This window comes from Nelumbo nucifera, chromosome 4 (genome assembly GCF_055504915.1).
Source record: "Nelumbo nucifera cultivar China Antique chromosome 4, China Antique-T2T, whole genome shotgun sequence".
Lineage (NCBI taxonomy): Eukaryota > Viridiplantae > Streptophyta > Magnoliopsida > Proteales > Nelumbonaceae > Nelumbo > Nelumbo nucifera.
Window position 1 is genome coordinate 8,177,447 of NC_142652.1, and position 144,179 is coordinate 8,321,625.

Consider the following 144,179-nt stretch of genomic DNA (forward strand, 5'->3'; position numbering starts at 1 on the left):
TGTGCCTGCTTGAATTATATGGCCAAGGAAGGCCACCTCTTCTGTGGCGAAAGAACATTTCTCCTTCTTAACAAACAGGTTGTTGTCCCGCAAGACCTGGAAAACAGTACGGAGGTGGTCAACATGTTCCTCCAAGGTTCTACTATAAATTACAATATCATCAATATACACAACAACAAATTTGGTCTAGGTAGGGATGAAATATTCTGTTCATCAATGTACAAAAGGTGGCTGGAGCATTGGTGAGCCCAAAGGGCATGACACAAAATTCAAATGACCCATATCGGGCAACACAAGATGTTTTGTGTTCATCTCCTTCGGCTATACGCACTTGATAGTACCCCGACCTCAAGTCTAGCTTGGTGAAGTACTTGGCCCTGCTGAGCTGGTCAAAGAGGTCGGCCACCAAAGGTATAGGATATTTGTTCTTGATGGTGAGCTTGTTGAGAGCTCGGTAGTCAATACAGAGCCGAAGAGATCCATCATGCTTCTTTTGAAACAGGACTGGTGCTCCAAAAGGGGCCTTAGAAGGCTAAATCAATCCAACATCCAATAACTCATTCAACTGCTTTCGTAGCTCGGCCAGCTCAGGAGGAGACATTCTGTATGGCGGGCGTGCCGGTGGTTTGGTTCCAGGCTCCAACTCAATCTTGTGATCAACTTCTTTCCTTGGGGGAAGCTTCTTCGGCAATGTGGGAGGCATGACATCTTGGAATTCTTCTAGTGCCATTGTAATCGCTGGCGGGATATGTCCGGTTGGTGGGTCAGGTACGGAGTCCACCAATGTGGCTAGGTAAGTGGTCTCTCATTTCCGCACTCCATCATTGAGTTGCAATGCTGAGAGCATCTTGGGGGTGGACGTGGTCTCTGGCACAATTGGAACCATGCAAGGATCCTGATCTTCGAATATGCACACTGAGTTGAGGAAGGGCATGGGCACCGCCTTACTTGAGTTAAGAAGTCCATGCCGAGAACAACCTGAAAATCATCCATGGGCACGACTGAGAGGTCTATCATCCCTTCCCAGTCACCAAGTTGCAAGACCACCCCATGAGCTACACCTTGTATGGGTTTGGCATTAGAGTTCACAGCCTTCAACCATCCGACTTCATTGGTAGGTGCAAGTTATACTCGGGATGCCTCCTCCATAGAGATAAAGTTGTGGGTAGCACCTGTATCCACCATGGCTCTTGTGGGCTTACCATTCAAGCGAATGTCTACATACATCAGTCCCTTCAGCTTGAACTTCGGTGCTCCTTGCGGGCTCGTCTTTTTCTTCATTGCATTGAGTCTTCGTAGAGCCCCCATTCTTGTCTCCTCTGGTTCCTTCTCCTCTTCGCTATGCTCATCATCACTAAGCTTTGCAAGCAAGGCATTGAGCTTTCCCCGACTAGGACAATCCTTAGTCCAATGTTTTTCCTCACAGATGAAGCATGGTGTCGGAGGTGTTCTCTTCACAAACTGGCCACCCCTGTATCCAGAGTCTCCTTCGGGTCTCCTGTAAAACTTAAAAGTGTTGGGTTTATTTGGCCTGGAGTCTCCCTTGGGCGCGTAGTAAGGTTTCCTATCACCTCCTATCTTCCCTACGCCCTGATATGAGTTGGGTTTGGGGCCGCCTTTGCTTGGTCGCCTATTGTCTACCAGTTGTTTAGCAACGGCCATGGTTGTGGCGAGGTCCTTCACACCTCGTCTCTGGAGTTCAAGCTCGACCCATTGTTGTAGGCCGTCCATAAAGTTGAAGAGCAGGTCCTTATCTGACATGTTTGTGATCTCGAGCGATAGTGCGGAGAACTCCTTCACGTACTCATGCAATGAGCCCGTGTGTTTTAGGTTCTTGAGCTTCCGATGGGCTTGGTACTCCACGTTCTCTGGATAGAATTGACGCTTTATCTCGCTCTTGAACACAGACTAGGTATTAATGGAGCATAATCCTCGCTCCACATTGGCACATCTCCTGCGCCACCATAACATAGCAACATCAGTAAGATACATAACAACCGTACGCACCTTGGCCGCCTCCTCAACGAGCTTGGCAGCGGTGAAATATTGTTCCATTTGCCACAGGAAGTTGTCAAGCTCCTGGGCATCGCGGGTCCCTGCATATGAGGTAGGCTCGCGGACTTTGATCTTTGGAGGGGCTGGAGCAGCAGGTGTGCTGGCTGTACTGGCCATCAGCCTCTTCAAAAGGGTCACTTCGCCCTTCAAGTCTTCGAGCTGGATCTGTAGGCACTTCACCAGGTCTTCTAGTGGGTTGTCTGGCCTGTTGGAGCTGTCACCGGACTGGAATGATCCTCCAATCTTTCCATGACCGATGCTACGGTCTCAAGGTTGAGTTGAAGCTCGTCCACACGGTCACGAGTTTCACCAACCACTGCTTCACAGTACATGATGCACTTGTCCATGGTCGCAAGCTTGTCAACTGACTTGTCACGCTTGCTATGCTTTGAGCTGGTGCTTTTGTCTTTAGGAGAGCTACCTCTAGGCTTGTCCTCATTATAAACCCGTGAGATCCCTTCCTGGATCTCCTCTCGCATGTTAGTGGTAAGCACAAACAGTACGTTAATCTTTTTGGGGAGTGACAAAATCATATACTGAACATGTTACATACTAATTAGATGCGTGCTTATGGCGCTGATGGTGGCTGAACCGTCACACAGCGGTGGTGTGTAACCCTTCCCCAGTCATTTTCTCCTCTTCTTCTTTCCTCCTCTCTATTCTATTCTCCCATATTTCTCTTTCTCCCTCTCTCCTCCACTATTTACCATCTCTTTCGACGAACAAGAGAGGAGTTGCAGTGGCGAAACTCTTCTGTTATTCTCGTTCAATTCATCCTATCTCCTGGAAAAAATCCAACTGATCCTCGACCTCACTATATCCCTCATCATTCCCTCTTAACCTTTCATCATTTTCCAACTCTCCCACTCCATCGACCCTTTCCTCTTTAGTTTCCCCGTTCGGATAGAAGAATTCGACGCAGCGGCCACAGAGATCTCGCCGGTCAAAGAAACTCAACCCGGCATTGCGTATTGCTCCCATGAGTCTATAGGTTGTTCTCCTCCGGAGCCATATCTGTTCGAGTGCTAACTATCCAAAGCCGAAGTAGACTTGAAGCTCATCTGTACTGCTGTATTCATCGTCCGTGGAGTAGATCCGGACGCAACAATGGTCGCCTGAGCTCCCATCCTCGACCAGTTGGCGAAGTTCATTACTGAACCTCCCTCTTAGCTCCATTAACATCCTGATCAATCTCCGTGAAATTCGAAGACGAGTGACGCTCACCGGAAGCTCAGCCGAAGCTCCCTCCCTTTGTTCTGTTGATCGATTTTGGGTTCAGACACAGTCAGGTAACTCCCCTCCCCTCTGTAGTTAGTTTTTTTTTTGGTTTATCTTTATTTTATTTCCCTGTATCCGGCTTTAATCGGAGGTTGAGGGAGGGGGGAAGAGAGTCGACGGACCTGTAAGCTCTCGTCCCCTTCCCAACTCTGTCATAATTTTTCTCTGTTGTTAAGTTTTCTTCTCTGTGATTAATTTTTCTTTGCTACTGATGATTTCTTAGATTACACTTTCTTCTGGTGTTAGATCCAATTGTCTCAGTCAATGGTTGATTTGTGTAGGCTAGATTCTTATTTCTTTTTCATGAAAAGCCTCTGGTTTATTCAATTATTTTTTTCACTGTAATTAGCTTGACCTTTTGAGTTGATGGAATGGTAACTTGACCTTTAGTTTCATCCGGTCTTGATAATACCTGCTAGAACAACTGGTTTATTAAATCCTGTTTTATTTATCTTTCCTTCTAATATCAAAGCTGCAAGAATAGGATCAGTCCATCCAATCCTCTGTCAACCTTTGTTTCCCGAACCAATTAGCATGATTTTCTTTTCTTTTTTCTTTTAATCTTAACACAAATAGCATGTTTATCTTTCCTTTTAACAGAAATCCGATCAGCTAGATGTTTAGGATCTTTTTTTTTTCTTTTTTCTTTTTAATTTTCAGATGCCTTTTTATCTTATTTTATTTCCTTTTCATTATTAATCAATTGTGTTATAGCCGAGTAATGGAACTGCTTCTTAGGTGTTCTGCATGTTAAATAATAATCAAAATGTTAGATCCTCTACCGCAGTAGTTGGTCATTAATTATCTTTTATTTTATTTTATTTTCTCATTGTCGAGTAAAATAATTTAGGATCTTGTTTGATGCTGATTAATTGCTTATATTTACTCTTAGAGTCCCTTGTGGACCCCCCGCCTTTTGGACCCAGGAGAGGGGTGCCTAACCCCTTCCTCTCTCTCATATGAGTCTTACCCGGACTGGTTAGCTGGTGCCTCGAGCCTTGGAGTCACTATGAAACCAAAAATGATTTTTTGGCATAATTCTTGGAGGTCCCATCACCTCTATTTCACTTGATTGATGGGTGGCGAGTCCAAATCAGCCCAAGTGAGCCGTTTTCTGATGCTCACACCCACCACCAATATTGTGTTAAAGATCAACTTATCTGTTATAGGCCTTTTGTTTCTCTTCTTTGTTTTCTTCCTTTTTTTTGTTTTTGTTTTCATCGCTAAATAGGAATAAGTGGAGTTCAGGTTAGCGTTTCACTTTGTTCCTGTTGAACTACTCCACTACAATCTAGGAGATTTGATTAAATGCGCATAGTGAGATTGGTTTTATTTGCATGTGCTGCCATTTTTGATGTTTATCTGGTTTCACATTACTATGTGCTGCTGTCTCCTTGTTTATTTTCTTGTACTTTCATATACTTTTAACTCCTGATATTATCAAATCAATAAGATGTGATTGCATTTCTGCTTTTCTTGTTCTGTAATTGTCCACTTGGTTCTATCGCATTTCAGCATACCGGCATTGGGATCTATTTTCATATCATTTCAAGATGTGCTGTTTAAACTGATAAGAAAGTTGTGTTTTAATTAGTTAGACGTCTTAGTATATCGACAATCGTTTATCCTATTGTTATGCTTATCCAATCATAAATTCAGTGGTTAGGATTAGTTAAGCTTCGATTCTTACTTTGTTGTGCGATCTAGGGTCCTTGATCTTCAACTCATTAGTTCCCTTGTCATTATCATTTTGCCTGCTTTTTCATTGGAATTGTGTGAGAGATAAATGTTGATCAGTTTTTTTCCTCCTTTTTTTATCTTCATTTAATCTCATGTATTTGATGGCCATTGATTTCAGCTTGGGCTATAGCTATTAAACAAGCTTTTGCTCGTCTTTTAATGGTTACAGGTAGGCTTCTTTTTTATCCTTCACAAATAATGGAAGTGTAAACTGCTGTATTCAGAATGGTATTTGACCTCAATTTCATGCCAAACTTAGCCTTGGAATACCCGTGTAGGCCCCATCTATCGGACACAGGAGAGGGGTGCCTAAACCCTTCCTTCTCCCATCCAAATCATACCCGAGCTGGTAAGATTGGCACCTTATATGTGGAGTCACTAAAAAGCCAAAATGATTTTAAGTGGAAAAACCCGGGAGGCCCATCCCTCCAAATTCGTTCCCAATGATGGGTGGTGACTCCAACTCAGCCCCAAGTGAGCCATTTTCCGACACTCACAGTTGCCTTCTGGTAACTTATCAGTCTTTTTTTTCCCCTTTTCCTTTCAAGTTGAAGAAGAAGAAGAAGAGTCTCAGGCTTTCTATGCCAGTAAACGAGTTAAGTCTGTTAAATTGTCATCTATTTTTTTTAGTCTTTCGGTTTTTGTTAAATTGTCCATTTGTTGAACTTAACCTTTTCTATTTTTCTCACTATTACCAAAAGAAAAAAGGTTTCTGACTTCCCACCCCACCAAAGCTAGCTCAAGTGCAACTAAGTTCATCATTCATTTAGGTAATGGCATAATGCATCAATCTCAATGGACAACACCCCATCTTAGGATTGCACTTAACTACTACAAGTTCACCTATTTTTGGTAAGCTTTCCTCAAAGATTTAGGGATTCCCTTCTGGAACTATAGGAGCTTGCCATGTATCTTTGGTAAAGGAATTATGTGCTTATAGTAAGATTAATAAGAAATATTTCCTAAACAAAACTTCTGATTAATCTCTATGTTTTCACCGAATATTCTTGTTTTGGTGCAGGTCATGATAGAAGCCCCATGTATATTTCTTGCAAGTTGTGATATATGGGGTTGCAGTAAATGCCAGGATTGGGCTTGATTTGACAGTAGCCTTAATTTTCGGTAAGTCTTATTTCATGTATTCTTAACTCATTGTTGAACTACTTTTTCTCTCTCTCTCTCTCTGATCTGTATATATTGTTTTCTCTTGCCCTCAGGTATCGAGTTTTCTGGCGTCCCGGCAACAGAACCAGGGTTTTTAATGTTTTCCTTCCACAAATTTACTTGTTCAAAGAAGTCAAAGTAGGGACAATTGGCTGAATCTTCAAGGAACGCCTCATACCTGAGACTTGGGTTTCTAAATACACCTTTTAAAATTGAATCCTGTAGCCGTATTATCGAAAATGTGTGTAATTGCTCTTTTTTATTGCCTTTCTTTTTAACTTAATTCTGTTCATTCGTTCTTGACATCTTAATATTGTTAAGTTGAATTTTGTAGCCCCTTTGTTTTATGTTTCTTTGTCTGCTTCAACACTTTTTTTTTTTTTGATGCAGGGGAGCTGTTAAATTGGAATTGCATTATCCCAAAAGTATTAATGGGGTAACTGTGGATCCCCAACCGGATTGGAGTCCAGAGGGGCTTATATCAGAGTTGAAATCATTAGAGTTGAAGCTCAATCCCTCTTCTGTTGTTCCCGAACATTTTATCAAAACAAGAATTCGGTACTTATTCCATGTCTGGTCCTTATCACTCACATGTTATTGCAAGTGGGATTTATTGATACCCCCACCCTCTTGGCCAAAAAAGCAATTTTTTGCTTGTTCTTTTGGTAGAAAAACAAGTGCTAATATATTTGTGATACTTTTTCCTGTATATTTTTTTACTTGGTAGATTACTTTCTGTATTCACTGCTATTCTACCATCTTCTCAGGGAAGATCCCAATGCCAAGGAAACTAACAAGGGACCCTCGGCTTTTGTCATGCGTATTTCTGATAATGAAACAGAGGACACAGAAAGTGAGGACGAAGAGGTCCTTGCTCAAAATTTAGTTGTTAGCAAGCGATTCTCTTGCAATGAACTTTACACAAGGTAGAGAAATTTTACTTCCTTATTATGTTATTTTTGTCTATGAAGTTCTTTTATGCAAAAGTTCTTGCCATTTCCAGTTTTTTTCCTTTTTGTCTTTGGACTTCACAAATTGGAGATAAATTTTCTTTTGATCAATAACTAGAATTCATTAGATTAAAAGAATTTAGTTACAACACTCCAAAGAGAGATAAACAAGCTTAACTCTCTCTAGGAAGATAACAAAAAAGAAAATGTTACAGAACAGCCCAAAACATTTGATCCCTTCCCACCCCCTGCTTTGCCAAAGCATAAGCAATTGCATTTGCTGTTCTCTTGACCCACTGAAACTTGATTTCCAGTCCTCTAGTTAGCTACTTAATCTCCTTCCTCTCATTAGCATATTTCCAAAGTCCACTACCTTCTTGTAACCAACTTAATACCAGCTTTGAGTCCCCTTCAATGATTAACTTTTGTATATTCAGCAACATATTCGTAGAAATATCAACAAATAGGTCCAAGGATTTCAGTCAATGTACCACCCTCACTGTTACTACTTCATTAAGGCATTCTTTACTTTTTTCAACTTCAGAGAAAATTCTGGTGTTCCTTTCCTCCCAAAGAGTCCAACAAACAACAACCCTAACACATCTCTACATTTATCCTTCCCCTTTTGTTTGGCCAACCAAAGAATGAGGGGCTAAACAAACTTTGAATGTTTGGCAGTGGTGTCCACCTACAACCAAAAGAGGAAAGAAACCCTTTCCAAAGATCAGTAGCAAAGGGGCAAGAAACTAATAAGTGGTGGGAGCTTTCACCATTAGCCTTGCAAAGAATGCACCAATTTGGAGACAAGCACCAAAAAGGCCTTTTTCTTTGGAGTATGTGTACGTCACAAGTATTACATCTTCTGAGGAAGGCTCCTCAACAAAAGGCTCCAATCCTTGGAGGAATCAGCTCACCCCAAACATCCTTAACTGGAAAGTTTTGTGCAAATGGACTAGATAGGGACTTGAAGAAAGAGGCACAAGAGAAGGTTCCAGTGGGAGTTAGGGTCCACAATCTCTTATCCCTCTCAATGGGATCCAACACCACCCAATTTAAGATCTGAACTAGACTCATGACATTTTCAACCTGTACATCCCTTAAGCCTCTTCTAAGCCTCAGATCCCAATCAAACCCAAAATTAGACTGAGAAGGAATTATAAAACTGGACACAACCTTGCCCTTAAACCAAGAGAGTGAAAACAAGGAAGGGAATTGATCTTTCAAAGGTATCTCACCCACCCAAATGTGCTCCCAAAACTTTATCTGATTCCCAGAGCAAAGGTCATACATGATGTGCTGCAGAAAGGAAGGAAGAATGGCATGTATAGATTTCCAAGGAGAGGCACCAACAGACCTTGCCAAAGTCCCAATGTCCTAGCCATCATCTGCTTGACCATGAATACTTAAAATTACCCTCGTCCACAGTTTATTCCCCTCACCTCCCAACCTCCATAACCATTTCCCCAACAAGGCTTAATTTTTCCTTTGAATGTTACCAAAACCTAACCTTCTGTCAGCCCTACTCCTAGAGACTAGTTCCCAATTCACCCTGTGATCCTTCCTCTCCTCCCCTGGTTCCCACAAGAAGTCTCTCATCAACTTCTCCAAATTCCTACTTATCTTCACTAGGATCCTAAAAACCGATAAGTAATACACAGACAAACTAGCTAGTGTAAACTTAATCAAAGCAATTCTACCACCCAGAGATAAAATAATTCTTCTTCCAAGAGGCCAACTTCTTAGCAAATCTATCAATTACGGGGCTGCAAAAGCTCTCTTTCCTCGGGTTATCCCCCAAGGGCATCCCCAAATAGTTCAACGGCCATTGAGACACCGTACAACCCAAAGCTTCAACCTTCTCCAATATAGCTCTCTCTTCCATATTGATCCCCACCAAACAACTCTTATCGATATTTGACATTTCTTCAAACACTTGAATCACCAACTTCAAGTTTTCGGCCCATCTCACATCCTTCCCCTCACAGAACATAATTGTATCATCAATGAACTGTAAGTGGGTGATAGGAATGTTTTCTTTTCCAACTCTCCATCCCCTCACAAGACTTCTTGAATCTGATTTCTCAATTAGCCTCCCCAACACTTCAGCGATCAAGGTGAAAAGAAATGGAGAGAGGGGGCCCCCTTGTCTAATTCCCCTAATAGCTGGGAGGTGATCCACCACTACCTTTCCATTTACCAGGATGGAGTAATGACAAGTCTCTATACAACCCATGATCCATTTACACCATTTCTCCCCAAAACCAAAGCAATCCAACACTTGCATAAAAAAGACCAATCAACCATATAGTAAGCCTTCTCTAAATCCAACTTGCACATAATTCCTTTCCTCCTTGTTCTGTGCATATCCTCCACACACTCATTGGCAATTAGAGATAAACTTTACATGATTTGTTAAATATGGTTTGCTTCTTATTTTTTCCTTTATCATGTGTTGATTGGTTAAATTTTTCCATCTCTTCCTTGAGTTCTTCCTTGCTTATTTAGTTGAGGTCAAGTCTTCAAGAGCTTAGGGGTCACCTTTTACCTTGGAAGGTGACAGTTGTTTCTTATGGTTTTATCTAATGAAAGTTACCGTTTCCTATCAAAAAAAAAAAAGAGCTCAAGGCAATGACCCCTGACTTATTTGTTGATCTAATCCTAACAAATAAGAACTAAAATATATAAAAATATTATAAACTCAAAAACTAAAAAGTATAAAAATACTATAAAGTACCTTGTACAAAAACAACTAGGTGCTTGGGCTGGGTGATCCCCATGGTTTCTCAGTTGCCGAGCTGTCACTAGGTGCCCACCTAGGCTTTTCCATGACAACTATCTTGTGCTGCATTTATACGTTTTTACATTCAAACTCAAGGGAGGTTGCACCTTGTGCCTCTCCTTGGGGTTCTTGTTACTTTTTCTGACATATCGTTAATAAATCGTTTATTCATTAAAAAAAATTGTATGTTTTTTCACACATGTACATCCTCTCATGTGCTCTTCATCTTTTTGATTGGTATGACATTTTAGTTACTCACAAAATTAGAAAAAGTGATAGTCCTGATATTAATGTATAAGTTCTTGCAGACATGAGTAATGGGACTTTTGCGAAATTTCATCCAAATCCAATTAATGAAGTACAGATTGAGGTTGTAGATCTTGAGAAGCTTTGAGATACATGAGGAAAGTTCTTTTTTTGTTTTTTCTTTTTATTCCTGACATCGAAGAGCGTGATCCATGAATTTAAGTCCAGCAGAAAATATCTATAGGGTTTGGTGCTAGTTAGTCTGATTCTACAAGATTGATTTTCACCTAAAAGGACTATGTTCCCAAATGCCAAATGCTATTTTGTGTCTCTTGTCCACCCTCTTCCATTCAGCAAAGGAGACTCCATTCAAGCTGAACTGCACACGATTTTGCAAGGCCTGCAGTTCGGGAAGTTTTTGGGGTACAAGAAGATGAAAGTGGAAAGTGGCTAAAATGTTGTAATACGGTGGATAAAAGACAACATCCATGGATTGTGACAATACTGACAGATCACATAGGAGATAGATTAGTTAGAAATAGATCTGGTTTCTACTTTCAGTTGGTGCCTAGATCCAGCTAGTAACTTGGTTGATGCTTTAGCTTAACAAGAATCAGTTATTTTGGGCAAAGCTGTAAAGCTGTAGTGTAAAAGGTTAAAAAGGGAAGGGGTTTGATAAACACTCATAAAGGGATGCTTGACATGCTGTACATATTCCATTCTTTTTTTTGATAAGTAATAAGCAAAAAAAGTTCATTAAAAATAAAAAAGATATAGTACATCCTGGACAGGTGTTAAGGAAAACCTATCATCAAAAACGGAACAGAAACAAATACAAATTTAGCTCTCCATCTCACAATTTTGTAACCCCACCATCTCCCATAATCTTTCTCCTAAATCTTCTCTCTTAAGCTGAGAGAACTCAGGCAAAACCTGAACCCAATCTGCAACAGATTTGTCAACAACCGCCATTAGTTTTTCCAGTTTCCCTTCCTTGTCTTCAAAGATTATTCTGTTCCTTTCTTTCCATGTGTTCCAACAGATGGCAAATCGAAGACAACTCCATATTATTCTAGCCTTCTTCCCTCCCTAATTCCTGGCCATGTTTTTGAGATTTCCTTAGGTGTCCATGGTTGGAAGTTTCCAACTCCAAAGAGTGCCATGAAGAGACTTGACAGAAACCCAGAGATTTTACATGAAAAGAAGAGATAGAAAACAGATTCCTCAGCTTCCTTACACATAAAGCACATATTGGCCATGCTGAAACCTCTTGTCTTCAAGTGATCCAATGTCAACACACAATCCATAGCCACCAGCCAAGCAAAAGCTTCCACCCTGGGGGGCACTGGGTTACCCTAGATCTGTCAATTGAGTCAAATTCCAATTGGTTCCTCAACAAGGCTGAATAGCAGGATTTAACAGTAAATTTCCCATTTGAGCAATCCTTCCACCATATCTTCACTCTTTCCAGCTTCTCCAGAAGATTTAAACACTCCTCTATCTCCCTGTCCAAGAGTGGTCTTCTAAACCTTGGACACCATATTATCTGTTCCCCAATTCTTTCATAGTAGCTTTGAATACTCACTTCCAGTTCAGACAGCCTGAACAGTCTTGGGCAAACTTCACACGATCTTCGTAGAATCTTATTCTAGCTCTATCCCTGACTGCGAAGCTTGTTAGACTTCTGAAGTCCTGATTGAAGTTCTTAATTCCTGTTGAAGATTAATCAATTTTATGATGTTTTTCTGAGTAGATGTTTTATGTTAGTTGTTAGATAGGAGGTGGGGACTATAGTACTTATGTGAGTCCAAATTTTATTATGTTTTTGAGTGTTATATATGCTGTTTTATGTTTTTCCGCTCTATAAGGGCATAGTTGTCTTTGTATTGTTCTATTATTTTTAGTATAAATAATAAGTGAAGGGGGCGGCCGGATTATTGCTCTCTCTTCTTTTCAACTTCTCTTCTCCTTCTCTCTTCCTTCTCTCTTCAAGAAACTACTTTTCTTTCATATTTTTTAATTCAGCAGATCTCTACTTGGTATCAAAGCATCAACTAGGGTTTCATGAAGCATTCTCATGCAGCCCTAGATCAGCCGACTGCATGAAGTAGTAAAGGGATGATTGATCTGCTATAGATTGCCCAGTTCTTGGATTTTTTGGTGGGATCTAGTCATTAGGAAGGTGATCTACTGTTCGACATCAAAATTAGGAAGAACTAGAGTATGAGGAAGAGTCCCAAAAAAGTTGGACTCTTTGTTTTTGATCTGATCTTGGGTGCCTAGGTATTGTTAGTTTTCTTTTTATTTTTCTGAAGAGGGCGGTTTGGTTTCTAGAATTTTCTGAGCCTCTCGGAGTGATCAATTCACTCTTTTTTGTTGGGAGGCGTGGGGAGGAGAGAGATTTCTCTCCAGCTAGGGTTTTCTTCTTCTGGAAGGGTTGGTTTCTATGTGTGATATTACATTATTTGTTGAAGGTCTCCAATCTATTTTTTCTTACTGTTGAACTGTTTGAAGTAAGATGGAGAGTTGGAATACCAAGATGAAATCTATCGGTACTGTGGGACTGGGTGTTGGAGGTAGTAGTGATATTTTGGGTCTGGGATCATTACTACAGTAAAACTTGATGGTACAAATTATTTGGAGTGGGCACAATCAGCTAAGATGGTTATTGGTGCCTGTGGAAAATTAGGGTATCTCATTGGGGAGGAGAAGAAACCTGATACAGACTCTTTCCGATGGGTGCAGGAGAATTACATGGTAATGTCTTGGTTGTGTAATTCTATGTTACCTCAAATTGCAAAAAATTTCCTATGGGCTAATACTGCTAAGGGGATTTGGAATGGAGTGACTGAAACCTACTCTTAGAAGCAAAATGAAGCCAGAGCCTATCAGTTAAGAAATCAGGTGATAAGTATGAAACAAGGAGAAAACCCTCTTGCTATGTATTTCTCCATGCTAAAAACCCTATGGCAGGAAATAGATCACTTAGAAATTGTGGTATGGGAAAGTGTAAATAATGCAACAACTTATCACAGACTGGTAGAGAGGAATAGGGTTTTGAGTTCTTGGCAGGGCTGAACCCTGAATTTGACATTGCTAGGCAACATATTCTTTCTAGGGAGGGTGTGACACTCTCTCAGGCCTATGCCTTTGTCTCTGGTGTGGAGAGTAGGAGGAATGTAATGCTGAGACAGCCTGGGATTGACCAGTCGGCTATGGTTGGTACAACAAAACCTAAGCCGAATGGAGACAAGGGGAGTAGTGAGACTAGAAGGGAAGATAAGAAGGACTTGGTGTATGATTATTGCAAGAAGCCTAAGCATATCAGGGACATTTGTTGGAAGCTTCATCCAAATCTTATGCCTGCTCGGATAAGAAATAAGAAGGGAAATGCAAATGTAGCCACTACAGGAGACTCTTCGGCCTCTCTTTCCCAAACTGATTGGGAATCCATTGAAGTAGCAACAGTGAAAATAGAATTGGAGAGGTTTGGACAGCTTATGAGTAAGAAAGATTCACCTAGCTCTAGCCTTCCAGATGGACAGCAGAATGCAGGAGCCAACTACACCACTTCCTTTGCACATGTAGGTAGTTCATATGGAACCGCAAATTTTGCATCCACTTCAGGTAAGGTGGGACCTCCCTAGATTATAGACTCAGGAGCATCTGAGCACATGACTAATGCCCCTACCCTTTTCAGTTCCTATCAGTTGTGTCTCTACAGTAGATGGTTCACATATGCCCATTGCTGGGAAGGAGACAGTTAGAGTGACCAATGACATAAATCTGTCTTTTGTTTTACATGTCCCTAGACTTCATACCAACCTACTGTCTGTTAGTTCTTTGACAAAAAATTTGAATTGTTCCGTGACATTTCTTCCTGGTAATTGTGTTTTGTAGGATCTGGAGTCAAAGAAGATGATTGGGAGTGGTCGTGAGGTGAATGGAGTCTACCTTTTGGATGAGATTCTGAGACACCCAGGCCATCATGTTAGCAGCAACAGTAGTAGTGGGTCAGAGTCGGTGAACCAGATTATGCTTTGGCACAATCGCTTGGGACATATTTCTTTTAGTTCATTGAAATGTCTTTTCCCAAAGTTGTTTGAGTCTGTTCAGTTATCTACTTTGGAGTGTGAGAGTTGTCATTTAGGAAAGCATTGTAGACAGTCTTTTAAACCAAGTAATAAAAGAAGTAATGCTTTTAATATTGTTCACACTGATGTATGGGGGTCATATTATATCCCTTCCATGGGAGGATTCCGTTACTTTCTCTTGTTTGTGGATGATTATACACAATATTCTTGGATATATTTGATGAGATCACGCGATGAGGTTCCTAACTTGGTACGATAGTTCCACCAGATGATTCTCACACAATTTAGAGTGAGAACTAAGGCTTTTAGATCAGATAATGCCAGAGAGTACTTTGAGAAGGACCTGACCACGCATCTCTTAGAACATGGTGTAGTTCATTAGAGCAGTTGTGCATATACACAATAACAGAATGGAGTTGCTGAGAGAAAAAACAGACACATTGTGGAGGTGGCAAGGAGTCTTATGGTGTGTGATTCAGTTCCTGTGTAGTTTTGGGGAGATGCAGTTCCTACAGCTGTGAATTTGATTAACCGTGTTCCTTCATGGACTTTGGGGTTTAAGGTGCCATTTAGTCTTCTTTTTCTAGATGGGGAGATATTTCATATACCTCTGAGGGTTTTTGGCTGTGTTTCTTTTGTTCACATTCTTGGCTCTCATCGCATGAAATTGGATCCTAAGGCCAAGAAATGTGTTTTTCTTGGGTATGCTCAGAACCAAAAGGGGTATTGCTGTTATGACTTAGTGTCGAGGAGCAGATTTGTCACTATGGATGTTACCTTCTTTGAATCCACCTTCTCGAGTGGTTCTCTTTAGGGGGAGAGTTTTGAGGAGGAGAACTCACAATCTGTTCCTCTTCTTGTTTCTTTGGTGCCTCCATCAGTTTAGCCAGCACCAGCACCTCCATCAGTTCAGCCAGCACCAGCACCTCTAGTTTCATTACCTAAGCCACTACGGGTAGCCTCACAGAAATATCAATGCCGATAGATGATGGTTGACTCCACACATCCTCAACCCACACCACTCTCTGTCAGTCATTCTGAAACTCCAGATTCGGCAGATACAGTTCCAGGTATTCCTCTTGAGCCTAAAGCTTGTTATGTTTTTTGATGATAATGTTCCTGTCCCTAACACCATTGTTGCAGTTGATCCCACTGACCTTGATCTTCCCATTGCACTTCGTAAGGGGAAGAGAAAGTGTACAACCCACTGCATTTCACACCATCTTTCCTACAATGCCTTATCACCCTCTTACCGTGCTTTTCTTTTTTCCTTGGATTCTGTGTCTATACCCAGGAATGTTACTAAGGATCTCTCCAAACCTGAGTGGAAAACAACCATGCAAGATGAGATGGATGCTTTGGTCAAAAACCAAACTTGGGAAATAGTTGATCTCCCCCAGACAAGGAGACAGTCGGATGTAGATGGGTATTCACAGTGAAGTACAAGGCCGATGGCGAGATAGAGAGGTACAAGGCAAGGTTGGTAGCAAAAGTGTATACTCAGGCCTATGGTGTTGACTATTTTGAAACCTTTGCAGCAGTAGCTAAGATGAGTTAGTTCGTATCCTTTTATCTCTAACAACCACCTATTCATGGCCCTTGTTCCAACTTGATGCAAAAAATGCCTTCCTCAATGGTGATTTACAGGTGGAGATATATATGGACATTCCAACGGGCTTCTATGAAAATGTTGGTAAAGGAAAGGTGTTCAGACTCAGAAAATATCTGTATGGACTGAAACAGCCACCTAGGGCTTGGTTTGACAGGTCTAGAGGGGCACTCATCCGTTTTGGATACACACAGACACAGTCTGATCACACCCTCTTTGTGAAGAGGAGAGATGCTCTGGTGTCAATTCTGATTGTGTATATGGATGATATAGTGGTGACAGGAAATGATCTGGAGGAGATTGATGATCTCAAAAAATCATTGCAGCAAGAATTTGAGATCAGAGATCTTGGTGAGCTCAAATACTTCTTGGGGATTGAAGTTGCAAGATCCAAGCATGAGATCTTCATTTCACAGAGAAAGTATGTACTTGACCTATTGCGGGAGACTGGGAAGCTAGGGACCAAACCAGCAAACACTCCTATTGATCCAAATCATATAATTAATGGTGTGGATGGTGAATTGGTAAAGGATGTGGGGAGATATCAAAGAATGGTGGGACGACTGCTGTATTTGTGTATGGCACGATTAGATATTTCTTATGCTGTCAGTGTTGTGAGTCAGTACATGCACGCACCTCAGGTTCAACACTGGGAAGCTATTGAGAGAATACTTGCATATTTGAAAAAGCACCCTGGCTGAGGCATTCTTTTCTCAAATCATGAGAATTTGAAGCTAGAATCCTATACAGATGCAGATTGGGCAGGATGCTTAGATGACAAGAGGTCTACATCAGGAGTGTGTACCTTTGTAGGTGGAAACTTGATCTCCTGGAAGAGTAAGGAGCAAGCGGTTGTGGCAAGGTCAAGTGCAGAGGCTGAGTATAGATCCATGGCTCATGGTGTCTCAGAACTTCTTTGGGTTAGATCTCTTTTGAGTGAGATTGGGGTGAAAGCAGAGGAACCTATGATGTTATATTGTGACAATCAGGCTGCAATCAATATTGCCCACAATCCAATTCAGCATGATAGGACAAAACACATTGAAGTTGGTAGACACTTTATAAGAGAAATGGTAACAACCAGAGAAGTTTGTTTGCCTTACGTTTCTTCAGAGTTGCAGTTGGCTGATGTTCTTACTAAAGGGGTGGCAAAGAACAAGCTTGAACATGATCTACGCAAGTTGGGAATGTGTGACATTTTACTCCCAACTTGAGGAGTGTTGAAGATTAATCAGTTTTATGATGTTTTTCTGAGTAGATGTTTTATGTTAGTTGTTAGATAGGAGGTGGGGACCACAGTAGTTATGTGAGTCCAAATTTTATTATGTTTTTGAGTGTTATATATGCTATTTTATGTTTTGCCTCTATTATTTTTAGTATAAATAATAAGTGAAGGGGGCGGCCAGATTATTGCTCTCTTCTTTTCAACTTCTCTTCTTCTCCTTCTTTCTTCAAGAAACTACTTTTCTTTCATATTTTTTAATTCAGCAGATTTCTACTATTCCTTTCAATTCTTTTTAATATATTATAGTTCGAAGTTACCCATAAAAAAAACAAGGATGAGTATTCTTGAATCAGAGACCACGATGTATGCATGGAAGATATAACAACTTTACCGATAGGGTGTTGGTTGCCTTTGTTTTTTTTTTTTTTTGTTTTAATTCTTGTTTATTTTTGGAGTTGTTTTTGATTTGTCTATTTTTAGCAGGATTTGCAGTAGGTACTTTGAGTTATTTTAGGAGTAAATGAATTCATAGTTTAGTATCCACATTGGTTATATATGGGTTTGCCTTAGGCCTAGTGCAAATGGGGTTTCTTCTTAGCAGCTTCCAATTTTGAATTGGAGGTTTTAAGGGGAGGTCTGGCCCCTTATATTGAGCCTGTAAATGGATTCATTGTAATTGGAGTTTTTGGAGTTGATTTGATAAACAAATTTACTTTGTAGCTTTGAGTATCTCTCTTTTTAGTTAATCTCTATCTTATATTTTCATCTCCAGAAGTTTGTTTCTTCTATCTTGTATAACAACTACTCCACTTTTTTCTTTATGTTTTTCTTCCAATTTCTTACTGTTGAAATTCTTTTTTTCTTTTTTCTTGATCACTTGTTGAAATTTCCTTTTTCCCCAGCATTACTATTATATAGTTTAACCAACCATATTTGGTCTTTCACTTTTAAATATTCACCTATTTTTTTCTGTTTAATTTAAATTGCCATATTCTGTTACATTTTTTTTGAAAAGTATATTATTTTATTAGATAAAGGGAGAGGGCCCTCAAAATCAATGGGCTATTTTCTCAGCCCAAGGTGTAGATCAATTATGTATATCTAGCTATTTGAAAATTCAAAATCACTATCATCAGTGGTTCTTTGCCATTGGTTACAAAAATGAGAATATCTAAAGTTGTGGAACTTCTTGGACCTTTGACCATAATATTACTAGTCTCTCCATGCTTCCAGTCATCACCTTTTTAGCAGTAATTTTCCCATAAATATCCTGTTGTTTCTTTCTAGCCATATTCCCCAGCATATGGCAAAGGGAACCATCTTCCATAGCATTAGCTCACTGGTTTGCCATGAAAAACCATATTCTGCTACATTTAAATTGATGTGCTCCATCATATTCATATATACAATTTGATTGAGTGATGACTTTATAAAAAAGGCTTCCATTTTCAAAATACTTAAAATTTGGTTCTCAAGCACAACATTGTCTATATATAACTTAATTCTTTCCTATTATTGTGGAGCTTGATAATGCATATTTTCTTTTTATCTTGTCACTCTGTAACTTTTTGTTGATATGCTATTTCTCATAGTATGATTATATTTATTGGAAACTTTTGGTTTTGATATCTTTTTCTATCTCTTCTTTCAGTGGCACTGATGATTCTGAAGATGAATTGGTTATTGAAGCAACTCAGACCCAGTTGATGGAGAAAGTAGGGGTACCTGAAGTTGTTTTGTTTGAACTAGATGAAGAACACCGACGAGGAATTAAGGTATGAATTTGTGTTCCCTTAAATTATATAGTTTTTTAAGTATCACAATATTTTATTTCACTGTTAAAAAGATATTTCATTAATCTTTCTATATAAAATTTCAATTTTCATGTTCTTTAGTATACTTAATATATCATAGTTTGGAAATTAGTAGGTAATGAGAACATTGTTATTTGCTTCTTTGAACCTTGTGTATCACTTGATGTGAATCGTGCTAGCTCCAGTTTGGTGTTTAGATGAACCTCAGATTTCTGATAATAGGAATCAGATGTAGTGAATATTTAGACATTAGTAGTAAGCATAAATTCTCATAGCTTATGACCTAATGTACAAATTTCCAAAATTTAACCTACCATAAAATCTGTTCTAAAAATCGAGAAATGCTCCTCATCATGCTTTTAGCTTTTCACCTTTTTTAATAAATGATTAGCTATCAAAGGAATCTTTTTAGTTATTGTGGCACAGCTAAATACTTTCTTGCTTTTTTCTTTTGTTTCTCTTGTAAATAGTTAAATACAAAGAATGGTAATTCTCTCCATTGCTCCTATTCTATTTACTACAGTGGCTAAGAATCAAACTATCACTATATTTCTTCTACTTATTCTGAGTGCTGAATGACCCAAAGGGATTGTGAAGGTCTTTCTACCAATTGGTTCTTTCCCTTCACCAATTACATACAACTGTTCACTAAACTTTGCTTGGGAATTTGTGACCTTACTACCGAGACACAAGGAACAAGAAACCATGACTGAACCATCCTTGTCCAATTTTTTCTTCATTTTGTTGTAAATGGTGTTTTTCAGTTGTCCAACTTATCTTCATATATGCTTTTGGATGCTAGCCTTTCTTTTCCTACCATCATTCCTCACCTTTGTCATTTGATATGATCACGAAAACTTTATAAATTCAAGACGAAAAGAGACCCAACCTTAAACTACACTCTGGCTGAACCAACATATGAGAGCATGTTACTGAACTTCTATCTATTCTAGAGAGTGTTTGCTTGGACCCTCTTCTCCTGATAAAAGAGTGTGGGTTCCTATCCCAAAAGGTTCTTTCACTTGTTTATCCTTCTTCAAATCCCTTTGATTGAGTACTTATTTTGAGCCTTTCCCAGTGAAAGAAGTTTGGACAAAGCCTGTGGTCCCCCAAAATTGTTGTTTTCTGTTGGAAAGTGTACATTGGTAAGATTAATACTTTGGAGAGTTTACAAAAGAAAAAGCCTTTCATTTGTTTATCCCCAAACTGGTGTGTACTGTGCAATTCTCATAGTGAGGACTGTTACCACTTACTGGTTTCTTGTTCCTTTGCTGCCACTCTTTGGGATTGGATGTTTGTTTTGTTTGGATGTAGGTGGAATCAATCAGCATAGGTAAAATCATTATTCTCACCAACTACCTTTGCTTGCCTAACAAAAAAAGGGAGGAGTATGTGGAGATGCTTCAAAGCAGCCACCCTATGGACAATTTGGGAAGAAAGAATTGCTAGAACTTTCGAAGATAAAGAGAGGTCCTTTACAGAAGTGAAGGAATGTATCTTAACCAGGGCTATATATTGGCTGAAATCCTTGGTTTCTTTCAGCTCTTTTTCATTTGATGACATCTGGAGGAATTGGGCCATAGTTGCACACACTTCGGTTAGAAAAACCAGAGCCACTACAGTTTGGGTAACTCCCCTAGAAGGATTTTTTAAATTGAATTTTGACGGAAGCAGCTAGGGTAACCCAGGACTGTCTGGCATTGGAATAGTATTGAGGAATGAGAATGCAACATCATATCCTTATTCTCAGGCCCAATAGGGATAGGGGACTCTACAAGAGCTGAGATATTGGCTACAGTACAGGGAATTCAGATTGCTAATCAACTAGGAGTGGAGAACCTATTGATTGAAGGGGATTCTAAGGTGATTGTGGGCTGGCTGTCAAATCCAGACTCAGTTGTTTGGAGTTATAGGGATCTCATTGTTGAAGTTTGACCTGCCATAGAATTCTGTCTTGTTCGTTGACTGTAGAGTAAAGTAGACAGCAAGAAGTAGGAGAGGAAAGAAGAAAAGAGAGAAGAGAGAAAAGAGAGAAAGGCTGGTTCGAATTAGGGAAAAAAGTTAATCCCTTGATTCGGCCAGACCTATTATTATATTATTGACTTATTGAAAAAGACTTGAGTGCCCTTCTTTAAGTAAGAGGCACTCGAACTAACATAACAGTACACATCAGCATTCTCAACAAGTACAGTAAAAAGTGATGGAGCACTTAAGTGACTTGGTCAGCTTACTAACAGACATAAGATTAAATGGAAGCTTAGGTACATATAAAACAGAGGATAGGGATACAGGGTCTAGGTCAACATTACCAACACCACAGATAGATGACGTGGAGCCATTAGCAAGGGTAACAGATTGTGATGTTGAGCAATGTGTGAGAGATGAAAACACACCTGGAGTTCCCGTCATGTGATCGGAGGCTCCAGAGTCAATAATCCAGGGGTTGGGTGTGGATGCCAAACAAGCCATACCTGAGTGTGCAAAGGAAGCTGTGTTCTGCTGCGACTTGGATTGAACAAACCTCTCATACTCATCACGAGGAACACTCACCATCTCCTTGCCTGGACCATCTGAGGGAGTAGAAGGCATCGGGTCAGCTGACCGTTTCTCCTGTGTAGGGCTGAAACTGGTGTCACTAGTCATGGCATGGTTGGCCCACGTCGAGGGAGGACCATGTAAGTCATAGCAGTAGTTAATGGTATGTCCATCCAAACCACAGTGAGTACACTTCCGTGGACCCGAGCCACGTCCTCTACCACGAGCTCCCCCTGAATCTCTGCCTCCAGTACGACCACCACCACGGATGTGTGTAGATCCACCACTACCACTCCTGCCAGGCTGGGTTCCTCGAGTCCCACTTCTGCCACCTCGGCCTCTTGACACTGCAAATGCTGATTTATCGGAGACATTAGAGTCCATAGATCCAATGGAAGCCCTCCGAAGACGAGCAAACACCTCCTCTAAAGATGGAAGAGCAGATCCCCCTAGTATCTGGGCTCGTACTGGTTCATACTCAGACTTCAGCCCCACCAGAAACCGTGTTACATCAAGCTGCTCTCGCTGTTGCTGTTGAACTTTGACATCTGAAGTGAGAGGATGATAGACATTTAACTCATTACGGATATTCCTCACATTGGCATAGTACTCCTCAAGGCTCTGATTTCCCTGTTGCAGATTGAAGTATTCCTGATACAGTTGATATACCCTAGTGGTATTATCCTGACCTGAATACAGTTTCTTGGCATGATCCCACACCTCTTTGGCTGTGTCAAGAAACATGAAGTTCACACTGATTTTGGGTTCCATACTGTTCCACAACCATGTAATGATCTGTGCATCTTCCTGTTCCCAGTCTTCATACTCCTGAGAATTAGCGGGGGGTTTCTCCTCTCTTATATGCTTCACTTTCTTCTTCGTCTTCAGAAAAACCTCTACAGACTTGGCCCAAGGGACATAATTCTCTCCATTCAGTTTAATGGAGGTCATTTGGACATTCAGGTAGTCAGTAGATATCATGACACTAGGTTTACTATCATTGTTATCTGCCATTGCCGAACTCCCTTAATTCTGAGCACTGAATTAGGAGCACTACACACTGCACACTACACACAGACACTTCATCGAAATCTGCACACTGATTTCAACAGCTGAGAACTGCAACACCACAAACCCTACTCACCGAAGTCTGTACACTGATTTCAGCAGTATTAAATGTTGAAAACTACAACACCACAACCCCTACTCACCGAGGTCTACACACTGATTTCAGCGATATCAAAAGCTGAAAACCACACTTGTAACACCACCAACATTAATCCACAACTATAGGAAGCTTCACCATTAAGTAGACACTATTGCCATTCGAGTCACACACAAACCAGAATAAACCCTAGCATAAACCCTAGCATACTGCAATCTGAGAACCCATCATGCGAACTGTACTACACCTCTCATGTATTCCATAACAAAAAAAATATAAAAAAAACTTTACCTCATCGCCTGAAGGCCAACCATACGAAGGGCTGAGACACCACTGCACCACACGTACCAGCCCTAACTAGGGCTTAGAAACCACAGCAACCAATCACCAACGACACAATCGGAGGCATAGAGACCTCCTAGGGAAGAGGGCGATCACTCCTTTTCAGCCCTTTTCCCAGTCTCCAACTCACAACTGAGAACCCCAAGTGAAACCCTAATTCGAATGCGCAGAAGGCAGAATTCTAGCAAGTCTGATTTGGTGAACCTAGCTCTGATACCATGTTGAAGTTTGACCTGCCATAGAATTCTGTCTTGTTCGTTGACTGTAGAGTAAAGTAGACAGCAAGAAGTAGGAGAGGAAAGAAGAAAAGAGAGAAGAGAGAAAAGAGAGAAAGGCTGGTTCGAATTAGGGAAAAAAGTTAATCCCTTGATTCGGCCAGACCTATTATTATATTATTGACTTATTGAAAAAGACTTGAGTGCCCTTCTTTAAGTAAGAGGCACTCGAACTAACATAACAGTACACATCAGCATTCTCAACAAGTACAAAGACTGAAATACCCCTTCACTAACACCACTAACACTCATCAAAAAAGTTAAATGCTTAACAAGGCACATAACATGTAGATATCAATGGGTGGGTAGGGAGGCAAATGCCTTGGCTGATCATCTTGCTAAACAGGGGTCTACTAGGGACCATTTATTTTGGGCAGCTTTGTATTTTTATTTCTGATCTCTTGTAATGTTTAGGGGAGGTTGCATCTTGTGCCTCTCCAAGGGATTCTTTTAAAATCTTATTTCTCTTGTTTAATGAAATCTTTTCAATTATCGGAAAAAAAATGAATGCTGCAATTCATGTAAATTACTTTCTATGGGTAACTTTTGGGCAATGCTGTAAGATATAAACATAAATGAGCACAAAAGGTGTGTTGGACTAATGGTAGCTTGTTAACATGCATCATGCATGACTAAGAGGTTTCAAGTTCAAATCTTCCTTTTGGCATTTTGGATATTGTAACAATTTAGTCAATGGCACTGTTTTAAAACATGGAAGCATGATGCATAGTGTTCCACCACTTGGAGGTATGATGCAAGGTGTTCTACTACCTAGAGGTGTGAGGTCTAGTTTTGAACGTAAGAGGTGTAAGCCTCTTGAGCACAAGGAGGTGTAAGCCTCTTTAAGAGGAGGGGATGAAGAAGAAGAAGACGAAGGGGGAAGGGAAAGAGGAAGAAGGAGGATCTCATCTTTTTTGTTTATTATTAAGAAGAACAAAAATGCATAACACTAGTTGAAAGGGGGGGGGGGGATCTTGTCGCAAGGACCCCTAGCACAAAAAAGGGCTGCATTAAAAAGGAGTTTGGGAGGGGGTCTAGGGTCTCCACCCCTGGCCCAAACCTTTTCTCTCCTCTTTCCTTCCCTTCCTTTTCTTTCTTCTCTTTCTTCTTTATTTCTTTTTCTTTATGTTCCTTTTTTTTTCCTTTCCTTCATTTTTTTCAAACTTTTTGTATCAGGCATTGAGGCGTATGCCTCTTGCAGCTGAGGCATGCGCCCTTGAGGCTTCAATTCCTGTAGCATATGCCTCAGGACATTTTGAGAGTGCATCCAGACATTTGCCTCCCATGCCTCTTAAAACACTGGTCAATGGTTCTGCTGGGATTTGACCAATTTGACTGGTTTTCTAATGGAAAACCAGGGTATTAGAAAACCAGAATGGCCTCCAGTTCATGGGTCTGGCGGTTCGATCAACTGGTGCACGCCGAGTCTTACAATGCTGCTTTTGGGTGTTATTTGTCAAAGCTTATTGAATGGGCTTTCCAGCTTTGGATTGGCTTTAAGTGAAATGCCCCTGCTAAAGTTGTTTGCTTGTGCCATGTTAGCTTAGGCGTTTGGATAGGTTTCAGCAATTTTCTTGGGTAAATAGATCTTGGCTTTCTTTTTTTTTGTTAATGGAAAAGCATATGCACTTAGTAGGGTATTTTATAATCCCTTAAAAATACCCTTACAAGTTACAATACCTCAAATAGTCCTTTTGTCTTTTGCCGTTTTTAGTTAGTAACTAGAAGCACTTATTGATTGATAAAAAGAGGAACTGTACAAGGTATAAAAGGGCTCAAATGAAACCTAAAACCCAGTCTTCATTGAAGACCATTCCTCTGTTTCAGACCTTTGTGTCCTTTTATCTTTTATTGGTATTTTAGAATTACATCAATGCCCTTTTGACCTTTAAAAATCTGATTGACAACCAATGCATATCCTTTTATCTTTTTTTTTTTTTTTGAGAAGAAGTATCAATTTTTTTTGATAAATGAGAGTAGTTTTATTAATTCAAAAAATAGTAGTACATTCAGCCTAGGAAGAGGCATGAGGTGTTACCTCCCCCTAGGACTGAGTCATAAACACTAAACAAACACAAGCCTGAAACAGTTACAAAGTGGCCCAGAACAGATCTCCCCTTGACACCCCTCTCTTGGCCAATGAATCAGCCATTGCATTTGCTGATCTGCTGACCCACTGAAACCTGACTGACATATTCCTTGTCAGCCATTTAACTTTCTTTAACAGATCCCTGTAGCCCCAACAAGCTGTCTCTGGACTGAGTCATAAACACTAAACAAACAAAAGCCTGAAACAGTTACAAAGTGGCCCAGAACAGATCTCCCCTTGACACCCCTCTCTTGGCCAATGAATCAGCCATTGCATTTGCTGATCTGCTGACCCACTGAAACCTGACTGACATATTCCTTGTCAGCCATTTAACTTTCTTTAACAGATCCCTGTAGCCCCAACAAGCTGTCTCTGGACTTGTCAACCAGCCCACTACTACCTTGGAATCCCCTTCTACTATCAAATTATTCACTCCAAGTTGACTGACCATCTGTATACCTTGTACCGTTGCTAGTATCTCTGCCCTTACAGAATCACCAACACCCACTGGTCCTGAAAATAAAGGCAACATGTTGCTATCTTTGTCTCTCAGAATCCCTTCTATTCCAGATGGCCCTCGGTTACCTTGGCAGCTACCATCAAAATTCAGTTTTACCTCTCCATCCGGTGGGGATTCCCATTCAGCTTGTGATTTGTTCTTTGTGGAGACTGTAGAAGCCACTGCTGCCCAGTTTCTCCTTAAGTCATCAAAGGAGTAATCTGCCAACAAGTGTGAAGATTTTAGCCATGAGACTGTCCTTGCATTATGCATTCCTTAATTTCAGCAAGACTTTTTTCCTTTTCTTGAAATATTCTAGCATTTCTCTCCTCCCATAAAGTCCACAAGGTAGTGGCTCTGATACATTTCCACATTAGCTTCCCTCTTTTTGTCAATCTCCCAAAGGCAGCTGGAATGAACAACAGCTTAACTTCGGAGGGCAAGTTCCACCTGCACCCAAATAGTGCAACAATGCAGTTCCAAATATTGGCAGCAAAAGAGTACGATATCAGTAAATGGTTACAGTCCTCACCCTTCACTTTACACAAGAAGCATCAATTTGGGGACAAACACAAGTAAGGTATCTTCTTTTGCAAGTTTTCCACCGTATTGATCTTACCCAAGTAGGCTACCCAACATAACACTGCTATTTTAGGAGGAATTGGCCTTGACCAGACCTCTTTAACAAGGAACACCTAAGGGGAGGGATTGGAGCAGAGGGCTTTAAAGAAAGAAGCACAAGTGAAGGAGCCAACCGAGGTTAGAGACCAAATCCTTTTATCTAGGTTAGGGGGGTCTAGGCACACTGAGTCTAGAAGCAACAAGAGCTTTGAAACACAAAGAAGTTCTTCATCCCTTAACCCTCTTCGAAACCCAAAATTCCAGTTTAAATCCAAAGGGCGAACCAGGGGGGAAAGAAACCATGAAATTGGTTTCTTTTTAAAGAGGGAGATGAAATAGAGAGAAGGAAAGTGGTGTTTTAGGGGTTGAGTGCTCACCTAAATATCTTCCCAAAAAAGAATGGAGTTTCCAGAACAAGCATCATACCTTACAAATATGAGGAACTTTGGGAGAATGCCATAAATAGCCTTCCAAGGTGTTGTGAGCAAAGCCCTTCGGGATACCTCCGTGTTCCAACCTGATTCAGAACAACCATGGATACTCTTCACTACTTCATGCCACAACCTCTCCCTCTCCAAGGGCCTCCTCCAAAGCCACTTTACCTAAAAGAGCTTCATTCTTACTCACCACATTCCCCAAGTCTAGGCCTCCTTTTTGCTTCTACTCACCACCTCCCACCTAATCAAGTGATCTTTTTTCTCTTCCCCATGTTCCCATAAGAAGTCCCTCATCAGTTTTTCCAACCTCTTTGCCTCTCTTTTAGGAATTCTAAAGACTGATAGGAAGTATAAAGGCAAGTTGGCTAAAGTTGCTTTAATCAAAGTAACTCTACCCCCTAGGGAAATATATTTTTTCTTCCAAGTTGTCAATCTTTTTTCGAACTTTTCCACCACCAGGTTCCAGAACCTACTTTTCTTTGGATTTGCCCCTAAGGGAAGTCCTAGGTAGGATAGAGGCCACTGAGACCATGTGCAATCTAACGAGGCTGCTATAAACTCCATCTCCTCTCTACTCAAATTTATTCCCACAACACAACTTTTCTCAAAATTTATCTTCAAATTTGAGGCCCTCTCAAAGTGAATTATCAAATCCTTCAGATTTCTTACCTTCGCAACCTTCACAAAAGATTATTATGTCGTCTGCAAACTAAAGATGGGTTACTGAAACTCTATCTCTACCTATTCTCCACCCTCTTAAGGATCCAGCCCTATCCGCTTCTGAGAGAAGTCTACTAAAAGCATCAACAACTAAAGTGAATAGGAAAGGTGACATGGGGTCACCTTGTCTCAGACCCCTGCTAGCTGGGAAGAAACCGTTAATTACCCCATTGACTAGGATGGAGTAATAGCAAGAGGAAAGGCAACCGTTTATCCATTTGCACCATCTATCCCCAAACCCACACTTTCTTAGCATGAGTAATAAGAATCCCCAATCCACTAGGTCATAAGCCTTTTCAAGATCTAGTTTACAAACATAACCTTTACGACCCGATCTCCTCATCTCCTCCACACATTTATTTGCTATTAGGATCTGATCTACTATTTGTCTCCCCTGAACAAAAGCTCCTTGGGCTTGGCTGATAAGACAAGGAAGCACCTTTTTAATCCTCAAAGATAAGACCTTAGCCACAATCCTGTATACACTAGTCACCAAACTAATAGGTCGAAAGTCATTTGGATGCTTGGCCTCTTTCTTCTTGGGAATTAAGGCTAAAAAAGTAGCGTTAACTCCATGACTAATAGGAAAAGTACAACCAGAGGCTGTACAATTAAGGAACAAAGATAGCACTCAAACTACAAAACCATTGGGAGATACAAACAGGCTTTTAAAGTCAAAAAGAGAACTGTAAAAAGAACTGTCAACTTTTAGCTGAATCGAAGACCAGGGAAACAGCTTCCCCACAATCTTCTGCCACATTTCCTCTTCTTGACAGCTTTTGTTTTGAAATATCCTTGAGTTTCTTTCTTGCCATATCGGCCATAACACAGCACCTGGAATCAGATACCATAGAACTTTCCCTTTCTTGCTTAGACCTTGTACCCTCCAGTTGTTGACAAAATCAGCCATTGATTCTGGGCAGCAACTTCTGATTGCAAAAATTCTGAGAGTCCTCACCCATATTTTGTGAGTGAAGCTGCAATGCATATCCTTTTATCTTCATCCACTTTTAACTTTCTCTGATCCATAACATCAATATACTTACCAAGCAGCTATAAGCGCTGTTTTTCAATAGGCTATAAACTACACCTAACACCATGCTAAATTATTAAGTTGAAACTTTGGACAGCTACTAGGGAAAAAGCTCCCCAGCATGGACACTTCCTTGATACCTGTACAAGGATATTTCTATTTTTAGTGTAAATTATGTGTCTGATACCATGTCCAGCTGTTTCCTTGCTACGTCCAGGTAACACATGCGTGTGCATGTTGGGTTTTATGGTCATCAGTTTCAAATCCTATTGGAATTCATAATGTTGTTTTCATGTCTGACTCTGTTCTTATTGGAATGTGTTATATGCATATGTAGAGGTACATTTCTGTGAAGACAGATGCTAGCCTCACAATTCTGGTCATCAGGGGCCTTTAGATAACCAACATGATCCCTTCTATTTGTGAAAAAATTTCTGGTTGTGTTTTGTACTTTTGAATTGTGATTTTACATCTCTGTTACACAAGGCACCTGATGCTAGTGTCATTCTTCTGTAAAACATAACACATATTCTGTAATAACATTTGATGGTTCTAGTTGTCTGGATTTTTTAGCTTGCAGACCTGCATATATGCACTTTTCTGCTGAATCCTTTTACAAGTTGGTGCATGCATCCCTTCTTATAGTCATTGACCTTATTAACAGGAAGAAATTAGGAATGTTATATCTGCATTGGAGACAGATCTGGTTAATGAAAGTGAGAGGTCTACCAATGCACTCATTCAAGTTGAGAAATATACAGAAGCAAGGAGGGAAATGGACAGGAAACTAGACACACAGTATCAACGCAAAATGTAAGATCTCTTTATTCTGCTTCTCTTTCAATGTCTTTATCCTTTAAAGTTGGTATACTTCTTTGAAAATCAGGTTATGGAAAACCTATCTACATTAGTATAAATGACCAAGTTCAAGTCTCTTAACTCACATTTCTTTAAAATGTGTGTAATAAAGCAATATATACATTAAAGAGGCACAAATAAATGCAAATAAAGAGATGGGTTAATGGCAACAAGGCAATACACATAAATAAGAGGTCTTGGGTTCAAGTCTTTTCATTACCATCTTGAAGTTTCTATTCATCTCGTGATCCGGGTGGTTTCATAAAATTGGGACCAGTTCACCGGTTTCTTTGTTAAATTGGCCGGTCATCTGGTTTTGGCCAGTTTTTCATGAATAATTGTTTTTAGGATTTGACCAAGGCTCAAAGTATCCATATGATATGCCCCATATCAGGTGTGTTGTATTGTATTGGCAGGTGGCCGATACGGCTTTTCTAAGGTATTTTGAGAAAAACCCTTTTTTAATAGTTAAATAGCATGAAAGGGGCATCCTCTATAATTTTGACAAAGAAACTAAAAAAATGATGTGTGAGGTTCAAAGTACCCAAACACCCTTTCCAATGTTATCGGGGTGTATTGATACTTTGAACCATGGGCATGACTGAACCGGCCAGTGGCCTGGGTAACTGTGCAACTAGTCCAATCGGCTTGTCCAGTTTGCTTCTCTAAACAATGGCCTTAACTACTGCATACCTAATTACCTATAACACAAATAATTTTATTTTTAGGAAAATAGATGCTATTATTATATTACACAAAGCTATGAGTATATAACATAGAATATATTGGTAAACTCTAACTTTGTAATCTGTCACATAAATGGGATTGTGAACATTCAACTCCTTATTGAAAAAAAAGAAAGATCGGGAAGGAAAGAGAGTGACATTTTGATGTAGGATCTTATGGCAATTTGGGTCCCTCAGGCATAGATGGAATAATAAGAGATAGGGAAGGAAAGATAGTGGCATTATTTTCTAGGCCTGTAGGGGTGGGTGACTCTCTAGAGCTGAAATTTTAACACTTGTTCAGTGGCTGAGATTGGCAAAACAGTTAGGCTTTCGGAATATGGAAGTGGGGGGTGACTCGAAGGTGTTAGAGTGCTTACAAGCAAGCAGTTTGGGGATATGGATTCACAGGCAGACTTTGAGAGAAATTAGAAGACTTACAAGAGTGGTTGGTGTCTCTATTAAGTGGGTGAGGAGGACTGCAAATAGTTTGGCTGACACTCTAGCCAAACAAGGGATCAACAGGGGAAGATTTATTCTGGGCTGAGTTGTAGTTCTTATCATAGTTCAGGTTCTCTAATTCCATGGCTGGAACCAGTGTACCTTTTATTAAGTTCTAATCAAAGTTACTGCTTCCTATAAAAAGAAGTAAAATTAACTTCTCATAAAAATAAAGTTGAACTGATGAGTAAACTATCCTCTTTTATCTTTAATGGTAAAGTCAATTAGTTGGGGATATCGAACTAGAACCAAATGTAGAACTAGACATGAAACTTTCCATAGCAAGATGAAAATAATGATTAACTGCTTACAAGGAAATGCTGAAATGGTTAGGACATACATGAAAGTAAGTTTGACCATTGTAGGAATTGGTGGTAAATTATGCCCTTATCAAGGGAATTGATGATAGACTAAGTGAATGCAACATCAATTGTTTGCTAAATGATGCAGATGATTAGAAATCCTTGTCATAATATGGTAAGAAGAAACTAAAGAAAATGATGAAAAAGTCCTAGAGGTTGGCCGGACAGCCAACTTCAGCTGGCCAATTTGAACAAGCTAGAGTGCTCCAAATTTGAAGTTTTAGAATGATGAAATACTCTTTAGGTACTAAATTTCATGCCAAACAGATTCCTAGATGGTCTGTTTAAAGAGGCATCTTCAAAGCTGATTTTCTACACCTGTCAGAGCTGGTCAAGGCCAAAGCCAATTGTTTCATGAGTGGGCACCACATCTTGAATCACCCTAAGATAGTCTTTATAGTTCAATATTAATGTCAGTTGTGCATGTGGTTAGTGAGTTATAGTAGCTCTTTTAGTTATGGAAAAAATAATGTCATTTTGTGCTTTTCTTTGTTTATTCAACATAAGAGTATTCTTGAGTAAATTTGATAAAACTTGATGGGTTCATAACTTGATTGACCTTGTTAAGGTGAATGTAGTACATTGGGCATTGTCATGTGATGAATTTAGAGGCATAACCAAGGATGATGTATCAAGAGGGTGACAAATTGTAACAAGATTCTCTATTAGAAGACGGGAAAGGGGTGCTGAATGGCTAACACTGGAGCCTGGGAAAGAAATTATATTTTGATGGGTGCTGTTTGGGTGAGCCAAAGTGGACACTTTGTGTTAAAAAAATGCCGAAAGTTGCTTCCATATCCAGTCTACCCCTCTCAAGACCCCAGATATCTGGGACCGACATTTTGTAATGACCTTTGGCTGTTTGGGTAATCCAAGGATATCTGGTATTGGAGTAAATGGCTGAGTAGGGATATTGAGGTGAACTACAGTTGGGTGAAGAGAAGCGCTAACTCAATGGCTGATGGGTTAGCAAAGAAAGGGGTGCTTAAGGGATCTATGTTTTGGGCTAATTTTTAGCTTTCTTCTTTGTTCCTTGTTGTGGGGGAGTTAAGATAGTTCACCTCTCCTTTCTTGTACTTAAAGTTTCACAAATATTATTATTTAATAGAGCATTTTGTTACTGATAAAAAAAAGGGACAATGGGGGAACTTGCTGATGTTGGCAATTCTATCGGAAGCTAGTGGTCCTGTTGGAAGGTTTAAAAGTTGCTGTTTCTCATGGCTGGACAGATCTACAGGTTGAAGGTGATTGTGAAATGATCACTGACTGGATGAGGCTTAGGCTTGGAGCTGAAGCCAATTGGACCTTTGGATTCTTATGGAGACAGACTATAGCTTTGTGCTATCCTAAACTGCTCATTAAGGTAGAGACCCAGAGCTGCTAACAGTCTGGCAGACTCACTTGCAAGTTGAAATCAATGGGGTTTCGAGTGATCAACTCTTTTGGGGATCACCTGTGCAGGGATCAACTTGTAAAGCGTTTTTAGTGAATTTGGGGTTGGGTCAGCATAGTTGGTTTCTGTATGTTGTAGTTATTTTTGATACTTTAGAAGCACATTTACATCATGGAAATTGCAGCTTAATTATTTTTTTTGATTTTGTTAGGGCCTAACTCTCCATTCGTAGAGTTTTTCGTAGGGAATTCGGTCTCTCCTTTTTGTATATAGACATTTTTGGGAACTTATAGAAGCTCTGTGGCTTTGATGTACAGAATCTCTTTGTAGTTTGTACAAAGCTAGTCATACTAACTGTTGGACAACAATGGATAGAATCTTTCTACAAAGGATGGATTTTATATGTTTTTTGATATCTAATACACCATAAGCTACACTTTTCAACAACAACAGCAACAATAAAATTGCAGCTTATCTTCCCACCAAATGACTGTATTCTAGTGGTGGTTCTTGAATTGCTTAATCACTTGTTGCAAAAAAGTTGAGCTGAGACTTTTGTAGCATTACTGTAGTGCAGAAGCACTGGATAACCACTTAATTGCTGTCCAAAGGGATCATGAACACAGATCCCAAATAGAAGAAAGGAGAATAAGAAATGATGCGGCTTTTGAAGAGGCCAAGAGAAAGGAAAAGGCTCTCCAAGAGGAAAAGCTGCGCCAAGAAAAAGCCAAAGCAGAAGCAGAGGTTAGTAATGGTGCCATTACTTTTAATTGATGCTTGCTTAGATTTTTTCCAATTCTCTCTACTATAGCCTCAACTGAATTTATTACTGCACCTATAAATTTAATCTTTCTTCATTTTCAACATGGGGATAATCATGTTGTAGAGAGACTGGGCCGAATGGGCCCTAGTGTCTATTTTATGTTTCAGTAGTAGGCTATTTATTTTGTATGCTAATGGGCTTGTCTTATGGGCCTGTTAACTTCTTTTTAAGTTATTTTAAGTTTATGCTTAGCTGGATGCCCCACTTAAGGGCTGATTTGTAATTAACCACATTAGTGAAGATTAATAAAAGGATTAGTGAGGGGAGAGATGTGATTGAACCCTCTTCTTCTTCTTCTTCTCCATCCCCTTCTTCTGTTCTGCTGTTTTCTTCGTCCTTTCTCACTTTTTTACTCCTTTAATCAAGTTTTTAATCAGATTTAGAAGTCAGATTTACTTCTTGGTATCAGAGCAAGTTTTCCCTCTTTTTTCTTTTCTCTTTTCCCATACACCCTTCGATTGGGAGTGTGTATGGAGAGATAATTTCCTGATAAATCAGAGAATATTTTTGCTTAGTTGGTAGAGTGTTTGGAGAGTTAGAATCTGGCTGAAAATTGGTAAGAAGTGGAGTTATAATTTTTTGCCTAAAACCCTAGTCGACTAGAGAGCTTTCAAGTTACAAGTCAAGGAGAAGATTTGAGTGTGGCGCCCAGGACTTGGGAGGTGTAGTTTGATCTCTAGAAGTGTGCGGCTGAGACTTGTAGGTGGTTTGGAAGCTTTGGTAGGATGGCTACCTCTTCTCTCTTCCTTCCTGACAGCTGGATGCAGTGACACCCTAGTTTTTAAGTCTCCAAGTACTGTATTGACCTCAGTTAAGTTTATATAAACTGAAAAACTGTTTTTTTTTTTTTTTTGATTTTTGTTTGATAAATGGAGCATTTCGGAAGTGAATTGAAGCATATGCTAGTATCTGTGGTTGGCCCGGTAGATTCCTTTTTGACTGGAGTGACCACAACCAAGCTAGATGACACCAATTATCTAGCATAGGCACAGTCTATACGGATTCGTGTCTGTAGTAGAGGTTGATAAAGTTCAGATCTGTAAACTTGTAGCCTTTAGATTAATCAAGGAAGAAAAAGAAAAAGAAGGAAGAAGAGAAAAGAGAGGAAAGAAAGAGGAAGAATGAGGGGAGAAAACCTGGTTTGAATTGAAGAGAAAAAAACTGTTCTCCTCATTCGGCCAGGGTGTATTAGCCTTTCTAATTTACATGGAAATGACCATTCTACCCTTATTTAGTCAACACTAACACCCCCCTCAAGCTGGAGAGTATATATCATTATAGTCCTAGCTTGTTACATATGTAATCCACTCTTGCCCGACTCAACCCTTTGGTGAATAGATCTGCCCATTGGCTTCCTGTGTTAACATAAGCAGTACTTATTACTCCACTAAGAACCTTCTCTCTCACAAAGTGACAATCAACTTCTATATGTTTTGTTCTCTCATGAAAGACTGGATTGGAGGAAATGTGGACAACAGCTTGGTTGTCACATTAAAGCTTCATCGGTGTACCAATTGAGTACCCCATCTCCTGTAGAAGGTTCTTCAACCACACCAGTTCATAGGTTGTATGTGCCATGGCTTTGTATTCAGCTTCTGCACTGCTTCTTGCCACCATTGTTTGTTTCCTTCTCTTCCATGTCACCAAGTTACCCCCAAGAAAGGTACAATAACCTGTAGTCGACCTCCTGTCAGATACAGAACCGGCCCAATCAACATCAGTGTACCCTTCTATCTCAATTTTTCCTCCACTCTTGTATAGCAAACCACGACTAGGAGCACCTTTCAAGTACCTTACAATTCTTAGAACTGCATTCCAATGAGGGATCCGAGGATTCTGCATAAACTGACTCACCACACCAACTACAAATGAAATATCTGGTTGAGTGATAGTTAGGTAGTTTAGCTTACCCACTAACCTTCTGTGCCTTCCTGGATCTTCAAACTCCTCACCCGTATCACTACTCAACTTAACATTCAATTCCATAGGTGTTTTAGCTGGTTTGGCACCCAACAAACCTGTCTCCTTCAGTAGATCAAGGACATACTTCCTCTGGCACAAATTAATACCTTGTTTGGACCTTGCAACCTCTTTCCCTAAGAAATATTTTAGTTTGCCAAGATCTTTTGTCTGAAAGTGATCAAGCAAAAAGATCTTCAACCTATCAATCCCAAACATGTCACTGCCAGTAATAACAATATCATCCACATATACCACCAACAAAATCTTCCCAGGATCAGAATCATAACTAAATGCAGAATGGTCGACTTGACACTGCTTCATGCCAAACTTTTTCACTACTTCACTGAACCTTCCAAACCATGCACGAGGAGACTGTTTAAGTCCATAAATGGCTTTCTTGATCTTGCACACTTTACCATCCTCCCCCTGAGCAACAAACCCGGGTGGTTGCTCCATATATACCTCCTCAAGAAGATCACCATGCAAGAAAGCATTTTTGATATCAAGATGAAACAACAACCAATCATACATAGCAGCAAGGGAGATCAAAACACGAACAAAACCAATCTTGGCAATAGGAGAGAAGGTCTCTGTGTAGTCAATACCATATAACTGTGAATAACCCTTGGCAACCAACCGAACTTTCAATCTCTCAACACTACCATCACGCAAATACTTGGTTGTGTAAACCCACTTACATCCTACAACATGCTTACCAGGGGGAAGAGTGGTGAGATCCCACGTATGATTATGAGCCGGAGTGGAGAGTTCGTCTTCCATTGCCTGATGCCGCCTCAGAGAGATAAGGGCTTCCTGGACATCCTTAGGAACAGAGCTAGAAGATAACAACAAAATGAACTGTCGATGGAAAGGAGAGAGGTGAGAAACAGAAACATAATTGGAGATAGGATGAAGGGTACAACTGTGTTTACCTTTTCGTAGGGCAATGGGAAGGTCAAGATTAGGCACTGGGTGTAAGGGTGCTGCGGAAACTACTGTTGGATCTATCGGTGAAGAAGCTGGAGGGGCCAGTGCATGTCGATGCGTATACATTTGATGGATAGGTGGTCGTGCAGGAGGAAGTGGCATCGGAGGCGAAGACTTAGTTGCAGCTAGAACAAGAGGAATGGGGTTCGGAACAGGATCTGGAAGCGAAAGGAGAGTGGAAGGAGAAGAGACATTTGACCTAGAAAAGAAAGGAACCCCTTCAAAGAAGGTTACATCGAGACACACAAAACAACGCCGAGAATTGGGACTGTAACATTTGTACCCTTTCTGGGTCCTAGAATAGCCAAGAAAGACACTTTGTAGATCGTGCATCCAACTTGTCTAGTCCAAGGCCAAAGTTATGAACAAAGCAAACACATCCAAAAACCCGAGGGGTAAGAGGAAAAGGGGACAATGTAGGAAACAAAACTGAGAAGGGAGACTGACCATCAAGGATGGACATAGGCATTCGGTTAATAAGAAAACAGGATGTAAGCACAACATCACTCCATAACCGTTTGGGAACATTCATTTGGTGCAACAGGGACCGAGTGGGTTCTAAGAGATGGTGGTTTTTCCTTTCAGCTACCTCGTTTTGTTGAGGGGTGTAAGAGCAAGAGGTTTGATGAATAATACCATGTTCTAAATATTGTTGAAATGGTGTATAAAAATATTCTCGGCCATTATCTGAATGTAGAATTTTAAGATGGACACCAAATTGAGTGCAACAGATTTCAGCTTGAAACTTTTGGAAAATAGAAAATAATTCACTTCTTTCTTTCATAAGATAAAGCCATGTCATCCTTGAATAATCATCAACAAAAATAACAAAGTATTTCTATCCATTGTGCGACACTATTTTATTTGGACCCCAAATGTCTGAATGGACCAAAGAAAAATGACTCAACAAACGACTCTCCACTTTAGGACTAAAGGAAACCCGATGATGTTTTCCATACTGACATGACTCACAATCTAAAGTAGAAAGACGACTGAATGATGGAACAAGTTGCTTAAGAGATTTAAGAGACAGATGGCCAAGTCTGCAATGCCACTAGAGAGGGGAGAGAGATGAACCACCACCTCTGGAGATGGATGACTGAAGAGTTGTTTGATGAACCACCACCACCACCACCATCAAGGTAATACAGTCCACCGGTTTCATGCCCTCCACCAATCTTCATCCCCGTCTTGAGATCCTGAAATACACAAGATGAAGAATAAAAAATGATAGAGCAATTAAGAGATTTGGTTAATTTACTAACGGACATAAGGTTAAAAGGAAATTTGGGAACATATAGAACTAAAGACAAAGATAGTGAACCAGTGTTAACATCACCAATACCACTTATGGGGGAAGTGGAACCATTAGCAAGGGTGACAGTATGGGTAGTAGAAGACGAAGAAAGTGAAGAGAGCACATCTGGAGTCCCAATCATATGATCGAAAGCTCCAGAATCAATGATCCAATGGGAGGGTTTGGATGCCAGACAAGCCATACTTGAGTGGGCAAGTGTAGCTGTACTCGACTGAGAAGTTGCCTGGATTAACCGCTCATATTTAGTACTTGAAATACTCATCATCTCTTGTCCAGAGGCATCTGTAGATGTAGGTGTCTGACTGGTCTGTTGATTCCCTTATTCCATACCACCACTAGCCACTGCATGATTTGCCCAAGATGAAGGTGGACGATGCAGATCATAGCAAAAATTAACAGTGTGTCCCTCCATACCACAATGCGTACACCTCCTCGGACCATTATTACGTCCTCTACCACGAGCTCCCCCTGAATCTCGGCCTCCAACATGCCCACCACGACCTTTTGACTCTGATGTGTCCACCTCTACTACCACGGCCTTTTGACTCTGATGAGCAACACCTCTACCACCACGACCTCCCCCCTTGTCACCGCAAAAGCAGACCTGTCCGGTGTGGTAGGGTTTTTCGGATGTCCAATGGAAGTCCTTCGGAGACGGGCAAACACCTCTTCAAGAGAGGGGAGGGAAGACCCACCCAGAATTTGGGCTCTCACCGGTTCATATTCCTATTTCAATCCCACCAAAAATCTGGTAACATCAAGCTGTTCTCTCTGCTGTTGCTGAACTTTGACATCTGATGTAAGAGGGTTATACACATTCAGCTTATTCCTAAGATTCCTCAGACTAGCATAGTACTCCTCAAGACTCTGATTACCTTGCTGCAGATTAAAGTACTCTTGATAGAGTTGGTATACCCTAGTGGTATTGTCTTGCCCTGAGTAAAGTTTCTTTGCATGATCCCAAATCTCCTTTGTTGTGTCTAAGAACATAAAGTTCACACTAATCTTGGGTTCCATGCTGTTCCATAACCAAGTCATAATCTGTGCATCTTCTTGTTCCCAATCACTGTATTCTTCGGATTCAACTAGAGGTTTTTCTTCTTTCACATGTTTCACTTTTTTTCTTAGCTCTGAGAAACACTTCAACAGATTTGGCCCAAGGGACGTAATTTTCTCCATTCAGTTTGATGGAGGTCATTTGCACATTCAAGTAGTCAGGAGGGACCATAACAGATTTGTATTCACTGCTGTCTCCCATGGCTGCCGAAAAAAAATATTAATTTTTTCTTTTATTCACACTAATATGTTACCTCAACTCACCAACACCCACCACACTACACTCCTATAGTTGAGCAATCACCATTATCCCACAACACTTGCGGCTGACCATTGCTGAAACATCCACTGTCACAGATTTCAGCAATGGTAGTTAAACAGTCTCCTCCTCTTTCGGCACCTCACAAGAGACCACCACACACAAGAACATCATACAACACTCCACATACATTCGATCACTTGTCTGAACCACATGCCTGAACACAAATCACGATTTTACTGTAGCAACCCTCATCGGTCCATTAGAGGTTGCCCTACCAGCCACCTGAAAGAATAAACCACACTCAGCTAGAGGCATTAAAACCTCTAGAAGGAGAAAACGACCGCTCCTTTTCAGCCTTTTTGACAAACTCCAAAATCCCTAAGAGAAATCTGCAAAAACCTCAACTAGGGCATGCAGAGACTGTACAGATCCGAACCAATCTAATATAGCTTTGATACCATGATAAAGTTCAGATCTGTAAACTTGTAGCCTTCAGATTAATCAAGGAAGAAAAAGAAAAAGAAGGAAGAAGAGAAAAGAGAGGAAAGAAAGAGGAAGAATGAGGGGAGAAAACCTGGTTCGAACTAAAGAGAAAAAAACTGTTCTCCTCATTTGGCCAGGGTGTATTAGCCTTTCTAATTGACATACAATTGGCCATTCTACCATTATTTAGTCGACACTAATAGAGGTAAACTGGGATATCTCACAGGTAGTAAGGTGAAACTCGTAGAGACAGACCCTGCATATGAGAAATGGATGCAGGAGAACTACACTATTATTGGATGGTTGGTTAACTCTATGCAGTCCCACATAAGTCAGCATTATCTCTAGATGTCTTCGACAAGGAAATTTGGGATAGTGTTATGGAAACATATTCATAGAAGTTGAATGTGGCAGGAGTCTATAAGCTGTAAAGTGATGTGAAAAATTTGAGACAGGGGGAGAAAAGTGTAGCAATTTACTATTCCATGCTGAAATCACTATGGCAGGAAATTGATGTTATGGAGACAGTTGTTTGGGTGAGTACTAATGATGTAGAGACTTTTAGGAAACTGGTGGAATGAAATAGGGTGTTTGAGTTTCTTACAAGACTTAACCCTGAGTTTGACATTACTAGATAGAATATTCTGGCGAAGGATGAGGTCTCTCTTGCTCAGGCATATGCTATGGTAAGTAGTGAAGAGAGTAGGCGATAGGTGCAGTTACAGAGTCCACCTACAAAACATTTTGCACATGCTGGAATAAAGCCGAAAGGTCCGATCGAGAAGAAAGAAGTGATATGTGAATACTGCAAGAAACCAATGCATACTAATGGCAGTTGTTGGAAACCCCATCTTGATCTTCTCCCGGACAGGTTTCGGAATAACAATAATAACAACAATAGCAGCAATTTTAAGAAGAATGGTTAGACAAGGAAGCCTAAGAATGCTAATGTTGCCATAGTACCTAAAGGAGGGAACAAGGAGAGTGAAGAAAAGTCAGTTATGGAGCAATTGGCAACAGTAAAGGCAGAGTTTGAAAAGTACGAGAGGTTACTGAATCACTTGGAAACCACTGTAATAGCATCCTACCCTTCTGGCAGCACTTCATCATCTGCATTTGCTCACTCAAGTACTCGTGCTTCTATTTTAGGTAATCATAAAATCCCTTTGATTATTGATTCTGGTGCATCAGACCATATGAACAGTTTGTCTAATCTCTTTTGTTCCTATCATCTCCTCTCGGGTAGAGAGAAGATATCTCTTGCTGATGGGTCTCTTGCTCCCATCTCTAGCAAAGGAGATATCAAGGCCTCTGACACACTTGTCTTATCCTTTGTTCTTCATGTCCCCAAGCTTAATACCAATCTTTTATTTGTTAGTAGCATAACCTTTTTTCCTACCCATTTGTGTTTTTCAGGACCTAAAATCTCAGAGGACAATTGGGAGTGGCCATGAGGTGAATGGAATATACTTGTTGGACACACTTGGTAGGAGTCTTGGACACCTAATGAAGTAGCTTTGGAGTCTCTTGTGTCAAAGTCTATTGATAGAGTCATGTTATGTCATGTTCGGTTTGGTCATTTGCCTTTTTCAGCCTTGAGTCATTTGTTTTTCGATATGTTTAAGGGAGTGTCTTTATCGAGTCTTCATTGTGAGTCTTGTGAATTTGCAAAGCATTGTAGACAATCTTATTTAATAAGCAATAAAAGATCCATTTCTCATTTTTATATTGTGCACTCTGATGTGTGGGGGCCATATCATTTGCCTATTATGGGGGGTTATAGATATTTTATCATCTGTTTTTTTGATGAATGGATATTTTATCCTCTTTATTGATGATTATTCTCGTTATACTTGGATTTATCTCATGAGATCCTAGGATGAAGTGCCAACTATTGTGAAAAATTTTCATGAGCTTATCCTTACCCAGTTTAATACACGGATCAAAATATTCCAATCTGATAATGCTAAGGAATATTTTGAGGAAAACCTTTCATCTTACTTTGAGACCTTTGGGGTTATTCATCAGAGTTCTTGTTCCTACACTCTACATCAAAATGGAGTGGCGGAAAGGAAGAACCGACTTGTGGTTGATGTTGCTTGATGCCTCCTTTTTGCATCTCATGTTCTTATTAAATTTTGGGGGGATGCTATCCTTACTGCCACCTTCTTGATTAATTGTATGCCTTCTCGGGTTTTGGGTTTCAAAACCTCGTTTAGCCTTATCTTTACGGATGGGGATCTCTTTTCTCTTCCTTTCCAAGTCTTTGGGTGCACTTGCTATGTTCATGTTCGTAATCATCAGAGACACAAATTTGAGCCTAAGGCACATAAGTGTGTCTTTCTAGGATATGCCTCCACACAAAAGAGATATTGTTGTTTTGATCAATGTTTCAAAACGCGGAGGCATGGTGTGAGGTATTCCACTACCTAGAGGCATGAGGCGTAGTTCAGAACGCAAGAGGCTTAAGCCTCCCGAACAAAAGGAGGCGTAAGCCTCCTTAAGAAGAGGGGGGTTAGGAGGAAGGAGGAAGGGGAGGAGGATGAAGACGAAGGGGGGATCTCAATTTTTTCATTATTTTTAATAAAAATCTTTTATACTAAGAAGAATAAAGATGCATAACATTAGTTGAAAGGGGGGTCTTGTCGAAGCGGAGCCGGAGTGAAGCAAAACCCCCCTAACTTAAAAAAAAAAACAAATTGGGCTGCACTGAAAAGGGGGGGCGGGGGGGTCTAGGGGGTGAAGTCCCCCACCCGAAGGGGTAGGGGGCAAACCACTTTCTTTCCCCTAATATTTCATCCCTTTTCTTTCCTTTCCTTTCCTTTTCTCTTTTCTTTTCTCTTGTTTCTTTTTCTTTCCCTTCCCTTTCTTTTCTTTTCCTTTCCTTTTTTTTTTCTTTTTTCTTTTTTTTTTCTGTCTTTTTATATAAGATGTGCATGAGGCACATGAGGCATACATCTCTAGCATGCCTCATGAAAAAAAGCGCATGAGGCGTATGCCTCAGAGGTGTTAGCGTCTCTAGCATACACCTTAGGGCATTTTGGGAGCGCCTCACTTGGAGGCGCCTCCAAGCGTATGCCTTCCACGCCTTTTAGAACTCTGGTTTTGATCCGGCATGTGGCACCCACTTTGTCTCCAGGGATGCCACATTTGCTGAGTCCATTCCTTTCTAGGTATTTCTCCTAAGGGGGAGCATCCCAATGAGCCATTTGCTATGTATCCAACTGTTCCTCTTCTAGTTCCTTTTGAGTCCCCTATTGAGTCATCTTCTTTTGATGCCTCCCCTTCCACTGTGTCTCCACCACATGTTCCTGCTCCCCCTCCTCCTCCAACTCATCCTCTTACATATCCTTAAGATCCTGTGCTCCAAAGGTGGTACTAACGGCAAAGATTGAGGCATGGGCAAGTTGTTTCCACTCCTTCTAAAGAGCCTCTTGCACCTCCCATCACTACTGAGGTAACAGGTCAGCCCTCCCCTGACCCGCCTACCTTCCTAGACCTTGACCTTCCTATTGCCCTTCGAAAAGGCAAGTGGAAGTGTATAGCACATTGTATCTCCAAACACTTGTCCTATAGCCTTCTATCCCCTACCTATTACTCTTTTTTTTTATGAATAATAATAAGTTTATTGATTCAGAAGCAAATTAGAGTGAGTTCATACATCATCCCAACGAGAGGCGCGAGCTGCAGCCCCTCCTTGAAACTTATAAGTAAACTAGGAAAGAAAAACAAGAATCACAACTGAACCCAAAATAATTCTTCCCTATTTACCCCTTGCTTAGCTAACACATCTGACAAGGTATTTGCTGATCTCCCCACCCACTGTACAGTGACCAACATATTCCTTGTCAACCAACTAAATTTCTTCATTTCATTCTTGTATCGCCACATAGCCTCTTCAGAATTTTTCAACCAACTCACCACCACTTTGGAATCCCCCTCGATTATTAGGTGTTGTACCCCCAGCTGGTTTGCAAATTGGACCCCTTGTACAGCAGCTAAAAATTCTGCCCTGATGGAATTCCCAATTCCCAAAGGACTTGAGTAGAGCAACAAAATCTCTCCCTTCTCATTTCTTAAAGCACCCTTCACTCCGGATAATCCTGGATTACCCATGCTGCTTCCATCAAAGTTCAACTTAATTGAGCCTTCGGGTGGAGGAGACCAGCTTGTAATTGATTTGGCCTTTAAAGATGAACACCTTGCTACTGCTGACCAATTTCTCCAAATGTCATTAAAGGAGAATTGATGAAAGAGTTCCAAGGTCTTCAGCCAATGTATTGCCCTGTTTAACACAGTCTTTCAAATCTTAGCTGTTCCTTTCCTTATCTTGAAAAATTCTGAGATTCCTTTCTTCCCAAAGTGTCCAAGTCAAGGCAGCACGAGCACATCTCCACATAATTCTCCCTATTTTTGTAGGCCAATAAAAGGTAGAATGGTTGAAGAGCATGTGAGCTTCTGTTGGTAGACTCCAACTACCCCCAAACAACGAAAGTAGCCAAGCCCAAAGGTCTGCAGAAAAGGGACAAGATACTAATAGATGGTAACAATCCTCACCGTGAGCTCTACAGAGGATACACCAATTAGGAGAAATACAGAGAAAAGGTCTTCTCTTTTGTAGGTTGTCTAAAGTGTTTACTTTCCCATGGAAAACTTCCCAACAAAAAGCCATAATTTTTGGGGGAACTAGCCTACACCAAATTTCTTTTGACGGAAAGGGTTGGTGAGTAGAAAGTTGAGAGATGGACTTGAAAAAAGAAGCACAAGTGAAGGTTCCATTGGGTCTAGGAGTCCAAACCCTCTTATCTGGCTTGGAGGGATCCAAACAAACCTGATTAAGACACCCAAGAAAAAAAGAAAGAGACTCAATTTCAGCATCCCTAAGTCCTCTACGAAACCCAAATATCCTCCCAAAAAAGGATAGAGTTGCCAGAACAAACTTCATACCTGATAAAATTGAGGAATTGAGGAAGGGTGTTGTGAATAGCCTTCCAAGGTGCTGCTAGGTTAGCTTGCCTCGATACACCAGCATCCCATGCATTCTCTGACCTCCCATGAATGCTTCCCACCACCTCATGCCACAATCTCTCTTTCCAAAGGCCATCTCCACAACCATTTCCCTAACAGAGCTTGATTCTTTCTAGTTACCCTCCCAATTCCCAAACCCCCCTCTTCTTTACTTCTGCACACAATTTCCCAATTAACCAAGTGATCCTTTTTCTCTTGTCCTGGCTCCCATAAGAAGTCTCTCATCAACTTCTCCAGCTTCCTAGCTTCCCTAATTGGTATCCTAAAGACAGGCAAATAATATGTAGGTAAGTTAGCCAAGGTAGCTCTTATTAGGGTAATTCTTCCTCCTAAAGAGATATAGTTCTTCTTCCATGAGACTAATCTCTTCTCAAACTTTTCTAACACTGGGGTCCAAAATCTACTCTCCCTAGGATTTGCCCCTAAAGGAAGCCCTAAATATGACATAGGCCAAGTAGAGGTGGAACACTCAAGACACTTTGCAAGCAGAGGTGGAACACTCAAGACACTTTGCAATAGCCTCGACCTCCCCTACCTCCAAATTTATACCTGCTACTCAACTCTTTTCCAGATTTATTCTCAAATTAGAGACACTTTCAAATCCTTTTATTAGCTCCTTTAGGTTTGCTACCTTTTCACTAAGACCTTCACAAAAAATCATTAGGTCGTCTGCAAACTGAAGGTGGGTGATGGGGACTTGGTGTCTCCCTATTCTCCAACCCCTAATGGCATCTTCGCTGTCAGCCTTAGTAATGATCCTACTAATCACATCAGCTACTAAGGTAAAAAGGAAGGGTGAAAGTGGATCCCCTTGCCTGACACCCTTGCAAGCTGGAAAAAAGTCCCTCACCGTACCATTTACCAGAATAGAGTAGTGACAAGTACTGATACACCTAAAGATCCAACTACACGTGTCCCCAAATCCACCATTTCGCATAACCTCTAATAGAAACTCGCAGTCCACCAAATCATAGGCCTTTTCAAGATCCAATTTACAAATGAATCCTTTCCTACTAGACCTTTTCATTTCCTCCACACACTCATTCGCAATTAAGATCTGATCTGTTATTTGTCGTCCTTGAATGAAAGCCCCCTGAGTTTCACTAATGATGGTAGGGAGGACTGTTTTGATCCTCAATGAGAGCACTTTAGCCAGAATTTTATAGATGCTTGTCACCAGACTAATAGGCCTATAATCTTTTGGGTGGTTGGCATCATTCTTCTTAGGTATCAAGGCCAAAATGGTGGCATTAATTCCAGGGCTTATAGTGTGATTGTCTTCAAATTCCTTAAAGACTTCAGCTAGATCCTCTTTCAACACCTCCCAACAGTCTTGATAAAAACCCATTGTAAAGCCATCTGGACCCGGAGCCTTGGATCTATCCATTAGAAAGACAACTTTCTTAATCTCTTCTTTCCTCGGAATCCCTTTCCAGCCACCTTGCCACTCCTTCATCAATTCTTGGCCAATCCACCCTTTCCATGACTGTTCTCTCACTCAAAGGCCTTCTATAAATCGATTTGAAGTGGTCTACAAATTTTCTGGCTATGTCATCCTGGTTGGTAATCACCTCCTCTTCTATCTCTACCTATTACTCTTTTATTGCCTCTGTTTCTACCCATGTGATTCCCAGGTCTGTACCAAAAGCCTTGTCCAAACCTGAATGGAGGGATACTATGATGACCGAATTTGATGCTTTGCATAAGAGCCCTACTTGGGATATTGTGGATTTGCCTAAAGGGAAGGAACCAATATGTTGTAAATGGGTGTTCACCATTTAGTATCATTTTGATGACACTTTTGGGAGGTTTAAGGCTTGATTGGTTGCTAAATGCTACACTCAGATGTATGGTATTGACTACCTTGAGACCCTTGCTCCTGTGGCCAAAATGACTTCAGTTTGAGTTTTGTTGTCTCTACCTACTACTTTTGATTGACCCCTTCACCAGTTTGATGTTAAAAATGCCTTTTTGAATGAATACCTCCATGAAGAGGTCTATATGTCTTTGCCTCCAGGGGTGTATGCAAAGGAAATGCAAGGGAAGGTGTGTAAATTACAGAAATCTATTTATGGTCTCGATTAGTCTCCTCAAGCCTGGTTTGAGAGATTCAGAGCTGCTCTTGTATCCTTTGGTTACACACAAACCCAATCTGACCATACTTTGTTTCTGAAAAGAAGTAACTATTTGGTGACTTTTTTGATTGTTTATGTTGATGACATTGTGGTCACGGGTAATGACACCCATGAAATGATTAAGCTCAAAAGATTTCTTAACTCTGAATTTGAAATCAAGGATTTGGGGGATCTTTGATTTTTCTTGGGAATTGAAGTTGCTAGATCCAAGGATGGTATCTTCATTTCTCAATGCAAGTATGTTCTTGACCTCCTTGCAGAGACTAGTAAACTTGGTCCTAAACCAGCTTCCACCCCTATAGATCCCAATCATAAGTTCTCTGCCACTAATGGTGAATTGTTGCCTGATAGTGGAGTGTTTCAGAGATTGCTCCGGAAGTTGTTATATCTCTGCATGACTTGACCAAATATTTCCTATGCAGTGAGTGCTATTAATCAGTTTATGCATTCTCTCAGAGACACACATTTAGTTGCTGTAGAAAGAGTTTTGTGTTATTTGAAAGGCAATCCAGGGAAAGGTATATTGTTTGCCAAACATGGTCACATGAAGTTGGAAGCATACACTAATGCTGATTGGGCTGGATGTATTGATGATAGGAGATCCACCTTAGGATATTTTGCTTTACAGGGAACATTGTCCAATGGAGGAGTAAGAAACAGTCTATAGTAGCCAGATCCTTAGTTGAAGTAGAATACGGGGTAATGACACATGGACTATCGGAATTACTGTGGCTAAGATCACTTCTGGAAGAGTTGGGTCTTGAATATGAAAAGCCAATGATGCTCTAATGTGACAACCAGGCTGCTATCAACATTGCACGTGATCCTGTTCAACATGGCTGAACTAAGCACATAGAGGTTGATAGACATTTTATACGGGAAAGAGTTGGTTTAGGAGAGGTTTGCTTTCCATTTATTTCTTCAGAAGAGCAGTTGGTTGATGTAATGATCAAAGGTGTTCCAAAAGGGAAGCTAACACACTATATAAGCAAGTTGGGCATGATTGACATCTATGCTCAACTTGAGGGGGAGTGTAGAGAGATTGGGCCGAATCGGCCCTAGTGTCTATTTTATGTTTTAGTAGTAAGTTATTTATTTTGTATGCTAATGGGCCTGTCTTATGGGCCTGTTAACTTCTTTTGAAGTTATTTTAAGTTTATGCTTAGTTGGACGCCCCACTTAAGGGCTGATTTATAATTAACCACATTAGTGAAGATTAATAAAAGGATTAGTGAGGGGAGAGAGGTGATTATTGTTGTGTAATTTATGCACAGTTAATTGAGGCAAGTGTACCTTAGTCAAATGTGCGTATAATGATGAGAAAAGTGTCGATCCCATAGAGACTAGATCACAGTACCAAATCAATTTTAAACCAACCTAAGTTGAGCTCGTGAATCAATTGAATGAGTAAAAACTAAAATAATTAATGCAAATCCAAGAACTTAATAAAAACTGAATTGATGGATGAATGCAGCTAGGGTTTAGATTTCATTAAATGAAGGTTACATAATTACCTATTTAATCCAACTCAAGACCAAAATTACCCTAAGGTATATTAAAGTTATTTGCATGTGATGGTGGATTTCCCTAAATTAATTAATAAGCTTTCTCGAGTCATATTTATCCTTTATTAATCCAATTCTACCATCAAATTTCTAAGTGGTTGTCAAAAGGAAAAATAAGCATTAATTTCTTTGGAAACCTCTAATCATAGAAGGGGATTTGACTCACTAAGCTTCCTTGATTCCCACACATGAGCTAATCATCTTTCGATATCATAGTCTATCATGCGATCTTTATTGCCTAGGGATCTAATTCATAACAATCCTTTGGTCAATCATGCATGAATCGTCAAATCATTAAAAGATTGGCCAATTCTTTTAAAGCATTAAGCATAGCAATAAAAATTCCTCATTTAAGTAATAAAGGTCTTGAATTGAATTAAACAAATAATTATATAATCTTAAGATCAAAATCCATCTAAACCCTACCTAAGAGAATTTAGCTAGACATCGTTAAATTCAACATACTCAAGAAAATTAAAGGGGAAACACAGCAAGAACACATCAAAGAATGAATAGAATAATAAGAAAACTTTAGCCTTCGAAGGTAGAAGACAAGTGCAGCAACTAAGCCTTTCTCCCTCTTGAATTCGGATTCTTCCTCTCCTTCTCTAGCGTACTGAAATTGCTTCCTCTTCTCTTCTGATGTGCTGAGACTGTTTCCTCTTCTCTTCTCTGCTGAATTCTCTCTAAGGATGTGCCCCCTTGCCTTGAGTTTATGGTCATTTTTATAGTGCAGCCTCCCCTCAATTGTTTCTCAATGCAGACTCCTAATTTAACACAAAATAGGTTTCTTATTATTTATCTCAGTTGAATTCCTATCTCTTCTGCACTGCCAACTGCCAGACCCGAAACTTGTAGCTCAAATTGCACTTGGTTGGTGGCGGAATTAGGTTGAGTGATAAACACAAGAGTTGTAGCCCTATCTCTTAGCTTTAATTATCCATTTGAATCACCTCAATCCGAGTTGTAGGCAGAAAGTTATGCCCAAAATACGGAAACTATATCAAAACAGGAAATTTCCCAATTTTTGTGCATACATATCAAATCCGATTTCAATGGATTCTCTCCTTCATGGCTACATCATGGAGCATCATTGCTGCATGGTTCTTCCTCTATGATTATCTTGATCAATTAAATCAAACTCCTCCTTAAAATTGCACAATTAAGCTCCAAATCATCTTGCAAGACAATTTCGTCATAATTAGTGCAATACCATGCTAATTCCAAAAACATTATTACCAAAATCATCAAGTTAGAGGTATGAAAATATGTACAACTATAGGCTTATCAATTATCGAACCCTCTTCTTCTTCTTCTCCATCCCTTTCTTCTATTCTGCTGTTTTCTTCTTCCTTTCTCACTTTTTTACTCCTTTAATCAAGTTTCTTATCAGATTTAGAAGCCAGTTTTACTTCTTATGTTGTAGACTTGTGGCATCTATCTGATTTTCTCATGTCATCGGATTACATCAGGACCATGGCAAAATTCATGAGACTGCATTTTAATTAAATACTGGACCTGTTGAATTTTGTTAAAATTCAGGGAAAAACTTAAAAGACAAAAGGTACATGTTATGATAGAGAAAGGAGGATTTGATAAACGAGGGTAGAGAATTTATGCTCAAGGGTAAAACTAATATTCTGAGGTTGAGCTTCCTTATTTTAAAGGATTTTAGAAATCTGCTCCTTTTGTCCAGCTAGGAGCAAGCAAAGGGCATCAACGTGAACAGAATAGTGCCTTTTTTTCTATTTTTTTTCTTTATTGATAAGATAGTGTACCTTTTGTACTGAATGCTTGAGTTGGTTGACAGGAAACCATTTATTATTTCCAAGAGTGATCATTGAAAGATCCATTCTAACTAAATAGGCAAAAGAAACATTTAACATTGCATGTCCATTTTGCATATTACTTGTTTTCTTTACAGATGTGTGTGGGTTAATGACCTCTTTTTAGATATTGTCTCATCATCATCGTTGTTGTCGTTATCATTATCTTCATCATCATCATCATCATCTAAGTCTTGTCCCCAACCATATGGGATTGGCTACATGAATCCTGTTTCACCATTCTGTTCTGTTCAGTGCTTCTAGATATTGTCTGATCCACCTTCAAAAACTTATCTAGAAAGGCTGTCCATATAAACAAAGTGAAACTTACAAGGATTTGAGTATTCCAAGCAAACTTGACTGAAAAGGAACATTGCTGTCAAGGCATCTAGATTTGTAGCATTCAGCATATTGATTTTTTGAAGATAAAAAGTATCACAAACATTGAATTGTTAGTTCAAGGGTTTCCAGAATATGGATTTTGCTTACAATAAGCATAATCTATGATGAATGGGGGAAATACTACTGGGAAACACTAGAAATGAGTGCTTTTGTGGTCATTGGAACTTGAGGGTAGACCAAAGATTTCATTAGTAACAGATGTAGGAAAGTAACAGATTATTTGATTATGCATTGGAGACAAATGATTTCATTAGTAGGAATGGTTTTTTTTTTGTCCCAAATTGAATTACTATAGAGCAAGAAGAAGGCCCATATGGAATGTGAATGGAAGTGGTTAGAAGAGAGTTGAGGGCCTATACCAGAAGATATGGCCCTAGACAGGGCAGAATATGGAGCTAAAATTTTCTATTCAATCCAAGCAATCAGAATAAGACTTGGTTAACTTTATTGATTTCTTGGAAATTTAACATGTTTGATGACAATGTTATGGAATTTGCAAATACTAATTCCTTTTTTCCTGGGATGCAGGCTAGACTTGAAGCTGCAAGAAAGAGAACTGAAGAAATGCAGAAAGCAGCTTTAGAAGCTGAGAGAAGGGCAGTCAAAGAAGCTGCAGAAAGGAGGGCTACTGAAACTGCAAAACCTGATTCTGCTGCAGTAACAGAAAAGGAAGGTATTCACCACAAGATGGATGCAAATGCAGAAGCAGTAAAAGAAGAAACAGAAAAAGGGTCCAGTAAAGCGCATTCAGCAGCAGGTATTGCAGTTTTTGAAAGGCTATAATAAGAAATATTCTATTGGTTCATCCTGAAGTTTGGTGTCTCTTTATGAATCTGATTTTTCTTTACTCATTCATGGTTGTGAGCAAAGGATTGAATCATACAATCCTTAGAAGCAGGATTCAAATCGTGAATTGTAAGACATTGTTTGTTCATTCAATTAATTCTGAAAATATTGAAGATCAGAACATTTTGAAAAAAAAAAAAACAGAACAGCCATTCCCCTTAGAATCTAACCATTATCATGGAAAATACAAATTTGGTTCCTGGCATCTCCGAGCATGACTTCTTGGAGTTTCATACTTGTCAAGTTGCATCGGCACATTTCCTTGTGTTTAGTCAATTTTTTGTATGAATTCTATTGTCATTTGAAGTTGCATGTCCCCAATGTGATGACAGGTAGCTTACTTAAGGTTGCAGAAAGTGCACTTAGACAAGAGGAAGAAAGGTTACGGAGGTACAATGAATTAGTTGAACAAAACCAGAGATTGAAATCAGCTTCCAATAAGGTAACCTCAATACTGTTATTGTTATTTTTGCCTAATTTTCAGATAGTTTACAATGTCCTGTTATCAAATTCCAATAGTTTAATCCAAGTAAAATGTTGCTATGCAACAGACACATGTCTTGCTCTTTGTAACAGCAATATAATACTGTAATAGTCATGGAATAATCAAGAGAAGAAGAAAAGAGAAGAACGTAATAGGAGAAAACTGAATGGGTCAGTGGTGGCACCTCCATCACCTTAATATATTAACAAAAATAATAATTGCACAGTGGTCCCATGAAAGAAGGAAAAGTTATAGAAAACCTCCTAGCGCTAGAAACATATAAAAAATCATCCCAGACAACACTCCACTTCAAGTTGGGCTGTAGATATCATGCATAGCCAACTTGATACATAACTCTTCATGGTGCAGGGAATTCAATCGTTTTGTAAATACATCAGCTACTTGTTCTCTTGATTCAACAAAAGGTATACAATTTGCACCCCTATCCACTCTTTCACGAATAAAATGTTTGTTAATTTCAATGTGCACGTCCACTCATGGAGAACCGGGTTATGAGCAATATTGGTAGCAGCCTTGTTATCACAGTACAATGACATAGGATCTGACTTCCACATACCCATCTTAGTAAGAAGATTTTTTAACCATGACAATTCAGCAACACCTTGAGACATAGCTAATATACTCAACTTCTGCACTTGACTTTGCCACTACAAACTGTTCCTTACTCCAAGTGACTAGATTTCCTCTTACAAATGTATAGTAACCATTAGTGGACCTCCTATCATCAATAGAGCATAGTTTTCAAGGCGCCAAAGCGAGGCTAGGCGATAGGGGGGCGCCTTGTCGCCTAGTCGCCCAGGCTTCACCTAGGCGATGGATTGTTTTATGTAAAAATCACATATCCTAGGGTAGTTCCGTAGGTTCCATAACCAACTTTCTTTAATAACTATCCATAATTTTCTTAAGCTTCATGTTTTAAGTCTAGAAAATCAACGTATTTATGAGAAGAAAAAGAAGAAAGGAAAGAAAATTCAAAAAATATAGGGGCTGAACCCCTATTTTTGTTATAGGAAAAGAAGAAAAGAAAAAGGTGGAAGAAGAAATATGTTGATTAAACAAAATTTTAAGTTCTTCCCTTACTTGTTGGTTCAGATTTTGAAGTCATTGAGGGTTCAATACAACAGTTAGCAATGTTTGTGTTGATTAAACCCTAACAAATAAGAAAATAATAAAAAGAAATTAGTTTATAAACACAAAAAATGAATATTTTTCTTTAATAATGTCTATTTTATAATTATGATCTAAAAAAAATAACAATATTAAAGTATTTTATTACACAGTATGAAAAACTGCTTGGCGACTGGGCGAGGCGAGCCTCCAAGGGCACCTTGTCGCCTAGGCGTCACCTTGACAACTATGCAGTAGAGTGTCAGCCTAGTCAGCATCAGTGTTGCCTTCCACCTTCATATGACCATGCTTGGTAGAGAGGAGATCTCAACCTAGCTATCTTTTTAAATAGGCCAGAACTTTCTCGAGTCTCGGCAGCCTTGAAGTGAGTGCATGTACTGACTCAATACACTCATAGCAAAAGCAATATTTGGTCTAGTCATGGAAAGACATAACGGCCTTCCAACGAGTCTCTAATATTGATGAACATTTGAAACAATCTTCCCCTCACAACTTCCAAGTTTATGACTTGGATCCATGAGAGAATCAACTAGTCTACACCCTAATTTTCTAGTGTCCTTCAATAGATTTTTTTTTTATCAATAACAGAATTTCATTAGAAATATTAAAAATTACAAGATAGGAAGAGGTAAACTATCTTAACTCTCCACAGACAAAAAACTATTACAATTGAGCCCAAAACAACCGGTTCCTCCCCACTCCTTGTTTTGCTAATACATCAGCAAGACCATTTGCTGCCCTTTTAACTCAACTGAACTATACTTCCATATCTTGAATAATCCATTTGAATCTCTCTTTTTTTTTTCATTATTGAAAATCCAAAATCCTTTATCTTCCTTATGCAACCACTCTAATATCAACTTTGAATCACCTTCTACAATCAGCTTCTCACATTCAGATCTTTTGCCTTTTGAAATCCTTCCATAACTGCCATAACCTCAGCCCTTAGGGAGCCACCTATTCCATTCGAGCCTGGGTATAGACCAATGATCTTGCCTTCACTGTCCCTAAACACCCCTCCAATACTAGATGGGCCTGGATTCCCAACACTACTCCCATCAAAGTTCAACTTAATGTAGTCAACCATTGGAGGAGACCAAGCATGGCTTATATTAGAATTGTGGCAATCAGAGCTAGCCACTTCCTTCCATTTGTTCATGATATGTCCTATTGAGAAATCAACAAATATCTTCATAGATTTTACCCAATGAACCACTCTTGCCATTATGATTTCAATGACGGCTTCTCTACTTATTTCCTTGTCTAGGAATAATCTTGCATTTCTTTCTTCACACAAAGTCCAGCTCACAACTGCCCTTACACATCTCCATAATACTTGTCCTGTTTTCTTTGGCCATCTCAAGAAAGTAGAAGCAAATAAAATTTGCACATTAGCCAGGGGAGATCACCTGCACCCAAACAATGAGAAAAACCATTCCCAAACAAAGGTTGCAAAAGGGCAGCAAATTAAGAAATGAAATCAAGTTTCTCCATTAGCCTTACACAAAAGACACCAGTGTGGGGATAAACACCAATTAGTCCTTTTTCTTTGGAGCAAGTCGCAAGTATTAATTGTTTCAACGATATACTTCCGTTGGGAGATAAAGATACCTTTGTCAGATCGAGCAACTTCAATCCCAAGAAAATATTTCAAAGGACTGAGATCTTTAACATCAAACTGTGAAGCTAGGAATTTCTTCCCCCAGTTTTCTGTAATTACAATATCGTCCACATACACAATTAGAACAACAAACAGCTCACCTTTTTCTTTTCACAAACAATGTATGATCAGCCTGGCACTACACAAAGATAACTTGTTGGACAACACTATTTACCTCTCAAAACATGCCCGAGGGGATTGTTTCAGGTCATATAAGGACTTTTCCAACTGACAAACCTTATCCTCATTGTCCTGCATCTAAAACTTGGGAGTTTGAACCATATATACCTCCTCATTGAGGTCACCATTCAAAAATACCTATTTTGCATCCAATTGATGAAGATGCCTGGAAAAATTAAGAGCAAGAAATATGAGTACCTGGATATAGTTCATCTTCGCGATAGGAGCAAAAGTTTCATTATAATCCACACCATGTGTTTGAGAGAACCCCTTTGCAACTAGTCTTGCCTTATACCTCTCAATAGACCCATTAGCATGACGTTTTACTATAAACACCCACTTATAACCTATAGACTTCTTTCATTTTGAAGATCAACTAGGTCCCACATGTGATTTTTATGAAGGGCAAAATTTCCTTGCACACAACATTTTTCCATTTAAATAATTCCAAAGCCTTTGCCACACATTTTGGGATAGACACGCTACAAATAGTAGAAGTAAAGACATGATAATTAGGAGACAAATGAATAATGGAAGAAAAAACGGGCAATAGAGTGCTTGGTACACATCCACACACCCTTAAAAAGAGTAATGGGAAGTTGAATCACAGGAAGACAGTTTAGAGGTACCTGAAAGATGACTATCGCGGGGATTTGCCTCATGAGATTCTAACAACAATTGCTGCAGTTTAGCTGGAGCCACGCCTATATTCAATGGTTGTTTTGACAACAGACCTTTATTGTTGACAAGTATAACGGGAAAAAGTACGACAAAGAGGCAAATGTGGCTAAGGTGGAGGCAGAGAGTACTGCTGTCAAGACAGTTGAGATCGGGGCTGAGAAGTAATGACAGGAGAAGGAAAGGAAAGAATATGTTTCACCTCACCACTACTCTCCACCTTAGGTGAGGCACTAAAGAAAGGATGTGACTCAAAAAATGGAACATCCATGGAGATGTAATCTTTGTGAGACATGGGGTCAAAACACTTATATCCATGGTTTTCAAAACCGGACTAGGCTGAACGGTTAGACCGAAAAATGGGGATCCGGTCAGGTAACCGGTTTCATTTCACCCTAAAACCGCTTTTGTCCAAAAACCGTTGATTTGGTCAGCGACCCACTGACTCGAGTGGTTGAACCATCGAACGTTGGCTCAGATAATTGTTTTTGGTCAGACCATTTGACCTGGGAACCGGTTCCTTGTTCAGTCCGGTTTTGAAAACCTTGCTTATATCCCTTGTTGGTGGAAGGATAACCAAGAAACACACAAGGAATGGCACAAGGAGTCCAACTTACCGGACACGGGAGAAAGGTTTTGGACAAAACGTTAATAACCAAACACCTGGAGAAGAATAGAAAACAAAGGGGATGAAGGGAAAAGCAATTGATGCGGGGCCCGAGAGTGCAACAACCTTGAGGGCATGCAATTAATCAAGTTGGTTGCCGTGAGAACTGCATCACCCCAAAATCGTTTTAGAACATTCATCTGGAGAAGCAAACTACGAGCCACTTCCATTAAATGTCGACTGTTTCTCTCAACAACAACATTTTGTTGTGGAGTTTTAGGGCAAGAGCCCTAGTGTAATATACCATTATCTTGAAGATAGGCATTGAGATCTTTAGTAAAGTACCCTTTGGCATTATTTGAGTGAATAATTTGAGTATCGACCTAGAACTGGGTATACACTATACAATGAAAATTCTTTACAATTTCAGGAACTTCGTCACGAGATTGTAACAGATATATCCTTGTGCAACGTGAGTAATCATCAGTAAAACTAATACAATATCGATATCCACCTTCAGCCATAATTGAGCAAGGGCCCCATACATTAGAATGCACAATATTGAAAGGAAAATCAACTCTTTTATTAATAGGAGGGTATGGGCTTGTACAATGTTTGCTTAATTGACAAGTAGAGCATTCCAATGATGCAAAGGACACGGACTTGAACAAGTTTTGAAATAATGACTTCAAAGATGCAAAGGATAAATGACCCAAACGACAATGCAAGAGGTAAATCTGGTCTTTATTACATTGATTCTCATGCAAACTAGTCTGACTCAATAAACTATTGCACTGAGAAGAATTAGAAGCCATTGGATCCGAAATGTAGAGTCCTTCTATCATGCGACCCCTACCAATCATTCTCCCCGATGTCAAATTCTGGAACGCATAAGTGTCAGGAAAATATGGTCACAAAATAGTTTAAAGACTTAGTAATTCAACTAATAGATAGGAGATAAATAGGCATCTTCCAAACAAAATACGATAAGAAGAGACAAGGGAAGACTTACTAGTCAAATGGTTATGGCACTTGAATTAATTATCCACGAAAATTGAGAAGGAACTAAAGAAACTTGGAAGGCATTGGCTTGGTTACCTAAATTTGCTTGTTGCATATGAGGTAGGGGTGTTCACATTAAATGTCAAACCGTCCAAACTAACCAAACCGGCCCGACTCAACCCAAGTTGGGCGGTTTTTCAAAACCACTGGTCGGTTTTGGTTTGTGTGACAAAATAATCTGATAACTCGATTTGGTTTCGTTTTTCATACATGAAAACCGAAACCGAACCTGATCCTGTATGTTTAGTAATTACTAATTAATCCCTATTCAGTACTCCTTAGTCCTTCGTACTCCCTATCATAGTTAACTTCAAATTTAAGTAAAGTTATTTATTACCTTTTTGGGTTTAGTAAGCATTGTTGTCAAGGAGTCTTGGAATGGATAGACACGTTGGACTGTTGTGGTCTTCACTCTTCAGTTTTGGAAAGAGAAGAAAAGAGAGGTTAAATAAATACTATTTAAGTGACTGTTGGATACTTGGAGTTGGAGTCTTCGACTGTTGCATGTTGCCTATTGGAGTCTTGGAGCTGAACCGACTAGGGGTGTTGACATTGGACTATTTAATACTAACTATTTTAATTATTATATAAACCGACTAAACCGATAAACCGATCCAAACCAACCCTTCATCTTTGGGTCAGTTTTGCTTCAGGGTCGGTTGGTTTTGTTTTAGTCAATAAGTAAACCGAATTGGTAAACTGTTTTTGTTTAACACAGGAGGGAAAAAGGAATAGACAAGGGGCCAAATTGGAGTTTGAAAAAAACAGCCTATCAAGAGGAGATCAAATGGAGGCAGCAGTCTAAATGCTTCTGGCTAAAACATGGTGATAATAACACCGAGTTTTTTTTACAAAATTAGATTGTGCTAGGAGGAAGGAAAATCTTTCAAAAAGACTGGTTGTGAATGGTGACATGGGGGAGGAGGAGAATAGAATCAAAAGCCACATTGTGGGTTTTTATGAAAGGCTTTACAAGGAAGAGTGGGCTGACAGACCAAAACTTGATGGCCTTGAGTTTGATGATTTAGCAGAGGATCAAGTCATTGATTTGGAGGAGTTCAATGAAGGGGAAGTTTGGGAGGCAATAACAGAGGTTCACCATGGCATTTTTTAAACACTATTGGGGGTTCCTAAAGAGTGATGTTATGAGGGTGCTGAAGGAGTTTCATGATTCTGCAGCCCTGGAAAGGAGCTTAAATTCAACCTTTATTACACTAGTTCCAAATAAAAAAGGTGCAGAGGAACTGAGAGACTTTAGGCCGATTAACTTGGTTGGTAGTATCTATAAAATAATTGCCAAGGTTCTTTCCAAGAGGGTTAAACTAGTGATGAGGACCCAAATCTCAGAAACTCAAGGGGCTTTTGTGGAGGGAAGGCTTATGGTGGATGGGGTGCTGGTAGATAATGAGATGATCGATGCCAGATAGAGAAGTCGGAGGGCTGGTTTGCTTTGTAAAGTCGATTTTGAGAAGGCCTATGTTCATGTCAACTGACAGTTCTTAGACTTCATCCTAAGAAGAATGAATTTTAGGAGCTCTAGGGGCTTAAGGCAAGGGGACCCACTCTATCCCTTTCTATTTATTTGTGTAACTGAAGCTCTTAGTAGAATGGAGAAAAGGGCTACTTCAGGGGGTTTTGTAGAGGGTTTTGCCGTGGGAGATGAAAGGGTGGAGGTGGCTTTGTTGCAGTTTGCGGATAATACACTTATTTTTTGTGATGCTTCACTTGATTGACTTGGTTATATTATGGCAGTGCTGTGGTGGTTTGAGGTTGAGTCATGCTTACTTGTAAACTTGCACATAAGTGTGTTGGTTGCTATGGGGAAAGTGCAAGAGCTAGAGAGGTGGGCGGAGGAATGGGGGTGTAGAACGGGTAAACTGCCTTTGAAGAATCTGGGGATGCCTTTAGGTGCTATGTGCAACTCCAAATCGATATGTGAGCCTATTATGGAGAGGTTAGACAAGAGATTGGCCTCTTGGAAAGCAAAATACTTATCTTATGGAGGTAAAATAATTTTGCTAAAAAGCATGCTGTCTTCGCTCTTCCTATGTATTTACTCTCTTTTTACCCAATCCCGGCTGGAATGACTAAGTCTATAGAGAGGAAGATGCAGGATTTTCAATGGAGAGGTTGGAGAGATGAGAAGAAAAAATACATGCTGGTCAGTTGGTCTAAAATTTGCAAGCCAAAGCTTCAAGGCGGTTTGCGTGTGAGGAGAGTGAAGGACATCAATACTGCTTTACTGGGAACGTGGATCTGGAGATTTGGAGAGAATCAAGGTGGTCTGTGGAGGTGGGTAATAGCAGCTAAGCATGGATGTAGAAATTCTGGTTGGGTCCTAGGGGATCCGAACCAATCCTATGGATGCTCTATATGGAAAGGTATTGGGGAAGCTCATGGTCTCTACTCAACTGGAATACACTTTAGGGTAGGGAATGGGCTGCGAGTATCTTTCTGGAAGGCCATATGGTGTGATAATAGACCCTTGATGGCTCTAGTCTCAGATTATTTGCAGGTGCAGAATGGAAGCATCTTTTAGGCACCTCTCTTTAGGCGAAATTTGAATGATTGGGAAGTGGATTCTCTGGTGGAGTTTCTGCATATGGGTGCAGGGAGAGAGGACAGAAGAATTTGAGGGTTTTCTCCGTTAGATCTTTTCACAACTACATTTCTAGGTCAGAGGATGATCCAATCTTAGTTAACATTGTGTGGTGTAAGAGTGTGCGCACAAAGGTAGCTTTTTTTGTTTGTACTGCCTGCTTGAACAGGATTTTAACTAAGGTAGTGTGGAGATGGAAGGTATGCTACTGGACTCAACTACTTGAGACTTGGAATAAGGTAAGGAACTTGTTTGAAGTGCAAAGTTGTTGCCTTGAATTGTTAGTGGATTTTGTGAAGAGTTGGAGAGTCAAAGGCCTCTCAAAGGAGGGAAAGTTGGCATGGAACTTTGCTCCTGTTGCAGTTTTTTGGTGTAGCATGGGAGGAATGCAAGGATTTTCAAGAATCAGCACAGCTCCACAAATACAGTTTTTCAGAAAATTTTGGGGAAAATGTTCTCTTGGCTAGCAGTAAACAATGTGTTTACGGACAAAAATATTAGTTCCTTTTTTGGTTTTGAGAATCTTATTGTAAATCAGGGTTTGGGGTTATGGATCTGCATGGGTAGTTTCTTTTAGTAAATCGCTATGTAAAACTCCTTGTTGTACATGCTTTTTTGTTTTATTGATATTATATTTTACCTATTTCAAAAAAAAAAAAAATGAGAATACCAAAACTTGTCTTTGTCACATCCTCCCTTCTTTTGTGTAGGTTTTCAAGACTGCTATTCAGTCTTGACCACTAAGAGATTTCAGGTTCGATGAGAGGAGAAAGTGAAGAAGTAGAAGAAAGAGTGGTGAAAGAGCAGTAGAACACAGATTTTGAGGAGAAGAACAGAATGTCAATATTCTGCCGCCGCCACTTTAAGTTAATATATATAGGTTATGCTAGTTACATGAAAGGACATATCTGCCCTTGGTGTTTACATCATAACTGCTAACAAATAACAAACAATATAAAACTGAAACTAGAAATAATAGAATAGCAAAATAACCACAGTTGTGACTAAATACATTCTACCCTACGGACAGAGTGGGACCACAGCTGTGGGGCCCACATCAATGTTCTCTACACTCCCCCTCAAGTTGGGAGTATATGTTCATCATTCCCAACTTGGATAGATCTGCCTCTAGCTTCTTTCTTGATACGGCTTTAGTGAGGATGTCTGCTAGTTGCATACTGGATGTGATGTAAGGGAGGCATACTTCTTGAGATGAGACCCTCTCTCGCACAAATGGCGGTCAACTTCAATGTGTTTGGTTTTGTCATGTTGTACTGGATTATGTGCTATATTAGTGGCGGTTTGATTATCACAATACAGCATCAGGGGCTTCTCATACTTAATACCCAACTCCTCAAGTAGAGATCTTAGCCATAGGATTTCAGCCACTCCATTGGCCATGGACCTGTATTTTGCTTCAGCACTTGACCGGGAGACAACACTTTGTTTCTTACTTCTCCAGGAGACAAGGTTTCCTCCCACAAGGGCACAATATCCTGAGGTAGACCTTCTGTCATCAACACTCCCAGCCCAATCTGCATCAGTATAGACCTCCACCTTCATGTGATTGTTGTTCTTGAAAAGTATACCCTTACCTGGGCATCTCTTCAAGTAGGCTAAGATTCTTTCTGCCGCAAGAAGATGTGTGGTTTTAGGAGAATGCATGTACTGGCTGACAACACTAACAGCATAAGTAATATCTGGCCGAGTGAGGCAGAGATATAGGAGCTTTCCTACCAGTTGCTGGAACATAACTTTGTCTTCAAGAAGCTCCCCACTCTCGACACTAATCCTGTGCTTTTGTTTAATTGGTGTATCTGCAGGCTTGACACCTAACTTTCCAGTTTCTGCCAATAGGTCTAGGACATATTTCCTCTGAGATATAAAGATCCCCTGTTTGGATCTAGCAACCTCAATACCAAAAAAATACCGGAGTACACCAAGGTCCTTCACTTCAAATTCTTGGTGAAGAAGCTGTTTAAGAGACTCAATCTCATGGCTATCATTCCCTATGACCACAATATCATCAACATATACGGCCAGTAGTGTCAAAGAGGACTCCACCCTCTTGATGAATAGGGTATGATCTGAATGGGCCTGTACATATCCAAACTTCACAAGTGCTAGTCTGAATCTATCGAACCAAGCCCTAGGTGACTGTTTCAAACCATACAAAGCCTTGTTGAGCCGGCAGACCTTCTTACCTATTTCTGCATCATAGAATCCAGGAGGCAAACACATGTAAACTTCTTCCTGCAGATCTCCATTCAGAAAGGCATTTTTCACGTCCATTTGGTATAAAGGCCAAGTGTGACTTGCTGCAAGGGACAATAGAACTCGAATAGTAGTCATCTTGGCTACCGGTGCAAATGTCTCCAAGTAATTTATGCCATAAGTCTGTGTAAACCCTCTTGCAACTAACCGAGCTTTATACCTCTCAATAGATCCATCTGCATTATGCTTCACCATAAATACCCATCTGCATCCAACTGGTTTATTTCCTTTTGGCAAATCAACTACCTCCCAGGTGTTGTTTTTCAACAGGGCATCCATCTCAACTTGCATTGCATCTTTCCATTCAGGGACGGATAGGGCTTCTTGCACTGCTCTTGGAATAGGGACATTGGAAATGGAGCTAAGGTAGGACCTGTAGGTAGGAGATAGGCGATCATAGGATAAGAAATGGGAAATACAGTGGGCTGTGGATGTGGTACAATGTCGTTTCCCTTTACAGACTGCATTTGGAAGGTCAAGATCATCTGTAGGGGAAGTCTCTGTGGGCTCTGGGACTGAAGTATCTGGACCTGGAGCTGCAGATGAGATTGGAGCTGGTCTGGACTGCTGATGATCAGGATCAACCTGCCTGCACCGCCTGTGATAAACCCTCAACTCCTGATCCCTCTGACCACCCTCACCATTGCAGCTTTCCCTCAACTCCTGATCTCTCTGACCACCCTCACCATTGTAGCTCTCATCACCCAATGGAATAGGTAAAGGAACTGCCCCACTCTCAGTGCTTTCCCTCTGAAGACAAGAACTCAAACCCCCACTCTCACTATTCTCCCCCTGAGGGGCAACCCGAGGATAATAGGGTGTCCCCTCAAAGAAAGTGACATCCATGGAGACAAACTTCCTCCCGGAGACAGGATCATAACAGCAATAACCCTTTTGAGTTTGTGCATAACCAAGGAAGATGCATTTGGAGGCTTTGGGTTCGAACTTGGAGGGATGGGGTCCGAGAAGCTGAACAAAACAAGTACAACCGAATGTCTTAAGGGGAATAGGAAACAAGTCCTCACGTGGGTGTAGAAGCGAAAAAGGAGATCGCATATCAAGGACCCTGGAAGGGACTCGATTAATAAGGTATACTGCCATGAGGATAGCATCCCCCCAGAAGCGAATAGGGACATTGGAAGTAAACATGAGGCTTCTAGCCACTTCCAAAATGTGCCTATTCTTCCTCTCGACAACTCCATTCTGCTGAGGTGTATGAGGGCAAGAGCTCTGGTGGATAACCCCATGATGAAGATAAGATGTCAATGATTTAGCAAAGTATTCCTTTGCGTTATCAGATCTGAGAACTTTGATCTTGGCATCAAATTGGGTTAGGATCATTTGGTGAAAATTTTGGGTCAGGGAAGGTACCTCATCTCGTGAACGCATGAGATAAACCCAAGAAAAACGGGTATGGTAATCAACAAATAACAAAAAGTATCTGTACCCACCCATGGAAGGGATATGATAAGGCCCCCAAACGTCAGTATGCACAATATCAAAAGAATTATCACTCCTTTTATTACTCAATAAATAAGGCTTTCTACAATGCTTAGCAAACTCACAACTTTCACACTATAGCTGAGACAACTCAATAGACTCAAATAAAGTAGGAAACAGACTCTGTAAAGATCGAAAAGACAAATGACCTAATCGGTTATGCCAAAGCATAACCGGACTCACACTCTGAGAAACAAAAGACAACTTCTCTACTGACTCTCCCTGACGGAACCGCTCCCCGAGCAGATAGATCCCTTTCGTCTCACGGCCAGTCCCAATCACCTTCTGCGTCTCCAAGTCTTGAAAAACAAATCGGTCAGGGAAGAAGGTTACTGAGCAGTTCATATGCTTGGTAATACTACTGACTAAAAGAAGGTTAGTATCAAGCTTAGGAACATGCAAAACAGATGATAGGAACCAGGGAGCCATCAACAATAGATACCTTATCCCTACCAGAAGACAAATGGTAAGTAGTAAACAATGAAGGCAAGATAGTCATGTGATCAGATGCACCTGAGTCTATTACCCAACAAGGTTCAGTAGTTCCTGGAGCTGAGGCATGATAAGCTGAAGGTCGAGTACCTGAATGGGCGAAGGCAGATGTGACAGGGGCTAATGGAGGCTGCGGTGGCTGAGCTGAATTTCCAACCTCCTTTTCTAGCTGTATTAGGGCAGCCCAAACTGCAGCTAAGGTCTCCAAAGATGTTCCTTTTGTGCCAGATGAGGATGCTGAATCAGTGTTCATGGCTACATGAGCAGTGCCCTTCTTGTTTCTTAACTTCGTAGGAAGCAAGTGGGGATGCAGTTTCCAACACGTCTCTTTTGTATGTTTGGGTTTCTTACAATGTTCACATACTACATCCTTCTTGTCTTCCTTCCTCCTGTCCTTCTCTGAATCACCCCCTGATTTTGGTGTAGCCGCTACAAAGGTTGATGTGGGTTGCATCATAACCTTCCTTCTGGTCTCTTCACTGTGTACAAATGAGTAAGCCTGAGAGAGAGTCACACTGTCTCTAGTCAAAATCTGCTGCCTCACAATATCATATTCTGAGTTCAGTCCCGCCAGGAACTCAAACACTCTGTTTGTCTCGATGTGCTTTCTATGGGTCTGAGCATCTTTGGCACTCTCCCACTCAAGAGTCTCTAAGTGATCAATCTCGTGCCACAGGGACTTCAAGGTAGAGAAGTAGACCGACACCAGTTTCTCTCCTTGTTTAAGGGTGTTCACTTCACTTTTCAATTCATATGCTCTGGCAACATTAAGGGGTTGGGAGTAAGTTTCTTTCATAACATCCCATATCTCCTTAGCTGTCTTTGCCCACAAATAATTCCGGCTAATATGAGGCTGCATAGAATTACACAGCCATGTCATAACCAAGTAGTTTTCTTGCTTCCACTTGGTATATGTCGGGTCTCCCTTGGAAGGTTCTTTCATATCTCCCAGGAGGTACCCTAATTTACCTCTTCCACCAATAGCCATCATGGCTGATTGGGCCCATTCCAAATAGTTTGATCCATCAAACTTTACGGTCGTAATCTGACCACCCATCTCAGAAATACCACCATAACTGATGTTCCCAAGACTGCCTCCTGCCTGAATTTTAGACTCCATTTCTGTCAAGTCTCAAAATAGCACTTGAATCACCAATCACAATCAAAACAGTATTGGCCTGATCTGTATTCTCAGTGTATGTGCACAAAACCAAAATAATTCTGATCTGAAACCAACTAGCCAACACAGCAGTAGTTGTCCGTAGATCTCTAACTCCCTTAGAACTCTGAGAACAGCTTTAAAAAAAACTGATACGCTAGGGAAAGTTAGGGTTTTAATCAGTCCTGAAAGGAAGCAATTCAGTCGCACAATCCAAACTATATAGATGAGCTTGTAGTAGGGTTTTAATCAGTCCTGAAAGGAAGCAATTCAGTCGCACAGTCCAAACTGTATAGATGAGCTTGCAGTAGGGTTAATAAGAAACCCTAGAATCTGATCGGACCTACCAATAAACTTATGAGTAGCTCTAGGTAGATCACAGGGTTTAGTCAAACACTAGGGCTTGCCGCAGATCACTTTCAAACCCTAGAGTAGAGAGAAACACAGTTCGGCCAGGGTTTGCTGTAAAACCCTAGTGAATCGAAGAGAGAAAGAACTAGAATGGTTCGGCCTTCCCCTCCAGATAGGTCCAACCTATCTTTTCTGATAGAACTTCTCTTAAAAAGTAAACAACTTACAAGGAAAAATTAGTTCGCTGCTTTCTAGGGTTACCTGAACCCTAGTCTTCTCTGATCCTTCCTGACCACCAACACTCTGCAACCCTAGCAAGTTTCCAACAGCTGCTAGCACCTCTGGCGATCTCCAAGAATCAGTCTGCGAACTCCTCCTTTTCAGCTTTCAGTCCTAGGGAATTCTCATGTGGTCGGCTGGTATTAGACTCACATGAAAAACCCTAACTTGACTCTGATACCATTTAGGTTTTCAAGACTGCTATTCAGTCTTGACCACTAAGAGATTTCAGGTTCGATGAGAGGAGAAAGTGAAGAAGAAGTAGAAGAAAGAGTGGTGAAAGAGCAGTAGAACACAGATTTTGAGGAGAAGAACAAAATGTCAATATTCTGCCGCCGCCACTTTAAGCTAATATATATAGGTTATGCTAGTTACATGAAAGGACATATCTGCCCTTGGTGTTTACATCATAACTGCTAACAAATAACAAACAATATAAAACTGAAACTAGAAATAACAGAATAGCAAAATAACCACAGCTGTGACTAAATACATTCTACCCTACGGACAGAGTGGGACCACAGCTGTGGGGCCCACATCAATGTTCTCTACATTTTGAATCTCATCTTTCTAGCTGTCACTCTTAGATAGTAAAGCCACCTGCTCCTGCTTAGGAGAAATCATAGCGGTCCTCCTAGTTTCCTCTTAAGCGAACACTTCCTCCAGGCTTGGAAGTTCCTTACAACCCAAAATCTGAACCTTATTGACTCATAAACAAAATTCTGACCAGATAAGAAGGGAAACACCCATTTTTGAGAGAGCAATTTTGTGTATGCAAAACCATCTTCTTCATTCTTCCAATCTATAGATTTATAGTGATCCAGCTGCTTCCACATTGAAGGGCAGAATAATAGGCAGCAAGGAATTTCTCTCATTGTTTCAATGTGGCTGACAACACTTGGAGTTGGTAGATCCGAGCAAAGTGACGTTGTTCTGAAGTGCTGGCTGGATAGAAGAAGCAAGCCAAAACATGATAAGATAGTTTTCTTGCTCCCACTTCTCATACGCATCCCCTTCACTTGTAGGCTTCTTAGTCTTTCCAGTGTGGTACCCTAGCTTCCCCTACGCGTCCCCTTCATACTCCTGGACCATTCCAAATAATTCAAGTCATCAAGAAGAATAATAGATACAGGAAAGCCAACACCATCCATCCCACTGCCAGAGCTTACCAGTCCTCCAGGAGAGTTTGAAGTAATGGAACTCTCTTTGGACATGGCTGAAACACAACAGATGGCGAGTCCAAACCCAATAGAAAAAAAACAGAAAGCCTTTTTCTGGTTTTCTCGAGACACAGTCTCATGACTACAATAGTCCAAGATAACAGCAGGAAAAAGAACAAAAAGAAGAATGTGAAAACCAAAAACAGCACTTACTTGAGAGACTGCTACACTCATACCAGATACACACTGTCCCCGAGAACCATTACTGCACATACAGCCTGGGTGGTAGCCAAACAGCACTTCGGTTTTCACTTGGCCAACAAGAAACATGAAGTTGGTCACTTGAAAAGCTTCCTTCTAACAAAAATCACCTTCCGGTCAACACCCAGTGCCTTTCTTGGGCATACCAGCCACCAACCAATCTTCAAACACAGTCCAGACCAAAAAACAGAGCAAGAAAAGCTCCTTACATACCTTCTGTAATCCTCTTACATGCTTCAGCTACAAGAGGATCATCAACCCAGAAACAGAGAAATGACTTTGTCCTAGGACCAAGAAAGAAGAAGGAAATACTTGGATGTGCTGACAGATCAAAGGGGCTGTCTGTGTCCACTTCATTGATTCGAACTGATGAGTGAAGATGATGCGCAGAGATAAGAGGAACTTGATTATTCTATGACAGATTATTGTTCTGACACCATGTAGTCATGGAATAATCAAGAAAAGAAAAATAATTACAGAGTGGTCCCTTGAAAGAAGGAAAAGTACAGAAAACCCCAGCGCCAGAAACATATAAAAACCACACCTGACAACAAATACTATTCAGACCAGTTATCAAAAAATAAAATAAAATAAAGTGTCCGCAGTTTTTAGGGAATTGGTTTTCTAGGTGGTTTTATAGATCAGTATTTCCACACACCCCTTACCTATGTGAATTAATTTGGACATGTTGTCAATCAGAAAGCTTAGCTCCCTGGACCTCTTAGACTAGCTGCATGTTCAGTGCCCCTCCCAATTTCATCCCTATACTGCATTATGTGTTGGGCTATTTCCTGGTAATGTGAGGAACTGAAACAGGAATATTCTTGATTAAATGAATGTCTATAAAAGAGAGTTTTCTTTTTCTTTTCTGAACGACAAAAGCCATTACCCAATGTTCATCCCTGTTATCCAGGGACTTGGGATTGGTGAACTAGATATCGACCTACTAACCTTGAAGTCCTTGCCAGCCAAAGCCTAGCCTATTATAGATGAATGAATGTCCTTACATTTCTTATGTTAAGAAGAAGATTACTCCTTAAAGATTTTACTGTTCCTTTCCTTCTAGATGCCTCCTAATTGGAAAAGGTGATGTTCTCCATAAAATTGCACACTTTGATTGTAAAGGCATCATTATTCAAGATCGTAGAAATTGGATCCTCAAACCCGCTCTAATGATAAAATTGAAAAATCCCCAAAACTTTAGATACTCTGCATGAAAGGAATTGATGATTGTAATCTTGTGATCTACAATACATTTTGACTCAACATTCTCTATGTTTTATGATATTGTTACAATTTTCATAACATTGAGTCTGATATTTATTTTGTGCATTTGCCAAAGCTTCTGTTTACGACTTATGCATTTTTGTCTTTCCTGTGAATTCAAATTAGTTGCTTGGGTTCTTTGAACATAACTTACTATTTTTGGGCAGGATTTTCGTAGCTATGAGCGGCAGATTGTTAGGCACATAAAGCAAATAACTGGGGAAAAAGATGTTGTTAGGTGAAGTGACTATCCAGTGGATTCTGACTTGCTAACTTTGTCATCTAGTTTGTATTACTTATTCTTTTTTGATTAGTTGCCACCCTAGATGGAATCCATGTGATCAATATATATTCAACTTTCAGACGTTAAGAAAAAAGGAATTTGATAGAAATGTAGACAGCTTGCATGTCTATCCACAAGGATAGGACATTCCTCATGCAAGTTTCTGTTTTTAAGGTAACTAATGCTCTATGTAGGGCCCATGGTTATAAATCTTACCCATTTTCACTGCTAGATATGATGATTATGTTTCTTTCTTTCTTTATTTTTTTAATTGAAAACTACTGCCATGGCCAATTTGTTCAAATCATCCTTCTGCAATGACTCACATTTTGCAACTGTGATGTGTTGAGGAATGAATAATGCAGTTACTGCATACATTGTTTTTCGTTCTATCAATAACAAGATCAAAATTAAAATACAAAAGTAGATAACGATGAATGAATATTGAATAGTAATTAAAGAGGTAAGTTGACCTCCAAAATGGGAGCACAGAGCTACAGATTCCAAAAGAAAAATATCAAGTAGAGCAAGTAAACCCTCCAAATATCTTCATAGACTACTGATCACCTAGGAGGTATGCCCCCAATGTAACTCTAATTTGAAACTTTTGCATGCACTGCCATTTGGACTGAAAGCTAAATTACTGTAGCCGAAGTAGCAGAAAAGAGAAGAAGAAGAAGAGATGTTGGAAAGTCGAACTGTACAGCTCAATCGACAGTACTATTATTTATATTATGATGTAGGACAATGATACAGGAAGTTACTAGAATGCCCCTGATTAGTGATGGGACACCCAGACAACTTAAAACATTAAACAGGATTAGCCCCATTAACAAAGGCCCAGTACAGGACAACTTAAACTTAAGTATAGGCTAATAAGAACTCTTATCAGCCGAATACTCATACATACAAAGACTTCAGTCCAACACTCCCCCTCAAGCTAAGCATGGATATCAATCATGTTTAGCTTGCCAAGCATGTCCCTAAACTTTGCTGCTACCAGCCCTTTAGTTAGTACATCTGCAATTTGCATCTCAGATGGAGTATAAGGCACACAGAGTTCACCCGAGACAATTCTTTCTCTAACAAAGTGCCGGTCAATCTCAATATGTTTTGTCCTGTCATGCTGCACGGGATTGTTGGCAATGTTGATGGCAGCTTTATTGTCTCAATACAGCCTGAGAGGACCTTCAGCCTTAATGCCAAGTTCATTAAGAAGAGTTATGAGCCATAAGAGTTCAGCAGCCCCGTGGGCCATAGCTCGATACTCTGCTTCTGCACTTGATCTAGCCACTACATTCTGCTTCTTACTGCGCCATGTGACCAGGTTTCCTCCCACAAATGTACAGTAACCCGAGGTTGACTTTCTGTCTCCAACAGACCCAGCCCAATCTGCATCAGTGTAGGCTTCAATTTCAATTCTATTGTTTTTCTTGAAGAGAATTCCCTTCCCTGGGCAAGTCTTCAAGTACCTGAGAATCCTTTCAACTGCTTTCATATGAGGGATCTTTGGAGAGTGCATAAATTGACTGACAACATGCACAACATAAGCAATATCTGGCCGAGTGAGGGATAAGTATATCAGCTTCCCTACCAATTTTTGGTATCTCTCTCTATCACAGTAGTCCTCCCCTACTGATTCCTGTAGGCCATGATTCTGTTCCATTGGAGTATCTGCTGGCCTGCACCCCATCATGCCTGTTTCCTCTAGGAGGTCAAGAACATACTTCCGCTGACATATGTAGATTCCCTCTCTTGACCTGGCAACTTCAATCCCAAGAAAATATCTCAAGTGACCCAAGTCTTTGATCTCAAATTCAGAAGCTAGAAACTCCTTCAGTCTTTTTATCTCTTCCAAGTCATTCCCGGTAATTACCATATCATCCACATAAACAATGAGTGCAGTAAGTTTGCTATCCTGTCTCCTTATGAACAAGGTATGGTCTGCACCACTCTGAGTGTACCCCTCTTTCTTCATGGCCCCACAAAGCCTCTCAAACCATGCACGGGGAGATTGTTTCAACCCATATAATGCTTTCCTCAGTTTGCACACCTTTCTACTAAAGTCATAGCCTGGTGGAGGTTCCATAAATACCTCTTCATGAAGGTCACCATTTAAGAAGACATTCTTCACATCCAACTAATGAAGTTCCCATGAAAAATTTGCTGCTAGTGACAATAGAACCCGAATTGTGTTGAGCTTTGCTACTGGGGCAAAGGTTTCTTTGTAGTCAATCCCTTATTTCTGAGTAAACCCCTTTGCCACAAGTCTGGCCTTGTACCTTTCAATGGACCCGTCCTCCCTGTGCTTTACAGTAAACACCCACTTGCACCCAACAGTGGTATTCCCCGCTGGCAGATCCACTAATTCCCAAGTTCTTGCTTTCATTAGGGCTTTCATCTCTTCATTCATAGCTTCTTTCCACCTTGGATCAGACACAACCTCTGAGTACCTAGAAGGAACACGCATAGAGGAAAGAGCAGACACAAAGGAGTGATAGGCAGGAGATAAATGTGAGTAAGAAACAAAATCAGCAATGGGGTGTCGGGTGGTGCAAGAGCGGATAGGCTTACGGAGAGCAATAGGAAGATCCAAATCAGAAGTATGAGAGTTGGAATTACCTTGGATTGTAGAGACAGAGTGATCCGAGTCCAACCGGTTGCTGTCATGAGGTTGAGGGCCCATTTTTCTTCTGTTGTATGTAAGTATCTCTTTTTGTTGTCTACTGGAGCCTTTAGGAGCATCTGCAGCATCAGGAGAGGTAACCGGCACAGTGGGAGCCTCACTGGGTTGACCCGAAATGTCACAACAAGGAGTAGGAGGAGAGGATGGAAGACCCGAGGCAGATAGGGGAACAAAAAAGGAGGGAGAATGAGAATCCTCTTCCATTCCACTAGTCTCCCCCTGAAGAGGATTCTGAGAAGACTGAAAATAGGGTTGAGACTCAAAGAATACCACATCTCTGGTGACATACTTTCTCTTGGAGACAGGGTCATAACACTTGTAACCCTTTTGTGTAGAAGAGTACCCCAAGAATATTCCCTTTGTAGCCTTAGGATCCAGCTTGGTCTTCTTTGGATCCTTCACATGTATGAAACATATGTAGCCAAAGACCCGAGGAGGAAGGGGAAAGTCTGGAAGAGTGGGACACAAAACAGAGAAAGGGGTTTTCATACCCAACACCTTAGATGACATCCGGTTTATCAGATATGATGCAGAAAGTACAGCTTGAGACCAGTATTGCTTGGGGACTTTGTGCTGGAATAGTAAGGCTCGAGCTGTCTCCAATAGATGTCTATTCTTGCGCTCAGCAACCCCATTCTGCTGAGGAGTATAAGCACAGGATGACTGATGTAGTATGCCAGCATCTTCCATGAATATGTTCAAGGATTTTTCAAAGTATTCAGCAGCATTGTCTGACCTGAATTGCTTAATCTTCTTATTAAACTGTGTTTCAATCATCTTGCAAAATGCCATGGTTATCCGTGGTACTTCATCCCATCCTTTTAACAAGTAGATCCATGTACAACGAGAGTAGTGGTCAATAAAACTGATAAAGTACCGGAAGCCATCAAAGGAAACAATGGGTGAAGGGCCCCAAACATCAGAATGAACCAAATCAAAAGGAGCACAAATTTCATTGCTGGAAATTGGATACACAATTCTACATTGTTTTGACATTTGACATACTTCACAGGTTAGAGTCTAACTTGGAATGCCCTTAAACAATTCAGGAAACAACATTTCTAATGAGGAGAAAGACACATGACCTAGCCTAGCATGCCAAAGATGCAGCTTAGCTATTGACTCCACACTTTCCGGATTACTAGCAACAGATGCTTGTTGGGCTGAGCCGATGTCTGCATCAAGGTAGTAGAGGCCTCCATACTCATGACCGCACCCAATCGTTCTCCTTGTCACTCTGTCCTGGAAGACACTATGAGTAGGAAAAAAGGTTATACTATAGTTCAAATTTTTGGTAAGTTTTGAAACAGACAAAAGATTTGAGGTAAGACTGGGAACATGTAAAACTGATTTAAGAGAGAGGTCCTTGCTTAGGTCAACAATTCCCTTTCCAGAGATAGTGGAGAAAGACCCGTCAGCAACTCTCATCTTATCCTGACCAGACAACAAATGATATGAAGAGAATAGGGAAGACATATGTGTCATATGGTCAGTAGCACCGGAATCAATAACACAGGAAGTAGAGTCAATAGAGCCAGTGGCACTGAAGGCAGAGGCTGTACCTGATCTAGCAAGAGATGTAGAAGCAAAAGAATTATTTCTTAGACGGGCTAATGCCCTTCTAAGGACCTCAACCTCACTAGCAGTGAAGCCCAATGTACCAGTTCCAGAGGAATCAGCAACCTGTCCCATAGGAGAAGAAGACACTGTTGGTGTATTTTGTGAGTTGTCATCATTGTTGCTGGTGACAAAATTCCCACTTGCCGCAGGCCTGTTATCTCTAGAAGAAACATCTCTGGGTATTGAAGACATCTTGACTGCAGCCACTGTGTAGGTGACACTGATTAAGACTAGCCGAAGCAGTTCTGAAGGTTCTGAACCAGTTCTGGAGCAGATCTGATTAGCTGAAATGATCACAGCAGGTTCTGGCAGCACTCGACACAGTTTCAGACTTGCCAAGACTGTCACAGTTCTAAAACAGTTCAGTTACAACAGCAAGCAAGGAGTTCTGGGCTGGTAACCGACCTGAAGCTAAGGGTTCTCAACTATTGTGCTATGCAGACTCCACTTGAACTTTGAGTACTGCAACTGTAAAGAGAGTGCCCTTCCTTGCGGCCAATACTAGGACTGCTGACATCAGTCCTCAACTAGGGTTCACAGTGCTGAACAATCTGGAGCTGGCAGCTCCCTAGGTAATCTCACAGCAGTGGTGAGGGGTTTCGGACTGATAACCACCCTGAACTTGGAGCTGTTTGCCACATTGCTATGCTGGTAGAAGTGTTCACAGTGCTGGTAGAACACTAGATAGACTTCATTTGGGCTGAACCAAAAGCTGCAACAGTTCGGGTACAGTAGCGAGTGAACAGTTCGAGGCTGCAACAGTAGCAAGTGAACAGTGGCTCTGTAGAAGAAGCTAAGTCTCTGCGAGTCTTGCTGGAGCACCAAAGCTGCAACTGTAGAAGTAGCTAAGCCCCTTTCGGCTAGTGCTAGGACTGCTGAAATCAGTCCTCAACTAGGTCTGTCCTACACAGACCTCTCTTAGTAGCCAAATAGCTACTATTTGCTGGAAATAACCTAGTAGGACATCTACTTCTGGGTCTTACTTCCCTTGAGTCCTACAACCAAGAGAAACCCTAGGTTCGGACTTGCTTTACTCTCTTACACCCCTAGGTCTTCACTGCAGCAACCCAGACAAGGAAGAGAGAAGATGAAAAGACAGCAAGAGAAGAGAGTGTGTGCCGGCTGAAACCAGGAAGAAGCTAATGCTCTGATACCATGAAAGCTAAATTACTGTAGCCGAAGTAGCAGAAAAGAGAAGAAGAAGAAGAGATGCTGGAATGTCGAACTGTACAGCTCAGTCGACAGTACTATTATTTATATTATGTAGTACAATGATACAGGAAGTTACTAGAATGCCCCTGATTAGTGATGGGACACCCAGACAACTTAAAACATTAAACAGGATTAGGCCCATTAACAAAGGCCCAGTACAGGACAACTTAAACTTAAGTATAGGCTACTAAGAACTCTTATCAGCCGAATACTCATACATACAAAGACTTCAATCCAACATGGACCACTTGCAGAAAAGAGTTGGTGTATGCATCTGACTTTTTTGGTTCTAGATGTGCAAAATTTTGTACCTTTGATCCATCCCACTTGTAATAAAAAATATATTTAGAATGCTTTGGTATGGTATTACATAATGCATATGGCCTTTCCAAGTTATCCTTGACTCTATCAATTTCAGAATGCTTTTGTGAGCTATTGAATCAATTTAGTTTCTTGCCTCTTTCTGATGTGGGTTTTGGATGTTATTGCAAATGGTGATTATTGCAGCTCGTCTCTTGTATAAGTATTAGTTGGTTGTGAATAACACATATCATGGAGGTCAGATATTTCATAAATTGAAATTTTAGACGACTTTCTTTTGGTCAGTTGGATGGTTCATTGAATGTCTGGATGCTTTTATCTATTTTCAGCTGCCTTTTAGTTTCTAGTGGTTATCCGTGATCACTGGATACAGACCTAAGCTTTGACATTATTTGCATAAAGTGGTTTGTCTCGGACTTGAACCCACATTTTCATATTTTTCAGCCCAAGGTTTTACAACTGCACCACGTAATGGCCCCTTTGTACTGTGAAGTTGTGATAAAAAATAAATAAATAAAAGGTTGTCCTCCAATTAAAAAGTTAAGTAGATCATTATTAACAATATCACAAGTTGTCTATGTTTTAATACATGAAAGTCTAAGAAATATTTCCTGTTCGCATTTTCTTTAAACTAATGTTTCTAATAAATCACATTATGAAGTAAGTTGTCCATTTTGTATGTGCTGATAACTAGGTCATATATTGTTTAGGTCTTTCATTTGTTTTCAGTCTTTAATGTTTACATATTGGCATAGGTTGGAATATCTGTACCTTTGATATATTCCAGTCCAGTGCGGGCTACATACTGACATATACATTTAAATATCTTGTCCTTTGAAGAGCAAAAGCAAAGGAGCTGATGAAAATTTTCAATGATCCAAATTGTCCTCAGTCAATCAGTGTTGCCATGTTTGCCAAGAAGGTATTATTTTTTTGTCTTGTCAGGAAACATGATTTTCCCTTTTATGTATGTGGAAGATGTAGTACATGGTGATATACTGTAGTAGGGTCACTGTGGTAATTGTACTGATTCTTATATTGAATGAAAGGAGTAGGCAGTTGACTAACCTCTTCCCATCTTACTTTTAATTAAGCTCTCTTCTTTCTTCTCTTCCTTTCTATATTTCCACTCATATTAAACATCTTTCATATCTAAACTTAAGTCTTGCTTGGCATTGGGGCACTTTCATCATTGCTACAACTTCTTACTGTTGCCATCATAGTGCCTTGATGACATAGCATTGTATGAGTGTGAACCCGTGAACAGAAATGACTCCAGGTCCTGATAAAAGAAGTTTTTTCGGTGGGCAGACATTTTTTGATGTTTTTTTAAATGATAGAACAAAAGACATAGAGGGTGGACATGTTGGGTATGTGTGCCTGATATCACACAGTCGAGATGATAGTATTAAAGCTCTTGGGCCTCCCTTTCAATCTCTAGGTGGTAAGAGTGTTCGAGAGTATCGTGAATGCAATCGGAGGGTCTCTGGTTGATGTTGATATTCAGGATCTTCGTGCTGCAAGAATTAGAATCTTGGATGGACTTTGGCACAGGGTTTGGATTGCGAAAGAAACTGAATCATCGCTTTGGTGGAGCAACAAGGAGCCTGAGGAAGTGGGGTGAGCTCGAGAATAGGGGAGTGGAACCGACACGGAACGTTGGAAGTCTGCGAATGAGTCTCGTCTGCTCCAAAACAGTTATGGGGAAGATGGAGAGGTGGTGCTGCGAGTAGATGGGTGGGGCGGGTTTTATTCATCGGGTTGTCGATTCGGGTTAGTTGGCCCAAAAAGAGAAAATCTAAGATCAATTAATGTAATCAAAGAGCCTCCTTTGCATGCGACCCCTAAGAAGTCGAGTTTAATGGACGATAATTTTGGTCCATTTTCTTCCCCTTCGAAGATTGACAATGTCTCTCGTCTAAGCCGCAGCAGATCAGAAAAGAGATTCTCTCAGGGCTAGCAGGTCAAGGGAGGAAGAATTACAAGGAAGGATAAACCCATGGTTTTGAGGGCAAAAAAGGTAAGAACTTCTAAACATAATGATTTAAGACTTTTTGGTGGCCATGGCAAGAGGAAGGAGTCTTGGGAGTGGGTGGTTGTGAAGTTCATGAGTTTGGAAGATATGAATCTGTCTAATGGTCAGAAGGTTGAAGCATGTTTGGAGAAGATATTTCCCCAAGCTTTACCATGGGATACTGAAGGAGGTGGTTCACAAGAAAGAGCTGCGGTCGAGGACTTAACTATTCACGACAAGAAAGATGTTGGCATGATATGAGATGGGGTTGAACCCGGTGACGGAAGAAAATTTTGGTAAGGAAGAAAATTTTAGAGGGGATATGTGTTTAATCGCCTCAGAGAATAAGACCATCTCCTTTGATTTCAGTAGGAGGGTTCTGAACCAGGACGTGGTTAGTGAGTCAAGGGACGCCATTACTATGGAGTCTAAAGAGACAGGTTCGACAACTTCAGTCTTTGTAGGAAAGTTGGGGGTGGACTTAGGAAGGAGAAGAAGTGAAGGCGTGGCGAAGCTGTCTAATTCCGAGAATCCCATTGTAGGGGAGCCGAGAAGATTAAGAGGATCCAATAATGGGCAGCTTGTTCATGTTACTAAGGTATTTCATTGCCTCAAGGAAGGATTGGTCAGGGACGGTCCTTGTTGTAGATTCAAGAGAATCTATAAGAGGAAAGGAACTAAATCAAAATCAAAATCTAGAGTTTCAAATTGTTTGAAAGAGAGAGGAAATGCAAACTGTTTAGAGGCTGAATCAGACAGGATGGCTCAAAGCAGAATTTCAAATTTCCAAACTGACAAAGCATCGGCAGGGGAGAAGGAAGATATGAATATAATAAAGTCATCTAGAAGGAATTTGGAGGAGGAGAAAGATGATGGGAATTGCTGATTTAGGGGGGAAGATTGCGAGAAATGGAACACCAAAAAATTCTTTGGAATCGAAGTCCAGGATAAGTTTAGAGAGGAAAGAAGTGAAGGGGGGGGGGGGGGGAGGGGGATAGAAGGGAATAAAGATGAAGAAGCCCTCAAGGCAATTAGTTCTGAGAAAGGAAAAGTGGGCATTGATTAACTAATTGACAGACAGATATCAGTGGGAAATCTCTTGGTCTTTTCTTCCTAGGGGGAGAAGCATTGGTGAGAAAGGCAATTGAACAGCGTAATAAGACTAGCATAAGAACTCCTAGTTCGGCTCTGATACCAAGTAGTCGATCTAGACTACAATCAGTCTTGAATTTAAAAGAAAAAAGGATGAAAAATTGAAGAGAAGAAGAAGAGAAGAAATACACGAAGAGAGTTTCAGAAAAAGAGAGGGAAGGTAATGATTTCTGCCGACTCACTCTTAGTATTTATATAACTGTAAAAGGGCTGAATTGCCCTTATTGCTTACATGGCAAATACACGAAGAGAATTTTGGAAAAAGAGAGGGAAGGTAATGATTTCTGCCGACCCACTCTTAGTATTTATATAACTGTAAAAGGGCTGAATTGCCCTTATTGCTTACATGGCAAATATAATAAGAAATAACTAATAATAAAGCTGAAATAACTACCAACTAACACTGTCATATCTTACAGAAATATTGCTGCCATATGAACACTGGGGGATCAGTGGGGTCCACATCAGTGTCGATCTAGACTACAATCAGTCTTGAATTTAAAAGAAAAAAGGATGAAAATTTGAAGAGAAGAAGAAGAGAAGAGGGAAGAGAAGAAGTACACGAAGAGAGTTTCACAAAAAGAGAGGGAAGGTAATGATTTCTGCCAACCCACTCTTAGTATTTATATAACTGTAAAAGGGCTGAATTGCCCTTATTGCTTACATGGCAAATAGAATAAGAAATAACTAATAATAAAGCTGAAATAACTAAATGAAATAACTACCAACTAACACGGTCATATCTAACAGAAATATTGCTGCCATACGAACACTATGGGGACCACATCAGTGTTCTCTACAACTTTGAACAAAATAGAAGGCAGGAAAATAACAAGCGGAAAGCAGTTGGGGAGGGGGTGAGAATTGGGAGGAAGAGGGAGGGGAGGCTCTAGACATTGTTGATGAAGAGTGAGGGGAATGTTGGAAATGTCACAGGTGAAGGGAGAAGACTGGTGTTCCTTTGGCAGCCTTGAAATGGTGCTCAGGTTCAGTTCAGTTCTCTCAAGAGAATGTTTCCAGATTTGGGTTTTTGCTTCTTCTTGTATTCTGTTTTGGGGTGGTTGGGGTGGTAGTTATTTAGGGGATTATTGTATTGGGCTTTGGGTGCCTAGCCTCTCCTTAGTTTGGATGGTGGTGCTGTCTTAGCACCCCTTCAGGTTGTATTTGTTTTTCATTATTAATATATTTTTGGTTTTATCTTAAGAAAAAAGTGTGCCTGATATCTCTTCACCAGCTTGAGGGGGATTATTGAAGATGTAATCAAGGCTTATATCAAGGTTCAAAGTATCGATACACCTCTGTGTATCGGCAGAGGTGTATCGGTACTAAAAACCATGCACTTAATATTTTTTTAGTTTTTTTTTTCAAAAATTGATTATTATATAGGTTTTTATATATTTTTTATTAAAAAGGAATGGGTTCCAAAAGATATGATACGATACGCCCAATACAGGGTGTGTTGTATTGAAATTTTGATCCTTGGCTTATATTATTATTACACATTGTGGTATACTGTTGGGGCACTATTGTAATTGTACTTATTCTTGTTATATTTGAATAAAAGAAGAAATAGGCAGTTTGCATACCTTTTTCAGTTTTGGTCTCAAATAACTTCTTTCTTCTCTTCCATATTTCCTCTCATACTACTTTCAAAGCAAAGCCTATATATATATAGATATGTATATGTATATGTATATGTATATGTATATGTATATGTATATATGTATGTATTTTAGATGCTTATTTGTCTCTAGATGCAGCTCTTTTAAGAGATTCTATATGTCAACAAACTTTCTTACTTTCCGTAAAATTTTCACCAATAGACATTTAATTTTTAGGGTGCATTTGAGTTGAAATCTCACTCATGTTTCTTTTCTTCACCTGTTAATGGTTAGAAGTCATCATTATTCAGTAATTTTGAGTGCTTTTTGTTCGATTCTACTTGAAGATTTCCCTATTACAAGAGATGCAGATGATACATGTATGTGTATGTAGGTTGTGACTATTCCCCATTCTGATATGCAGGTTGTTTCCCAGTGTGAAAATCCAAGTGCAGATTTTGGTAGTACTTCTTTCGCTTGTGCACATGTCATTGTTCTTGTTACTTCACAGGTTTGGTCTTTCTTTCTTTTTCTAATGTTTACATGTTCTTGTTTTTCAGTTTATTAAGAAATCATTGTAATGAAAACAAAGTGAAACCTCATGGTTTTGCACTTATAAGAGCTCTCACAGGGTGGGGATTTGAGGGGACGAAGTCACGAAGGCAGCCAATTTATTGGGTTGACCTGGAGGTCTGGCTCTAAGCCAACTATAAATCAATGTTGTTGATGAGGCGTGATGATGACTTGTCATTTTGGCCTCCCTAGTCAATGTGATGACTAGTTGGCACCATAGAAAAAGATATGTTCTGAGTCTAAAATATTGATGCAATCTCAAATAATAGTTAGGTGTGCTGCTTCTCATCTCAGTATAAGCAAATTAACAGCTTTAGAGTCCAAATATGTGATCAATCTTGTTATATATTATAATATAAGAAAAGCCAATTAATGTAGGTGGCTTGAGTTTTTATTGGTTTAAGTTTCTTTTATGGGAAATTGCGAATATTATCTAGTGCATTGTACTGGTAGCCTTGGCAATCTGAAGTTATGTATGATGTTCATGGCAACTCAGAAATATCTAAAGAGAAGTGTGACAACTAGCAAGTGAGCCGAGAGCCCAATTTAGATTTGTTCACTGATCTGCAAACAGCCTGGAGATGCCATTAGCCAAGCAAGGGGTCACAAGAGAGATCATTTTGAGGGAGGCTTTTAGAGAACCAATATCATTGAATGTTTTTGAAAAGGAATATAGATTAAAAAGTTAAAACATCAATGTTCTCTAAGGGATATCGGGCACTTTTCGGAAAAGAAAGAAGCCCCAATTTAGATATGTAGACCCTAATCATGGACATGTATGAGGATGCACCAACCAATGTTAGAACACCTATGGGAGAGATATCAGACCTTCCAGTTAAGGGACTTAACCAAGACTAAACAGTTAGCTAGTTAGCCTTTATTTTTTTGCACTAGCCTTTATTTTTAGACAAATACTTTAGATATAAAAGTATTTAAAGTAAGTTGGAACAAAGTGGAATATATTCAATGTGAACTTAATGACAATAGGAGTGGAAATTAGGGTACACTTAGGATTGGAGACTAGGAGGTATCTTGATGTGACCTTTCTCGTTACCTTGGTTTAATAATCGATAACAAGGGAGAGATGGGGGATGGACAAAATGGAGAGGAGTGCATCTAGAGTCTTATTTAATCAGAGAATACCACCTAGGCGAAAAGGAAAATTTTATAAAACTGTTATAAGACCACAATATTGCACAGAGCAAAGTATTGGGCAATCAAAAAGCAACATTTCCAAAAAGTGTGTGGCAAAAATGTGAATGTTGACATGGATGGGTGACAAAACTAGTAAGGATAGAATCAGAAAGGAACTTATTCAACATAGGAGTAACTCCAATAGGTGATCATGGAAAGTATATTGTGATGGTTTGGGCACAAGTTAAAGGGGTTAGATGAGTCAGGGGAAGACTAAAAAGGACATGGGTTGAAGGGTCATTAATTTAATAATTGATATGTCATATACATCTTTATCTAAGGAGATCATATAGGTAATGTTCTCGATGGAATGATTTAAAGCCCTAGGGCTGGATGGTTTCTCCATGGCTTTTTATCAAGAGTGTTGGGAGTTCTTGAAAGATGATATATTGGAAGTTTTCAATGAGTTATTTCGTGAATGGGAAATATCTCGAGGAGTAAACTCAACGTTCATAGAATTAATTCCCAAGAAGAAGGTAGCCAAAGAACCTAAAGAGTTCAGACCCATAAGCCTAGTGAGAAGTCTATAAGATAATAGAAAAGGTCCTAGATGGATGACTTAAAAAGAGTTTGCCTCTAGTGATCTCACAATTTCAAGGAGCTTTCGTTGAAGGGAGACAAATAATTGACCAAATTTTGGTAGCAAATGAGTGTGTAGTGGAGAAGAGACAGAGAAGATGAAAATGCTCGGTTTGCAAATTGGATTTGGAAAAGGCTTATGATTTAGTGAACTGGTCATTTTTCCTTGAAATCTTAGAGTGGATCAGGTTGGGAGACAGGTGGAGAATGTGGATTAAAGGATGCTTAAGTTCAATACACTATTCAATCTTAATAAATGGGGTGGCCAAAGATTTTTTTCCAGCCAAAAGAGGTTTGAGATAGTGAGATCCTTTATCCCCTTTCCTATTCACTTTAGTAGTTTGTAGATGGTTGTGAAGGCCGATCGGGAAAGATTATTTAGAGGATAGAAGGTAGGCAGGAATGAGGTGACAGTGTCCCACTTGTAGTTTGTAGATGATATAATCTTGTTCTGTGAAGGAGGCAATCAAAATGACATGATGAATTTAAAGGAACTCATGGTTACCTTTGAGTTGGTTTCAAATCTGAGGGTGAACTTGGGAAAGAGCTGTATAGCAGGGGTTAATTTGGAAGAGGAAGAAATAAGAATGTGGGTAGAGACTCTAGGGCGTGAGGTAAAGAATTGGCCCATGGATTATCTTGGGCTTCCATTAGGGGGGAACCCATGACTAGAGGATTTTTGGAAATCAGTAGTAGAGAAATTAACTAAAAGGCTGGCACTATGGAAAAGGACTTACATTTTGTTGGAAGGGAGGATAACTTTGATCAGGGAAACCTTAGCTAACCTGCCCATCTACTACCTTTCCACCTTTAGAATTCCACTTAGAGTGGCAGATCAATTAAAGAAAATCATTAGGGACTTCCTTTGGGATCCAGAGGACGAGAAGAAGTGGAAGCAAGTTAGCAAGACATAGGAGCAAAGAGGATTGGGAATAGGGAACCTAATTTGTAGAAATACAGCACTCTTAGGGAAATGGCTATGGAAGTTTCCTTTAGAAAGCGATAGTCTTTGTCATAAGGTAATTGAAAGTCCTATGGCTGGCTGAAATCCCCCTTCAATTTGCTTTTTCCAAGTTTCTTCTCATTATCTAATTACAAACAACAGCCTGTATCGAGGTTTGCTACTTTCTCTTCTTCAGGGACAAGTTGGGATTTTGGCTTTAGAAGAGGTCCAAGGGATAATGAATGTGAAGCACTTGTTCAACTGTTGATCATACTTCAGCTAATCTTTCTGAATCAACCAGTAGAGGACACTAGAGTTTGGTCTGGTATACCCAATGCAGTTTTTACTTGTGCTTCTTTCCTTAATTCCCTATTGTGACCAAATAATGCGGGTGAGAATTTCCCTATGAAAGAGATTTGGAGTAAGCCTGACCCACTACTAATATGCTTCAAAAGAGAAGGCCAAACAAATGCTAATCACCTCACATGTGCTTCCTTTGCCTTGCAACTTGCAAGTGGTGAATCCCTATCTCATTTATTCCTTTCTTGCCCTTCTGTGTTTTGCATTTGGGACCTCTGTTGTTCTCTTTTTGGTTGCAGGTGGTCTCCTTCGTAGGATGTAAGCAAGCCTTTTCAGCCCAAGTTTCCTAAGGCAACTGAAGAAGAGAGGAAGAATTATGTGGAAAGCAACTAGGACCACAGCAGTATGGACTATTTTGGAGGAAAGGCTTGAATAAAAATAAATCAGAAACTGATTGTTTTCTGATACAAATTAGTAGAAAAAGAAAAGAAAGGATGGTCACGAACAGAAGAAAAGAGAGAAGAGAAGAATTAAGAGAGAAAGAAAGGGTGCGGCAGAATCAAAACTAACCGCCCCACTGAATCTTATTTATATTTATAACTTTACAAGGAGTATAGTTACTCTAATACCCTTAAAACAAAAAGAAAACAAACATGGCTCAACCAACCCAACTACCATAACTGAAATATAAAGAAATAAACAGTAAAAATAAAGTGTGGGGCTGGGACCATACACACACTACTAGTCTATCAGCTATCTCTACACTCCCCCTCAAGTTTGGAGTAGATATTCGTCATTCCCAACTTGCGTAAATCTGTCTCCAACTTGATTTTTGTGACTGCTTGAGATGCCACTCGCTCTCGGATAAAATGTCTGTCCACCTCGATATGTTTAGTCCTGTCATGTTGTATTGGGTTGTGGGCAATGTTAATTGTTGCTTGATTATCACAATACAACATTAGAGGTTTCTCATAGTCAATTCCCAGTTCATCAAGCAAAGATTTCAGCCATAACACTTGTGCAACACCATTGGCCATGGACCTGTATTCAGCTTCAACACTGGAGCGAGCAACACATTTTGTTTCTTGCTTCTCCACTTGTTTCCCCCTACAAATACACAGTACCCAGAGGTGGATCTTCCGTCATCAATGCATCTAGCCCAATCAGCATCTGTATATACCTCTATCTTCATGTGACCACTATTCTTGAAGAGTATGCCTTTCCCTGGGCATCTTTTCAAGTAAGCAAGTTTCCTTTTCACCACAAGAAGGTGAGTGGTCCTAGGAGAATGCATGTACTAACTAACAACACTGACAACATATGAAACATCTGGTCGTGTTAGGCAAAGATAAAGAAGTTTCCCAACCAACCTTTGATACATAGCACTTGTTTTATGGTTTAACTCAATGGGTGTGTCAGTGGGCTTTACTCCTAACTTTCCAGTTTCTTCCAATAAGTAAAGGACATACTTTCTTTGAGAGATAAAAATGCCATGCTTAGATTGAGCTACCTCAATTCCCAAGAAATAGTGCAATTCTCCCAAGTCCTTCACTTCAAATTCTTTGTGAAGATGTTGCTTAAGGGAGTCAACCTCACTAATATCACTTCCCGTCACCACAATGTCGTCCACATACACATCAAGTAAGGTCAAGGAGTCTGTCTTCTTAAAGAAGAGAGTGTGATCTGATTGAGCTTGCATGTAACCAAATTTTTCCAAGGCCAGTCTAAACCTATCAAACCAAGCTCTTGGAGATTGTTTCAGCCCATATAAAGCCTTCTTTAGCCGGCAAACTTTCTTTCCTGCTTCTGTACTGTAAAAACTCGGGGGTAACTCTATGTACACCTCCTATAAGTCTCTATTGAGAAATGCATTCTTGACGTCCATTTGAAACAATGGCCATGAGAAGTTTGCGGCAATAGATAGTAGGACTTTGATCATGTTCATCTTGGAAACTGGTGCAAAGGTTTCCATATAGTCTATGCCATAAGTTTGTGTGAATCCATTTGCAACCAATTTGGCCTTTATCTCTCTACAGAACCATTAGCATTATATTTCACTGTAAACACCCATCTGCATTCAACAGGTTTCTTCATCTCAGGCTGGTCAACTAGTTCCCATGTATTGTTCTTAACAAGAGCATCCATCTCTACTTTCATCGCTTCTTTCCACTTAGGTATCAAAAGAGCTTCTTGCACTGTTCTAGGTATAGGAATAGTAGCAATAGATGCCAGGAAGGATCTATAGGATTCTGAGAGACAATCATAAGAAAGAAACTGGGAGATACAATGAGCAGTAGATGAAGTACAACGGCACTTCCCTTTACGAATTGCAATTGGAAGATCAAGGTCATCTGAAGGAGGTTGAGGCTCAACAGTGTTAGGCAAAATGTCTACAATAGTGGGCTCAACAATGGCAGTAGTGTCTGGATCTGAAGTTGTAGAAGGTGTTGGGATTGACCTGGACTGTTGAGTACCACTTTCTATGATACACTCTCAACTCCCTGCACTTATGACAACCCTCTTCATGGCACTCCCCCTTGGTAACTTGGATAGGTAATGGAACTTCTGGGCTGAAGTCCTTCCTCACGACACTCCCCCTAAGGAGAAGCCCTGTGATAGTAGGGCATATCCTCAAAAAACTGTGACATCCATGGACACAAAATGCCTCCCCGAATCAAGCTCATAACAGCAATACCCCTTTTGATTTTGTGCATACCTAAGGAAAATGCATTTAGCAACCTTGGGATCAAATTTGGAGAGGTGAGGTCCAAGGATTTGAACAAAACAAGTACACCCAAAAGTTTTAAGGGGAATAGTGAACAAATCCTTGTCTGGATACAAAAGGTTGAATGGTGTTTTCATGTCTATAACCCGTGAAGGAATTCGGTTAATAAGGTAAACAACAGTACGGATTGCATCCATCCAAAGGCGTATGGGAACATTAGAGTTGAGCATGATGCTTTTGGCTACCTCCAAGATATGTCTATTTTTTCTCTTAGCAACCCCATTCTGCTGAGGTGGACGGGGACAAGTGCTCTGATGAATAACTCCATGATCTAGGAGATATGATGCCAAGGGTTTTGCAAAGTACTCCTTGGCATTATCAGATCTGAGAGTTTTGATCTTTGATTTCAAATTGGGTCAGTACCATCTAATGGAAAGCCTGGGTTAGAGAAGGGACCTCATCTCGAGAGTGCATAAGGTAAACCCACGAGAAACAGGTATAATCATCAACAAATAAAAAGAAGTATCTATACCCTCCATGGCAGGAATATGATATGGCCCCCAAACATCTGTATGCACAATTTCCAAAGGAAGGTTGCTTCTTTTATTGATCAAAGAATAAGTTGATCTACAATGTTTTGCAAGTTCATAGCTTTCACACCTCCAACTAGACACTTGGACTGACTCAAACAAATTTGAAATAGACTCTTTAAAGACCCAAAAGACAAATGACCTAATCTGTTATGCTAAAGCATAACCTGACCCAAAGGCTGAGAAACAAACAATCTCCCAACTTCGCTCTCCTTTCCCTGGGGATGCTCAAGCAGGTAAACTCCATTCGTCTCACGGCCAATCCCAATCACCTTCCTCGTTTCCAAATCCTAAAAACACAACGATCAGGGAAAAGGGTCACTAAACAGTTTTGATTCTTAGTAATACTACTAACTAAGAGATTTATCAAAAAAAAAAACACTACTAACTAAAAGCAAGTTAGCACTAAGCTTAGGGACATGCAAAACTGAGGACAGGAAGATGGCATTAGACAGTCTGATGTCTCCCTTGCCAGAAATAGGTACAAGGAAGCCATCAACAATAAATACTTTGTCTTTGCCAGAGGATAAACAATAGGTGGTAAACAAGGTGGATAAACTGGTCATATGGTTAGAAGCACCTGAATTTATTACCCAGAAGGGTCTAGTGTTACCTGGGGCTGAAGTGTGATATGTTGTAGTTCTTGTACCTGAGGAAGCAAAGGCTAAAGTAGGATTAGCAGAAGTAGTAGCTGAAGGCTGAGATGATGACCTAGAAATACTAACTTCATTTTCTAATTGTGTCAAGGCAGCCCAGACAGCAGCTAAGGCATCTAGGGATGTGGTTCTTCTTGTATTGGAAGACGATGCACTGTCAGTGGTGACCACACACACACTAATAGTCTATCAGCTATCTCTACAGAAATGAATGGGAGGATTTTCAATGAGAACAGTAGATCAAAAGAGGAATTGTTTGAGGCCATCAAAATCAGAACTGTGCATTGGGTAAAGACACTTGATCTATTCAAAGAATTCTCAGTAAATGATGTCCTAAGGGCATGGACTCTAGTGGCATCCTCAATTTCTCATCCAAAGAAAAGGAAAAGGTATTTGTGGAGTGGTTATCCCCAGTGGCTAATAAAATAAAACAAAATTTTGATGGAAGTTCCATGGGAAGCACGGGAATGGCTGGTATTGGAGGAATATTTAGGGATTGCACAGGAAGTGTTGGGTATCTTCTCAGGACCTCTGGGGCTAGGAGATTCACTAAAGGCTGAGCTAATGGCATTACTACAATGGTTAAGAATTGCTAAACAATCAAGATTTCAGCCTTTGAAGTAGAGGAATAGAGAGCATCACACAGGAGCTGAACATAACCTTCAAGTGGGTCAGAAGGACAGCAAATGGACTGACACTCTTGCAAAACAAGGGGTATATAGGCAAAAGCTGTTTTGGGCACCATTATAAATCTTATTCCTGAATTGGGATTGAAATGAATCCTTATGGATGGATACACCATGAATTTGTAATATCCAGATTATCATTTTAATATAATCCAATTTTCTTGCTGATAAAATAAAACATACATCTTACTTATCAAAAGAAAAATATACATCTTCTTTATCATCCATGAATAAAATAAGTTACTGATAAAAAAAATGGTAGCCTTGGTAGTCAAGGATGAGGGACCTAATCATGACTGATAGCATTTATGTCAACCAATGAGTAGTGCAGGCCTGGAAAACAGAGAAAAAGAAAGAAAGGGGGCTTTCTGTGATTTGACGTTCTTGTTGAACTCTGAACTGCGGTTTTCTCTGTGGGGCCCATGTTTCTCCTATGAAGTCCGCTAATACAATCAATCTCTAGAGTATGCACAAACATGGAGGTCAGTGGTATAGGGATCAACATAGGCTTAGTGGTTCAAAAGAAATTTAGTTTATATGTTTTTACAGGAATGGGACTTGTGTAATTTCTGCAAGATTTGAATATTAAAGTTGATTTTTGGTTTTGATGTTTATGTCTAATTTCTGTATTTTGATCCCTTAGCTGGTTTTAAAGAGTCTTATGAAGGTCTTATGTTTAGTTGTCAAGTGGATCCTACAATGGTGTCTTGGTCCTTAAGTAATAAAATCAACCTATATTTTAAGCTTCTATTTTTCTAGTAGTCCTCTTTAGTCAATAATAATGACTGGCAGACGATTGATCAAAAAAATGGCTGGCAGACCTTAGTGTCTTATAAGGTTTTTATATTGAATGGAACAAATGGGGAAAAATGTTTAGTTTTGGTGTTACCTTTGTGTAAGTGTTCTCTCTTGTTTTCCCTACACCTTCCTTATTCTCCCTCTATCTTCTACTAATACACTCTCTCTTTCCTATTTTCTTCTTGTAACCTTCTTATCTATCTGCAGTCATCTATCAAATATTATTTGTAGAATCCCCCCTCCCCCCAAACTGCAATCATTAGGGAGCTCATTAGGGAGCTGAGTGGACAGAATCCACTCAGGCAGTCTCCTAATCAGACAGTTCAGATAAAATCGAAGTTCATTATTCCAAGCATAAACAATACCTGTTAAAATAAGTTAAACAGAATATTTGTTTCCAAGATCTGGGCCATTTGTTCCCAACTCCTCTGCTATAAAACATGGATTATATAGCCTGAGTAATCCCCTTTCTGAATGAGTTTATTTAACCACTATTTTGGAACATCCAGTTAAAATGATGAAATGTACTTACTTACTTCAGTATGAATAATATCCTAGGATGGCAGCAGGTAGCCAATTCTTCACCCACTTGAAGAGTGATCCTAATGCAATAGGCTCCACCTAGGATCAGCTGCATCAAGCTGAATTTTGATTGATCTTGTATTGAGAACCCAAGTCCCTCTAGAATAGGTTGGATTATTCATAAATAAATGCAACACAATACCGTAGTTTTCAAGGTGTTGAGGCAAGGCTAGGCGATAGGGGTAGCTACAAGGCACAAGCATGCACTCACAGGGTAATTTCATCTTTCATTTTTTGAAAGAATGTCTATGTTTAATTGGAGGGTTGCAAAAAAGTGTTGTGACCATATGGACTAATCCAACCCAAATAACCTAGGCATGCACTCATAAAGTGATTTGGTTTTAAATTTGATTATTAGTATGTTCATGACTTATTGGAGGGTGACAAGAAAGTGTGTTAACCACATGAACTCATCGGAAATTCAGAATAAAATCACCCAGGCATGCACTCATTGGGTGTTTTTGTTTTTGTTTTGATTGATAGCATTTTAGTGTTTTATTGGAAGACCACAAGAAAGAAATGTGACCATGTCAACACATCACAACACATGTTAGGTTACCTTGGCATTTCTTGATTGTCATAGTAAGGTAGTAGACCTTATAGGTAGTCTATAAGATCTACTACCTTTTCAATCACAAACCAGAAAAAGGCATGCACTCATGGGTGATTTGTTTTTTCATTTGATTGTTAGTATGTCTATTTTTCATGTGTTATTGGGTTGAGTGGGGATCTAGTTGGGTTAGGTTTGTAGGTTTGGTGCAACTCATGAACAGCCCTAATTGATATCATGTTTGTGTTTTATTGGAGGGTTGATGGTTTTGTTATTTGTAGGATTTCCTTCTCATTGCTCCTTTGTTCAATTTTTACGTATATCAATTTTATTTATATAGTATTTTTGTAAATAACTTGTTTAGTTATTTCAGTTTTTGTAAACAATGTGTGGTTATTTCAGTTCTTTTATCCAACAATTGTTTGTGAATTAGGTCCCACTTGCGATGGATCTTATTCTTGCTGAGTTCCACAAGGCTTGCATCTACACTGTTCCAAAGTACATGGAGTACTCAGAGGTGTGTTTCCTTGCCTACTCAAGCATGTCATTTCCGGTTTGTGATTGAAAAGGTAAATCATCTTTTATGTGTGTATGTATGTATATTTTTAATATGAAAGTATTGTCTGGTATACAAGTTGGCCAATTAGTAGGTCAAGTAGACAAGACTTTTCTGGATAATACCCTATGCTCATCTCAAATATTGATTTTCTTTCCCATTTTACAGTAACTATTGTGATATGAATAAGCAGGAAGATTTCATTCATTTTATTTTCTCCATATAGTGCCATTAATTAAGACATTTCTGTCTTTTTTCTTTTGTATCTCAGTCAGCATTCAAAACAAAAGGAGCTTATTATAAAATGATTGGCTATCAAGAAGAAGATGGGGGACTTGAAAGCACTGAACGTTACGTGGAACGTGTAGAATCTTATTTGAAACTCTATGCTGCATTAGTTCAGGTGTAGAATCTTTTCTGGTGTCAGGATTTCAGCTTTCCATATCTTATATTTGAGTAATCTTTCAGTTGAAAAACAGCCCACTTGATGTGTGGAACTGTTTGAGATTAGATGCAAACCAGAAAAGAGAACAAACAAGAGAAGTAGAGAAGAAAGAGCTGGCGGCAATGGGTGTTAGAGAGTAAGAGGTTCGAACATAACATCTCTCTAACACTCTAAACATCTTATTAATAAGTTAATCTTTGACAAATTACAGAGAGGCCCTTGAGAGAGCAGGAAAATACAAAAAACAGAATAATACAGAGTATGGGCCCAGAATAAGGCCCACAACAGAGAGAAACATAACATAACATAACATAACATGAACTAACTGTCTATGGGCCATTCGGCCCATCTTCTCTACACTCCCCCTCAAGCTGAGCATAGATGTTAATCATGCCCAGCTTGCCAGTGTCATGTTGAAGCCTTGCCTTGGAAATGCCCTTGGTGAGAAAATCTGCCAGTTGTCCGTCAGAAGTAATGAATGGAAGACACACTTCACCGGAGGAGACTCTTTCACGAATAAAGTGTCTATCAACCTCAATATGTTTGGTTCTATCATGTTGTACCGGGTTGTGAGCAATGTTGATGGCAGCCTGATTATCACAGTACAACATCATGGGTTTGTCATGATCTACCCCAAGTTCTTCCATTAATGACCTTAACCACAACAATTCCGAGACTCCATGTGCCATGGCTCTATATTCTGCTTCGGCGGAGGATCGAGCCACAACTGTTTGTTTCTTACTCCTCCAAGAGACAACATTACCAGCCACCAGACTGCAATACCCTGAAGTAGATCTTCTATCATCAATATTTCCAGCCCAATCAGCATCCGTATAGGCTTCAAGTTTCAGATGACCATGTTTGGCAAATAGAATTCCTTTTCCTGGAGAGCCTTTCAGATAGCACAAAATCCGTTCTGCTGCTGCCATATGGGTATCTCTAGGAGCATGCATGAACTGGCTAATGCAACTGACAGCATACGCAATATCTGGCCGAGTCATGCACAGGTACAAAAGCTTCCCAAGAAGTCTCTGAAAGACCCCTTTGTCTTCCAACAAAGTTCCATCCAAAGCTGAAAGTTTGTGACTCATATCAAGAGGAGTTGCAGCTGGTCTTGCACCCAATTTTCTAGTTTCAGACAACAAATCAAGGACATATTTCCTCTGGGAAATAAGAATCCCATCCCTGGATCTGGCAACTTCTATGCCAAGGAAATATCTCAACTCCCCCAGATCCTTAATCTCAAATTCTGTACGGAGGAAAGACTCAAGGCCCAGAATGCCTGAGACATCATCACCAGTCACTATAATGTCATCAACATACACAATGAGATACACTGCTAGAGACCCACTTTTCTTCACAAAAAGAGTATGATCTGACTGTGTCTGAACATAGCCGAATTTAACAAGTGCAGCTCTAAATCTCTCAAACCAGGCTCTAGGAGATTGTTTGAGGCCATAAAGAGATTTCTTCAGTTTACATACCTTTCCTTGCATATCTTTCCCATACATTCCTGGAGGAAGACACATGTAGACCTCCTCATGTAAGTCACCATTCAGAAATGCATTCTTTACATCTAACTGATAGAGAGGCCAATCAAAGTGAGCTGCCAGAGATAAAAGAACCCTTACAGATGTCATCTTAGCAACAGGGGCAAAAGTCTCCAGATAGTCAATCCCATATGTCTGTGTGTAGCCCTTTGCAACAAGTCTGGCCTTGTACCTCTCAATAGTCCCATCTGCCCTGTATTTAATGGTAAAAACCCACTTGCATCCAACTGGATCCTTCCCTTCAGGCAAATCCACCACCTCCCAAGTACCATTTTCATGTAGAGCATCCATTTCAGCCTGCATGGCATCTCTCCATGCTGGAATCCCAAGAGCTTCTGATACAGACCTAGGAATGTGGTTAGAAGCAACTGAAGAGAGGTAGGCACAATATGAAGGGGAAAGTAGGTCATAAGAAAGGTGTTTGGAAATGCAGTGTGCAGTACACTTCCGCTTTCCTTTCCTAACAGCAATGGGGACATCAAGATCTGGGAAGGGGGATTCCAAGAGAGCTGAAGCAGTACCTGGTATCTCATCTGTGATTGGGAGGGTATGAGCCTCATCTGTTGTAAGGGAAACCACTTGCTCATTCCTGGATCTCTGCCTCTGATACACTTTGGGATTATGGGTAGGACGAGGAGGTAAAGAAATAGGAGCACTAGGACAAGAGGAATGGAGTGGCTGATCCTCCGTCGATTCATTTTGTGAGGATACAGATTTGTCAGGAGACTGAACTGGGACAGGAAGGGGAAGAGCAAAAACTTGTGACAGACTCTCCCCCTGTTGACAATGTCCTTCCTGAGGGGAACCATAAAAAGGAGAAGGTTCATCAAAGGTAACATCCATAGAGACATGTCTAGTGCCAGTCTTTGGATCAAAACAACAATAACCCTTTTGTGTGGGGGAGTAACCGAGGAAGATGCATTTGTGGGCTTTTGGTTCAAACTTGTGTCTCTGCACACTTGGAATGTGAACATAACAGGTACAACCAAACACACGAAGAGGAATTGGGAAGAGATCCTTATCTGGATGAAGAAGACTGAAGGGGGATTTAAACCCTAAAACCCTGGATGGCATACGGTTTATGAGATAGGTAGCAGTAAGTACAGCATCACCCCAAAATCTTGTGGGAACATGTGAGGCAAATAAAAGGCTCCTTGCAACTTCAACAATATGTCTATTTTTTCTCTCAGCAACTCCATTTTGTTCAGGGGTTCTAACACAGGAGCTTTGGTGAATAACCCCCATGTCAGAGAGATACAAGGATAGGCTCTTCTCAAAATACTCTTTTGCATTGTCAGATCTGAAAACCTTGATTCTGGTACCAAATTGAGTCAAAATAAGCTCATGAAATTGCCTCACAAGTCTCGGGACTTCATCTCGGGATTTCATTAAGTATATCCAAGTGAATCTAGAAAAATCATCAATAAACAGGATAAAGTATTTGTAGCCCCCCATAGAGGATAAGTGGTAAGGCCCCCACACATCAGAGTGTACAATATGAAAAAGAGAAGAGGATCTTTTATTGCTCACAGGGTAATTTTTTCTACAATGCTTTGACAACTGACATGACTCACAACTGAGACTGGACACACTGACTCCCTTAAACAGTTTAGGAAGCAAATGACTTAAAGCAGAAAAAGGTAAATGACCCAACCGACAATGACTCAACATAATTTGACTGACAGACTCTAAAGAAGTAGAACCGAAAGCAGCATTCTTGGGATGATCAAAGCATTGGCCAGGGGTGTCGAGCAAGTATATTCCATTCGCTTCATGGCCACTCCCAATCACCTTCCGAGACTTCAGGTCCTGAAACACACAGTGAGAAGGGAAAAAGGTTACACAACAATTCAATGACTTGGTCAAGCTACTTACAGATAACAAGTTGGTATTTAACTTTGGTACATGAAGAGTGGAAGATAAAAGTAAAGAGTCTGTAGGCTTGACAGTTCCCTTGCCAGAAATGGGGGCAAGAGAACCATCAGCTAAGGTGATTTTGTCACGACCAGGAAGCAAATCATATGACACAAACAAAGTGGAAAGGTTGGTCATGTGATCAGAAGCACCTGAGTCAATGATCCAAGGGGTCTTGGGATTACCTGAGGTAGATGCATGGTTAGCAGAAGCCCTTATACCTGAGTGAGCAAATGCAGTGGTGGCTGGACTTCCAGAAGGGTTGGATGATGAAGTTACACCTTCAAGCTGGCTAATCATCCTTCCAAACTTCTCATAATCAGCTTTCATGGCTGCCAATTGTGCACTTGCAGACTCAAACTCTGTATCTGTACTTGTGGTTGTATGTGCACTTCCTGTCTTTCTACTGTCATTCTTCTTCTGGAATCGGATAGGGACAAGACTGGGATGCAATTTCCAGCACTTGTCCTTAGTGTGTTTCGGCTTCTTGCAATATTCACACACTACCTCCTTCTTTCCTGTGCCACTGGGGGCTCCTGTAACCCCTTTGGGTTTGATTCCCATATTTGCAAAATGATCATTGATACTGACCCCTTGAACCTGCACTTGCCTCCTGCTTTCTTCACTGCTGACCAAGGCATATGCTTGAGACAATGAAACATCTTCCTTGGACAAGATGTTTTGCTTTGTAATGTCATATTCAGAATTCAGTCCTGTCAAGAACTCAAAGACCCTATTCCTTTCAACCAATTTCCTATATGTTTCAGCATCCTTAAGGGTATCCCATGTCACGGCCTCTATCAAATCAATCTCTTGCCATATAGATTTTAGGGCTGAGAAGTATGCTGCAAGTGACTTCTCCCCCTGTCTTAGATTCTTCACATCACTTCTTAGTTTGTAAGCTCTGGCAACATTCAACTTCTGGGAGTAAGTTTCTGCAACACTATCCCAGATTTCTTTAGCCGAGTTCATCCACAGGTAATGTTGGCTAATCTGTGGCTGCATTGAGTTCACAAGCCACCCAATCACTGTGTAATTCTCCTGCACCCATTTCTCATAAGAGGGATCCTCCTCTGGGGGAGCTTTCTTGCTCCCAGAGATAAACCCCCACTTTCCTCTACTGCAAATATGAATTTTTACGGATTGTGACCAGGCCAAATAATTGGTTCCATCCAGTTTAACTGTAGTTACAGCCAACAAGGAATCAATTGTAGTTCCCAAATTATGTCCATATTCAGCAGTGCTCTTGTTCTCAATTTCTGAGAAGTCCATTATGTAACAACTTCAATTAGGGTTTCGGCAGGCCCTTAAAGTGATCTGATTTCAAGGAACTCAGATTGAGTTGAACAATAGCAAACACAACAACACACAAAACTCAGTTCAGAACTGACAGCCGTGAGAACCAAGTTCGGTGGCAGCACTTTCAAAGAGGAGAAACCTTGATTCAGCCTTCAAGAAAAAAGTAGTAGGCCTCCAAGCAATATGTATTCTTGGTTCCCAACAATAATTTCCCAAGGAGAACAAAGAAAAACAGTCCACAGTACCTAAGAGGACTTTTTACAAACACTATGTATGCAACAGTCAACACTTCACTGTTAACAAGCAGAAATCACTTCAAGAACACTTTGTCTAAGTCCAAGAAGCAGCTGAACTAAAGTAGAGGCTTGTACCACTTAATTTAGATCAGTTTTTAGCAGTTTGGAAGCCCAATAACAGCCGAACCACACTTCCAGAATAACCCAGAAATCAGTCCAGCAACAGTGGGCCGAATGGAGGTGTGCTTTGAATGCTTTAACAGTCCTCCCAAATAACAAAAATAACTCAGCAAAGAACTGAGAAAACAACTTACAGTATCTCTGGTTTGAACTTCAAACCAGGCCGAACACTTTCTCTGAGCTAGCTTCGAAATCTAGCTTCGGAATCCCTTTTCTCTGATTTCAAATCAGGCTGAAAAACTTGCTCTCTGATTCCTCCTGGTCACCGAACCCTTCTCCAAGTGTATAGAAACTTGGGCACCCTCCAATGACCTCCAAGAACCAGGCGGATGACTGTAAACTTCAGCCCTAGAACCTCCTCATGTAGTTGGCTGAACTAGAACCACATGAGAGACACGCCAAGCAATGGCCCGCTCTGATACCAAGTTGAAAAACAGCCCACTTGATGTGTGGAACTGTTTGAGATTAGATGCAAACCAGAAAAGAGAACAAACAAGAGAAGTAGAGAAGAAAGAGCTGGCGGCAATGGGTGTTAGAGAGTAAGAGGTTCGAACATAACATCTCTCTAACACTCTAAACATCTTATTAATAAGTTAATCTTTGACAAATTACAGAGAGGCCCTTGAGAGAGCAGGAAAATACAAAAAACAGAATAATACAGAGTATGGGCCCAGAATAAGGCCCACAACAGAGAGAAACATAACATAACATAACATAACATAACATGAACTAACTGTCTATGGGCCATTCGGCCCATCTTCTCTACACTTTCCTTTCAAAAAAAAATAATAAAAAAAAAGAGTAATCTAACCACCATCAATCTATGGACTCATCTTTTTTCTTGCTGGTTGTTACTCTTGCAATTTGTCCATGTTTATTAACTCTATCTAACATATTGAAGAAATTAAAATTTGACAGACAGAAGCTGATGGGGTCCAGAATATGCATGGCCTCAAGGAGGGGTGGGCATGGCTTGCAAGGTTCCTGAATGCTCTCCCAGCCAACAGATACACAGCAACTGCACTAGAAGCTTTCCTGAAAGTATGCTTGTGTTAAAATCCATCTATTTTTACTAAATATATACCAGTAATCCTCTTCCCTTATGTCATCTAGTTCTTCCCTTTACTAGATGGCAGGTTTTGCTCTCTTTCGCAAATACAAATCTCAGTTTATGAAGATCTTGAACATTATCTCTCGCAACTTTGTGGATGCACTGGAAGCACAAAGAGATCCAAAGCTGAACCATGTCATAACATTGATCAAATCCTACTTGGGAAAAAAGACGTTTCTTCAGGAACCAGAAGGATGGAGACTGCAGACTTCTGTTTTGTCAGATTCCTGTGTTACCGATTCAGAGTCTGGCTTCTATCAACAACAGTACTATCATCAGCCAAATAGGTATTTATACCAATATTGACTGAATATAAACAGATGGTTGTATCTCACTTCAACTGCTAAAGTTCATCTCACAAACTTCAGTGGTTTATATTGTGTATTACCCTCTTTTGTCAATAGTTTATTAAAGAAATGATAGAAGAAATGTAAATATTATTGGTATTACAACCATTTACATAACATTTGGAATTTTGCTTTCCGATCACAAATGGTCTTTCGCATCCTAAGATGCACTTTCCACCATTTCTGCAATCTAGTCATTACGCTTGATACAAGAACTATCAAGTTTTTTGTCTGATTTCTGCTCGGATGAAGCTGTGAAAGAGTCCTTGAGAGCGAAATCTTCCATTGTTTCTCAGATTACCTCACTTGTCCGTAACAGCATTTCTTGGAATGTAAAGTATTCTTAATTTGAACGCTGTTTTCCTACTTTGGGTCAGAAGAATGTGAATCTGTGCAGTCTTCTTGCCAGAATTGTCCTTTTAAGGGCTTGATTGGCTTTGACAGCTTTAAATCTTACATTTTTTGCCAAGAAAGAAGATTTGGTCCTCATTGGGATATGTAGAGGTTGAGACACGTGATATTTGCAACATATACGGGTTGAATATAAATACTAGTCACGGTCGATTAAACCATTTATTCCTCCACCGGTTCTTTTGGGATATGTAGAGGTTTCTAATGGTATGTTTGGTTGCCGAGAAAGGGATGGGAAGGAAAGAATCTTTGAAGAATATTCGATTTTTTTATTGTTTGTTTTGAAAGAAAAACTGGGATGGGAAGAGAAAGGCTTGAGATGGGGTTTCCCAAAAACCAATTTGTGGGTCACACCAAAATGGTGAGACCCCGCTGAAAGGAAAATAGAGGCCTTTGTGAGAATGAATACTCACCGACACCATCTCCGATGATATTTTTGAAATGTAAGCTCAGATTTGGCAGTCTCTTGCGATTTCTGCCCATTTTTGTACCATATTTGTCTTCTTTCATTGAATGAATACTCCAAATCTCACCTTCATCTACCACCATCCTTGGTCTTTCAGACTAGTTTCCCTTCACAGACGCCATTCTTCCATGTCAACATCAATTTCTATTCATTTTAACACATGAGCTCCAGATCTGGCTTTGGGCATCTACCTCTTTTAGATTTGGCAGTTTTATTAGCACTAAACGTTAAAATGAACTTAGATCTGGCGGTTTTTTTGCATTTACCTCTTCTAGATCCGACGTCTACCTCTTCGTCTACCCCCATCCCTGGTCTTCCATATCAGTTTCCATTCACAGAAAAATGGTAAATCTATTGTTAGAGGCATCATTCTTCCATGTTGATAGCCATTTCCGTTCATTTTAATGTCTGAGCTCCAAATCTGGCTTCTAGCGTCTATCTCTTCCTACAAAATTTTTTCATCAACCAACGTTGGAAGCAAATTTTGTAGGATAATAGGTCTCAGCAAACAAACACAAGATACCAAAAATGAGAAAATAAAGTTTCCTTTCTCATCCCATCATTTCCCATTCCATCCCTTCTCATCCCACCATTTCTCAACAACCAAACGGACCATAATAGAATCGCTTGATTTGGAATGGATTTAGAAGTCGAGGGATTAATGGTTAGAGGCAAGATACTTCTGCAATAATGTGGGGTATCTTAGAGGAAATGAACAGAGACCTGGAATCATTTGGTAGGATTTCTCACTCGTTGTTGCATAGACCCGGAATCAGTTGTATTTACTCTTCTATTATCCTTGAAGAAGGCTGTTTGGCTGGCTGGGTAGCCTGAATCTTTGTACTCTTTTGGACCCTTTAGCTTTTAGTATGTATTTTTCAGGCTTGAAATGCAGTACTAGAATGGACAAGGGTCTAGGATTGGTTTTGAATAGAGCCATGAAAATTTTATACATAATTTTTTTCTCTATGAATGGCTAGTAATCGTGAATTGGGTTGGACTGGATTGAGCTAATATCTGGTCTGTTGATAGAAGATAAGAATATAGGTGTCAATGGACCAGATTTGGGTTAGAATTAATCTAAATTAAAAATAAATTTAAACAGATTTGACAGTTCAGACATTGAATTGAACCTCTTCAAAATGATCCAAAATATTTATTGAATTGAATTCAACCTGGTCCATTTTTAATGGATTCACATTGGACTGGATTGGATTCGACCAAATCCAGTCCAATTGACACCCCTTTACACGTTACATGTGTAATGCAAGCCTGTAAGGTGCCAACTAGTGGCTTGGTAAGGTCTCCTGCTGGTTGTAGCGGAGACTTGTGATTGAATACCGCTTGTACCTGGGTTGGCGGATGGGCTACCCCCATTTGTGTAGCCCTTTAAAAGAAATAAAAAAAAAAGTACACATGTAACAATCTCTGACACAGGAGATTGTTTGCTGGACGCATAATAAATGCATCAGCTTAAGCAGGTCCTAGGTCTGACCGCCGAAGTCTGGATTGGGCTGGACCAAATCACGTGATGCTGGTTTTCTGACTTAAGTTGATCGTGGGCCAGATGACTATAACCCAATCTATAACTTTTTTGTTAAATTATTGATCCAAATTAATAATAAAAAATCTATGATGGAAAAGATATGGTATGAAAAGAGTTTTGACCAATCAAAATCCACTTATAAATTTTGATAAATAACACCTAATTTATTACCACGTTTATAATTTCAATATATGTAATTCTGGTTATATCGTTTAAATTGTTGTTGAATAGTGAACAGTACAACCTTTATGCATTATCATGATATTCATTATTCATGTACACTTTTGTATAAGCTTTCCATGGTCTAAATAATGTTTTAATTATATTGTAATATTCAGACTGTCAATAAGAAGGAGAAGAAAAGCTAAAAACATCTTTTCTTTTCCTTTATCGTTACATATCTATGGAAGCCTTCAGTTGCAGGTATGAGTTGCCATATACAGAGTACTGCTTCCCCAGCCATGAATGTTCTCTCCAGTTGAAATTCTTCTCACATAATCGAATTCAGAAGAGGACTCATCATGGTCCACAATGAGAATTTTGTAGCCATTGGACATCTTGTGCTAGTAACGATTTTGAACCATTGACTCGCAGGATCACACTTGTCATCTCTGCTTACGCATTTGCATGGAGTAGTGATAATGGTATTGGTAGAGTCGACATCTAAGCACACGGTGCTTCCATCGCTAAGGGTGGATGAAAGGTGCATCTTCGAGTCTGATATCATATCCCATTTCGAACTAGGATCGCTGCAGAAGATTCCAAGTTTGACTGGCTTGCCCAACTCATCAGCTTGTATGCAGAAGTATGTACCCTTCAACAATAAGTTTTTCGGTGGTGTATAACTCCAGGCTTCAGATTCAGTACATGGTCCAAGCTTTAATGGCTCAAATAGAGACTTCCTTAGGACACAAAGGCCAGTTGATGGATGGAAAATCACTTTGTATGGCCTCACGTCTGAAAGACCTGGGCCTGCATTTTTGCATCAAATTGGCGGTCTGTAAACATATTTTTCAAACTACACAAAGTAGAAAGGAATATTGATTATTTTATTGGGACGGATCATTTGGAGAGCAGATAATGTGGCTAGGTATGGGCCCAAATCTGAATGGATGATGTACATCCCCCTCTAACCCATTTGCATGTTCCATATACAGTTGCAATCCTAAGTCTACTTGAGTTTAATTTGGGCCTATATAATACGATCCATGAGTGATGCATTTAAATCTTGTTAAGCGGCCCAAACCTATCTTTCTAGTTTCTACTTTCTATTTGGTGTGATTAGCAGTTGGTATTCAATAATCAAAATAGGATTGGATCTTCTAACTCTCACAAAGGATTGCAACTATATATGGAAGAAAGAAAAAATAAATAAATAAAGACGACAACAACAATAACATACCTTGGAAGGGAGATTGGAGTACGGAGATCCTCTCCATAAAGCTTGAGTTACGGGTCTTACACCAGTTCCAACTCAAAACACCATAAGTCTCATCCATCCCTATCTTCCCTTCTCTCAAGTAATAACTCCCTGCTAGTGTCCACAAGGCCCAATCAAAATCCAGTTCAGCCGCAACACCAAAGAAGCAATTCAAGAATCTATTGTCATTTATGTTAGTACCCCTCTGATCCACACCAAACTCACTGAGAAACAGTGGCCACCCTTGGTCCAACACAAACCCCCCTTTTCTCATAAAGTTATCTACTACAGTTGCACAAACTTGGTTAGGGTTGCCTGTCTCCCAAGCCTTCCCATCCGAGAACCCGTACCAGTGAAGCTCAAACACTAGTTTCCCCGTAAATGTTAGGTTAACTGGTTGATTAACCAGAAAAGTGAAATCTTTGTCATAATTTAACCCTGAGAATATAACGAGAACATTAGGGTTTGCTAAGTGCACTGCTTCAGCTCCCTTTTGCATATACCTAATAAGATGAAGATTAAAAGAGAATAAGCTTTTGAGTACAAAAAGATCTATGCAACACATACTCTGTAGTCTGTACCAATCTCACAAGTTGCACCCTTAATATCCCTTTTCATATCAAATACAGTATTCGGGGTATACCTGTACCAATCATTCACGCTCTGCCTGGCTCCTCTGAGCTCATTCCTCAAACTCATGCCGACAACATTGGCTGTGCCACGAAACATGGTGGCCATCCGGGTTAACCCATTAATCCAGAGGGATGGGTCAAAGTATTTGTCGCCAAAGAAGCCATTGCCATCAACGCTGCTGCAACACCAACCGGATTTGCTAATATGGTTGTCTAATATCACCATCAAGTTGTTGTCCGCAAGGTTAGCCACTACGACCTGAGGTTGCAATAATTCAACATTTCAACTAAGGAGATGTTGTCTTATCTATTGACTTCATTGTTTTGGAACAAATAACAAATAACGAGCCTAAGCAGCTAAGCTTCTCAATATTTGAATTGCACTTTCAAATAATAAATTCAGGCCTGCAATTTCACCGTCCTTATTTTGGATTAAAGGACCGGACCAAGCAAATGCTGTGACGCCAGTTGATGAAGATTCCTTTCCAATGTAAATGTAATACCCCAACATGCAACATCAGTGGATTCTTATTGGGTAGTTCAGGGTGGATTACAGTCTACAGACTTAGGGTTACTAATTCCTTATCTAGTGAGCAATTCAATAATTGGACAAGTTTCATAGCCAAACAATCCCCTGAACGAGGTAGACATTGACTGTTTCATAGTGGCTGCAATGGCTGAAATGATGAATGAGAATGACTCCTTGCTCTGTGTTATCAATGCGTCCTAGTCTGCAACACCCCTCTCTCTCTCCCTCTCTCTCTCTCTCTCATGGTGGGGTTGGTTCGTTAGGTGGTTTAGTAAGTAGCGACCAATGGCGCCTCTACACGCCCTTACTGCAGCGAAGACTTGGTCCACCCGCTTATAAAAAGGGCGGATGCACAATATATGGTCCCACATCCTCCTGACTTTGGTAGACATGGTAATTTTAAATTAATTCCTTTGAAAAACGAAAGAAAGATTCGCTTTACCTGATAAGCTCGAATTAGTGGAAGGTCAACCAGAGACGGATTGTTGACTTCGATGCCGGCGATAGTTTCGATAAGGCCGAGGCTCTTGAACGACTGCCGGACGGTAATTGAGGCCAAGGAACTATTAGTTACCAAGAACAATGGCCAGGTGAGCCTAACACAGTTAAATCCCATCGATACAATCTGCTTGGAGATCACGTCCAACGGTTGCTTGCTCAGGCCCTCCGCCACCATGCTCTCGAGGTGTGATGCCCAATTCACACACGCCAGCTTCACCCGTTGCCCGGTTTCGTCGACGATCCACCGGGAATTGGTGTAGAGAGGCAGAGCTGTTACATTCTGTTGAGATATGGTATTAGGAGATATGATCAGAAAAGCTAGAACCAGAAGCGACAGGAAGAGTTTCTTCAACTTCATATTGAATTTGAACAATCCGATTCCCTGCTTCGGACAGACACACAAGAGTCGAGATGTACCCTCTTGCTTTTATATATGGGCAATTTCTTTGATGCCGCAAGGGTATGATACCGGAAAAATTTTATACTCAATTTCGGTCGTTTTCACCATCCATGCGCAAGGGATCAATGACTGTATGAGAAGAAAAGCAACAACAAACTTATGATTTAAATAAGAAGGAAATCATGTGATTTCGTGTAGGGGTGTTCACGTTAAATGTCAAATTGACCAAATTGGCCCGATCCAAACCGATACTATATGTTTAAATAATTATTAATTAGTCTTTATCCTATATGTTAAATGTTGATATACAGTGATACAATATTTAATTCAGTTTTGTGTAAATTTAAATAAATATATATATATATGTTTTATGCAAAATCAAAACATATATTTTGCTTCAAGGTCGGTCAGTTTTGGTTTAATCAATAAGTAAACCAACTAGGTTGGGTCGATTGAAAAAAATGACTCAAACCGACCCAATCCGACCTGTGAACACCCCTAATTTCATATAACATCGAAAAAATTAAAAATAATAAATAAAAGCTTATGATTTCGTGGTGCTTGAGGCATCTAAAATGATCATATTGAATTCATGAGTGTGAGGATGGAATTTCTTGATCGGGCCCATTCCCATGGAATGGGATCTGCTCCTCACACATGGGTGCCTCACAGGCACATCCACCGTGCATTGGAAATATTTCCCATGAATAATAACATAAGTACAGGAGATATTCCCAATACATAGTGGGATGTACGTGTGAGATCGGTGTGAGACGCCCTGTGTGAGGAGCAGATCCGGTCTTGATCCATCCTCTGGAGTAATTTCAGTGACTCCCGTCCACACGAAGAACCCACACCCAAGCTTGACTCCCTGATTCGTTCTTTTAAATGACCTTGGCCCGATGACCCGGTCCGGCGGTCCATCCAAATAAAAGGGATACAGTGATATGTATAATGGATAAACCGAAGAGAAAATCCCCCCTCTTATGAGCAGGTGAGGAGGGATGGTCCTTGAAGGATGACCGTTCGATGGGCCAATACCGTCATCCCTTATTGCCACGTTTGTTCTATACATCAAAGTTTAGAATAAAATGTATGGTAACTGATTGACGAGATCACTTCTACGTTACGCATTAAGCCGCGGGACGACGGCAGGAGTAGAAGGCAAGCGACGCCTTTGCTTCACGATATGTCATGTTTTAATGTTGGGTGGTTTTCGAAAATGCCCTTGTGAGCAACTCTACCCAGAACCCACTGCTCCGGGGCCCGGTTACAGATTTTTTTTTTTTTTGCGAATAGTTAGGGGTCGTTTCATAAAACTCATTCTTATTATTAATTCTGTTGCTTCTATGATCCTTGAATTTGTTATGTAATCTTTTAAAATTTCAAATAATATTATATATGGTTTGGAGAAATTTCAAAAAGATTTTTGTTTGGTTGAATTCTAGAAGTCAGCACCCTGTTCATTTGATTAACTGGAATAGAGTTTGTACCCTCAAATCTTGTGGTGGGTTGGGTCTTAAACTGGCTAAGTTAGGTTGGAAGATCCTAATTTAAAGAGAACTTGTGGATAAAAGTGGCCACTTGTAAATATTTAAATTCAAAGAACTTCTGGGATGTTGATTCAAAGAAGAGTGTTTCTTAGGTTTGGAGAGGTGTTCTTACCTCTAGGGACCTCATTAAAAGAAGTCTAAGTTAGAGAATTGGTGATGATAATTTGGTCAAATTTTGGAAAGATACTTGAGTGGGTAACTCTCCGATTCTAGAAGATGTTAATCTGGAGTTAATTGCTGAACCGGAAATTTCGGTTAGTAGAGTTATTGATCAAGATCGAAAAGTTTGGAAGGAAGATGTCATCAGATCTATTGACCCCATGCATATTTGGCAGCATATTAGGACTATTTTAATCCTTTGTTCCCATATGGTGGATAAGATGATTTGAAAATTTAATCCAAATGGGAATTTCTCTGTTAAATCTGCTTATGTTGAGGAATGCAGACACAATGATGATTCTGAAGTGACAAATAATGTCTCTCAATGTATTTGGAGGCTTAAGATCCCACAAAAAATCAAAGTGTTTCTTTTCTTCCTCCTTAATAATAAGCTGTCCACAAAAAATAAATTGATTGCATGTGGCTTTAGTATTAGCCTAGAGTGTAATCATTGTGGGGAGGAGGAGAGTATTGATCACATCTTCATCATATGCCATCTCACTAAGCAGATTTGGAGTCGAGTTACTTCTTGTCTACCTGTTCCTAATGCTAATGAAACTTCAATTATTTTTTGGTGGACTAGAATTTCAAAGAATCAGTCTTCATTTAATGATAAATTTTTGAGATAAAAAATAGCATGCATTCTCTGGTTCATATAGAAAAATAGAAATGAAAAGTGTTCAATAATAAGTCGGCTCCTGCTTAGAGTATAATTGATAAATCATTTGGCTACTGGTTTGAGGTAAGGATAACTCCTTTTCAGAAGACCATTTTGGTGCCAAAGAATGAAGTTCATTGGTCCCCCCTCCTTCAATTCCATTAAAATCAACTTTGATGCCACTTGCCAGTCAAATGGGCGGTGTGCGATAAGTTGTATTGTCAGAAATCACCAAGGATCTATTCTTGGCAATAAAGGCCTACAGCATTTGCACTATTTTGATAAATCTTGCTGAAGCTTGGACGGCGTGGGAAACGATCAACATTGCGACTAACTACAAGAATTTCCAGATCATCATTGAAGGAGATTCAGAGCTTGTGATCGACTGCCTTAGAGGAAAGGTGAAACCCCCATGGAGATTGGAAAGCATCATCAATGAGTGTATCAACTTTTATGGCAGGTCCAATTTGAACATCAACTTCAGACATGTGTATCATGAGGCGAATCAAGTTGCAGATTGGCTGGCCCAAAGTGCTCTTACTGGTTTTTTTGATCCTTCTGGTTATATTCCTTTTAATTGGATAGAGTTCATACTTGGACCTGACCTTACGGTCCAAGCAGATGAGTGTCCTCTTGTGCTTTTAATTGGATAGAGTTTAGATTGATCTTAAGCCGAGTTCACATCTGCACCCCACAACGTCTCACAGCACATCCCTGTCGTGTATTGAGAACATTTTTCGATGATAATACCAAAAATAATAATGTCATCATTGGGAGATGTTCCCAATACACAGCAGGAATGTACTGTGGGACATTGTGGGGCACCCCCTTGTGGGGAGCAGATCTATTAACTCTGTGTCATCTTGCTGGTTCCTACACTTGCAATTTGTCCATGTCTATTAACTCTAACGTATTGAAGAAATTAAGTTGCATAATTTGACAGACAGAAACTGATGGGGTCCAGAATATGCATGAATGGTGGCCTCAAGGAGGGGTGGGCATGGCTTGCAAGGTTCCTGAATGCGCTCCCAGCCAACATATACACAGCAGGCAGTTGCACTAGACACTTTCCTGAAAGTATGCTTGTCTTAAAACTCATCTATTTTTACTAAATACATACCAGTAATCCTCTTAATTCCCTCGTGTCATCTAGTTTTTCCCTTTACTAGATGGCAGGTTTTGCTCTCTTTTGCAAATGCAAATCTCAGTTTATGATCTTAAACATTATCTCTCGCAATTTTGTGGATGCACTGGAAGCACAAAGAGATCCAAAGCTGAACACTGTCATAACAAGTAGCAAATCCTACTTTGGAAACAAAGGCCGGAGTTTCTTCAGGAACCAGAAGGATGGAGACTGCAGACTTCTATCAACAACAGTACTGTCATCAGCCAAATAGGTATTTATACCAATATTGACTGAATATAAACAGATTGTTTTGTATCTCACTTCAACTGCTAAAGTTCATCTCACAAACTTCACTGGTTTATATTTTGTGTATTACCTTCTTTTGTCAATTGTTTATTAAAGAAATGATAGAAGAAATGTAAATATTATTGGCATCACAATCATTTAGATAACATTTGGAATTTTCTTTCCGATGACAAATGGTGGTCTTCAATTGGCACATTCGTCAAATAAGTGAAAATGGTTATGGAAATTCCTGCTTGAAAGGGTGGGTGGAGCCTTGATTGGATGGCATCCTAAGATGCATTTTCCACCATTTCTGCAATCTTGTCATTACACTTGATGCTAGAACTGTCAAGTTTTAGTCTGATATCTGGTCGGATAAGGCTGTGAAAGAGTTCTTTATTTGGCCTTGCGTCATCTTTATTGTAAAGTATCTCAATCTCACTTGTCCATAACAGCATTTCATGGAATATTGTAAAGTATTCTTAATTTGAACTTTGTTTTCCTACTTCATCAGAAGAATCTGAACCTGTGCACTGTCTTCTTGCCAGAACCGTCCTGTGCCTGTGGGCGGTCCACCCTAAAGGCGGGCCGTGCCACACTAGCCCGCGGGCCGCCACTGGCCGTGCTATCCTCACCGGTGGAAATTTTGAGGGTTGGCCCGGTACGGCTTATAGCACAGGCCCAAGTGGGCCCGTGCCGTGCTGTGCCGGCATGCGAGCCTGGGCCAAGCCGGGCTGCAAGCCATGCCGTGGGCTTGGACCGTGCCGTCCCTCTTCCCTGGTCCATCAGGATGAAAATTGCATTTGGTGCTACAAAAGGCCTTGCCTTTCTTCATGAAGAAGCTGAAAGGCCAGTCATGTATAGGGACTTTAAAACATCCAATATCCTGTTAGATGCGGTAAGTGACTAAAAGTACAAGTCTAAACTCTTTTCCAAAAATTTATTGCTCTTCTAATGAAATGCTGTTCCAGGAATATAATGCAATGCTTTCAGACTTTGGACTTGCCAAAGATGGTCTGGAGGGTGATAAGACTCGTGTTTCTACTAGAGTGATGGGAACCTTTGGATATTCAGCCCCCGAGTATGTGATGACCGGTAAGTTTGATTAAATATTTCAGACTGCTGAATATGATTAAGTTGCAACTTCGTCTTACAGTTTACTGTTTTCTGTTTCTCTATTCACCCATTTTCTTTTCTATTTTCTTATTTCTTTGTAAACCAACTTTATTCTTTGCTGGTCCAACCCTTTTTTTCGCATAGGAAAATGCTATATTGTAAAGTAAATGCGTAAGAACAATTCTAAGGATAGAAATTAGTTGTCTTTCATGCCTTACAATAGACCACACATCTGGAATTTTTTGTCATTTCAAGTGGATACTCCATCTGTCAGTATATGTGTGAAAGAAAAAGGAAATTTGCATCCTTGGGCTCAGTTTGGAAGTAGTACAAATGCAAATATGTAGAATGTAAAACCTTATGTTTTGTATTACATTCTTCATTTTCTAAACTGTGGAGGATCTATTGGGAATCTTGTTTACATTCTTCATTTTCTAAACTGAACTTTGTAGACCTTTTATTCACTCAACTTTACTTTCTTTTACCGGAAGTGTATCTATATAGCATAATATCCATCTACACTAGGGAGTTGGTTTCTTGACATTGGAATGACTTTCTCTTTATCTTTATTCTTCTAACCTTTAAATTGGTCTTCCATTTTCTTAGCATTTGCATATTTGATAATCTATATAATTTTCAATAAAAGGTAAGGTGGGCTTCTTGTGAGGACAAATAGTCAAAGGATGAAGGGCCTAAATAATTAGTAATTTATGAAGTTCTTGTAGAATCTCTTACTAGCCATATAAAAAATATCAAATAGCCATCTCGCCAGTCATTGAATTTGCCCTCGTGAGTATTGGAGATAACAAGCTACAAATGTGTAAAATATTATAAACCGACTGTTATCTTGATAAGCTAGATCCTGATGGTTTGTTGCAACTCTTTAACTATGTTTTGATAAATTTGAACTAAAGAAATAACAAAAGAAATAGAGAGACGAATATGAGAGAATTGACTTCAGTGTATTGGAGCACTGAAGCTAATGGTATTTATAGGCTTTAATGAAGAGTTTGGATCATACAATGACATGTGCAAGATAACAATAGAAAACTAGATAGAGTATAAGATGGATTATCTTGATCATGATTTATAGTCCTTATCCTTATCTTTCTCAGAGTCCAGATTGGTTCTGGATTGATTAGGATTTCTGGATCTGGTAGGATAATCTCCATGAGGATTATCTCCAAAGCTGGTTCGGTTAGGATAAGTGCCATGAGGATTATCTCCAATATGCCCCCTCAAGCTGAACGTCCGGATGTAAATCTTGGACTAGAGAAGATTGAACCGTGACGTGGCTAGAGGTTTTGTGAAGATGTCGGCTACTTGATCTTTAGAGCAGAGATACCAAAGGGATAATTTGTTAGCCACGCAAAGATCTTGTAGGAAGTGAAAATCTACTTCCACATGCTTGGTTCGAGCATGGAAAACCGGATGAGCAGCAAGGTAAGTAGCACCAAAATTGTCACACCATACTGTGGGCTTGGAGACTGGAAACACGAGATCAGTCAAAAGAGATTGAAACCACAAAACCTCATTGACAATATTGGCAAGAGACCGAAATTCAGACTCCGTGCTGGAACGAGCTATAGTATGTTACTTCTTAGAGCTCCAACTTATGAGGTTACAACCCAAATAGATAGCAAAGCCACCCGTAGACCAACGATCATTGGGGCAGCTGGCCCAGTCAACATCTGTGAAGGCATTTAGCAGAAGAGAAGTAGAGGAGGCAGCAAAATGCAGACTATGATCTAGGGTTCCCTTAAGGTAATGCAAGATGCGTTTAACAGCAGACCAATGTTCATTAGTTGGGGTCTGAAGAAACTGAAAAACCTTGTTGACTAAGGAGATATCCGGTCTAGTGAGAGTGATGTGTTGTAGTGCACCAATAATACTCCGTTATTTAGATGGATCTGAGAGAGGTGTGCTCAACGTCTTGCTTAGCCGAGTAGATGCTACCATCGGAGAATTGTAGGGTTTTGCGCCATCAAGTTTGGTGCGGTGCAACGTCCAGAATGTACCGTTTTTGCGATAGATCAAGACCATCAGAGGTCCACTGCACCTCGATCCCAAGAAAATAATGCAATGTGCAAGGATCCTTGATAGGAAACAATGCAAAGATCTGCTGAAGGAGAGATGAAACAACAGACGGAGAATTGCCAGTAATAATGATATCATCGACATACACCAAAATGTAAACAATAGTAGACTTACTCTTGTAAATAAATAAAGAGGGATCAGCCACAGAGTTGCAAAAACCCAAATGAAGAAGAGTGGAAGTCAAACGAGAATACCAAACACGAGGGGTTCGCTTAAGCCAATACAGGGCCTTCTTCAGCTTGCAGACGTAGTCCGGATAGACAGGATGTTCAAACCCCTTGGGTTGGCAAACATAGATGTCCTTTGCTATAAGCCCATGAAGAAAAGCATTGTTGATGTCCAGTTGTTGTATAGACCACTGATGAGTAGTAGCAAGAGCTAAAATGGTACGAATAGTTACTGGCTTGACTACCGAACTGAAGGTATTAGTGAAATCAACGCCAGGTACCTGATGAAAACCTTGGGCAACAAGTTTGGCCTTGTACCGCTTCAACGAACCGTCTGACTTCCTCTTAATTTTATGCACCCATTTAGTACCAACTACGTTCATGGAAGAATGATATGGCACGAGATCCCATGTTTGATTTTTCAAAAGAGCATCGAACTCCAGTTGCATAGCCGACCTCCATTGGGGAGACTTGGTTGCTTCTGTATAGGAGCGGGGCTCCATTTCAGAAGAGAGAGAACTAGGCTACAGGGCGGGCCTTGGGCCTAGGCCGAACTGGGCTGCACTATTTTTTTATTTTTTTTTATTTTTTGAAAATTTTGATTTCTTTTCTAAGTAAAATTGAAAAACTAAAATATTTAACTTTCCTATAAACTTTGGGAATTAGGAACTATTTAAAAAATTAAGAAATGAGAAATCTAAGTTATTTAATACATAAATGAAAAAAAGATACTTAACCAAATTGAAATAAGAATGATGGAATAACAAATTGGAAGAAAAATAGGAATTTTATTTCATTTAAATTTGAATGGTACAAAGTAGTGAATTACAAATACAATGATTGGATCATTGCATACTTGGATGAATGAAATATAAAAATGGAATAAATTAATAAAATATAAAAAATACAATATGGTTACAAATTGAAAATACAAATTTACATTATTAAAAAATTAAAAAAAAAATAAATTAAATAAAAATTAAAAATTTTACAATAATTTGAAAAAATGAAAAATTCTACAAGTAGTCAAATTCATGAATCATCATTCATGACTTTCATCATGTGTGCTTCGGGTGAAATATCCGATGTTGTATCATGCCCTCCCTTGTCTTATAACCTATCTTCTACATCTAGCTAATCCTTGAAGCAGAAGATATGTCTGATGTTGTATATGTCCAGTGTTGGGTCTCAAACCCGACCCAACACGACACGGACCTCCATGCCAGGCCTGCCATGGCCCATTAACCGTCTTACCATGCTGGCCCGATTTACACCTCTACTCTAGCTGAAACCTCACTCCACTGCGGATCAGAGATTGAGACACGTGATATCTTTCAGCATTTACGTGTTGAATATAAATACTAGTCACGGTCAATTAAACCACTTATTCCTCCACCGGTCCTTTTGGGATATGAAGACTTTCTAATGGAATCGCTATTTAGAATTTCTATGTAATTAGAGGCCTAGGGATTAATGGTTAGAGCCTAGAGGCAAGATATTTATGCAATAATGTGGGGGTATCTCAGAGGAAATGAACAGAGAGACCTGGTAGGATCTCTCACTCGTTGTAGCATTGAGACCTCGGATCAAATTCTGCTGTCACAAGGAGAGGTAAATGGATGCGCTACCCCTGGATATGTAGCCAGTAGCCCCATGAAGCCAAGAAGAAGAAAGAACCTTTGAGAACATGATCAAAGTAGGAGAGAATCCTTTTCTAATGGGTACCTGGGCCATTGTGAATCAGACCAACCAAAGATCACCTTTTCCTCTCACAGTTTTTTTTTTTGACAAAATTTCCTCTCAAAGTTATAAAATGCTAAATCGACATTTACCAACACCCAAAACAACATCGGACACAGCAACTCACACATCTATGTTCTATCACAACCCATGAGTTCATGACCACCATGACCCCAGAAGAATCACCTTGCAAAATGCAAAACAAGTACATATGTTCTTTCTACTCTTCAAAATACAAGCAAGAACATGGGAAGCTGGGACCATAATTGGGTAATGCCTCCCTTTTACATTTTCCCATTTCTCGTTTCAGATCAGAAATGAGTGCTTCAAAGTAGTCATTCTGGTATTTTCCGGGATTTTTTTTAATATTTGTTTCTTCTAATCTAGGTATTCTTCAGATCAAGAGACATTAATGATTACCTTTACTGTTTTACAACATCTTTTTTTTTTCCAAAAAACCAGAAGGCACTAAAATTCATTCATTTGAGCATCATTTGTACATTGGCTGCCTCTGTTTTCATCTACTGTTGTACAACCTCTTTGTGTATCTAAAAGACTAAAACTGAAGTTTATAGTTCACAGCAAGTAATGTTCTACTGGCTTTTACAGAGAATCTGATGAAGATGATAAAGAGCAATGCTATTATCACGAATGACGGACATCGACCGCATCAGAGGCCAGAATAAGAAAGACGCAGCCATACTTATACATATCGTCTTTATTATTTTTTCCCCATATTTCTATATTTTTCCTTCTTTGTTGTGATTCTTAACAGGGAATATTGTTTGAAACCAACAGGCTCCAATAGTCGATATCACATAACCAACAGGCTCCAAAATTCATTAATAGCATATTGTTTGAAACCAACAGTTTCTCTGACAGTGATAAAAATCTCTCGTCAATTTTTAAAAAATAGACAAATACCTCTCTTCCATCACTGACACAGACAAAAAATGTTAGACCAATGCATCAATATTTTCTAAATGCCCATTTTAGCCTTTTACTGTTTTCTTCTTACTCTTTGTTTATAGTTTTCTTCCTCCTCTTTCAATCTCCCAAGTCCCATCATTGAAACTCCATCGACTCATCCAATTGGCTCCTGTTACTCCATTTCTTTAATCCGTTGTTATTCTTAGTAGCTATTCTCTTCAATAGCAAGGAAGAGCAATTTATTAGGGCTTAGTTTCGAAGGAGTATAAATACAAATTTATAGTGTAAAACCTTATATTTTGTATTATTTTATATATATTTATACAGTACATATTTATATTTACATGATACATATTTGTATTTATACTCTTAACAGGGATTAAAAAAATAAAAACAATAAACAAAAATAGGCCAAGATATTTTACACCAAACGGAGAAAGAGTAGCAACAGACCTCTCCATCCAAGCCAGGACTACTAAACCAACTCCCCAGAAAATTAAATTCATTTCCATGCTCCGTTTTCAGTGTTGAAATACACTCACACTTGTTTCAGAACCAGAACTGACATAGAAAAACAACCAATACCAAGTAAAGAAGCCATGTCACCTGAAACCAAGTAAAGAAGCAATCAAACTCGGTCTTAGCACCATTTCGACAGAAACAAAGGAAAAAAGAAAGAGAATTTTTTAGAGAGAATGAAGGTAGCAACCAAGCAAGCAAAGCGCCCACCATCTGTGAAATTCTGAAATCCTAGATATTGGAGAATGCTGGGTTTGATTTCTATCTGATGAAGGGAAATTTGGCCCGACCTCGCGATCGCCCGACATGTGGTAAAGGCAAGCAGCTCGGGACAGTAGAGCACCCAAAGCGAACATCGGAAGCAAGTCCAAACTCACTACCGAGCCCGAACTCCAGACCGCTGTACTTAGTCCGAGCTCCTTGTTAAGAGCGAGCTCCCTGTCAAAGGTCCGAGCTCCCTAAAACCCGAGCTCCCTAAGTCCGAGCTCGGTACTAGGAGCCCGAGCTCCCTAAATCCGAGCTCCCTACTAGGAGCCCGAGCTCCCTGATTAAGAGCGAGCTCCCTGTCAAAGGTCCGAGCTCCCCAAGTCCGAGCTCGGTACTAGGAGCCCGAGCTCCCTACTAGGAGCCTGAGCTCCCTGTTAAGAGCGAGCTCCCTACTGAGGACCCGAGCTCCCTGCAAGGAGCACGAACTATACTAGGCCCCAAGCCTCACAAAGCTGACCCGAGCTGACCCGTGACAGCTCGGAACACTCCAAACCGAACTCAAGGCACCTCGCTCGCCACTCCAACACCACTTCCAAAGCACCAGGCCAGCCAAACGTACCCGACACCAAGGACGTCTTTATCCAAGGGCGACGTACCTGACTGATTTGGGATCTGACGCCTGACAGCCGCATTTCAAACGGCTTCCTGCCACCGCCACCTGCAACCGTCGTCACTAGCCGCAGAGACGGCTCCGACAAAAGGAACAGTGGCGGTTCTGTCCGACCAGAGGAAATGACACCCGAACTGGAAGGAGTTCAGAAGTAATCATGCCCGACCTGACGGAGGCCTGGAAGTGAGTGCGCGAGGTGGTTATAAAAGGCTTCTACCCCCCAGGGACGAGGTATGCTAACTTCCGCGCTATCTGGTTATTCTTGCCTTTGAAGGATTCTAACTTGAGCTTCGGAGCCCTTACGCCGGGTTCTCCCCGGAGCTTCTCTTCTCCTCCCGTTTCAGGTCCCTGTTACCCATTTCAGAGGCAAGGTCATCAACAGCTAAGATCGGCCAGATCGTGCATCATCAATTGGCGCCGTCTGTGGGAAAACGCTTCAAAAAGCCTCCCTTCAAAATTTTCATACCCTTTCCTTCTTCTCTAAAGAACTCATTACTTATGGCCTCATCCAGCAACGCCGGACGCGGCACAGAGACAAACACCACCAGGGAACAGCCCCAAGTCCCCGTAGTGTGTGTGGGGCAGTTCACCATCCCCCTCACGGTGGATGGAATCCCCAACCTGACTACGCCACAAACAGTGGCACCTATAAGCCTGCCCTTCGCAAACGTCTCCTTCCCTCCTCCCATCGAGACTACCTTCTCCGAACCGACCGCCGTCCCCCTGGCAGCTAGCCAGAATCGGTTGGACGACTTAATGCAATGCATGCGGGCAATGCAAGCCCAGATGCAGCAGTTCCAGCAACACCAGCTTCACCAACACCAAGTGTTGCACAACCTCTCCCAATACCACTATCAGCAGCAGTTTCCCCAACTGACACCGAACCAACCGCCGCTTCCACCTCGCCACCCTGCCCCGAAGCCAGTAAAGGCCTCTCCGCAGGATGGGCGCCTTCACCAAGGAAAGGCCTCCAGGCCCCAGAATCCCCCAAACAGCCAGGCCTCGTCCCCAGGCCGGAGAGAAAGAAAAGTCATCCCCGCCTCGCGGCTCGCAGGCGGATCAGGAACCTCGCCCGCGAGGTCAGCACCTCGGGTCTCAAAACCGGAGTCCCCACTGGTGGGAAACCGATTCGGCGCACTGACAACAGCAGACTACCAGAACTCCGAGCCCATCGAGCTCGGCAAGACGGAGGCCAGCAGCGCCAGCACAAGGCCCACTCAGCAGCGGAGACGCCGTCGAAGTCAACGAACCGCCACCCGCGTCTTATCCGAGCTCAGAGGCAAAGGCGAGACGAGCTCGGACGAGGTAGGAATCGCCCCGATTCTCTCAGTTCCTTCCCCCCTCGCCTCAGAACTTCTGGCAGTCCCCTTGCCTAAAGATTTCAAGCTCCCGCCCCTAGACAAGTACGACGGATCCTTCGACCCCAACGACCACGTGGACGCTTTCCAGTCCCAAATGCACCTCGCCAGGGCCAGCGAATCATGCATGTGCGTGGCCTTCACCACCACCCTCAAGGGGGTAGCCCGCACTTGGTACAGGAACCTGGCCCCCGGATCGATAAAGTGTTGGGCTCAGTTCGTGCAGGTCTTCACTGCACACTTTGTTACCAGCAAACGGTGCCCCAGAGCAGAGGAAAGCATCTTCGGAGTAGTCCAAAGAGAAGGAGAACCCATACGAGGCTACATCAAACGATTCAATGAGGCATGCTTACAGATACCTCGGTTGGACCCCGCGGTACAGCTCGCCGCAGCAAAAAGAGGGGTGACGCACAAGGAATTCAAGTGGCACATGGTAGCTAACCAGCCCGCGACCGTGGCCGAGTTCCTCAAGCTCGTGGACAAGTTCATGAGGACGGAGGAGGAAATCAACCAAAGAACCGAGGGCGGAAACGAGAAAAGAAAGAGGGACGGCGAGCCCTCTAGCTCGGCCGACCGGAAAAACCCGGCCCGGGACCCGAAACCAAACCAGTCATTCCGAGCTCCCCTCCCACCTCGGACAGATTACACACCACTGAACACAAGGCGGACCGAGATCCTAATGACGATCGAGGACGCCCCCTTCGTGAAATGGCCACCTCGCCTAAAGGGAAATCCGAACGAAAGAAACAAGAATTTGTATTGTAGTTTCCATAGGGACCACGGTCACAGTACCGAGCTATGTAATAACCTCCGAGACGAGATAGAGGGGCTCATCCGTCGCGGATACTTAAGAAACTTTGTACAGCACAACAATAATAGCAATAAAGCGGATCAGCCAGGCGAACACTTAAAAGACGCCCCGGAGACTAGCAGCAGGCCCGCCGAACCGGTGCAGCGACAGCCTCCGGCAGAAAGGCCAGTTCGGGGAACCATCCATGTAATTGTGGGAGGTTCGGTGGTGGCGGGATGCACATCAGCGGCAGCTCGAACCTCAGTTCGCGAAGCGGTCCTCGAGGAGCGGAACCCCCCAAAGAGGCCGAAGACCGAGGAGCCGATCCTCTTCACAGAAGACGACGCGTGGGGAGTTCGCTACCCTCACGACGACGCACTCGTCATTAAACTCAGGATCAGCGACTTCGAAGTTAGGTGCGTGCTCGTAGATTCAGGCAGCTCGGCGGACATCCTATTCAAGTCGGCATTTGATCGGCTGCAACTGCCAAGGAGCGACCTAAAACTTGCAAGCACTCCCCTAGTAGGCTTCAGCGGGGAGGAAGTCAGACCCCCTTGGAAAGATAACGGTGCCCGTAGAGGTCGACACGTGGCCTTGTGCGGTCAAACTCAACCACGATTTTCTGGTGGTCGCGACCCCCTCCCCATACAACGCTATAATAGGACAGCCAATCGCGCATATCCTGCGGGCGGTAGTCTCTACCTATTATATGGCAATGAAGTTCCCTACAGACTTCGGTGTGGGGGTAGTGCGGGGCGACCAGCTCGAGTCCCGCAAGTGCTACGTCGCCGCCCTAAAGGGCAAGTCCAAGCCGGCCGGCGACCTCGACCTGGAGCAGCCTACGGAGCAAGGCGAAGAACGAGCCTCTTCGACAGAAGAGACAGTCGCGATCCCGACCTTACCTACGGACCCATCTCGCGCACTCCAGATTGGTGCTTCTGTCAAGGAACCCCTACGGGCCGAACTGTAAGTTTTTTACTCCAAAATTTAGATATTTTTGCATGGTCCGCGGCCGAAATGCCCGGCATTGACCCTAATCTTATAACTCACAAACTTAACACTGACCCTTTAGTCAGACCCGTTAGACAGAAGAAACGGAACTTAGCCCCGGAGCGCTGGAAAGCAGTCGACGAGGAAGTCGAAAAGCTCCTCGCGGCAGACTTCGTAAGGGAAGTCCATTACCCGAGCTAGGTGGCCAACCCTGTGCTGGTGAAAAAAGCGAACGGCAAGTGGCGCATGTGCGTCGACTACACCGACCTGAACCGAGCTTGCCCGAAAGACTGCTTCCCCCTTCCTAGGATCGACCGTCTAGTGGACGCGACCTCGGGACACGAATTGCTAAGTTTCCTGGATGCCTACTCAGGCTACAACCAAATCCGGATGGACTAGTCCGACGAGGAAAAAACCAGCTTCATAACCGAATTCGGTATATACAGTTACAAGGTCATGCCCTTCGGGTTAAAAAACGCCGGGGCGACCTTCCAAAGACTTGTAAATAAGCTGTTTCGGCCCCTGATCGGCACAAAGATAGAGTGCTATGTAGACGACATGGTCGTCAAAACACAGTTTTCGCAAGAATTAATACAAGACTTAGATTCTGTCTTCCAAATCCTGCGTCAGTATAACATGAAATTAAACCCCAACAAATGTGTCTTTGGCGTCACCTCGGGCAAGTTCCTGGGCTACGTTGTCAATCGACGTGGCATCGAGGCCAACCCGGACAAAATACAAGCCATCCTAGATATGAGACCACCTCGGAAAATAAAAGAAGTCCAAAGGCTAAACGGCCGCATAGCCGCCCTAAGCCGCTTCATGTCCAAATCGGCAGACCGCTGCCTACCCTTCTTCAAAGCGATCAAAGGCAAAGGGTTCGAATGGACCCAGGACTGTCAGCTCGCGTTTGACGAGCTAAAAGGCTACCTCGCCAAAGTACCAACCTTAGCTCGGCCCGAGGAAGGCGAAGTCTTAGAGCTATACCTCTCAGCCAGCGACGAGGTAGTCAGTTCGGTACTAGTAAAGGAGGCAGACCGGGTCCAGCGACCCATATATTATGTTAATAAAATCTTGCAGGGAGCAGAAACAAGGTACCCGCAGATAGAAAAGCTAGCTTATGCCCTGGTGATAGCAGCACGGAAACTCCGCCCGTACTTCCAGGCCCACACCATCATCGTCCTGACCGACAAACCTCTGAGGCAAGTCTTACTCAAACCCGAGGTTTCCGGCCGGCTGACGAAGTGGTCCATCGAGCTCAACGAGTACGATCTCCAGTACAAGCCAAGAACTGCCATCAAGGCCCAAGCCTTGGCAGATTTTATCGCGGAGTGCACATTCAACCCCGGAGCCCCTGAATTGGTCGAGCCCGAGGTCCCCAGTTCGGGCGAACTCGGAGCTCTCAAGCCAAACGAGTCCGAGCCCCGTGAAGTAGCAGCCAGCGTGGCTTCCCTCCTGGTTAGACCAAGCGCAAACTGGGATGAGGAGCCCTGGATCCTTCACGTGGATGGCTCCTCGAACCAACAAGACAGCGGGGCTGGAATAGTGCTACGCGGCCCGGGCAGAACAAAACTGGAATACGCACTACGCTTTGAGTACGCGGCATCCAACAACGAGGCAGAGTACGAGGCACTGATAGCCGGGCTAAACCTAGCGCGCAAGGTCGGGGCAAAGCACGTGGTTATCTGCAGTGATTCCTAGCTCGTGGTCAACCAAATTACAGGCGAGTACGAAGCGCGCGAACTCACTATGATTGCGTACTTGGCAAAAGTAAAGGAAGCTCTGCTCAACTTCCAATCACACTTCATCAAGCAAATCCCGAGGTCCGAGAACGCTGAGGCCGACGCCCTGTCCCGACTGGCTAGCACGAGCCACAACGCCAGGAGAACCGTGTACGTAGAGGACTTGCCTCGGCCCAGCATTCTCGGGGGGGCAGAAGAGGTCGCTCCCGTCACCGAAGCAGAGCCGAGCTGGATCGACCCACTCGCAAGCTTCTTGTTAGACGGAACCCTCCCCGCGAACCGCAACACAGCCAAGAGGGTGCAGCGTCAGGCAGCCAAATACGTCATGATAGACGAACGGTTGTACCGACGATCCTACACGCTCCCCTATCTGTGATGCTTGCGCCCAGCCGAAGCCGAGCTGGTACTCCGCGACATCCATGAAGGCTTGTGCGGCGGACACCTGGGGGCAGAGCCCTCGCCCAAAAGGCACTTCGACAAGGATACTACTGGCCAACGATGAAGACAGAGGCAATCGAGCTCGTCAGAAAATGCGGCAAGTGTCAGAAGCACGCCAGCATCCACCATCAGCCCGCGGCCGACCTCAAGTACCTCACCAATCCATGGCCCTTCGCCCAATGGGGCATCGACCACCTGGGGCCATTCCCACCAGCGACAAGCGGGAGAAAATTCTTAGTGGTGGCAGTAGATTATTTCACAAAATGGATAGAAGCCGAACCCCTGGCAATAGTTACGGCCCGAAACATACAAAACTTCTTTTGGAAGAACATCGTATGTCGCTTCGGGCTACCTCGGGTACTGATCTCCGACAATGGCAAACAGTTCGAAGACATCAATTTCCAAGAATGGTGCCGAAGTATGGGAATTAGTCAGAACTTCACATCGGTCGCACACCCACAGGCAAATGGCCAAACAGAAGTAATGAACAGAGCCATCCTCCGCGAACTAAAAGCGCGATTGGACCGAGCCAAAGGTTTGTGGGCAGACGAACTACCAAGTGTTTTATGGGCACACTGAACCACGGAAAAGACCGCCACGGGTGAGACCCCCTTTAACCTCACCTATGGCACCGAAGCAGTGATCCCGGCGGAAATCGAAGTGCCTACGTTACGACTAGAAGCGTACGACGAACGGACAAACGAGGGCGAGTTGCGCACCAACCTCGACCTACTGGACGAAGTGAGAGACCTCGCGCACATCCGAACTGCGGCTTACCAACAAAAGGTAGCTCGGTACTACAACGCGCGAGTAAGAAAGAGGGACTTCTGCGTCGGCGACCTGGTTCTCCGTAAGGTCATGGTGCCCGAACCCGGCGTAGGGAAACTTGGGCCGAACTGGGAAGGACCCTACAGAGTAATGAAAACACTCGGGGGGGGGGGGAGCGTACGAGCTCGGAACCCTAGAGGGTAAACAAGTACCCCGAGCATGGAACGTTGTCAACTTGAGAAGGTACTATCTGTAGGCCACCAAAGCAAGTACGCCGAAGTCATTTCATAAAACGAACTGAGGGACCGAAATGGTCAGTTCGGCACAAAACATAGCTCGAAGACACCAATACATGAACAAAAAGACTTTTCATTTCAAAACAGATGTGTACATTTCATTTCATTTCATTTCACAAGCCCGGGGCTACTTCATCGTTATCAGAAGCCTCTCCGACAACGCCCGAAGGACCTGCCTCCCCCTCGGAGTCTGGTTCGGCATCCGCGGCATTTGCCATCTCCAGAGTGATGCGCGAAGTGGATATGGCGCTAGTATCGAGGTCAGGGTACGTATTCCGGATCATCCACCGACTCAGCTTGAAACCCCTCCTGTAGGAGTCTACCATCAGGTCATCGAAATCCGGCGAAGCAATGTAATCGCTGACAGCCTTCTTCCTCGCGTCTTCGATGCCTTGAGAGAAGATCTGAGTCCTCTCCCTGATATCCTCCTGAAGATATTCGACCTGGTGCTCCAGGTCCAGCTTCATTTCCGCCATACGCTGCACCACCACCCCCATGGCCTCGGCGTCCCTCTGGGACCTCGCCTGCCTAGACCGCGCACGGCGAGCAGCAGCATCAGCAGCACGAGCATTTTCCTCGGCAGTCCGAGCGGCCTCCTCGGCAGCTCGCGCCTGCCGCGAGCATTTCTCCACCTGGTTCGCCAAGGCGTGATTGGAGGAGTTCACCTATCAAAGGAAAACGAGGTCAGAGAAACGAATGTAAAAATAGAAGCCAAGCTCTGAAGAAGGGATCACTTACCACCATGGCATGAGTAACGGCACGGCAGGCCACTTGGTGCAGAGGGAGTTCAGTCCACGCCGCGACTTCCTTAGGAAACATCGCCTCCTTACTCCGTTGAAGAGCATGCACAGGCGACAGCACGCTCCTGAAATCCCCCGGGGCCTCCGAGCCCGACGGCCCAGCTCGCATATGAGCGGACTCGGAATAGGCAGGAGCCCCCGTGTGTGTGGTTTCTGCATAAGGACCCCCCGTGTGTGTGGTTTCAGCATAAGGAGCCCCCGCCGGCCCCTGCATAGGAGGAACCATCTCAGGCCCCTCTGTCGGACAATCCGGCACCTCAGGCTCCGCAGCTCGGGATGGCTCGGCGCGAGCTCACTTGGCCACCCGCTTTCTCCTCTTCATCCCCTCGAACAAGTGCGCACCTCGTGACCCTCGAGAATCCATTGTACCTGCGAAAAGGAGTTCGGCATCAGTAAGACGTAAGCGAAGAACAAGACAAGATCACTAGGAAAAGAACCTACCCGAACTCAGGCCCGCAGCAATAAGCTTGGCCTCCGTCAGATACCATTGGCAATCCAGCCCAAGCCGCGCCCATTGCCGGAGGCCCTTCGCCGTCTCCTCATCAAGTGTGATGCCGGAATCAGGAGCGGCCACTCCCCAGCCGGTCTGAAACGGCCACCCCATTGCACTTCACACCCCGAAATAGTCCCGCTTCCACGCCGGGACCTTATTGGGGAGTCCGTGTAAGAGCTTGAAGCCCGGGCGAGGGGACAGGTAGTATGCCCGCCTACGCCCAGGAAGGGGACCCACTTGCTTTTTTAACATTAAGATAGAAGAAAAAATCTCCAGATCCAGAGGGAAGTTCTCGTCGCAAAATAAAGAGATCGTTCCCACTAAGTTCCTAACTCACTACCGAGCCCAGGACAGGTAGTATGCAAACTCCCTGCGCCAAGACGGAACCGTTGTCACAGGGAGTGGGGGGCAATTGATGAAGGGAAATTTGGCCCGACCTCGCGATCGCCCGACACGTGGCAAAGGCAAGCAGCTCGGGACAGTAGAGCACCCAAAGCGAACATCGGAAGCAAGTCCAAACTCACTACCGAGCCCGAACTCCAGACCGCTGTACTTAGTCCGAGCTCCTTGTTAAGAGCGAGCTCCCTGTCAAAGGTCCGAGCTCCCTAAAACCCGAGCTCCCTAAGTCCGAGCTCGGTACTAGGAGCCCGAGCTCCCTAAGAACCCGAGCTCCCTAAATCCGAGCTCCCTACTAGGAGCCCGAGCTCCCTGATTAAGAGCGAGCTCCCTGTCAAAGGTCCGAGCTCCCCAAGTCCGAGCTCGGTACTAGGAGCCCGAGCTCCCTACTAGGAGCCTGAGCTCCCTGTTAAGAGCGAGCTCCCTACTGAGGACCTGAGCTCCCTGCAAGGAGCACGAACTATACTGGGCCCCAAGCCTCACAAAGCTGACCCGAGCTGACCCGTGATAGCTCGGAACACTCCAAACCGAACTCAAGGCACCTCGCTCGCCACTCCAACACCACTTCCAAAGCACCAGGCCAGCCAAACGTACCCGACACCAAGGACGTCTTTATCCAAGGGCGACGTACCTGACTGATTTGGGATCTGACGCCTGACAGCCGCATTTCAAACGGCTTCCTACCACCGCCACCTGCAACCGTCGTCACTAGCCGCAGAGACGGCTCCGACAAAAGGAACAGTGGCGGTTCTATCCGACCAGAGGAAATGACACCCGAACTGGCAGGAGTTCAGAAGTAATCATGCCCGACCTGACGGAGGCCTGGAAGTGAGTGCGCGAGGTGGTTATAAAAGGCTTCTACCCCCCAGGGACGAGGTATGCTAACTTCCGCGCTATCTGGTTATTCTTGCCTTTGAAGGATTCTAACTTGAGCTTCAGAGCCCTTACGCCGGGTTCTCCCCGGAGCTTCTCTTCTCCTCCCGTTTCAGGTCCCTGTTACCCATTTCAGAGGCAAGGTCATCAACATCTAAGACCGGCCAGATCATGCATCATCACTATCCATTTTAACCAATCCCCAAATATTCCATGTGAGTATATATATATATATATATATTGTTGGGAGAGTGAAAGAGGAGGAAGGAAATGACAGGGAGATTGAAACTTCCTCTACAGTATTTTACGATATTTTTAAATGACACCCTAGAGGTAATTTTGTAAATGTAAACGTTTTCTATCCAGGTCAATGACGAAAGGGGAAGGTTTTTACGATTGTAATAAACTTCAAAGGAGGTTTTGGTACTATTCCAATGAGTTCGGATTTCCTGCACCTGGTTTTGTGTGTGCAAGGGGTGCATTCCCAATCAAATTGGGACACGTTAGAATTTGGATAGCACTCCAACTCAAATATGCGAGCCATTTAAACGGCCCGTTTGCCTCTATTAGTTTTTTTAATAATACTTGAAAAATAAAAGAAAGGGTGAAAACTTTCCGCAACCGCAAGATTCTTCGTTTAGCAGAGAATGAAGAAAAAATCAGAACTCCAAATAGAGAGATATACACTCTACATATCTCAAGAAACATGGGATGAAGAAAATAGAAAAGTTTATTGTCAATGGGCACAAATCTATCACTCCATGAATGCCGATCTATCACTCCATGAGTATTGAAAAACGAAAACAAAGAAAACTGTTGCAAGCCAAACCAGCTCTAACTTGGTGCCAATGCATTAATAAACGATTGCAGACCTAAGGGTGGAAGTCATTTGCAAGAATTGTTTCAGGTGCCCATCGTTTCTTATTCACTTGAGTACTCTGCTTTTTTCAAAACACTTGCAACCCATTATGAACTGGATTAGGTAATGACTCCCTTTTTAAGTCAAATTTATAAAATGTCAACTTTATTTTTCTAATGATGTTATTGAGAAAAAAATCATGAACAGAAAAACAATGGAGACTTCACAATAAATTAGGAAGCATGTTACAGAGTAATTAACGTCTACTAATTTTGCTTTTGAACTTATCTCAACTTGAAGATTTCTGAATCTTTACCTCAATCAATTGGATAGAATATACACTATAAAGTCATCATAACAACAAGATTTGTCGGTTTGTTGCTTCAGTTCTCATTTGCAGAATAAGAAACACTGAACATTGACTTAGAGAAAGCAAGTTTAGCATGGAGGAGCTATGCTAGCACTTCAGTATAAACAATTCAACACCAGAATTTTTTTCCCCTGCAATCGTTCGTTAATGGCATTTGCTCCATGGAAGGGCTACGTCTGAACAGTTTTCTCTATATTTTTTACCGTCTGTCGAGTTGGGCGGTCAAAGTATCTATTTTTATTCTTTCTTTTAAATTTTTAGTTTGAAAATTTTGAGATATTAAAAAAATGAAAACGGTCCCGTTAAATGACTCGCACTTGTGACCTGGGATACCATGCGAAGTCTGACATGTCATGTTTCAATGTAATTCGGAGTCCACCACAGCACACACATAACCAAGTGCAGGAAATCCGGACAATATTCAATATATATTCAAATAGTAGTAAAGATCGATTGCTTACGCCCTGTTTGGCATTGTTTCCACCTGTTTCTATTTTTGAGGAAATTCCCCTTCTGGAACAGGAATTTTGTTTCTTGCTCTTTAAGAATAATAGAAGTGTTCGGCTATTTGTTCCACGGGCACAGATTTCTGTTCTATAGAAACAGAAACAACCGTTTGGATAGCACAAATATTTCTTAATATTAATTATGCAAATCTATCAACAAATTTTGCATTATTGCTTCATTAAGCCTAAAATTAACAAAAACAAAGTCATTGTGAGTCTCAAGTCACATGAATCATAAGGGTTCATTTTCCAATTATATTATAAAACAATGAATAATTATGGATATTCAACAGGAACATTGAACTACGAGATCAATTCCAAGGGAATCCAGGTTGGGAGTTGGGAAAAGGATTAAATGAGTAGATGGAAACTCAGATCATTAGGAATTTCAGTGTAAATAGGATTTCAAGTCATTAGGGAATAGTTAGAGTTACAAAAATCAACCTGGTTTCATTTCACGCAACCCAAGTTGGGAGTTGGGAAAAGGAGTAGACGGAAGCTCATATCATTAGGAATTTCAGGGTAGATGGAAGCTCAGATCATTAGGAAGTTGAGAAAATAAACCATACCTGTGTAAATGAAAGTTGTCACTAAGTAAACATCAAAGAGTTGTTGCAGCATTCACCTTGAAATAATATTGGTAGAGAGGAAAATCGAATGAGAGGCAAAATAGGGTGCCCAGTAACAAAGAAAAAACGATGATAAGGAAGATAAGCAAAGCAATGTTTACGTCAACAATAAGCAAAAATGGTGCAAAACATGAATGTTCACCTTTGTCGTTCATTGTCGACAATGAGCAAAACCGAATGCTCACCGAAGTCCCTAATCGTTCGCCAAAAATCCAATGCTCACTGCTCCTTAGTTGTACAACAGTAGAGAGAAGTCAAAGTAAGAGGAAAGCCATTAGGGTGGAGTTTATTAAACTGGGCAAAATGTCTAAAATGCCCTTTCTCTCACGTGGGAAGCAAGGCATACGTGTTCATAAATTTAAAATTTTTTGCTAGATCCGTTTCTATTCCACAAAAATGCCAGTACAACTTGCCGAAAAGGGACTAAATAAACAAAACAGCCACGGGAACCTACTTCAGTAAATATAAGGAAATGGCAGTTGGGGTGGCAGCAACCAAAATTGAGTTCTTACCAATAGAGTTTAATTTCAACCAATAAAGGCATGTACAAGAAGCAATCAAAGAATCTAAAACGCCATTGTCGTGCATTAACTCTTGAATCTTGATTGGTTCCGTGGCCGATTGTACACGCCTTTGTAAATCATCCCGTTTCCTTAAGACGAATTTGTTGTCCTTGTCAAGTCAGAAAGTCAGTTCAGAAAGAGTTTTAAACCTTATGCAGTCCTGGTTTTCTGTCCGTTCATGGATGCTTAATTGGAAGCTAGGTTACTCTCGGACTCTTGGTGAAGATTAACTCTGCTCTCTCTCTCTCTATGCTCTTCCACCTTGACTTTAGACTTTGGTTGCTATTTATAAGTTATAATTAGTGATGAAACTATTACTTAAAAGGGCTCATCTCTTGCTTTTTCATTCTTGCACTTTCCTTCGGTCTGTAACAAGTTCTCCGTATCAATGTAAATCCTTGTACATGCGAGAATATGCATATAAGGGGAGGACGTCTGTTACAGATTGAATGGAAGTATAAGGATCCATTTGGTTCTTAGTTAGAGTAATTGGATTTGGAATCAAAATCTCTAGAAATTAGAATCGGTATAATTTGTTTGGTTCAGACAGGAATCAAAATCTAAATTGAAATAAGTTGGAATGGAATTTCATTCCTAAGGAAGGGGAGCAGGAATGGAAGTGGGATTCCGATTCTAGACCCCTGTTCTCGTGAACCAAATGGGTCCTAAGAGATCCAAGCTCTTTTTCCTGCATGTAATGGAACACTTGTGATCAAAGACTAAGGGGATGTTTGGAACCGTGGCCGTTTTTCTAAAAAACGGTGCCACGTCGGATCTACATAGGCATTTCAACAAACGACCATGTATCTCATTGTTTGGTTCAGCCGATTATTAAAAAACCAGACATGCCTCGAAAATCGGGACCGGCATTTCATGCATCGGTGAACCGTTTCCCCCAACGGTTGACTGATGCGTATCCTATGTGCTGCCTACGTGGCATAAGCATTTTTTTTGTAAAAAACAAGTCTTAAAAGCATAGGCATTTTTTCTTGAAAATCGGTCCCAAAAAGCACCCACGCTTCAAACACGAAAGCATAGGAAAATTTTCAGGGTGTTTTGCAATACTACCAATGAAAGAGTTTGGGTTAGAGATGCTAACAAGCATCACTGGGCTGAGCAATGTGTATGATTTTGTTTTTCAAAACAAAAAACAACGGGCACACCAACAAATTTGGAAAACAAAACCAATTATCTTGACAAATAACCCCTTAGCAGATTTCTTACTCCCCATCCCTGAACGGCTAACCCTACCCTTCCAAAAACAACACTCGCACACCAATAAAAAGAAATAAGAAAGGAGATGAGTGATCCACAACGTTTTGGATTGCAAGAATTTATTTTTTGGTAAATATTTGCTTCTTGTTACTATAGCCAGATACTCATCCAATGCGACAATTAACTCTTTGGAGAGTTGAAGCTTTAATTGAGCTGCTTTCACTTAGCTGCTTAGAAAGTTAGAAGTCTGTAAAACAAGAAGCATCACTCTAAAGCCAATTCTTTGGCTGAATGACAGCGTCCTTGGGCTTTCTGGTTTGTCTATGTGGGGTTCACTTTACAAAGCCAGAAGCCACTGCACGAAAGCCTCACCAAACGCGCACTTATTTCCTAGGAGGGGCTATCTGAGATTCTGAATTGGAGTCCGGATCTGCCGTGTGAATCTTGTTGTAGATTCAATAGACTTTCAACAATGTCCCAGTTTTAGTGTGAATGCTCTTTCACGTGTGATCGATCGATCACTAACACAAGTCACAAACCTTTAGACCTTTTACATTAGTCACGCACGACCAGGAGCTCTTCAAGCTTCAACCCTGCTGCTCATCTCTTACTTCCTATTTATTTCATATTTCGGGCAAGCATAAATATAATTTAAAAAAAAAAACTAAAGAAAATTGAATACAAGTGTAGCTAGCTAGAAACCATATCAAGACTACCATCTTCTTGCTTAAAAGAGAAGAGAAAAGAAGGCTATCTTCTTAACCTTGGTAGAAGTACAAATTAACAATTAATGGAACTACACAGAAAACATTATTGAATTAAACAGGCAGTAAAGAGAAGTAGCTCTTAGCTCCAACCTGGACTATTAATATACATTCAAGCAATCCTCCCAAGAGTGTACCTAGAAGACAAGCCATGGAGGTCATGGCTCATAAAAGACCTCTCAGCATATTTCAGAGGAGAAGGATTGACCTGCAGGAACAAATAATTCCCAGAAAAAAGATCACCCACATGAACTCCACTTTCCTTGAATCTCTTCACAACTTTATTCCACGAAAGCCTAGCAGCAGTAAATAACTTGGCTTTTCTCCTCAAGAATCTCCTTAAGCCCGGGATTCTGATCCTCAGCCTCTTCCTACTGCCCAACTTTCTAAACTTGGGCCAACTTCTTGTCCTCCCAAAATCTCTCTCTTTTCTTCTTTCTACATCAAAAACACCTTCATTTCTTAACCTCTGATAGGAAAACTTGATGGCTGAAGCCATTTCAATGGCAGACATGGTGGTGTGTAAGGAATTTAAGGAGAACCCAGATGCAGCTGGCAACTGGCAAGTGAGAAGAGATGGGTCGCCTTCCTTTTTATCTTCTTCACGCGATCTTATAACCCAGATGTCATTTATTTATTCTCTCTTTATTTCTGCACGAGAATAAGGTCCTCGCACAGACTACTGGGTGTATTAAATGCAGCAAGGAGCTGATGAGCTATAGTCCGCTGGTACTGGTGTCTGGTGGTTGGCTGCTAGGCGATGGTGAATGGTGATGGCGCATTTATTAATTCCATGTACGCGACAAACAACTGAATTTACATTACTCCGCTTTCTTCCTTCTTTCTCACCTTACACTACTACATAAGGCAAAATCCCCAGTCTGGGCTGTGGACCCAACCTCCAGAGTTGTCTGGTTTCGGTACTCGAAGCTGGACCTTGGCGGAAAAGTTGCATTGAAGGGCTTATAAATCTCCCAAAATAACCCATAATCTGACTGTTAAAAATGAACAATGTTACCAAGAGAGCATATGCACGTGAGAGTCCTTATCAGCTTGTTGATATTTAATGAGGTAAATTGATCAATGGGGTAATTGATTATGATCTTTACATTCATTTGCTCCTATATTGGATTCCAAGGGAAGCAAAGATTCCGGTGAGAATCAGTTACTCGAGTAATTGATATCCTCCTAGGGGGTGGGTAGTAAGCAATTTACCCGCATGATGATGATGCTCTCTCCCTCCCACTTCTCCTTTTATCCAGGTAACTTATATTGCTCAAAAACGCTAGAATCGAATTTTTCCAGACAAATTCTATTTAAAATTCACTTATTCAAATAAATTCACTTAAATAAGTAAAAACGAACAGGGCCTAAATCCATTTTACCAAACTAATTTTTTATCTTAGGTACTTTACTGGTGAAGCATGTTAAGTGGCAAGTCTTCTCAAAGAATCACTCTTCAACCTAAAACTTAAACTATTAGGTTAAGTCATAGGTGCTTTAATAAGTATTTATTTTCTAAGGTGTACCTTCACACAAAATTCCATCAGGCTTGAAGCATGAAGATGTAAAAACCCATTCATACCTTTTACTGAAATTTAATTAATTATAATGAGAAATGAAAATCGAACACCAGACCATGTTCGATTTAACCTATAAACTTAAACTATTAGGTGAGGTCCCAATCTCTAACAAGTCTTGATCCTACGAATTTTTGGAGTTATAGAATTCTTTCTTTAATTAGTTTAATATAAGCCAGAAACCAGTTCTTTCTTAATATAAGATTCACTGGGCAATGGGTGTTGATAAACATGGCCAAGATTTTACAGCCCTTCACATATCGACAGTTCCAGGCTTCTAGCTGTATTGTTATTGTTGGTATCATCTCGACTTGTCGATGATGAGAGAGGAATCTTCATTTAAAGCCGTAAAAAATAAATAAAATGATCTACATATCAGATAGTTACTAAAAGATCATTCAGACAATTTTATACAAGTTCTGTAGCCACACTACCCAGACAATTGGCTTTATTATAAATGAGTCAAGTTGCTCCAAAGCTACTTGATGAGCACTATAATTAACAAACCTGTCCATTCAACTTATTCTATTGGTTTAGCAAGGAAGGGTGGATGAACAAGGAATCTTATATGTGTTAAACTGGTTTTGGCCCAACGTGGCCCCACAAGCTCCTCTGACAATCCTTCATTAATGGGACAAACTAATTTGAGTCCAAAAACCCTTGTGACATGGTCAGAAATAAGAATAACCCACTCTGTCTTATGAAAAAAGCTTAATATTAGAAAAAATCAAAACTTCTGATGGTAAATATTATTTGTGAAAAACATTGAGAAAAAAACAAGCAGAGTAAAAGGGTCATTTGAACAGGAAGGTTGCAGTTTGACAGATTGTATTGAAAGATAGACAATTTTTATGTTCCTTGAAAATCATCAAGGATCAGGTAGGCACGTTATTGTAAACACTTAAATGAGTATTTTTAATTTTTTTTTGACACCTGTCTTTTCAAATACCTCCAATTTACCCTTAAAAAAATTAAAGACAATTTTTAACAATTGTCATAATATTTATAAAATACTCACTGTATGTGTTTCCCATGTTATGCATACTGGATCCAGTCCCTCTTCTTCCACGAAGAATATAATTATGCAAACGACTCCCTAAATGTAAGAGAGAGAGAGTTGGGTCTTCACTATTCACATTGGTGCTTCTACTTTGCTGCTGCTTTGTTGCATTCTTTTCATGTATCATCTTTTTGATGACATTGTTCTCTAGCTATGAAAAGAACAATGGAATATTGAGAACTGTTGATCTTCTTAGAAATCAAGTTTCAAAGGTTTTTGATTGATTAATTATATAATCAGGCCTTTAATTGTTTTTTCTTTTTCTTTCTTATTTCTCATACCTCATATGATAATTAATTTTTCTAAAATAATCTTGAATTTCCACCAAAATTTTAGTTTTTCTTTTTTTATAAACGCCCCACGTGGATAAAATACGAGTTTTAATTTCTCTTGATATTATTATGTTTATAGGAACCTACCTACAGTCATTGGTAAATGATAAGTATATAATAGTGTGTGGGCTCGCACCCATGTGATATTGCCTAGGGAAATGGTCAAGAGGCTTTAATTCAGACCACTGAATGGTTTATATTTTATTGGTTAACCATCCGACCTTTTTTATCAGGTGCGATCACGATAAAAATTTATGGAAAAGTATGGATTTGTCCACTGCAAATTTCCGATTTACACTGCAGGCTATAAACATTCAATGGACCCTTACCCACACTATATGTATCCACGCCCGTGCATAAATTGACATCAATTCCAAGTTGGCATCTACCTTGATTGTATATTAAATTTACAAATTTTGACACTGGGGTATCGGTCATTCTCCCAAAAATTTATTTTATGTAAATTCTTGACTACACAAAAGTCTCTTCAGATGAATTCAATATTTATAAATAGGTGTACAAGGGACATTTCTTGTAGTCTTTGTACACATAAAAAAAAAAAGGAAAAACCTTGACTTGTGGGCTGAACTGTTATTGTCTCATTAAAGATTTTTTCAAGGGACTTTCAATGGTTATTCACTGAATTCTACGTTCAATCTACATACTATGGTTTAATTTAAGATGCATATATGTGTAGTGTAAAATCTTGTATTTACATTGTACATATTTGTATTCCTGTTCTTTCACAGTTTAATTTGAAATACATTATAAATACAAGGTTTAAAAATACCATATATAAGGTTTTGCCACTGCATTCTAGTTCTGCTATCCACAAAGTGTTCCCACATCCGTACCCACATGACACCATTGTGCTGTATATATTGAGAACATCTCGCCATGAATAATGATAAAGGCATTTTTAATGCACAGTTGTAATGTGCTATGAGTAGAGATCGATGTAGATAGCAGATCCAAGACCTTTGGGAAAAGTAATAGCACTCAGTTTGGGAATAGTTCAAATACAAATAGGTACACTATAAATACATACAAAATAATACAAAATACAAGGTTCTACACTCTATATATTTGCATTTGTACTCTTTCAAAACTGAGCAAATAAACGACATCTTAGAGATGGTGGTTTTTTTTTTAACAGAAATCCCACCTAAAAAGGAAATATTTCTCTCAAAATTGAAATGTCTACACTTTCGGATCAGATTAGATCAATAGCGTGTAATTTCTCCATTTTAGAGAGATTTTTCTTGAAGATCCTATCATCAAAAAATAGTTGATTCACTTAAAATGGGGTAAGTATGGCCCCGTTTACCAATGAATAGTGAGAAAGAGAATGATACAGTATTGGTTTAAACAATAATCAAGTGATCTTCGGGGTCCCGCATTTTTGTCTCAATGTTTATTTGTGAAGGAAAGGCAAGCTGGCTGGCTCTGTTTTTCTTATCCTAAGCCTCGTGAAAGGCTGCCAACTTTTGACGCTTTGTCTTCACTCTTCACCCTTTACTCCTCAGGGCATGTGGATGTGGTTGGCATCTCATCTGCTCCAAAAAGGACGAAGGAATCATGTTAAATCTGTTCGGACTTGGGAGGAAAAAATTAAAATAATATCACTTAAAGAAATATTTGATTTACTGTCTAAGTACTCTAGACTTCAAAAAAAATCATTAATCAGAAGAAAAAAAAAGGTTGCAAATTGCAGCATCCTAGGTTCGTTTTAAAAACCACAAGCCAATTAAACAAAAAAAGAAGATAGAGTTACTCGTTTCTTTCAACAAAAAATACATGGATCCTACCACGTTGGAGGACATGCATCCTGTCATAGCCATTTGGTTTAGGATTTAAGAGTTTAGAGTTAGATTTTAGGGTTTTAAGATTTAAGATTTAGGGTTAGGACTTAAAGTTTAAGGGTTTAGAGTTTAGATTTTAAGGTTTTAGGGTTAGTATTTAGGATTTAAAAGTTTAACATTTAGATTTTAAAATTTTAGGGTATAGATCTAAATATCAGGAGGTGGTAATTTAGATTTTAGGGTATAGATCTAAATATCAGGAGGTGGTAGGAGCCAAGTATTGCCCTTTCTTTCAATACTTAAGTATGCTTTCCTCTCTAGTGCATCTAAATTGGGTAGGTAGGGGTGTTTGCAGTTTGGTTAACTGAACTGTGGGCCTTTTTTTATAACCAAACCAGTATTATTAGTTTTTGGAAAACCAACAATCGAAACTGAACCGAAGCCAATCAATTAATCGATTGATCGATTCGATTTGTCTATTTTTTGGTTTTTTTATTGTTACAATATATATTACAAATATATAATAAAAAATTATAAATATATAATATTATATTTTAATTAATAAATAATATATCATATATTACAAATATATATTTATATATATAATGCATATTTATTAATTTATAATATATAATATAAAAATATATGTATACCGATCGGTTCAGTTAATTGTCGATTTTCTATATTGATTAATCAAAACTGAACTGATACCTTCGGTTTTTTTAAAAACATCAAACAAAATCAAACCGGTCAATTCAATTAACCAATTTTTCGATTTGATTTTAATCAATTTTTTGGTCGATTCAATTTTTCAGTTTTGATCCAACATGTTCGATCAGCTGTTTACACCATAGTGACTATACCCGCTACCTCCCTTTCAAGAAGTGGTCTACAGGTATATCCCGTGGATGATAATTACTCATTCGTTGACCCATGGGAGGCAATAGTTAATATGTTCTATTCACTATGTTGACCGCATTCATCACATCCTCATCTTTCTTTTTCTTAGTCAAAGTTTACTTTAATGACTGTCATGGCCCATAGGCCCGTTCCTAGGTCCAACAGTCCAATCATTTGAATCAAATAAATGGTCCGTTCTTACAAAAAATGAAAATAATAAACTTGGATGGCTAGACCCATTGTCTAGGTTGACGGTTCGACCATTCAGATCAGTGGTTTGCTGACCAAATTAACGATTTTGGCCAAAACGAAACTAGTTAGGTGACCAATTCCCAGCTTTTCCTGCTCGATCATTCAATTCGGTCAAGTTTTGAAAACATTGATAATAATAATAATTATATAAAATATATATGAGCCAGGCCTGAGGTATCAAACTCAAGTCCAGATCTAGACCTAGTCAGGCCTTAATAAGCCCAAACCCAAAATTTCCTAGTCAAGCCAAGCTGAAAATGATTACAACCATCTATGTATGATCTTGAGGTTCATTTATAAATACAAATATATGGAGTGCAAAACCTTGTATTTTGTAATTTTTTTCTTTAAGGTCTTTGTATTTTGTATTATTTTGTATAAATTTGCACTATATACATTGCATTTGTACTCTTTCCAAATTGAGTCAAAATTACAATTCCCCTCTACTTCAATGCCTCCCAACCGTTCCATCAACATTCAGGGCCTGTTCGTTTGCTCTAAAGTCTAACATGTAAAAGTGCAATAATTACATTAAGAGGTATATTGGTAATAGTGAATTTTTCTTTCCTCTAAACTCTAAATTTTGAAAATTATCAAATATTCATTTTGACCCCATATATGAGAGTTTTTGTTTGTCTTTTTGGAGGCATCATTGAAAAATAAAAAAAAAATATTGCATGATTACACTTTAAGAGATAAGAGGAAACGAATAACCACTTTTTCTTTTAAAGTTAAAAGATTCCTCTTAAGAGATAAGAGTTGAGAGGAAAGAACTACTTTCTTTCCCCATCATTTATAATGTGTGAAGGATGAAATACCTTTCTCCAAAAATCAGATCCTTATGTGCATTTAAATGTCTAAGTCTAATATTTGTCTTAACTCTCAAGTGTATTATCGGAGAATTTAAAAAGAATATTCAATATTTAATTTTTAAATATTATTAGCCTATTCTTCACAATGCATAAATTGATGTATTCATAAAGAAACAAAAAAAAAATTGAGCATTTTCGAACAATTTCTAGTGTAGAAATCTTTTTTAATCAGTTGTTATGTTTAATAAAAAGAAATTGGAAAAAGGAAACTTTATAAAATTTATTTCGAATTAAAAGACTAAAGAGTTTTATATTAATACAGTCCGAACCACATCAATGAAGATATAAATATAATTTGTATTTTCTAATTTAATTTAAGTATAATACAAATCTTGTTTAAAAAAATAACTTACGGTTTGTGGGTTTCCAAATTTATAATGTAATTTATTTAAATGAAAGGTACTATATTGGCACATGACCAATACGCTAGACCCAGTTAGCGGGGGCGGGGCCAGTGGTAGCGGTGGCAGGGATGCTCGCTGAGTCCTCTGCAGTCTGGACGGGAGATATTCCCAAGTAGAGTTCACGTAGCTAGGAGATCTGGAGTCGCTCTCGTGGGTCCACTTGACCCACTTGACATTCACAACACGGAGAGCTTGCTTGTTTCAGTGGGTTGTGGGTTGGTTTGAAGTTTGAACCCGCGACTCCTCAAATGGATGAAGGTTGGACTGACCTAACCAACTGAACTACCACTTTCTACTAGGTCATCAGCAAATTCCATCTACTGACTTCTGTTTCATGAACGGCTAAACACAAGCTTTACTTATTAGACTTCCAAATTTCAATACCCTGATTCCCATTAAGAATAAACACGTACAAATTCCAACAAAAGCAAGAAAATAAGATAAAGAAAATAGCGTACTGCTCTCTAGTGAATAAGACTTTGAATCTAGAGAAATGTACAAACTAGATGGCGACCTACCTTCTGCTGCTTCCCCCCAGATTAACTTCTAACAGTAAAACCCGACCAAAATCTGAAAATAATTTACAAAGAATCTTGGGATCGCTTGGTGCCACCACCATCATGGAAGCTGAGAAATTTTAATTAAAACAAAGGTCTCAGTAAAGCTTTATTCTGGTTTCGATTGGACTACGGCAGATAGGACATGACTGAAGATCGGCTCCACACTCGCAGCAGGTCTGTGGGACAAACCCCTACCATGTTAGCATAGTTTTCTCTCTTTATGCTCTCAAGCTTGTGAAGAAATTATGGTAATGAATTAGATTACCTGATGCCCGCAGCCAAAAGCCATGTCTTTTTGATTGGTAAGACAAATGGGGCAAACCTGTGCAAGCACCCAATAACGACTATTAATCTTCACATAGCCGTAGCTTTAAAAAGGACCATATACGTATGACTTTCAAACAAGGCACTTTTGTGTTGTTTCCCTAACTCCAACCAAGCCATAAGCAATGTACATCATCCAATTAAAAGGTGTTTACTTCCCTGTTCCATGACAGATTTATGCTCCTAGAGTTTATTGGACCTCCTCCCGAACTGATTAATAATTTAGGTATAAAAACGATTCAATTTTAAAATTTTGCGGATAAAAAAGGTTTTTTTTTTTTTTTTTTGCTTTGCAACACGGCAGGAGCTCTGGAGCTGTTGAAATGAGGCTATCTGGATCATTTTGCCAGAAGAATCATCTACCAAGACCTCCATAAGCAAGTTTCAGCAATAACCCCAACCAAATAGCAACACGATGTGGAGGGGAGAGAAATCCAAAAGATACCTTGTTTTATCAATATAAAAGAGTTTTCTAGTAATGGTTATCTACCTGGTTATCATAAGTTGAATTTGATGGGGGAGCCATGCTAGCAGATGTATCACGTCCACCATAGGAAGTTGAACTCTGCTGGAAACTGTTTGAGCGAGAAGGTTTCAAGTTGCTACTGCTGCTAAATGAAGTTGCACCATAAATAGGTGGAGGAAGAGGAAACCTGTCTGGAGCTTTTCCTCTCCGACAGCTTAAGCAAATGAAAGGAGAACTGTTTAGCTAAATTTAGCACAAATTCAAAGCAGATTTACATGCCAATAGAATGACAACAGAAAAATCTGACAAGACAAAAGCAAAGCTGGGAGAGGATCCAGTTGTTACCCCAATATATTAAGTTCTATTGTTGCTTTATACTGAAAAGGTATCTCCATCAGGGCTGCAAGAGCAAACTCAGTCTCTTTTTTGGAAACTGGCACATTCTTCGACATAATTTCTGTAAAATTCACAAACTAAACAGAAGAAAATAATCATCAACATTTATATAATTGCTGTCAATAAGATTCAGAACATAGAACACAAACAGAGATTGAAAGCAATCTATATTCCATACATACCTGGAAATTATCAAAGGCCCGAGAAGGGATGTTATCATCAAATTCCCTCATCATGTCCCATGGCCCATCTCCAACTCCAACTAAAATAATGGACAAAGGGTACTCACTGCAAGAAAAATTATATAAGAATACTGATTGGCAAAGAAGAAGTTGATAAAGAAACGAGTTATAACCTTGCTTGCACAATTGCTTCAACAGTCTTTTGCTCCTGTGGACTTAGCTGGCCATGTTCAGTATCTACACTTCTTGTTACCTGTGAAACCCAGGTTTCCGTGAGAAGCAGACTAGACAACATAGGAAAATTGCACATATGGGCAAACCTATCCACCTAGTGCAATCAAACAAAAATTACTTTGGAGGACAATACTAGGGTCTTTTTAAGGTTGAACTATGTTACTTTAGCCAAATTTGCATGCTAGGAGTAATGCCAGTTACGAGTTCCCTACACATTGCCATTGATTTTTGGCAGTTTTAGAAGTCATGAACTACAGTTTGATGGCTAATGCCAAACATGATGTTTTCCTCACAACTTGTTCAAAATATTGTCACTTGGAAAGTAAAGCACTAGTTAAACTAAAATAGAATATGAGGCAAAGATGGTACACCTGCCCATCAGCAATAATCAATAAAACATGATACTGGCCACCGCTTTGCTCAACAATAGTTACTGCCATTTCAATGATTGGAGCAAATGATGTTGGTCCTGCCACATGGAAACATAACCATGGAACCATAAGGACCAAATGAACTGCTTCTAGATCATAATAAAGCAACAAAAGGAAAATAAAAACCTGCTAATCTTAGATGGGGAACTATTTCTCTATATTGTGTCAATGCTTCCTCAAATCCATTACAGAGTCTCTCATCAGGATAGAAACTGAAGACATCCTGATCATGTGTTGAAGCTGCCAACATAGAAGACAAATACAGCCGACTTTGTTATCAAGATAAATCTAGTGGCAAATCACTAAAAACATCTTAATAGACAATTACCATCTCCAAATCCAAAACAGGGGATCAAGTTATCCTCATCAAATGCACTTAATGTTCTTCCAATAATAGATATTGCTTGTTCATAAGGATTTTGCGTGTCTCCTAGGTGATGCAGGCTTCTCCGGTTGAAGGACCTCGCACCTAATTTCAGAGCAAGTCAAAGTATTTTTCTTGCAACTCATAAAAGAAGTTAAAAGCATATAAATGAATTCAAACCTGTCCACTCATTGCTCTTTGTGAAATCAATGCCAACGATAAGATTAGAAGACTCAAGGCCAGCCTGTGCAAGAGCTTCAGTGACCTGAAGTGAGGTAAAATCTTAGTCATTATTTTGTAAGCTCTAGAACTATCTATATTAAAAAAAAATGGGGGAGGGGAACCATTAGTAGGCAATGCCAACAAAAGGACAACTTTTTTATGGGTAACAGTAGGACAATTTTCTTATCAATATAGAAAAGAAAAGTATTACCACCATGAGCAACAATGAAAGAACATTAGTTCAAAATTTTCAGATTCATAAGATAACACAAGTATAACCCGTACCAATATTTAATCACCTTTCATCCGACCAAATTTCATCCCAGAATCTCGATACTAGTTTCTGAAGTTTTAATAGTTTCCTTCACAAAGAGAATTGTTTGCTTTTTATGGATAACCTTGTAAGCATGGTTCAAAGCATTGATGAGTGCGATATGAAGAAAGGTATTAAACATTTCAACTCATAGGGGTGTTACTCATAGATAGAAATTGTTCCAGGTGTTAAGGTTTGAACAAGCCCATCTGTAAGAAAGGTATGAAACATTGAATATAGCCATTTATCCTAAATCCCGATATTTGGCATTTTGGTCACCCTGAAAACTGATACACATCATACAATACACACCAACACATTGCGATATTTTGAACCTTGCTACTAAGTATGTCTTCAACCCATAAACCATCATAATAACTATCTCTACAAAGTTCCATCTCTGTATTTTGTTTTGTTTTTTTTTTTTTTTTGAATTCCCTATTCTTCCACAGTTCTGCAAATATTCTACAATTCCCAGCAATTTGAATCCTTTCCTTTAGTCTCAAAATCATCTGTAAACCCTAGTTTTTGAATATTTTTTTATCAATACCATAGTTTCTGAATTTTCCATTCTTCCACAACAAAGAATATGCAATTCTCAACGATTGGACTCAAAACCATATTAACCCATTCTTTTAGTCTTAGGGGCCATTTGACAACAACTAAAGTGGCTGAATTGAATGACTTGTTACTTTGTGTTTTGGTGACTAAGTTATGGAGGTTGTAAGGTCATTAATGAATAATGACTGAAGCTGAAGTTGGGTTGACTACCATCATGTCATATGAATTCTAAATTAGTTTATATAATTATATTAGAAGAATTGGCCGTACATCAATTGCTACTAGAGCTGTTGGAATAGTGGAAAGTTGCAAGTTCAAGATGTTTGGCTCACAATCATACTTTTCAATAAAGTTAACCACCCCACTTATACAAGTGAAGCTCTCATCAGACTAATAGCTAAGGAGGATAACAGTAGAAATTCAAATGTATTGCAGTTCACAATTGGCCACAGCAGAATATGTTGTTTCAGGGAGATGGAAGTCCTTTATGCGTGGTTCTGATTTTTATTTCTGAACAGTAGTAATCCATACATAACAAGCAAAATAAATGATCAATCTTCTTCTTCCTCTTTCCAATTAATGAATCATACAGTAGTTGGTATTAGAGCTACTTGAGTAGCGGAAAGTTGCTGCAGTAAGAACTCAAGATGTTTTGCACAAAATCCTACTTCTCAATAAAATCAACCACCTCAGTTATACAAGTTCCAATCAGCCTAATGGAGCAGAAATCCAAATGTAGTACAATTAAAAAATGGCCGCCACACCAGGATAAATATTTTCAGCGAGATGGAAGTCTTTGGTAGTTGGTACACTGTTCCAATGTTTTTCTTCTTTTTCAAACAGGAGTAATTCATGTGTAACAAATGAAGCAAATTGATCATCTTCTTCCCCTCTTTCAAAACCCTTTCTGGAGCATGATATCCCAAGTTCCAGAACAATAAAGCAACAATAAGCAGAACTGAGATTGCATGGCTCTCAAATACAAAAGAGAGGACATTTGAAGAAATACATCTAGAATGTATGGTCTAACCTGCTCCAAGGAATTGTAATTATCAGCTATCCGTGAATACCTCCTTTCCAATTTCCTTCTGGGATCCGGGGCCCGAGAATCATAATTTTCAGGTGGAGGAGCATAATGATACTGTGGTGCATAGTTTTGCCGAGAAGCATAGTTTGAATTTTGTTGAGCATCTGGCGACTGGGGATAACCCTGATGATTCCATGAAGAACTAGACCTGAACGAGGAAGACTGCCTCCAACTAGCCGACCTTGAATTTTTACCCCCCATCAACTTTATAATCTACAGAGATTCTCTTATGCTTAACAAATTTGAGTTCTCTAATTGAGAGGAAGAGACACCAAATTGATGCAACAAATCACCTACAAAGCAAACGAAACATCATGAACATCATGAGAACCGTAGCAAAGGAGAAGAGGAAAAACGCCTTTTCTCAGCACGATAAACCAAACTTTAAGTTACCGCTAAAAACAGTTCTATTGGAAGATATATCCACGCCGCATGGAAATTCTCTGCACAAAGGGAAAATGCAAAAAAAAAAAAAAAACTCGTTTTCTTTTCTCCCTTTCTTCGGCTACAAGGATGTCATCTCGTCAAAAACATAAAATTCCAGGAAAAAAAACAAATAAATAACATTTTTCTCCCAATCTGGAATAAAGACCGAAAAGGGCGGCTTATAGCGATAGGTTAAAACCGCCGACCTTTCAAGTTTCAAAACAGTTATAAGAAATCCCCCTCTTCGAAGTTAGATATCTACGAAAAACAAGACTCCTTAACGACCAAAACAAAAGACTCTAAAGAATATCTAGCAAAAAGAAAAGACTCAGAAGGTACACAAAGACAAACGGCGAATGAAGATACAGATACGTAACGGGACTCAGGCTCCAGGCTTATTAGTTATTTAATTAGAATTCTCGATGAAATTTAATACACAGGCACAACTTCGCATCCTAGCAAACGAAGTATAGAAAAAAAAAAGAAGGCAAGTTATTTACAAAAGCTTGCTTATTTTGAGTTCTACCTAACAAGACCTCCCTTTTTTATTTATCGAACTTAAGACATGATAGAATCACTAAATTTACTGATAAATTTTCTAAACAGTCGACCTGAATCCTGCCGCCTTCACGGCTATTTTGTCAGAACCACTAAATCCTCAGAATTAAGCTGAAACTACTACTACTAGAAATTGAAAGTTCCATTGTACCTAGATAAGAAGAATCAATCTTCTGTAATAATTTTGCCATGTTTTTCGTCTTCGTCCTTCTAAGCTTCCCTTTCTATCATGGATGGACGATTCATACGTTGGAGAGCAGACAAAGAATCTGGGAAGGATTGGGGTAAGTGGTACTCTACTCCCTGTGCAGTCCGGTGCAGCGATTAACCGATTAGGGTAATTTTGTAAATACAGAAAAAGTGGATCACCTTTTAACGCTGATAGCCTGATACTTAATGATAAAAGTATGGAGGAGTTGCCTCCAGGAAGTTTCTCTTTGCAAAAAAAGCTGAAACTTTTACTGTACGAGTGGGGTGCGGATGACGAAGAAGACACCATCAATACATCCAATTATGACATCGACGATCATGACAGCTTGGAGTGGAGTATATGCTTGGATTACAATCTCGACGACTTTCGACGGTGTTGACTGTTTAAGTTCACGGTACAGTTATGCTCCCAGTAAACTTCCGGGTTTGCGAGTAAGTTGTTTGTATTTTTTGAGGAATAATAAGTTGTTTGTATTGATCACTTGATCAGTGCTACTGAAGATATTGTCGTTAGTACCAAACGAATATTCTTCTGATCGAGACCATTAGCCACCGTTTGATTTTGTTACCTACTCTTCGTTTACTCTATACATCATAATCATCTTGGTCAAGATCGATTGGATTAAAATGAGGCGATTGCAGTATATGAAATTTGCTCATGAGAGTAGACAAGATCTGCCAATTAACACGGCATAGGTCAGCAACATGGTGGGGTCAAGAATCTTTTATTTTGAAGGCAGTACAAGTAATCCAGCTGGCTATACAAGCCGATGACTTTTTTGCTAGATGTGATCAACGGCTGTGGATTAGACTCTTGTCGTTTGCATGATGTTATCATGTAGCGCGATCTAACTACTCCCAACTGGTGGGTGATTCGGCTTCCAATTGAGCAGCGAATTAGGTGAATCTGCAAGACAGCGAATCAAATAATCTGGGGTGGCTAATTCAGCGAGGTCGTTCTGATGCTTAAGTTAGTAAATTGTGTTACGAGCTGAAAAGCTTTGAGAGCTAGAGAGCTAGAGGGCTAGAAAATAGAAAAATCACGCGTACTTTGTGTCATTGCGGTTGGTGCCTTTATATAGTTGAGCCCTCGCGGGTTTTGTGGATCGACTCCGGGATCTTCGTCCTGATGGGATCCATTTCCGCTTTAATTGGGGAGTAACGTTATCAGCTAATAAAGATTATCAATTCCGCCCAATCCAGGCAGGGAGAGGATTAGGCCTGCCATTACGCGGTGTGATCCCATGAGTTTCGGAGTCTGTTAGAGAGACTTCCGGGTACGTTGCGTGGCGGTCCGGGTCGGTAGCCCCGAGCTGATACTTCGGTCTTTTACTTCCGAACTGGAGTGAATGCCGAGGTGACTCTGCGCCGAGGGGACTCTGTGCCGAGGTGATTGAATACCCGAGTTCAATTGTTGCGAACTGGACTTGCCAGGCTGAGCTGCCATCTCTTACTCAGGTCGTGTCCACGTGTCCCCTTCTCGCTAGGTCGCGCCAAATCACCCTTCATCAATTGCCCCACACTCCGCGTGCCAAGGGTCTCAACTCGGTGCGAGGAGTTCATGGACGATCTAGGTGGATTTGGCATGGGGTCTGACAATCTGAAGAGCGAACCGCTGGCCGGGCCTGTTCAACTGTCTGACTCAACCACGAAAGGACTCAGATTGTGTCCCGAGTACGCGCAGACGTCACGCTGTTTATAAACTCCATGGACGTTAAAGAGCGCACTCAACCGATTTCGTCATCGGGTGTTGTGCAGCCGGTTTTCATGAGAGTCATTGGATCGAGCATGTCTCAACCGTTGATCGCCGCGCGGTGAGCTATAAATAGGGGGCCGAGGGGCCCCTCTTCTTCGCCAAAAATCTTGTGATTGAGCTCTCTCGAGGTCGCGTCGAAGTCCTTCAGCTTGCCACATCTCCCCTTGTGTTCCGAGGTGTTTTCGTCTTTTTTGGTGAGTTCGTCTTTTCTTCCTTATTTTGTTCTCCTTTCCTTTTCCTATTTCAATATGTCTAGTGCTAATATAGATAGGCTTCTTAGTGACTCTAGTGGGCTTGAGGGTGCCGAGGTGCAGTCCTTGGCTCCTGCTGGCGAGGTCAGCTCCTCGCTAGGTGGTTCTCCTCGTCGCCCCTTAGGAGAAACCTCCTTACCCGAAGTCGGGCCATCTCGACCTGAGGAACCTGTAGCTCGAGAGGAGGGACCGACCTCCAGAGAGGGGGTCCCGTCTTCTTCTCGGGGTCGGGATCCAGATGATATAAAAAATGTATATATTAAATTATAAATATATATTTTAATAAATATTATATTATTTATATATTTTATATAATATATAAAATACATATTATATATTTTATAAAATATATAATGCTGAGTCGGGTTGGGCTTTTTTGACAAATCCCGAGCCCGATCCGAAACATAGTCAGGCTTACTGTGTTAGGCCCGAGGTCAGGCCCACGGGCCTAATTACATGACCAAGCCCGACAAGGGTGCGGGTCGGGCCATCGGGCTACCTGGCCCATGAATAGGTCTAGTTGTAACCAGAATAGGCGTCGAGGAAGCTCAACAACTCATGCCCTGTGGCCGCGTCCACTAGGCGGTC

At 40.6% G+C, this 144,179-nt stretch overlaps 4 protein-coding genes across 13 annotated transcripts; 1 reads left to right on the top strand and 3 right to left on the bottom strand.

Annotated features, from left to right (window-relative positions):
• Nucleotides 1-2,525: 2,525 nt before the first annotated feature.
• Nucleotides 2,526-100,550, top strand: GLE1 (nucleoporin GLE1-like protein). 5 transcript variants are annotated; one of them, XM_088904529.1, is made up of 19 exons: nt 2,526-3,344; nt 5,192-5,242; nt 6,095-6,195; nt 6,291-6,478; nt 6,628-6,795; nt 7,005-7,163; nt 18,792-18,915; nt 29,335-29,483; nt 33,082-33,253; nt 50,885-51,113; nt 51,535-51,644; nt 68,531-68,601; nt 75,326-75,407; nt 79,677-79,763; nt 89,862-89,945; nt 90,256-90,387; nt 96,527-96,649; nt 96,738-97,006; nt 100,084-100,550. In XM_088904529.1, coding segments are annotated over exons 4-19 (2,034 nt in total). In that variant the 5' UTR covers nt 2,526-3,344; nt 5,192-5,242; nt 6,095-6,195; nt 6,291-6,476; the 3' UTR covers nt 100,157-100,550. The 5 variants fall into 5 exon arrangements, with proteins under 5 accessions (XP_088760655.1, XP_088760654.1, XP_010248704.1 ...); XM_088904528.1 differs by lacking the exon at nt 5,192-5,242; XM_010250402.3 differs by lacking the exon at nt 100,084-100,550 and having other exon boundaries at nt 96,738-97,212.
• LOC104591536 (glycosyl hydrolase 5 family protein-like) lies at nt 100,441-102,929 on the bottom strand. The gene is made up of 4 exons (XM_088903054.1): nt 102,513-102,929; nt 101,553-101,800; nt 100,892-101,412; nt 100,441-100,487 (listed from the first exon to the last, which is right to left on the bottom strand). Exons 1-4 carry the CDS (start codon nt 102,927-102,929, stop codon nt 100,441-100,443), a joined length of 1,233 nt encoding a protein of 410 aa, XP_088759180.1.
• A 25,046-nt stretch (nt 102,930-127,975) lies between these two features.
• LOC148792000 (uncharacterized) lies at nt 127,976-128,834 on the bottom strand. Its single transcript, XM_088902971.1, has one exon. It carries the CDS (start codon nt 128,560-128,562, stop codon nt 128,161-128,163), a length of 402 nt encoding a protein of 133 aa, XP_088759097.1. The 5' UTR covers nt 128,563-128,834; the 3' UTR covers nt 127,976-128,160.
• A 6,778-nt stretch (nt 128,835-135,612) lies between these two features.
• On the bottom strand, nt 135,613-141,892 carry LOC104591535 (E3 ubiquitin-protein ligase RGLG2). 6 transcript variants are annotated; one of them, XM_010250396.3, is made up of 12 exons: nt 141,526-141,892; nt 140,334-140,683; nt 138,388-138,472; nt 138,172-138,312; nt 137,970-138,083; nt 137,784-137,881; nt 137,352-137,431; nt 137,179-137,284; nt 136,946-137,073; nt 136,625-136,814; nt 136,076-136,132; nt 135,613-135,986 (listed from the first exon to the last, which is right to left on the bottom strand). In XM_010250396.3, exons 2-12 carry the CDS (start codon nt 140,589-140,591, stop codon nt 135,906-135,908), a joined length of 1,338 nt encoding a protein of 445 aa, XP_010248698.1. In that variant the 5' UTR covers nt 140,592-140,683; nt 141,526-141,892; the 3' UTR covers nt 135,613-135,905. The 6 variants fall into 6 exon arrangements, with proteins under 6 accessions (XP_010248698.1, XP_088760049.1, XP_010248699.1 ...); XM_088903923.1 differs by having other exon boundaries at nt 136,625-136,835; XM_010250397.3 differs by having other exon boundaries at nt 140,784-141,859.
• Nucleotides 141,893-144,179: the final 2,287 nt, after the last annotated feature.

What these genes read in the sequence shown, in the direction of transcription:
- GLE1 (XM_088904529.1), top strand. An exon ending in TTTATCAAAACAAGAATTCG is followed by an intron (nt 6,796 to 7,004) that starts GTACTTATTCCA and finishes CCATCTTCTCAG; the next exon opens with GGAAGATCCCAATGCCAAGG. An exon ending in GGGGAAAAAGATGTTGTTAG is followed by an intron (nt 68,602 to 75,325) that starts GTGAAGTGACTA and finishes TGTCCTTTGAAG; the next exon opens with AGCAAAAGCAAAGGAGCTGA.
- LOC104591536 (XM_088903054.1), bottom strand. Translation starts at nt 102,929, where the DNA reads ATGAAGTTGAAGAAACTCTTCCTGTCGCTTCTGGTTCTAGCTTTTCTG. An exon ending in CACTAATTCGAGCTTATCAG is followed by an intron (nt 101,801 to 102,512) that starts GTAAAGCGAATC and finishes TTGCAACCTCAG; the next exon opens with GTCGTAGTGGCTAACCTTGC. An exon ending in ACTCCAATCTCCCTTCCAAG is followed by an intron (nt 100,488 to 100,891) that starts GTATGTTATTGT and finishes ATATGTTTACAG; the next exon opens with ACCGCCAATTTGATGCAAAA.
- LOC148792000 (XM_088902971.1), bottom strand. Translation starts at nt 128,562, where the DNA reads ATGTCTGCCATTGAAATGGCTTCAGCCATCAAGTTTTCCTATCAGAGG.
- LOC104591535 (XM_088903923.1), bottom strand. Translation starts at nt 140,591, where the DNA reads ATGGGGGGTAAAAATTCAAGGTCGGCTAGTTGGAGGCAGTCTTCCTCG. An exon ending in GGGCCTTTGATAATTTCCAG is followed by an intron (nt 137,074 to 137,178) that starts GTATGTATGGAA and finishes TCTTCTGTTTAG; the next exon opens with TTTGTGAATTTTACAGAAAT. An exon ending in ATAGAACTTAATATATTGGG is followed by an intron (nt 136,836 to 136,945) that starts GTAACAACTGGA and finishes TTAGCTAAACAG; the next exon opens with TTCTCCTTTCATTTGCTTAA.